Consider the following 144179-nt stretch of genomic DNA (forward strand, 5'->3'; position numbering starts at 1 on the left):
TATCTAAATTGGGTAGCTTAGACTTCTGTCTCTAGTCATCAGAGTCATTATCTCTTCTCTTGATGAATTCTGATGTACCATATGTTCTTTTTCCAATTTTCATTTTTGTATCATTTCAGCTAACTGCAGCTAACGTCAATGTAGAAAACTGACTATTTTTACCTACACACTTCTTGTTTTGTCTTTTATATAATTGTTTTCTTTAGATATTTTGTTGCTAACCACCTGATGTACAATACTTTGCATCTACTTTAAAATTTTTAAAGCAGTTGGTTATATTTTATTTGTTGGTGAAAATTAAGGAAACAATAGAGAAACTTATAAGAAATAGTAATAATCTTGGAAAAATTGTTAGCAGCTTTCTAAATTTATCAATTACTTTTTTCAGTTAAACCTATTTTTATAATACTAACTGAAAAGATCATATAGTTTTCAGATTCTAAAGTAATGAGTGATATTTTAGCTGTCCTTGTCAAAATCACTCACAAAATTATAAGTTTCTACAATTAATGGGACTTGTTTCATTCTTTTTTATATCTCTTCTTCCCTGGTTTCTAGGAAAGGACAAGTATGCATGATGAGCTTAGGAGATAATTTTGACTTGAGACTAAAAACTAAAAAAGTTAGTTATTGAAATAGAAAGTCATTTGGCAATGCTTGAAATATATTTACACACACACACACATATATACAGTATATATGTTATTGTCTATTTGCTATAAAAAGGTTGTGGCTGTGAGCTGTGAACGATGCCAGGATTCATGGCCTCTGGAGGAAAGGAATTTGATCCAGGGCCAGAGATGAGGCTTGATCACTCATATCTTTCATTTAGCATAGTTTTACGAAAGTATGAAAAGAGATAGAGAAAGTTTCCAATATAGACATCAGCAGAAAGAATGTCACCTTTCTTGTTTTTAGCAAGGCATTTTATACCTGTTAGCAAGATGCTAATCAGACAATAGAAATGCCTTAAGACTGAGAGTTGCACCAGGACCCTCTCCCATAACATGCATTTTGAGATAGAATGGTACAAAGGTAGTCATCTACTGCCATAAAACAATTGATGTGAGTCTTGAAGAAAGGCAGATTCCCAAGCAAATACATAATAACTTCACTAACACAGTTTAAGAAAGCATTTCCATGAGTAATTAAAACTGCTCAGTCATTCCTCGATTTACCAAATATCCATCTTCTCTGATATAGGGAAATCAGATGTCAAGGCATTTGACAATACTTGCTCTGTAACTAGAACATATGTTGTAAGAAATCATCTACACTAAATAACATAACCTTATGTTCTTGTACATTAAAATACCTACACAGTGATCTAGTTTTTAGGATTTGTCCCTGTTTTAAAGAAATTCTCTGTGGAAGAAGAATAGAAAATCTAATCACTGAAGAAAACGCAAACATTTTGTTATTAGTCTGAAGTGAAGTGAAGTGGCTCAGTTGTGTCCGACTCTTTGCGAACCCATGGACTGTAGCCTTCCAGGCTCCTCCATCCATGGAATTTTCCAGGCAAGAATACTGACGTGGGCTGCCATTTCCTTCTCCAGGAGATCTTCCCAATCCAAGGATTGAACCCGGGTCTCCCGCATTGCAGGGAGACACTTCAGCATCTGAGTCACCAGAGAAACCATTATTAGTCAAAATGAACTGGACATGAATTTAGCCCTCCTTTAAAAAATAGGGCAAATAGTTCTGCTCTTCATGAGTTAATAATTACAGTAAATATTGTTTAAGTTTAGGTCCTTGAAATATGTCAATGTTGCAAAAGACTTAGGTCTTTTTCTTCTCCCTTTAGATAGAAAAAAATTATACCAGTTAGCTTGGCAAGATATTGCAAGAATAAGTTAGTCGTCTTCTAAATGGCCTCAAAGGAGTTTATTACAAAGGAAAAGCATAAAGAATAATATCCAACTTCACTGATGTGGAATTAGGAAACATTATCTGAACTGCTGAAAAATCAGAATCATTGGAAAATCATTTAACGACAATCAACTCCTACAAAGAACATAAAATATAAGGTCATTTTAAATACTGCTGCTAGATAAGAATAGTTTATCTGGGCATGCTTTGTTGATTAGACTTAGACAATTTCTCCTCTGTTAAAGGTAAGAACAAAGGCTATGCTTTATTTAACTTTACATATGAGATGGCTAACCTACAACATTATATGTGACATGAACATAATAAAACTATTCTGCATCTAAATGATTGAGTGAATGGCTGACTGGATAAAAAATGTTTGAGGAGTTTTTTTCAGTTGAGTAAGATACTCTTAAATTAGTTTTTTTATCTATAATAATTATATTTTACTTAAACTTCAGTTCCATATATTGACCATTAAGAAAATTAGATATGGCTTCATTTTAGTTAAAATGAATACTGGGAGACTATAAACTCAAAAGAATTTGTTGATCACTTGTTCTGGTTTTTAAGACAACAGTTTTATTCATTAAAAATCCTATGTAAAAAAAAATACTTAACTGCAGTAATACTTTAATAGAAAATTTAGAAAAAGGCTCTGAGATTAATTTTTTAATTCAAAATTGTCACAGAAAGCCATGGAGAAAAATTAAGTAAAGAGTTATCAGTTACAGTGAAAAGAGAAGAAAGATGTTGGTATTTAAGTGAGTTAGGGGAAGGCTTCCTTGATAAGGTAATATTAGAACAGAGACCTGAAGAAAGAGAAGAGACTAATCGTAAAGACGTCAGAAGGAGGCTTTTTCAGCAAAAGGAAGAGCAAGTACAAAGGGAGGCTGTAGTGTGAGTGGCATATTTGAGCCAGCTGCAAGGAAGTGTGTGTGACTGAGGTGGGAGGGGCCAGGAGCAGAGTGAAAGAAGATGAAGCCCACAGCACCGAGAAAAGTTAGGAAAACGCGGTCAGTTCATGTAACCTTGTGGCCATGAAAGGGATTTAGGGTTTTCACTTGAAAAAGATTGCTGTTCAGTGGCTCAGTCATGTTCCACTATGCCACCCCATAGACTGCAGCACCCCAGGCCTCCCTGTCCATCACCAACTCCCGGAGCTTACTCAAACTCATGTCCATCAAGTCAGTGATGCCATCCAACCATCTCATCCTCTGTTGTCCCCTTCTCCTCCCGCCTTCAGTCTTTCCCAGCATCAGGGTCTTTTCCAACAAATCAACTCTTCTCAGCAGGTGGCCAAAGTATTGGAGCTTCAGTTTCAGCATCGATCCTTCCAATAAATATTCAGGGTTGATTTCCTTTAGGATGGACTGGTTGGATCTCCTTGCAGTCCAAGGGACTCTCAAGAGTCTTCTCCAACACCACAGTTCAACAGCATCAATTCTTCAGCACTCAGCTTTCTTTATGGACCAATTCTCCATACATGACCACTGGAAAAACCACAGCCTTGACTAGACAGACCTTTGTTGGCAAAGTAATGTCTCTGCTTTTTAATATGCTGTCTAGGTTGGTCATAGCTTTTCTTTCAAGGAGCTAGTGTCTTTTAATTTTATGGCTGCAGTCAACATCTGCAGTGATTTTGGAGCCCCCAAAAATAAAGTCTGTCACTATTCCCATTGATTCTCCATCAATTTACCATGAAGTGATGGGACCGGATGCCATAATCTTAGTTTTTTGCTGGTTGAGTTTCAAGCCAGCTTTTTCACTTTCCTCTTTCACCCTCATCAAGAGGCTCTTTAGTTCTTTTTCACTTTCTGCCATAAGGGTGGTGTGATCTGCATATCTGAGGTTATTGATATTTCTTCCAGCATGATTCCAGCTTGTGCTTCATCCTGCCTGGCAATATACCTGATGTACTCTGAATATAAGGTAAATAAGGAAAGGAAAGGAAAGTGAAGTCACTCAGCCGTGTCCAACTCTCTGCGACCCCATGGACTGCAGCCTCCCAGGCCCCTCTGTCCATTGGATTTTCCAGGCAAGAGTACTAGAGCAGGATGCTATTCTTCTCCAGGGGATCTTCCTAACTCAGGGATCAAACCCGGGTCTCCTGCATTGCAGGCAGACGCTTTACGATGTAGGCCACCAGGGAGAAGGTAAATAAGCATCGTACAATATACAGCCTTGATGTACTCCTTTCCCAATTTGGAACCAGTCTGTTGTTTCATGTCTGATTCTAACTGTTGCTTCTTGACCTGCATACAGGTTTCTCAGGAGGCAGGCAAGGTGGTCTGGTAATCCCATCTCTTTAAGAATTTTCCACAGTTTGTTGTGATCCACCCAGTCAAAATCTTTGGGTAGTCAGTGAAGCAGAAGTAGATGTTTTTCTGGAATTTCTTGCTTTTTCTATGATCCAGTGGTTATTGGCAACTTAATCTCTGGTTCCTCTGCCTTTCCTAAATCTAGTTTGAATATCCAGAAGCATAGCCAGTGGGCTGCAGCCTCTGAGGGGAGCTGCAGACAAAGATTTAGAGCCCCCTGCTGGGTCAGTGTCTTCTCAGTTCACATAATGTTGAAGCCTAGCTTGGAGAATTTTACGCATTACTTTGCTAGGGATGTCTTTAAAATGTTTTGAGCAAAGGATTAGAATGATCTGATGTGCATAGGTTTCAAAAGGGTCACTCTGGTTCCAAGAAGATAAAAATAAAGACTCTATTCAATTCAGTTAAGACTTAACGGTGACTTATTATTGTGAACAGAGCTTTGGAAGTGCTAGGCAGTACCTATTAACTTAATAGAATTTTATGAAAGCCAACAATATTTGCATTTAAATGTTTGGTCAGGGATGAGCCCAAGGTTTTTAGACTGAACTGCAATCTTGAAGGCTGAAGTTATATTGCATTAAAATGAAGCAAACTAAAGGAGGAACATATTTGAGAAGATGCATATCAAGATCTTGGGGTAGGATTATGAGTCCCATGGGAGAAGCAAGTCAGATGTTAAGTTGGCAGCTGGGAGAAGAGTTCATGGATGAGATGGAAACTGGGAAGTCATTAGCATTTAGACAGATAGTGTATACTAGATGAAATCACATGGGAAGTGAGTGGATTAGTAAAGGAAATAGTCTAAGGACTAAGATCTATGTACAAATTCTTATACCTTTAAAATAAAACAGAAGACCTTTAAGTTCCTTTATCAGACCTATCAAGCCCCATACTTGCAATTATTGAAAATGAAGGTAGGAATAGCTGGTTATTCATATTCATTTATGAAGTAGCATTCACTTTGAAAATGAAAGTCACTCAGTTAAGTCCAACTCTTTGGGACCCCATGGATTGTTCAGTCCAGGAATTCTCTAGGCCAGCACACTGGAGTGGGTAGTTGTTCCCTTCTCCAGCGGATCTTCCCCACCCAGGAATTGAACCGGGTTCTCCTTCATTCCAGGTGACTGTTGCTGCTGCTATCAGGGAATAAAATGAAATACAATATATTTTGGCTCCATAGAGAAAATACTATGTTTGAGGAGTCTTGCTTCTGTTTACAACCTTAGGTGTGATTTTTCAGGCCCAATCTTAGGCAATTACAAAGGCTTTGCCTGGAGGGCCTCACTGGGAAAGCTGTCTTCTCCGCATCAGAATTGAGGGATAGCCAGTGGACTGCAGCCCTTGAGGGGAGCTGCGGTCAAAGATTCAGAGACCCCTACCTGATCATCATGTTCTCATATTTTCCTTCTTCGTCCAGGCGCCTTCTTTCCCGGGTCTTTATCTGGGGCCTTGGGTAGATCGAGGAAGGAGTTCTTTTAAAGAATGAGCTCTAAAGCAAAAGAATTTTGAAGAGAGTGATTCTTCAAGAGGGTCACATTAAAACAATGGCTAAAATACTCCAGTAGTTTGGAAAACAGTGTTATAAAGGAAAATTATTGACTTTGGTGAGATAAGGTTGTCTTATGATTGTTCAGCATCAGCTGTCTTTAAAGCTGCTTGATGATTCCTGATTCAAAAAATCGGGTCTTATGACCTCAAATGTTTCTACACAACTTCTTAAAACTACCATACATTATGCTGTATCTAGAAGAAGTTCTTGAAATAGAAATAAGTAACACATTTTTCATATACTGGAAAGACTTTTGATTTAGATATTCAAGATGAGATTCGGAATACTTGGACCATATTTAGTTATTCTGAAACTGATAAATGAAAAACTCAGGTGATGTATTTAATGTGATTGGATAGAGTAGATGGGTAGTGGTCTGTTTGACTCTAAAGGACCTTTATTTTGCTTGTTATTATAGAAAGACCAGGTGTAATACATGTCAGATGATTACCACTGGCAGTCATATAGTCAGAGTTTCAAAAAACAAAAAACATTTTGAAACCTGAAATTTGTAAATATATTCTTGGGTAAATATTCATTGAAACTCAGTGCTCAACATTTAGTGAAGATCATGTATATATATATAGTTAGAAATATTCAGTAGAGAAAGTGATGGTGGCAATCAGAGAAAAGCTGCATCCAAAGTCTTTGTCTGATTATACGTCTTGAGTGGCTTGTGACTATTAAAGGCTGTTACCAAAGAGTCATATTTATATTCCAGTATATTTCAATAGAAATAAAACAATAGCAAGATTCGTCAAGCACTTTGTGATTATCACAAATAGTGTATTTCCATTTTTCACAGTTTACTAAAAAATGTTCAAGTTTGTTGTTACTTGTTATTTTTATGACTTTTAAAAGTCTTATTTCATTAATAGCTGCTCTCATATATCCCAAGGGCAATTTGGCTTCACTTTATTACTTTGTTAATGTAGTTTTGAAATGATAATATGTTTATGTTTGTAGTATTTCAGCAATTTGGAAATAAAATATTGTTCTGAAATATTATTTATAAAAATAATTATGATGTTTATAATAATATTTCACATTGAGAGCCAGCATTTCTAATGTTTCTGTGACTTGCTAAATTTTTGCTTTTAGTAGAGTTAACCACATTTCTTTTATCCTTCTCCATATCAAACCATGAAATAAGGAAACAGTGTACACACACACACACACACACACACACACACACACACACACACATACACACACACACACAGGCACACTGTATTTAGTCCGGCTAATCTAAATTCAAGTTTTAGTCTGACATTTAACAACAGCATGACCTAAACAGATATCTCTAGTACCAAAACCTTCAGTTGTTGTTCAGTAGCTAAGTCATGTCTGACTCTTCTGCAACCCAACAGACTGTAGCCCATGTCTTCTCTGTCCGTGGGATTTCCCAGGCCAGAATACTGGAATGGTGTGCCATTTCCTTCTCCAGGGGATCGTCCTGACCCAGGGATTTAACCCATGTCTCTCCTGAGTAGGTAGGAGGATTCTTTACCACTGAGCCACCATCACAGTCTTTCAGAACCTAATTTTAAATATCTACCTCATAAGGAGATTGCAGGAATTAAATGAGATAATGTATCAAGCATTGCCACCATTTAAGCACGTGTCAACAATGAATTTTCTTCCCTGATAGGGCTCCATTTCCCAAATTTGCCCCCTCCATGGCAAGGAATTATTCAAATGATAGAATTAAAGCTTCCATAAAATCATTTAGTAAGCTTTTCAAGATGACTCTAAATAAAATGTACTCCATAATTGTGTGTGTATGTGGCAGGGAAAAATTAAAGATGAAGATTCAATGAGCTTAGAATATTCAGCTTGGAATAACTCTTCAAAAATACTATTATTCAAAACCTCTTAGTACATATATTTTTATTCATTACATAATATGGTTTAAAAATCTTCAATAATGGTAAACTTGCCTGAAATAAATACTGTATAAATCTTTTTTCCAAAAAAAAAAATCTTTTTTCCAACTGCTATTTTTCTTGAAATATTAAAAATATATTTGTATATGTGAATATTTATTGCTGCAAGTTCTTGAACTAACAGTATTGTTTTAAGTTGTTATCTGTATGAAGTATCATACCAAATAGCCTGTGGAAATGAAATTTTGTTTTAGGAAAACCCTCTGGGAAGCTACATCTTTGATCTCTATGAGCTGTTACTGGTCCCAAACCTCTTGGGTTATCATTTTGGAAGCTTTTAGCCCCATGTAGCAAATAATATTCTCTGTCAGGTATGGAGCTATGATTGATGAATTTTATTTGTAGCATTTTATATAAAATATAGGTAGTATATTTTATGCAAGAGGTCTGTAATTTTATTTCTTTTTTTTTTCTTTTATGGTTTTCGGATTTTAAAATGTATTTTCTATAAAAATCAAATTGAGAGGTTTTAAAAACTTATCTCCTCTCTATTTCTTAAAATGTAAAATAGTTTCTTGCTAAATGTCTGCCCCCACTGCCTCTCCCTCCTGATTCACACTGTTGTGGAAATACTTGGTAGTTTTATGTCAGTCTTGCCTATTTCATGTTGCCTTATTATATTGTGTAATTGCACAATGTATTCTAAAATGTCTCAATTATTTCCCTATTTGAGGCTTTACCTTCTTTACATTTACAACTTTGGTTACATGAGCTACCTGTCTTTTTTATTCTGTCATTTTAAAAGTAATTCTTCCCTTTTACTTCATAATCGCCTGCCTGTGTTTATCAATTCATGTTATATTTATCAATTTTTTCTTATTATTTTTTCTGGTTTTCCTGCATTTGTTGTATTGTTTGATTGAACTTTTATTCACTACTTTTTCTTTTTACTATTTGATAATGATAGCATTAATAGTACTAATGATAATATATGTGTATATATATATATATAACATTCCATATTTTTTAAAAGAAAAATTTTGTACATTTGTTGTAATCAAGATATAATTATGATTTCTCTTCTGAGTCATTATTTCAATTTTTTCTTTCAAAAAATAGGTATTTATTTTTTCTTATGTGATAGCTGCTTTGGCCCCTGAATATCTAAAGCTATAGAGAAGGATCTATTAATCAATAATGTGTATTATATACTTATAAAAGCAACTACTTATATAAGTGCTACAAAGTGCATAGTTGGGGCTCAGATCAGTCATATACAGAGAACAACTAGGGAGGAACCCACATTTATAGAGTAGTCAGAGGATACCTCCTTTAGATTACAATTAAGCTTCAGCTAAGCTTATGTCTATCGTATAAGAAAAGCCAACAAGGCAAACTGTAGGGGAAATGGTAGCCTTGGCAGAAATAGTAAATCATGACAAGGTTCTTGTTGTGAAACCCCAGAGTCTTTGAAATGGCATTAGACTAACTTGCAAATGTCTCCAAGTCCAGATACTGCAGAACTTTCCAGGAAATAAGTAACGAAATTAAGTCCTACCTCTTAACTGAAGGAAGGTAAGCAATCACATTGTAAAACAAAGGAAGAAGCAAATCATATATGATGTAAAGTATTGTGGCAACCATTTTTGGGAAACACAATCTGCTGTGCAACAGATTCAGTAAATAATGGAGCTCTGGAAATATGATTTGATACAAACGCTTTCAAAGAGCCAGTCACATCTTCACTTCACTGAATATATCGTTTTAGTTTAAATGCTATTCTAATTTTCATCTTGATAGTTTAAGGAAAGCAGGTCATGGTTGAAAACTACACCATTATGAAGCCCATTAGAAAACATACATTTTCCATAACAGTAAAAAAAGCGTTTCGACTTATTAGCTTTCTCCATGATGAATCACAAAATGAATCAGCTTTATACTAGGAAGTCAGCACGGCTCAATAAACTAATCAATGAACTAAGGCTTGAGCATATGGCACACACACTGTACTCCCCCTAAGATATTTTAAGCTCGTCTAAGTAGTCCAAGCCAGATGTAGATCCATTTTTTTTTAATGCAGCAATAAAATTTATCCCAGAAATGATTTTTTACACATCCTTTGGAGGGTTTCACAATATATTCTCATGCATTCTTGAAAGGCATGGTTCAATCAGTCAATCAAAATATAGTGGAAAGCAACTCTAAAAACTGAGGAAGCCTGTAGTACAACTGGCTCTTCATAATTATGTATCTATTGGTAGAGGTTAGGAAAGCAATAAAAACACTGAATTAAGACTTATGTAGAGATTGATACTAATGCATTCATTGCTGGCATATGCTCAGCATCATAGAAAATGAAATAGAAGACTTGTGAGATCCACAGATCATCTAGGCACACGTCTGTCAATAATAATCTTCTGCAGGCAAGTCTCTTTGCTGTTTTCTTCTCTTTGCTTCCTTTAATACTTGTGATAAGCATATACAGTGTCTGGAAGAATAGAGAGATTTTTCCCCTTTTTAAAAAAAATCCATGAGGATAAGAAATTCTGGCATAAGTAATATAAGGCTTATATGACAATTCATGAGCAGTATAATGATCTCTACTTTTTCTGTACATCAACTTTTGTGCTTAGAAGTCTTCTGTCTAAACCCAAGAGAAAGAAAGAGAAGCTGACAAAAACTGACGGGACTATGACTGTTTGCAGACACCAGCTTAATATATTTCTTAAGAAGCAAAAGAAAATCTTGCTAATGGAGACACCCAGGCATTTTCTTACATCTAATTAATGAGAATTGGATCATATGGTCATCCTTAGATTATAAGAAAGTATGGGAAAATGAATATCTATTTTATTTGCCTCTAGAGAAACACTAGGGGAAAGAAAGGGATTTGTAATTTTTTTTAATTGAAATATAGTTGCTTAACAATGCTGTGCTGTTATAGGTGTACAACAAAGTTATTCAATTATATATTTATATGGGCTTCCCAGGTGGCTCAGGGTAAAGAATCTTCCTGCAATGCAGGAGACACAGGCAGATGTGGGTTCAATCCCTGAATCAAGAAGATCCCCTGGAGGAGGGCATGGCATCACACTCCAATATTGTCTGGAGAATCTCATGGACTGTAGAGCCTGGTGGGCTACAGTCCGTAGGGCCTCAAACAGTTGGACACAACTGGAGTGAGTGAGCACACACAAACACGCATATGCATGTACTTCTTCCTAGTCTTACTGAAACAGTCCCCCGTGCTACAGAGCAGGTCCTTGCTGTTTTTCTATTTTATATAAAGAGTAATGCCTATCAGCTAATCCCAAACTCCTAATTTCTCTCTTCCACTTCCCCTCTGGTAACCATGAACTTGTTTTCTACATCTGTGAGTCTATTTCTGCTTTGTGAATAACTTCATATGCATCATTTTTTAGATTATGCAAACAAGTAATGTCCTATGATATTTCTCTTTCTCTGGAATATTTCTCTGGCAGTTCACTTTGCAGTAACTGCTGTACATTCTACAGAACCAGTGCCTTTATTATCATTCACGTTTTACAGCTGAGAGGAGTGTGGCTCAAGCCTTGAAGGGGTTTAATGGTTTTCCTAGTGCCATGTGCTCAATGACTAGTGGATATGGGCTGCAAACTTATCATCTGAATTCCAAGTCACATTTTCAACTGCTATAGAAAAGCTGCTTCCTCTTAAGTTATTGCCCAAAAAATCATTATTTCAAGAAATCTCCCTTTCTCAAGTCTTTCCCCTTATGGAAATATCAAATGCAAATACTCACAAGTTAGGAGCAACTGCAAGGCACCAAATGTTTTCAAATATTATCTTTATAAAACACTTTGAAGTATATGTTAGCCCAACTTTTAGACTAAAAAAATAAATAAATAAAAAATACTTATAAAGTTAAGTAATTTGTCCACGGCCACACAGAAGCAATGGAAGGTAAGGATATAATTTCAATCCTGTATAACATCAAAACTGCTTCTCTTTTTTACTTACAACACAGTTTCAATTTTCCTAATTATAATGACTGTTGCTGATACCACTCACCTAGATCTAGTCTAAACAGAAAATTTTGAAAGTAATTTATCTTCTGTAAAGCTGTATATTTAGATGTATAGTCATATATTTCAGTTTAGTTCAGTCGCTCAGCAGTGTCTGACTTTTTGAGACCCCATGGACTGCAGCACGCCAGGCCTCCCTATCCATCACCAACTCCCAGAGTTTACTCAGACTCATGTCCATTGTGTTGGTGATGCCATCCAACCATCTCATCCTCTGTTGTCCCCTTCTGTTCCCGCCCTCAATCTTTCCCAGCATCAGGGTCTAGGTTAAAGCATCTGCCTGCAATGCAGGAGACCTGGGTTCAATCCCTGGGTCGAGAAGATCCCCTGGAAAAGGAAATGGCAACTCATTCCAATATTCTTGCCTGGAGAATTCCATGGACGGAGGAGCCTGGCGCTATAGTACACGGGGTTGCAAACAGTCAGACACAACTGAGTGACTTCACTTTCACTTTCACTTTTGCATCAGGTGGCCAAAGTATTGGAGTTTCAGCTTCAGCATCAGTCTTTCCAATGAACACCCAGGACTGATCTCCTTGAGAATGGACTGGTTGGATCTCCTTGCAGTCCAAGGGACTCTCAAGAGTCTTCTCCAACACTACACTTCAAAAGCATCAATTCTTCGGTGCTCAGCTTTCCTCACAGTCCAACTCTCACATCCACACATGACCACTGGGAAAACCATAGCCTTGACTAGATGGACCTTTGTTGGCAAAGTAATGTCTCTGCTTTTTAGTATGCTATCCAGTTTGGTCATAACTTTCCTTCCAAGGAATAAGCATCGTTTAATTTCATGGCAGAAGTCACCATCTGCAGTGATTTTAGAGACCAAAAAAATACAGTCTGACACTGTTTCCACTGTTTCCCCATCTGTTTGCCATGAGGTGATGGGACCAGATGCCATGATCTTAGTTTCCTGAATGTTAAGCTTTAAGCCACCTTTTTCACTCTCTTCTTTCACTTTTATCAAGAGGCTCTTTAGTTCTTTTTCCCTTTCTGCCATAAGGGTGGTATCCTCTGCATATCTGAGGTTACTGATATTTCTCCCGGCAATCTTGAGTCCAGCTTGTGCTTCTTCCAGCCCAGTGTTTCTCATGATGTACTCTGCATATAAGTTAAATAAGCAGGGTGACAATATACAGCCTTGACATACTCCTTTTCCTATTTGGAACCAGTCTATTGTTCCATGTCCAGTTCTAACTGTTGCTTCCAGACCTGCATACAGGTTTCTCAAGAGGCAGGTCAAGTGGTCTGGTATTCCGATCTCTTTCAGAATTTTCCACAGTTTATTATGATCCACACAGTCAAAGACTTTGGCATAGTTAATAAAGCAGAAATAAATGTTTTTCAGAAACTGTTGCTTTTTCAATGATCCAGCAGATGTTGGCAATTTGATCTCTGGTTCCTCTGCCTTTTCTAAACCAGCTTGAACTTCTGGAAGTTTATGGTTCACGTATTGCTGAAGCCTGGCTTGGAGAATTTCGACCATTACTTTGCTAGCATGTGAAAGTGAAAGTGAAAGTCACTCAGTCGTGTCCAACTCTTTATGACTCCACGGACTGCATGGTCCCTGGAATTCTCCAGGCCAGAATGCTGGATTGGGTAGCCTTTCCCTTCTCCAGGGGTCTTCCCAACCCAGGGATAGAACCCAGGTCTCCCGCATTGCAGTCGGATTCTTTACCAGCTGAGCCCTACAATGTGGGAGACCCGGGTTCGATCCCTGGGTCGGGAAGATCTCCTGGAGAAGGGAATGGCAACCCACTCCAGTATTCTTGCCTGGAGAATCCCAGGGGCGCGGGAGCCTGGCAGATCACAGTCCATGGGGTTGCAAGAGTCGGACACGACTTAGCAACTAAGCCACGACCATCATTGATAGTTATTGGTTTGCTTCCACATTTTGGCTAATGTAGATCATTCTCTAATGAACATGGGTGTGCAAATATCCCTTTGAGATCCTGCTTTTAATTCTTTTGGATACATATAAGATTGCTGAATCATTGTAGAAGTAATTTTAATTAATAAAAAGGTATAAAACGTGAAATCTATAGATTCCATTTGGACGTTTCCCCTTTTTTCTTGTCTCTTCATCCGTGCAGTCTCCTGTGAGGACAATTAATATTTGTGCTCTGACTTTCCAGTTATATAGATTAATATAAGTAACATTTTTTTCTCCAATTTGTCAGAGCCTTAATGAAATCTTTTGTTTTTAATCACATTCTGAACATTCGTCTTCTGCTGACTACTCTCCAAAGTGATAGACTTCTCTCTCTCTCTCTCTCTATATATATATATACACATATGGCTGAGTATATATGCATATATTTGCACACACACACACATATATATGTGTGTGTAGCATATATTCTTATTAATATGTTAGGAGTCAGGCTGAGTATGTGGATCCTATATGCTTAGAGAGGCAATTTGTGGAGTGATGTAGAGAAAAGACTCTTAGGCTGGCATAGCAGTGTTTAATCCCAGGTGTACTATTCACTTTCTCTGTGTCCTTGAACAAGTATGTCAAATACTCTGTGCCTCAACTTCCCTTTGTGTAAACTACAAATAAATTACTATCTTCTACTTAGTAGTGTTGTAAAACTTAAGGTAGTTAATATATCAAGTATACATTATGTACTGGTTAAAATTACTTTTTCTTATTTTATTTTCTTTTCTTAATTTTATATTTTATTGCCCAGTCTTTTTTTTCTCAGAAGCCATTTCCTCTCACAATTCCTCCCAGAAAAATAAGGCTCATTCTCACTATACTTAGATCACTGTGTCACCTTCAGTTTCCTATATTACAGCTATTTGTCAAAGGTAGTTAGATCAGAATTGAACTATGGTGTATTTGTGTATCACAGATGTTCAATTGCAGACCAGTCAATAGCATCAATATATTTTGAAGTTTCACCCTTATATGTGATTGAATTTTTGTAAATAGTTCTGGGTACATAGTGAAAACTCAGCATATGCTATTACACTTTAGTTTATAATAATTATTGAAGTCAGAAAGTCTGTCATATTCCTTGTTGTAATCTTAGCAAAACGGAAGAACTAGAAAGACCAGAATCTTGTCTTTCTTGGTCCTGCTTCCTCCATTCAAATAATCAAGGTAAAGGGGTATAGTAGAGGCAAATGGAAAAACAAAACAAAACAAAACACTTAAAATAACTAGAGTTTTTTTTGTGTATGGTGTTAGGAAGTGTTCTAGTTTCATTCTTTTACAAGTGGTTAACCAGTTTTCCCAGCACCACTTGTTAAAGAGATTGTCTTTTTTCCATTGTATATCCTTGCCTCCTTTGTCAAAGATAAGCTGTCCATAGGTTCGTGGATTTATCTCTGGGCTTTCTATTCTGTTCCATTGATCTATATTTCTGTCTTTGTGCCAGTACCATACTGTCTTGATGACTGTGGCTTTGTAGTAGAGTCTGAAGTCAGGCAGGTTGATTCCTCCAGTTCCATTCTTCTTTCTCAAGATTACTTTGGCTATTCGAGGTTTTTTGTATTTCCATACAAATTGTGAAATTATTTGTTCTAATTCTGTGAAAAATACCGTTGGTAGCTTGATAGGGATTGCATTGAATCTATAGATTGCTTTGGGTAGAATAGCCATTTTGACAATATTGATTCTTCCAATCCATGAACACGGTATGTTTCTCCAACTGTTTGTGTCCTCTTTGATTTCTTTCATCAGTGTTTTATAGTTTTCTATGTATAGGTCTTTTGTTTCTTTAGGTAGATATACTCCTAAGTATTTTATTCTTTTTGTTGCAATGGTGAATGGTATTGTTTCCTTAATTTCACTTTCTGTTTTTTCATTGTTAGTGTATAGGAATGCAAGGGATTTCTGTGTGTTAATTTTATATCCTGCAACTTTACTATATTCATTAATTAGCTCTAGTAATTTTCTGGTAGAGTCTTTAGGGTTTTCTATGTAGAGGATCATGTCATCTGCAAACAGCGAGAGTTTCACTTCTTCTTTTCCTATCTGGATTCCTTTTATGTCTTTTTCTGCTCTGATTGCTGTGGCCAAAACTTCCAACACTATGTTGAATAGTAGTGGTGAGAGTGGGCATCCTTGTCTTGTTCCTGATTTCAGAGGAAATGCTTTCAATTTTTCACCATTGAGGGTGATGCTTGCTGTGGGTTTGTCATATATAGCTTTTATTATGTTGAGGTATGTTCCTTCTATTCCTGCTTTCTGGAGAGTTTTAATCATAAATGAGTGTTGAATTTTGTCAAAGGCTTTCTCTGCATCTATTGAGATAATCATATGTTTTTTATCTTTCAATTTGTTAATGTGGTGTATTACGTTGATCGATTTGCGGATATTAAAGAATCCTTGCATTCCTGGGATAAAGCCCACTTGGTCATGGTGTATGATTTTTTTAATATGTTGTTGGATTCTGTTTGCTAGAATTTTGTTAAGGATTTTTGCATCTATGTTCATCAGTGATATTGGCCTGTAGTTTTCTTTTTTTGTGGCATCTTTGTCTGGTTTTGGAATTAGGGTGATGGTGGCCTCATAGAATGAGTTTGGAAGTTTACCTTCTTCTGCAATTTTCTGGAAGAGTTTGAGTAAGATAGGTGTTAGCTCTTCTCTAAATTTTTGGTAGAATTCAGCTGTGAAGCCATCTGGTCCTGGGCTTTTGTTTGCTGGAAGATTTCTGATTACAGTTTCGATTTCCTTGCTTGTGATGGCTCTGTTAAGATCTTCTATTTCTTCCTGGTTCAGTTTTGGAAAGTTATACTTTTCTAAGAATTTGTCCATTTCATCCAAGTTGTCCATTTTATTGGCATAGAGCTGCTGGTAGTAGTCTCTTATGATCCTTTGTATTTCAGTGTTGTCTGTTGTGATCTCACCCTTTTCATTTCTTATTTTGTTAATTTGGTTCTTCTCTCTTTGTTTCTTAATGAGTCTTGCTAATGGTTTGTCAATTTTGTTTATTTTTTCAAAAAACCAGCTTTTAGCTTTGTTGATTTTTGCTATGGTCTCTTTAGTTTCTTTTGCATTTATTTCTGCCCTAATTTTTAAGATTTCTTTCCTTCTGCCTAACACCATACACAAAAATAAACTCAAAATGGATTAAAGATCTAAGTGTAAGACCAGAAACTATAAAACTCCTAGAGGAGAACATAGGCAAAACACTCTCCGACATAAATCACAGCAAGATCTTCTATGACCCACCTCCCAGAATATTGGAAATAAAAGCAAAAATAAACAAATGGGACTTAATGAAAATTAAAAGCTTTTGCACAACAAAGGAAACTATAAGTAAGGTGAAAAGACAGCCCTCAGATTGGGAGAAAATAATAACAAATGAGGAAACAGACAAAGGATTAATCTCAAAAATATACAAGCAACTCCTGAAGCTCAATTCCAGAAAAATAAACGACCCAATCAAAAAATGGGCCAAAGAACTAAACAGACATTTCTCCAAAGAAGACATACAGATGGCTAACAAACACATGAAAAGATGCTCAACATCACTCATCATCAGAGAAATGCAAATCAAAACCACAATGAGGTACCATTACACGCCAGTCAGGATGGCTGCTATCCAAAAGTCTACAAGCAATAAATGCTGGAGAGGGTGTGGAGAAAAGGGAACCCTCTTACACTGTTGGTGGGAATGCAAACTAGTACAGCCACTATGGAAAACAGTGTGGAGATTTCTTAAAAAACTGGAAATAGAACTGCCATATGACCCAGCAATACCACTTCTGGGCATACACACTGAGGAATCCAGATCTGAAAGAGACACGTGCACCCCAATGTTCATCGCAGCACTGTTTATAATAGCCAGGACATGGAAGCAACCTAGATGCCCATCAGCAGATGAATGGATAAGGAAGCTGTGGTACATATACACCATGGAATATTACTCAGCCGTTAAAAAGAATTCATTTGAATCAGTTCTAATGAGATGGATGAAACTGGAGCCCATTATACAGAGTGAAGTAAGTCAGAAAGATAAAGAACATTACAGTATACTAACACATATATACGGAATTTAGATAGATGGTGGCGATAACCCTATATGCAAAACAGAAAAAGAGACACAGAAATACAGAACAGACTTTTGAACTCTGGGGGAGAACGTGAGGGTGGGATGTTTTGAAAGAACAGCATGTATATTATCTATGGTGAAACGGGCCACCAGCCCAGGTGGGATACATGAGTCAGGTGCTCGGGCCTGGTGCACTGGGAGGACCCTGAGGAGTCGGGTGGAGAGGGAGGTGGGAGGGGGGATCGGGATGGGGAATACATGTAACTATATGGCTGATTCATGTCAATGTATGACAAAACCCACTGAAATGTTGTAAAGTGATTGGCCTCCAACTAATAAAATAATATTAAAAAAAAAAAAAAAAAAAAAAATAACTAGAGTTTTGGTAACAAATGTCAATTGAAAAAAATCTATTAATTTTGCCTTTAGAACAAACATATACTTAAAAATGCACTGTATAACTGTGTCAAAAACAATACCTGCAGGTGTGAGAGAAAATAGTACTGAGGACAGACAAGCTTATCTGATGCATAGGTCAAGTTTGCCAAAGCATTCTAGTCTAGCCTTGGCTAGGGACTGTGTGATGATAAGCACCTATCTCAGAGATTCCAGGGTCTGCCTTAACTCTGGTTCTCCAGACAGAGAGAAAGTAACTATGTAACCGTAAAGTTCATTAGCTTGTAATGAGTTCTAAATTTCTCAGTGAAAAAGTGAAACTGAATGCTAGCTGCACAGTCGTGTCCGACTCTTTGCAATCCCATGGACTGTAGCCTGCCTGGCTCCTCTGTCCATGGAATTTTCCAGGCAAGAGTATTGGAGTGGATTGCCATTTCCTTCACCACGGGATCTTCCCGACCCAGGGATCGAACCTGGGTCTCCCGCTTTGCAGGCAGATTCTTTACCAATTGAGCCACTAAGGAAGCCCTAAATTTCATAGTAGGGTCCTCAAACGTTGTTCTGGATGCTTTCCATTTTGCCTTCCAAAAATCTCCAGTCGTGTGATCTCTGGTCTGTGTCCCAGAAAATGGACGTAAATGGATTAAATAAAATGTCCTTTGCTCTCTGGCTTCCAGTTAAAATTTGCCAATGAGAAACAATGTTGCAGCAATCCAAGTGTGCGCTAGAAAAGAATTTCCAGAGGCAGAGTATGATGGAGGTGAGTTTATTAAGGGCAAGGAGCAGAGATAAAGAGAGTGCTGTAAATGCAGTGGGCCAGGGAAAGCTGACTGCTAGACAGAGGGCCAGCTCATGTGACCCATCGTCTGTAGCCAACGAGACTTCTGTGTCTCTGGAATTTTCCAGGCAAGAACACTGCAGTGGGTTGCCATTTCCTACTCCAGGGCATCTTCCCGAACCAGGGATCAAACCTGCGTGTTTTATGTCTCCTGTATTGACAGCTGGATTCTTTACCACTGCACCATCTGGGAATCCCTTTCTTGGATTAGTAGCCCATTATTATAGCCTAGAGACAAAATTCCTGTTGGAAGGGTGGTGTTAGGCAACTGGCTAGGGTGCTATAGGGTGAGTACTGAGGTGGGCATTTTTGCCTAATTTGGAGTCAGGAAGCTGCCTGGCAAAGATCAGGAGGCTTTTGGCAATGGTTACAAAGGACTCAGTGAGTTTCAGAGGTGACTTGATTCTAGGCTCCACGCCTATGGCCTTGGTTTAGGACTCCACAAGCACTTAACAGATGACCAGAAGGAAGAAGGGAAATGATGTCATTCCTCCAACAGGGTTGCCACAAGCCACCAGTCTCCTTCAACTGAAGATCATAGCACCTATCAAATATCCCTTTGCCCACAGTTACTTCTTTCTTGCTCTCTGAAACTGCTCCCTCCCCTCTGATCCTTTGGCCCTAGCTCTTCCTTTTGGAATTTCAAGATTCTGGAAAATGCCCGGGGGCTTTCCAAAGGCTCACATTTTTGTAAACTATCCTTTTGCTAAACCCTTTTCAAGTTATACAATTAAACAGTCCCATCATGCTCCTGGGACTATGACTGAAAAACACATTAAACCACTTTAAGTTAAGAGTACATATTCCTATCCTTAGTTTTCTAAGGAGTTTCCATACTGTTCTCCATGGTGGTTTATCAATTTACATTCCCACTAACAATGCAAGAGGGTTCCCTTTTCTCCACACCATCTGCAACATTTATTGTTTGTAGATTTTTTTATGATGGCCATTCTGACTGGTGTGAAATGATACCTCATTGTAGTTTTGATTTACATTTCTCTAATAATGAGCGATGCTGAACATATTTTCATGGGTTTATTAGCCATATGTATGTCTTCTTTGGAAAAAATGTTTGTTTAGGTCTTCTGCCACTTTTTGATTGGGTTGTTTTGTTCTGTTATTCTGGTATTGAGCTGCCTGAGGTGCTTGTATATTATGGAGATTAATCCTTTGCCATTTGTTTCATTTGCTATTATATTCTCTCATTCTGAAGGTTGTGTTTTCACTTTGTTTATAGTTTCCTTTGCTGTGCAAAGGTTTTCAAGTGTAATTAGGTCACATTTTCTTATTTTTGTTTTTATTTCCATTACTCTAGGAGATGGGTCATAGAGGATCTTGCTGTGATTTATGTCAAGGCGTGTACGGCCTGTTTTCCTCTAAAAGCCTTATTAGTTTCTGGCTTTACATTTAAATCTTCAATCTATTTTGAGTTTACCTCTGTGTATGGTGTTAGGAGATGGTCTAATTTCATTGTTTAACATGTAGCTGTCCATTTTCCCAGCACCACTTATTGAAGCTGTCTTTACTCCATTGTGTATTCCTGCTGCCTTTGTCAAAGATAAAGTGCCAACAGGTGCATGGGTTTATCTCTAGGCTTTCTAGCTTGTTCCATTGGTTTATATTTCTGTCTTCATATCAGAATCATACTATCTTGATGATTGTAGCTTTATAGTAAAGTCTGAACTCAGGAAACTTGATTCTTTCAAATCTGTTTTTCTTTCTCTAGATTGCCTTTACTATTCAGGGTTTTTGTTGTTTTTTTTTCACATTTACATGCAAATTGTGAACATTTTTGTTCTAGATCTATGAAAAACACCATTGGCAGTTTGATAGGAATTGCATTGTATCTGTAGATTGCTTTGGATAGTATAGTCATTTTCACAATATTGATTCTTCCAACCCAGAAACATGGTGTGTTTCTCCATCTGTTTGTGTCATTTTGATTTCTTTCCCCAATGCCTTGTAGTTTTCTGCATACAGGTCTTTTGTCCTTTTAAGTAGGTTATTCCTGGGTATTTTATTCTTTTTATCACAGTAGTGAATGGGACTGTTTTCTTAACATGTCTTTCTGATTTTCCTTTGTTATTGTAAAGGAATGCAAGCAATTTCTGTGTGTTAGTTTTATATCCTGTGACTTTACTATATTCATTAATTAGCTCTAATAATTTTCTGGTGACATCTTTAGGGTTCTCTATGTACGGTATCATGCCTTCCGCAAGCAGTGAGAGTTTTGCTTCTTCTTTTCCAATCTGGATTTTTTTTTTTTAATTTCCTTCTCTTCTCTGATTGCTGAGGTTAGGACTTCCAAAACTATGTTGAATAATAGTGGCAAGAGTGGCACCCTTATCTTGTTCCTGACCCAACAATTCCAATACTTGGCATATGCTCTGAGGAAATCATAATTGAAAAATATACATATACCCAAATGTTCATTGCAGCACTGTTTACAATAGCTAGGACATGGAAACAATCTAGATGTCCATCAACAGATGAATGGATAAAGATGATGTAGTTCATAAATACAGTGGAATATTACTCAGCCATAAAAGAGGAATGCATCTGAGTTAGTTCTGCTGAAGTGGATAAAACTAGAGCCTATTATACAGAGGGAAGTAAGTCAGAAGGAGTAAAACAAACACTGTATATTAACACATACATATATGGAATCTAGAAAAATCGCCCTGATGAGCCTATGGTACTGAGAGCCAGCAATGAGGACACAGACATAGCACACAGGTTTGCGGATGTGGTGGGGTGAGAAGCGGGTGGGATGAATAAACACAGTAGCATTGAAACCTATGCATTACCGTATGGAAAACAGACAGTCAGTGGGAGTTTGCTGCATGACGCATGGATCTCAGCCCCGGGCTCCCTCACAACCTAGAGGGGTGGAATGGGGCGAGAGAGGGGAGGAAGTCTAAGAGGAGAGGATGCTTGTGGCTGAGTCGCGTTAATGGATGCTAGACACTAGCACAGAGTTGCAAGCAATTATCCTCCAACTACAAATAAATCCAAAGGAAAGAGCATAGCCTCCTTCTTTCCTCACTCATCCCTGAGAAGAGACAGGGAAGATGGGAGGAATTATGCACACAGTGCAAATGGCTCTAATTCTCTCATGATAGTCCTTAAAATCCAGAGTTACATTAGAGACACAGAACTTACAAGCAAAAGACTGGAACCTGCCATGTGCCATGTTATCTGGGTCACCCAAGCTTATGGCTTCTAGCTGACCAAATGGAATGCTTGCTATTGGTTATTCATGTGGCATAAGCTTTGTTACTTGTCAGCTGAGAGCATTAATTTAAAAATGTGTAGCAGAAGAGTATTCTAAACTGATTATTAAGATTAATGCAAAGTGAGGTTTTCACAGTTTCAAAATTTTATCATGAGAATAATCTTTTAAAAATACAAGCCATAATGAAGAGTTGAAATTTTTGCACAATAATTTGAAGTTAAAAAGTTAAAAATTAAAAATCTAAATCTTAATATGAATATAAACATTTTTTCAGTAGTGTACTTGAATCAGTATTCAGAGATTTGATTTATGGTAAATGTTGAATATGTCATTACTAAAGTTACCTATTATGTAGTATTATATTAAAGATGCTTTCCTATTTAGTCAGAGTATAAAACTTTTAACAAACTAATTTTTGTGACTATTAGAATTGTAAATTTTAATTATTGAAGTGCACATACTGAAATGCAGGGAGAAAGCACATGAGTAATGTGCAAAGTAAATCAAATATTTATTCCAATAAAATTATTCAGAAAGAGCTGTTCAGATTTTGATACTGTGAAAAATGTTAAAAGCAAGATAATACATTGGCACAAACAGCTTTAATGAAGAAACATACTTTATACTGTCTAAAGGGGGAAAATATTAAAATTACTTTAGTAGCTGCATTTATCACTTTTCTTTTACTTAAAGCATCATGTGTCAATTTTAGTGGTAGCAGCACTCTTCTGTCTAGATTAATCTACTTTATCTACTTCAGAAAACACTGAAATAATTATGAAGCATGCATTTGAATAGATAAAACAGATTCACAACAGTTTTTTAAGCAGATTAAAAAAAAATCATAGCTGTGATTAATGTCTCTGAGAGGAATTGAGACTGTAAAGTACAGTGAAGAACAATGAATTGCATTATTGGGTTGGCCAAAAACCTCATTCAGATTTTTCTGTAATATCTTATGGAAAAACTCACACAAACTTTTTGACAAATGCAGTATTTTTAAAAAATTAAGAAAATGCATTTAAAAATGTGGTGCCTTTTAAATAGCATGATAAAGTTATTTCAAAACAGGAGGCAAATTTTTTCTGTAAAGTGCCAGAGGGTAAATATTGAGGCTTTATGGACCACTTGTTCTCCAGTACCTCCTCCACTGGGCTTCCCACCTGCCAAACCAGCAGATATATAAGAGGCATGGGTTTGACTGCTGGGTTGGGAAGATCCCCTGGAGAAGGGCATGGCAACCTATTTCGGTATTCTTGAGAATCTCATGGACAGAGGAGCCTGGTGAATGACAGCCCAAAGGTTTGCAAAGAGCTGGACACGACTGAAACTCTTAACATGTATGCACACACACCACTACTCAACTCTGATAATACAGTGGAATATCAGCCCCAGACAATACATAAAGGAAGGGGTGTGGCTGTGAACCAGTAACTATTGCTGTGATGGAGTGCCGTCTTCTTTTCTAAAAGGTAAATGTAGGCATAGCTCACTTTATTGTGCTTTGTAGATCTTGTATTGTTTACAAATTGAATATTTGTGGCAACCCTCGGTCAAACAAGTCTGTTGGCGCAAATTTGTCCAACTGCATTTGCTCATCCTATCTCTGTGACACATTTTGGTAATTCTCTCAATATTTTGAAACTTTCCACTGTTTGTTTTGGTAATCTGTGACCAGTGATCTTTGCTGTCACTCATACAATTACTTGGTGGTGCCACAAACCATCTCATATAAGATGGCAAACTTCATTGTTGAAATGACAACAAAAAGTTGAGAATATTACATAAGCTTAGCTGACAAAGCCAAGGTAGGGTTTGAAAGATTAACTTCAATTTTGAATGATGGTCTTCTGTGGGTAAAAAGCTACCAAATAGTACTCCCTACCACTCCCTACTACAGAAATATAATTCTTGAAAAGAAGAGTCAGTTGATATGGAGAACTCCATTTTTTGGTCTTACTTTAAGAAATTGCTGCAGCCACCCAATCTTTAGTAAACAACCCCCCAGATCAGTCAGTGGCCATTAACATCTAAGGAAGACTCTCCACCAGGAAAAAGATTATGACTTTCTGAAGGCTCAGATGATGATTAGTACTTTTCAGCAATATTTTTAAGTTAAGGTATGTTCTTTTTTTTTTAATAAACAAAACTATTGTACACTTAATAGAATACAGTGTAGTGTAAATATAAGCTCACCATTAACTGTATTGGGAAACCAAAAAGTTTGTGTGGCTCGTTTTATTGCAATATTTACTTTATTGCAGAGGCGTTAAAACTGAACCCACATTATCTCTGAGGCATGCTATGCAGTCTGTATTATATTTGATTAGCTATCAGGGTAATTTTTCAGAACACTTTTAGTACCAATTTAAAATGTTTCAGCTGACATTAAGTCCACATTTGATAAAGATTATGTTCTTACTGAATAATATAGGATTTCTGTGCCTCAAACACAAATGAGTAGGCTTTTTTTTTTTTTAAGTCTAAATGCCTCTTTTGGAAAGGAATCTTGTTCTACTGTTGAAATATGAACAATTATGTTGTCATCAGATTAGTTCCTTGTAACTGAAAGAGAAGCATCTGTACAACCTAAGGTACATATGTTTCTTTAGGTGTGTGAGCTTAGAGAACGCATTTAGCATATTGATCCTCAATTTTTCCATCTGTTACATATAGCTCTTTACCTTGAAGACTAGGCTATTCATATATAACGCACTTAAAATTCTAGATACATGTCAAGTTCTCAAAAAACACTAAAACCTCCCACATCTTATACAGTTTTTTATGAAAACAGCATTGGACTTTAAGGAAGAATCACAACCCCCCACCCCCCTTTTTTTTTTAAAGTACTGTATTTTAGTGGTAGAGAATTTTCCTTTACTAGCTGTTTCCTCAAATGAAATAGTACATTTTCATAGCAGGGTATTTGGAATGGCTCAGGTATTAATCCTAGCTAACATATGTTGTTCTCATTGATTCATGTGGGGCATACTATCTGGCTGTTCTGATTAAGATGAAATCACAGGTTGTTAAAATAATCTTTCATTGTCTTTGCAGTGAGAATCATGCATAAACATTAACTATCTTTGCCTAACCTTTTAGTTCATTTAGCTTAATTCATTTTCAGATCTCTGTGTCAAAGAGAAACTCTTAAATTTATTTCCTTAATTGGAAAAAAATGTGAAATAACATTATCAGAAATTAACTGCTATGCTAAAATCATGATTACATATTCAGAACCAAAAAAGTGACCTATCTGTAAGAAAAGTACAAAACAGACACATTCTAAGAGAATGTAACTTTTTATTTCATAATAAGTTACTGCATTTATTTGCACTTAGAATCATTAAAGGAAAGGAGACAGATAAACTGAGATACTTTTGCCACACACTCACAGGATGCTCCCCAGAATGACGGGTCAGAAGCTGACAACAGAAGCCATTGCAATCACAAGCCATAAAATTTTATTATACAAAGTGGCTACGTATGGACACAAATAACTGTTATCACAGTAGTTTATCAAGATCCAAACCATTTATATTTAGATCATCTATATCTTCAAAGTCTTTTAATTAGTAACTCTTTTCAGCTTAACTGCATTATAGCTATCACAGGCTCATCTGAACTATTCACACAGATTCAAAGGTACCAGATACATTCCATTGTCCAACAATAATTTACTTTGAGACAAATATTTCAGAAATTGTTTGAGAATCAGAAATCAACTTCCTGCATTTGTCTGGTCACTCAGCAGCCTATTTCTGTTCACACTTCTCCTCCCTTCCTCTCTTTGTCCAAATATAGTATTTTTCCTTAGAAAGAAAGAAGAGACAGTTACTTGAAGAGAAAGCCCTTTCAGTGAGGGAACAGATTTTTACAAAATAATAACAATCTGGACAGACTGTATTTCAGGAGATTATTCTTTTTTGTCATCCCTAATGTGGGAGAACCTTAGATCAGTAGGGAAAATAAGCATTTGATTACAATGTTACAAGTAACAAGATCATAATACATCCGAAATTTCCTTGTAATCTTTTAGTGGTTTACACTCCTTACCTACAATGCAAAGCAGGACGCCCTTTCTTACACACACCATGTTACTTAGTTAATATTGTCTATTAATCACAGCTTCTTGTTTGCCATTTTTCCTTTTATTTCAGGATCTATCTTTCCCCCTACTCCACTGAACTTCTATTCCCAGCATACTGACCTTCATTCTCTCTCCTTCCATGTATCATAGTAGAAGCTTCCTAACTGGTTTTTCTTATTCTAAACATCACACGCACCAGTAGGATGAAACTTTTGTGATATGAATAATGATGCTTCTGTATTCACGTAACGTCATAAACTCTTCAAGAATTGGTATCACCCAGTTCGGTTCAGTAGCTCAGTCATGACCGACTCTGCAACCCCATAGACTGCAGCATGCCAGGCTTGTATCACCCAGCCCTCTGAAATTTGTATTCTTGCCTATCATGGGGCTAGACCTACCTATCTAGCCTCATCTTTGCTTGTTCCTGTATGAGTTTTAACCTTCAGTTAAAATGATCTTTTACTTGTACCCAAACAAAAGCAAACTTTCATTTGATTCTGTTTCTTTTCTCAAGCTGTTTACTCAACTGGAAAACATGTTCTCTATTAACCTCACCTATTGACATATTGAATTCTCAAACTCTCATGTCTAAGCACATATTCTCCAAGAAACTTTCCCAGAGTTACCTTCCCTCTCTTAAATTGCATAACTAATCTCCTGATTATACGATAATTTTCCTATGGAAAGTTCATTTTTACATTCCCTCTTGTATCGCATTACCTTATACATAGGAAGTGCTGCATGAATATTTGAATTAAGTTAGGTTATTTTCAAAATGCAAATACAAGGAAAGCAGACCTGACCTTACATTGACTAGAGCAGTGTGGTCAATAGTGTCTGGAAACTCCATTTAGAAAATTTTGTTAGAAGGTTGGGAATGGTTTCCATGACCTTACTATGCTTCGTTAAGGGTTCTCCAGCAGCAAAAACCATGGTGACCAATAGAAACAATAGCAAGTAAGTCTGGACTTTGTTTGGTGTGACAAAGGGAGTTACATAAATTTGACAATGTAAAGAAAAATAGCTTGGTCAGAAATTATTTTCAAAATGCTATTCTTGGGACAAACGCTAAATCATTGTCTATGGAACCACTTCACTTAAACTCCAGCACTAAGATCAATGAAATATTGTCATTGCAAATGTGGTATCTTGCTGAATTTTTCAAGAGTGAAAATAGGCACTGGTATAAAACTTTGGGGACGTCCCAGGTGGCTCGGTGGTAAAGGATCTGCCTGCCTATGCAGGAGACACAGGGGCACAGCTACGGTCCCTGAATCAGACAGATCCCCTGGAGGAAGAAATGACAACCTGCTGCAGTGTTCTTGCCTGGAAAACCCCGTGGACAGAGGAGCCTGGTAGGCTTAAGGTGATGGGGTCACAAAGAGTCAGACATGACTGAATGACTGAGCAACAAAAAAAACAAACCGATGATTTTATACATGTTTATTTATTATGCATTTATTAAGTTATTGGTAATCAATTTAAATTTTAAACTCAAACATATCATTTCATCTAAATCTCTTGCATAATCAAAGTACGAGATGCCTTTCTTCACAACACACTTGACTTGAAACACAGTTTCACATCTTACAGTTATGGGCCCTTGATTGGGAGCTCTGTCAATCACTATTTTTGATGCCGAATCCTTGGAAAGGACGTAGCTCTCAATATGGGTCTTGCTATTAAGCTGAAATATAAGATATCTTATGATTAAATTTAATAACAGAATATGGGAACACACTAAAGGGGGAGAAATACCCTGGGGGTTGTTTCTATATTTACCCACATTTATTGTGAAAAGTGAAATGTTAGTCACTCGGTTGTGTCCAACTCTTTGACCCCATCGACCATAGGCCGCCAGTTTCCTATGTCCATGGAATACTCCAGGCAAGAACACTGAAGTGGGTTCAGTATATTTCAGTATACTGAAATACTGAAGTTGTTCCCTTCTCCAGGGGATCTTCCCAACCCCTGCCTGCAATGGTGAATGAACCTGAGTCTACCTCATTGCAGGCAGATTCTTTACCATCTAAGTCACCAGGGAAGCCCATATTTATTGTACTTTAACCTAAAGTTAATAAGTTTTAAAAACTCCTTAATGAAATCTATATCTTTAAAATATAATGTATCCAATGAGTTGTCTAATTTCTAATTACATTAACACCTTCTATTTAGTTAGATTTACTCTTGAATTATGCCCTTTCCCTACAGAATTCTTAGACAATCTAAGTTTTTCCCTTTTTTTCAGAAATGACTTGACATTTTAAGAATTTTATTTCAATTGAGTCTATCTATGCAATTCAAAATAGATAAAATATTTTCATGCAATCATAAGTCTAAGAGAATAAAATCATACCAGTCACAATTTTCCTTTTCAATACTTCTAGATCCTGGTAACATATTTAGAGGATAGTGCTATGTGAATTAACACTTCTCCAAATTATTTTAAGTCCCTCTGGTCCAATTATCCTTCCTATATCTATTTTTTTTTCTGTGGCGTATGCTATTCAGTGTATATTTAAGTAGTCAGAAAACACAAGTGCCAGTGAATCCAATAAAATCAAGATGTAACTCACCTGGAGAAAAAGGAGGAATTTTTTTTTTAAGAATTCTTTCCTAAAACAATAAAACTAATACTTGGAAGAAGAGAGAAACAGGCATTAGACTGCATTTCCTTTTACAGTAAGATCTACTTGATTTCTTGTAAAAAAAAATCTAATTGCATCTTCTTTTCATTCTCATTTTTAGAAAGAATAAAATTTGTACACACTTCCCTTTCTGATTTGCATATTTAAATAGAACTGCTCAGAATACCACTGGCTTTGAAAACAAATCACATGTCTTGATGGTATATACAATGAATGTACATAGAAAACCATCTGCCATATTTTTATCTAATTTTTATCATCATATTTTATTTTCATTTATTCACAATGTGAAAATTGTGAACAGTAAAGTCGAGTTAATGGAACACAGTGAGAAAAGCAAAGTTGTTCATATTAATTTTTAAGAATTTTGAAGTATGGTCATGCTCAGATAGACTTGAAAGAATACCAGAATTAAAACTGCCCCCATGATAATGAGCAGGCTAGAGTTTAAAACGTGGAAATATCCATGATACATTTTAGTGAAATGATTTATTCTTCATTGGTACTTCATTTTTCATTTATATTTAAATGAATGTTTACCTTAAGAATATCTCAATATGCAATGTTATGAAAGCATGAGCACTTTGAAAGTGAATATATACACGGCCAACATTTAATTTGGCTCTCCATTCAAAAAAAGCAGTGTCGGTGGATATTTGGGCAATATCACTTAATTCATGGTTACTTTTCCCCAAGATTTATAAGCAAAGTGAAAAAAATCAGATGTAGGCTGTTGATACAAAATGAAATATACGAGACTAAAATAACCCCTACATATTCTAAAAGCCCAAGTATAACCATGCCGGAGCATATCCGTGTATTCACTGACCACATGGTGTCACGTGCGCAAAGGGGCAGCTTCCTCCGCACACCTGGGTCAGGATCTTCAAGCTGTCCTGATAGCTGCTGCTGACAATGGAAACAGTGTTTAAAGGCCACCCTCAAGACCACCCTGGTGATTTCCAAATGGTTAGGTGATGGTGAATGCACAGGGAGTTCTTATAAGTAATGGATATGCTAAACTAGTTACAGGAATACAGTAATTAAAGCCTGAGTTTAACTCGCCTCTTAACAAAACAGACATCTGGAAACTATTAATCAACAGGCGCTAAGCTATAGTAAGATTATTTTTGCTCCTGTCTCTCAGAATTGAGAGCGTTCCATACACTCATTTTCATTAGAGGTACCTCTAACAGAATTTCACCTTTAATATAGTTTCTGTGCCTGCTCACATTTTCTGAAAAAGAGAATGTCATTACAATTTATAACAAACTCGTAAAGCTGACCAAGCTGAAATTTAGGAACTGAAAAAGACAATACACAACACAGGCCTGAAACTGTGTTTCCAGAATATCACCGGTCTGAAAAATGTTAATAGCATGTACCTAAGACAATATCCTCAAATTGAATTTCAAATCAATTTGCTGGATAATATTCTTTAGACGCATGAGTAAATACAAACCCTGTTCCTCAATGTTTGTTGTTGTTGTTAATTTAAGGAATATAATACTTTTGCAGAAGATTAAGAAAAAGTCATTTAATTTCAAGGTTGGTAGATCTAAACATTTCAGTATTAATCTCTTTATTCTTCATAAGCTTTATCTCTTCATAAGACAGAGAATGAAATGGTTAAATGTAATATTTTTTATTTCTTTTCACCTTGTATTTAAGTCTCTTTGATAGTTTCCATCCTAGTTTGCAAGCCACCAAACAAATATTTCATCAGAAATGAACTAGATTAAAGGTAAGCTAAAAGCTGGCCTTTCTTCTTTAAAAAATAAAAATTTAAAAATTAATTTGTTTGGAGGTGTAAAGCTTCTTAGAAATCAACCCAATGAAATCATGGTTTAATGTTTTCAACTAGTTCTATCCCAAACAAAGCATAAAAATAAAAAGCAAAAAAAACAAAACAAAACAAATTAACAATATTTTCTAGGCAAATAAAGATTACATAGTATTAGGCATTAGATTAGGCTACCATTACAAATGATTGGCTAAATTTAAATAAAATTTGTAATAAATTATTCCATCTTTAAAATATGAATCACAGAACTCATAAATTCAAACTCCTAATAGGATATATGTAAAAATAAAGAAAATTAAAGTACAAATATACAATACTATTTTAATAGGCTGAATTTTGCAATAACTTGTTTTATATAAAGTACATTAATCTGAAAGCTGCTACTTTATTTACCTATGAAAGCCATAAAATAGGTAAAATAAATATTCACATTTAAACCATTGGTTTCTCTGCATTTTGAATTCAAACTTCATGCTATTGAAGGACAGTAGATTATATTGTATTTAGTCAGACTTCTTTTTCATTTTTCCTAGTAAGTAGAATTTATAAGTAAAGATAGCCAACCCAATAAACCAGATTGAACAGGGCAAAAGCTGTTGGGAAAAATATTCGAGAATAGGAATCAATTTTGGCAATGCGTATGTGTATCCTCCCTTCCCTCCACGATCCTGTTCTGCAGTCTTCAAAGCAACAGAAAAAGCTGGCACAATCTTTGCCCTCCAAACACTGGTAGCCATAATCATCTTCTCCTTGCGGCAGAGAAAGGCTATTCATTGGAATCAGAGTAGATCCAGGATGGAGTCCAGAGGACATCTGAGTAAGATAATAAATGAATGTTGAGAAAAAAATAGCATAAAAAAGATCAGTTTGTCCCTTCAAGGCAAACTATAAGAGTGAGATGCAGTAAAAAATAATCTTATTTTTCAAAAATCAAATATTCAATCCTAACATCTTTTTTAGACTATAATTTACTTTGCAGCATATAAAAATATTATTTTATATTCCAAAGATTTTGAAGGAAAAATACACTAAAAATGAAATATACTTTTTATATGTTTAAAAAGATGATCTACTAAATTATTGTTGACCATGAATCTAATTCTAAAATGAGGATAAACTATATTTTTCTATAATATTTACAGTAAAATATTTACAATACTATAAACATCTGTTGGTTTGCTATAGCTATATTCTGTACTGTATTTTAGTCATAATGAGAACAAATAATAAAGATTGACAAGTTGGTATTAATTTTCTTATCACTTAATACTTAAATAGCATATGTTCCAATGTTAATTAGAGTGAAAGTGCTTAAAATACAAGATTGTTAGTATTTGATTTTGATAAAGCAGAACATTTTGAGAAGGTGTAAATGAATAAAAAATGTTTGAGATCTGGAGTTGTGGATAAGCACAAAGCATTGTGTTTGGGAGAAAGAATGTGCAGGGGTTAAAAACTTGGAAGCTTGTTAAAAAGCTTGGAAACAACTGATATTCAAAATTTTGCTCATTCTACCAAGTTTGTCTCATTCCAATCCTCCCCATGGCTGGGGAAGAATTACATTAATGAATGCTTAAATAAAATGGCAAGTAAATTATGAATGAAAATTGCTGTCTTTAGTAACCTTTATTCTTCCGGACATCCACGTACTTCAGGGGTTATTCTAGATATGAATCTCACAATATAGTATAATCAGTGGTTTTATTTTGTAAGCACTGAATACAATGCCAAGACTATAAGAATTGTTTTATCCTGATTTTAAATTCTAATGAAAATGTTTATACAAATTTTTCATCCTAAATTCTGAAATAAATCTCAAAGCTATGAAAATTAAACACTGTATGAGAAAGATTTAGAAAATTAAGCACAAAAATGAGAATTTTAAAACTTTTGGACCTATATTCAAACCCACTTTATTTCTAAAATAAACATAGAATCTGAACCACTAAATATTAAACATTCAGTAGATCAAAAAGCAAATAATCACATTTAGTGATGTTTTAAAAAGATAAATCCATCACACAAGTTATACTATCCATATTAGAAACAAATTGTGCAACCCAAAGATAAACAATGCCCTAAAAACAAATAAATTTGTGACTGAACTTGTGCACTTGTATCATGAAAAACAGAGGCAATATATTATTATATATTAATGATGATCTTCTGAGATTGTCACTTGGGGATACTTGACTAGACTCCTAAATTTTAGTGGAGCACTAACTTATGTACAAAAATGAGACAAATTGGTATTAATTTTCTTATCACTTGATACTTAAATAGCATATGTTTCAATGTTAATCAGAGTGAAAGTGATTAAAATATAAGATTGTTCATATGCAATTTCAAGGCTATAAGACATAAAATATATTCCCTTTATCACTCATAATTACCATAAATGGAGACAGTGTGTTTGTTGGAAGATATCAATTTTGCATGAGAAGGATGATCAAACACTAAAGTGCACAAAAATGGAGGAAAGCTGCAAATGCTTCACTTAAAATATGAACCAACCCCTGGTGGCCAAAATCATGGAGAACATCTATTGCAGTGACAATTTGGATTGATGGTTTTCTAGTTTCCTGCTATCTCCCTCAAAATGCCACTAATCATAAATGGAAACTATACTTCATTGAATGATGTACGTGACTTGAAGTGAATTTTGTATGTGCTAAGAAAAATAGCTAAAGAGTTGATACAGTATCAGTAAAATAAAATATTTGTGACATACAAATTTGTAATCTGGAACCATTGAAATATTAATTGGAAAAATATAAACATTATAAACTTTATTTATCTGAAGTACAACTGCATAGCCTACCTTATACTTTCTCAAATAAAGATCCTGATGTGCCCCCCAAATAACAAGCATTGGGAAAATAAAATAGATCTGCTTAAATAATATAAAGAAAACAACAATTGAATCAATTTTCTTTTACTTCAAATGATGTAGTTTTGAGAATATACCATCTTTTTGTCATTTCAAAAAAATCACTAAGAATATAGCTGAACTTAACATTTTGAGAAATCAATCCCATTCTATTAAAGATACGTATATATCTGGTTATATACTAAATACTTTATTACTTATAGATTAATCATGTAGTTAATATACAAAATATATTTTAAGCACCAAGGCCAGTACTTACTATTTAGATCATATGCTATTACCATTAATGATATTAAGTATTAGCAATTAGCAGACATTGCAGACATTATTAGATCATGTTATTGATATTATGAAATATTGACTAGTATCACTATTATTAACTTTTCATCAAAAAGTTATACATGAGAATAATTAGTTAATTATCAGTCAAAATTTCAAATATTACAAAACTATATTAGTGTTAAAATAGACATGAGGTAGATTTTCATCATTCTGAGTTGTCAATCTTGGTACTTCAAGAATATAGAAGATTAATGGAAGTAATTATCAGAGGAAAGTAAAAAACAGAAAGCTAAAAAAACAAACAAATAAACCTAATTCTGAGGGTGGGGACCAAGGCTGCCAAGCAGGGAATTGTATTTCCACTTGTACATTTGTACATTGTTTGATTTGTTCATTTGTTTCAACCATACACAAGTAAGCTTCTTACTGTATTTCAGATTTCACCAATATCAAATAATCATTCCTGGAAGCTTTGCCAAATACCATTATAGGAAAGAAAGTTTATAATTGGTGAAACTGTACTGATACAGCTTTTCCTTATTTTTGTGCTCTGAAAGGTAGACGATTGCTTATTCATAAAGATATGATATGTATTAGCTGAAAAATGGGCTGTGGGTTGGGTACTGTGGCCAAAACAAATACACACACACAAATACCTTTCACACTTTATTTCCACTCTTATATTCTAGTTCCATCCTCAGTAATCTATCACACTTTGAACTTTGGCAATAGTCTTTATCTCCTTGCTTCTTCTGTAATTCAAAAGCATTCCATGCTACTTATAATTGTCTTTTGAAAATATAGAAACAAATATGCCATCTTCCTTGAAAACATTCATAGCTTATCAATGCTGACAAAGCAAAATCTAAATTTCTTAACATTGTGCTGGAGACTTCAACATCTTGGCAAGAAATTACCTTTCTATCCTTAACTTGATTTAACTTCTTTCCTAAGATCCCTATTTTTAGACCAGCACTGTCCAGGAGAAGCCACTACATGTGGCTACTAAGCACTTGAAATGTGACCACTGCTACTAAGATATAAATTTTAAAATTTTGGTTGATTTTAGTTAGTTTAAGTCAACCTAGCTAGTGGTTATTGTATTAGACAAACAGCTTGAGAACTACACCAGTCTACTTTTTATTCTTATATGTAAACCTCAACCTGGCTTACGTGGTTCCTTCTCTCAAATGTTCTTGCTAATTCGTTTTTCTGAAAACTGCAATTTATTCTTCAGAGAACGACTTCAACGATGTCACGCTTTCCTTGTAGCTTTCTCTATGAAATGCCCACTCGGGAGAACTAGCTTCCATGCACTTTGAGTGAATTACCGACAGGGAATGAGGGGAGCCCGCCCACTGCGCCTCGCTCAGGATGGTCGGGCCCCTTCTCAACACCACCTGCGTGTCACTGCCTCACAAACTGTGAGACGTGGGGTCTCGGGGTCCCTCTGGGCATGAGACAGGCCACTCGGTGCGGACTCTGGGGGGGCCACCTCTGTTTCAGTGAGAACTTCTTCACATATTCTTAACCTACATCTGTCTTAGAAAACATTTTGCTGCTGAAAAGGTACTGGAAACCAGTCACCTAACTTCCACTTCTTTACAGTGTCTTTGATGACTTTTGATTTTTACATTGGACTGTTATTTGCACGTATTTCTTATCTTCTGTTTATACCTCTAATTCATTTTTCCACGACTAGATTGAAAGATCCCTGAAAGCAGAGAACACACTCTGTCATTATCCTCTTCATCGTGGCTGGCCCATTCTTACTCACATAGTCACATCCAACTCCATGACTGAAGCCCGCAAGGCTTCTCTGTCCACGGAATTCTCCAGGCAAGAACACTAAGGTGGGTAACCAACCATTCCCTTCTCCAGAGGATCCTCCTGACCCAGGGGTCTAAGTCGGGTTTCCCACACAGGAGGGAGATTCTTATTCAGAGCCTCTAGGGAAACTCGCCGTCTCCATTGTTGGTGGAATAAACTTCAAACGTTTAACATTTCCACCACTGAGAGATTACAAACAAGAAAGTTCCGTCCTCAAATGGGTATACCAGGCTCCTAAAATAGGTATAAAATAGTTTTCTGATATTTTTATCATCAAGGGGTTAAATATTTGAGTTTTTAAAATGAATGACTCTTTATTTGGATTGCTTATTACTATTGCTTTTCTGAGATCTTATTTCATAAGGGATCTTGATTCTATAATCCAATATATTTAGCATACTAGATTTAACTGAAAATAGATATTGATACAAACACACCTGAATCATATTTTCAATGACTAGAAATAAAAACCTAGTCAAATATATTCAGTTCAGATGCTCAGTCATGTGTGACTATTTGTGACTCCAGGGACTGCAGCACGCCAGGCTTCCCTGTCCGTCACCAGCTCCTAGACCCTGCTCAAACTCATGTTCATCCAGTCGGTGATGCCATCCAACCATCTCATCCTCTGTTGCCCCCTTCTCCTGCCTCCAATCTTTTCCAGCATCAGTCTTTTCCAATCAGTCAGTTATTCGCATCAGGTGGCCAAAGTATTGGAGCTTCAACTTCAGCATCAGTCTTTCCAAAGAATATTACGACTGATTTCTTCTAGGATTAACAGGTTGGATCTCTTTTCAGTTCAAGAGACTCTCAAGAGTCTTCAACACAACATTTACAAAGCATCAATTCTCTGGCACTCAGCTTTCTTTATACTCCAACGCTCACATCCATACATGACTACTGGAAAAATCATAGCATTGACTAGACAGACCTTTGTCAGCAAAGTACTGTATCTGCTTTTTAATATGCTGTCTAGGTTCATCATAGCTTTCTTCCAATGAGCAAGCGTCTTTTAATTTCATGGCTGCAGTCACCATCTGCAGTGATTATTGAGCCCCCAAAAGTAAAGTCTCCCACTGTTTGCATTGTTTCCCTATCTTTTTGCCATGGAGTGATGAGACTGGATCCCATGATCTTAATTTTTTGAATGTTGAGTTTTAAGCCAGCTTTTTCACTCTCCTCTTTCACCAAGAGGCTTTTTAGTTCCTTTTTACTTTCTGACATAAGGATGGTATCATCAGCCTATCTGAGGTTATTGATACTTCTTCGGCAATCTTGATTCCTGCTTGTGTTTCATCCAGCCCAGCATTTTGCATGATGTACTCCACATATAAGTTAAATAAACAGGGTGACAATATACAACCTTGATGTACTCCTTTTCTGACTTGGAACCAGTCCGTGGTTCCATGTCCAGTTCTAACTGTTGTTTCTTGACCTGCATATAGATTTCTCAGGAAGCAGTTCAGGTGGTCTCATATTCCCATCACTTTAAGAATTTTCCAGTTTGTTGTGATGCACACAGTCAAAGGCTTTGGCATAGTCAATAAAGCAGAAGTAGATGTTTCTCTGGAACTCTTTTGATTTTTCGAACACCCAGTGGGTGTTGGCAATTTGATTTCTGGTTCCTTTGCCTTTTCTCAATTCAGCTTGAACATTTGGAAGTGGAGTTCATGTACTGTTGAAGTCTGGCTTGAAAAATTTTGAGCATTAGTTTGCTAGCAAGTGAGATGAGTGCAATCATGCAGTAGTTTGAACATTCTTTGGCATTGCCCTTCTTGGGATTGGAATGAAAACTGACCTTTGTCAGTCTTGTGGCCACTGATGAATTTTCCAAATTTGCTGGTATATTGAGTGCAGCACTTTCACAGCATCGTCTTTTAGGATTTGAAACAGGTCAATTGGAATTTCATCACCTCCACTAGCTTTGTTCATAGTGATTCTTCCTAAAGCCCATTTGACTTCACATTCCAGGATGTCTGGCTCTAGGTGAGTGATCACATAATCATGGTTATCTGGGTCTTGAAGATCTTTTTTTGTATAATTCTTCTGTGTATTCTTGTCACCTCTTATTAATATCTTCTTCTGCTGCTAGGTACATGCCATTTCTCTCCTTTATTGAGCCCATCTTAGGATGAAATGTTCCCTTGGTATCTCTAATTTTCTTGAAGAGATCTCTAGTCTTTCCCATTCTATTGTTTTCCTCTATTTCTCTGCACTGATCACTGAGAAAGACTTTCTTATCTCTCCTTGCTATTTTCTGGAACTCTTCATTCAAATGGGAATATCTTTCCTTTTCTTCTTTGCCTTTAGCATCTCTTATTTTCTCAACTATGGTAATAAAGGCCAAGTCAAAATGGCACTGACATTCACAATAAAAGATAAAGAAGAAAGAAATAAAGAAATATGGACATAAGAAAATGACAGAAGGAAGAAAGGAAGGATGAAAAGATAGGAGGAAGGGGGGATGAAGTAAGAGAAAGAGAGAAGAGGTCCATTATATAATATCACATGGAGAATAATGTAGAAAGCATTTTTATTAACTTTTATTTTTCTTAGAGGTGTCACTGAAGCTAAAAATCTATTGTGTTCAAGTATCATCTCTTTCTCCTGGAGGAGGGCAAGGCAACCCACTCTAGTATTCTTGCCTAAAGAATCCATGGACAGAGGAGCGTGAATGGCTACAGTCCATAGGGTTGCAAAGAGTCAGAAACAACTGAAGCAACCTAGTATGTATGCATGCATCCTCTCTTCCTAAGTAAAACAAATTGAACTTTTCAGGGATTCTCAGCTAAGCAGCCAAAGAGATCTCAACAATGACCTTGAGTGTTATTTAAAAATAAACACGCTGACTTTTCAATGACTCCAGGCAAGATCTTTGGTCCTGGCCCATCGCCATAAATAATTTGGTGAAGAAAAGGAAATGCTTGGTTTTAATGCTTGGTTTTAAACTAGTCACAATTTGGGGCCTAGAAAATAAATTAGGGTGATGGCAGAACAGAGACATAGAGAATAAGAGGGGAAGATAAAGTCACAAACTATTGAAACAGGGGTAGAGGCAATGTGCTGCAAGATTTCTGGGTCTAGGCTTGCATTTGATTCTCCTGGAGGGAACAGAGGAAAACACAGACTCTGCAAAGCCCTGAAGTAGAACATTTTGAGACAACAGCAAACAGAGCTATCTATTCTTCATGGAAGGGTGTTCTGATTCACCTGATTAGTGAGCCCATATGGCTGAACACTGAGCGAGGCGGGGAGTCGGCTTTGATGAGTGATCCAGTTCTTCACTCAAAGTGTCATCTAGTATCAAAAGAGCTCATGAAGCATGTAACTGAACGGTAAGAAGATACTATAGAATTTTATTTTAGATGGCTTTAAATATTTTTCTTCTCTAGGTAGTCAATTACATGTTTAACTTTTTGATATTTATAATTTATTGCTTTCAAGCACTCATCTATTTTTTATTCCTTAAGTTTTCAGTTTTAGTATTTTGCTTCTAGGGCTTGGTGATATATTGTAAATATTCAACATAGAGACAATTTTTTTCCTAAATAACTATTTTAGAACAATACCTAGAACCTGGGTGTCCTTGATAAATATTAGATGAATGAACAATTACATGAACATCATAATTTGAAAGCTTGCACTCCAGTGTTTCAGCTTCCTGAGTGAGGTATCGGTAATGCGGTCGAAAGCGCATGACCTGGAGTCAAACTGATTATCTGTGGTCCTACAGTAGCCTTAGACAATATTAGTATCTATATCACATATTCTTAGAATGAAATTCTAGAATCCACATGAGACTGTACCCGGTTAGTCTATAATGTCAATTATTTTTATTTTAAACATTTTCATTCACAATGTTCAGAAATAAAATTGTCAAGGTAGTAATTGAGCAAAGCTGTGGATGAGTAAGTGATGAAATGGAAAATCCAGGGAGGATGCTTGGCTTGGATTAAAGGTAGAAAGTAGAAAACCCCTGTTTTTCTTAAAAAAAATAGCAAATGGATATTAAACTTGAAATCATTGCTTCCTGATGCTTTGTCCATTCAGAGAGAGACCATAGTAAGTCTTATTAATAAACTAAAATTACATCAACTTGAGAGAATCACAGGCTAATTCTACCATGTAAGTTCTGAAACATGTACCACCAACAATATGTTCTCTTCCTAGGAATATTGTGGGAATCTGGAAGCAAATACATTAGGCTTTGGTCCTTGGAGTACAACATAAAAGGTAAAATATAATTTTAAAGTATGGCAAAATTATATAAACAAACTGATGAAAAATGAGGGACAGGAGAAAAAGCATTATATCCTAGAACTTACAAATTTAGCACATAACCTGAAAAATCCCATGCTTCATTATGTATCTGCCATGGTAGGTTTGGGCTTCCCAGGTGTTGCTAGTGGTGAAGAACCTGTCCCCCAATGCAGGAGACACAAGAGACTCGGGTTCAATCCCTGGGTCAGGAAGATCCCCACTCCAGTATTCTTGCCTGGAGAATCCTACGGACAGAGGAGCCTGGCTGGCTACAGTCCATCGGGTTGCAAAGAGGCAGACACCACTGAAGCGACTTAGCACGCATGGGCGCACGGTAAGTTTACAAGCTTGCCACTCATGGGTAACTGTTTTATATAGTTTTCAAGCATATTGTTATTATGGAACAAGTCTGCTTGGAGAACATTTAGTGAAATTAGCAATGCAGTGTCTTATTTTTAGAATCTTTTAAGAACAGACAACATAAAGGAAGGGTTACAGGCTTGACCTCTGGCACCAAAAAAGACCTGGGTTTGAGTTTTGGCTTCTCCACTTTCTAAGGCTGTCCTTGTACAAAGCATTTATTAGGTGCCTGTGAGAATAAATGAAATCATGCAAGTAAAACAGAGGAGTTCCTGGCACACTCAGTAAAAGTGTTACTTTAAGGTTGTTATAATGCCATTACAAAAAGAAACAATAGTCAGTCAGCCAATACTTAAGTATTTGAGAGTCAGTAGAATCAATTTTAATTTACCAACTTGATGTTTTATAAGCTAAGGTAGACATATGCTTAGGAAGGGGGAGTAAGAGAGTACAACTGTATCTGTACAAAAGCCAAACAGATATCTTTTCTATGATATAGAAAGCTGCGTCTTTCAAACACAGTTGAATACCAACATTAAAGAGGGATATTAATCTCTAAAAATTAGGTTGGTGGGACAACCATATTAGAAATTAAAATCCTATCACAAAAATAGATTCAAAGAAAGAGCTTAAATGAGTTTTCTAGGCCAAAGAATTTATTACTTGTGGAAAACTTCACAGCATAGTAACCGTTCGTTGCAGAGGTGATTCAAAAGTACTTTCTAGGGAAAAAATATATTTTTGCTAGTGGGAAATATTACATACTCAGTTTCATTTTAGTATTTTTTATCTTTTGTCAGGGTACCTCTAGCATCTATATCAGTCTAAGAAAATATAGCATGAGAACTCAAAAGAATATCTCCAACACTAAGTTTTTGTTTATAGAGATAAATTTTTTTTTAACATACCGAGGTCTTGATTTTTGGCTTTTTCTCTCTAGCACTCTTAACTTTTTTGTTGCTGGTAAAATAATGCAAGGTGCCATACTCCATCAAAGCTGCAAAAACGAAAATGAAACAGACAGAAACAAAGAGATCCATCGCAGTGACATAGGACACCTTCGGTAAGGACTTCCTGGCAATTGTGCTCAGAGTGGTCATAGTCAGCACTGTGGTGATGCCTGTGGAAGGAGGGAAGACACATAGATGACGGAAATGACCTTGGACCGTTTTTATTCTTCCATCTGATCTGGCACTACTGTTTGCATAAATAAACAATGGAAGAAAAAGAACATGATTACTCACGGTTTACAGGAAAAAAGTCTGGCAACCATAGCTACACTGTGTTCAGTGCGTTCTTTGCATGACTTTTAATCATGCAAATTCTCTGGACTGCAAGTAGGTAACCCCCCAAATCTGTCCTTGCCTTCTTCCAGAATAATAGACTATCCAATTTTTAGCTGGCTTGTGCCTGCCTGGAAGTACATTTATCTGCCAGCTTCCTTTAGCTATGTGTGGCCACAGGCTGAAATGTAGCCAAGAAGAATCAAGTCAAGGGTGTAAACAAGGACCAAAAGATGTCCTTAGACATTAGAGAGATAGGAAATGCCCTTCTTTTCCTCTTTCTCAATTGGTTTCTGCTGGAATATGATGGCCAGACCATCAGAAGCCACGTTAGGCCTCTGTCTAATTTAATTTCCAGTGATCTAAGGTTTCCTGTCACACACAGTTAAAATTAATCCCAACTGCCATAACTTTTTTATAACTTGTATTAAACCTATTTTTTAGTCTCAGTAAATACAGGCAAAATGATGCCAAGCGACTATTTTAGAAAGAAAAGAGTAAATCATATTTTGAAGAAGTCAACATATAAAATGAGGATGTCCCCCTGGACCCAAGCCCTGTATATGGATCTTTGAGGCTGTCTATTTCTCCCTTTCCATGGCCTTCTTGTGGTTCTTACCACTGCTCATTTTAGCCCCCCTTACCGATGCCCATGCTCTATCTCTTCTTATCTAAACTGCCTTAATTCTCATTCTTCATCTCATGAAATAGAGCACCATTAGGGGAATTGTTTTCTCTCCAAGAAGTCCTGAATATAATCCCGATGAATCTTAATTTGGCCAATTATTTACAGATTTGCAATATCTGGGTTGAAAATAATAGCACCCCTTTTGTGTGATGAAGTTAATAGCCAAATTTTCCCTTCATGTCTACATTAAAACACACCTTAATAATAATTCCATTCATATGTCCATCTTTTTATTTTTGTCATCACTTAGGATTGAAAAAAGTTAAGAATGATACAGTTATGATGGATTGGAAGTTATGGAAACAAGTTAAGTTCAAATTCTGACATTCCCACCTATTAACTCTGTGACCTTAGGGGGAATTTTCTTAACTCATCTGTGCCTCTCAACTAAAAAATGGACACAGAAATGTAATATATTTTGTTTAATATATTTATAAAAAATGTATTTATTTCATTTGGGTTTAAAGTAGATGTAAAATCTTTTTTCCCTTCTAATACTAGATTTTAAATATATAATTACACCCTCTAAGCAGGCTTTAGCTGCATTTTACAAATATTTATATGCTAATTTCTTACTAAAATTCAGTTTGAAATGTTTTCTAATTTCCCTTTTGATTAATTTTTAACTCAGGGGTTATCTAAAAGATCATTTTAAAAAATTCCAAATAAATGAGACCATTGTTAACCTATAAAATGTTTATTAATTTTTCATTTACTTTCATTTTGGTCAGAAAAGATATTCTGGAAAATTTTAGTCTTTTGAATGTTGTTGATACCTTGGTTAATATTTTGTATGCATTTGAACATGTTGTATATTCTGTAGTTAGGTACAATGTTATAAATATCAATCAGGTAAAGTAGGTTGATAATTTCGTTTAAATTTTATACATCTTAATTGATTTTTCCATGTAGTTATTCTGTAAATGAAAAAGATTTTCATTTTCATAGTATTAAAATGTCCAATTATTATTGTAGATTTTTATATTTCTCTCATTATTCCTGACAGTTTTTGCTTCAATTATTTTTAACCCCAAATTATAATTAAAGGATTTTCATATAGTGTGAAATAATCTGTGACTACCATTCTTCTCTCTTCCTTGCTTAGTGAACTACTTTTTGTAATTTATTAAATAATAACATTCCTGTGGTCAAAGGTAGATTTCCCAAGGTATCCCTTGCTTCCATTATTATGTCCCATTCCAAGTAGACTGATTTCATTATCAATGATGAAGTTAAATTTCACTAGACTAAAATATTATTACATATCTATTTCATGAAGTAAGGAAAAATATAGCAGAACTTAGCTTTTAGACATTTATCTATTTTATTTAGTATTTATTGTCACAGACTTTAGCTTAAAAATAATATGGTGGATTTCCTATTAAAATATCTCTGAGTTCATGAAATTAAGAAAACACTTAGAATACCAGATATCCAACAGAGACTCCCTCAGGTCTCTGCCACCTCCGCAGAGAGGACTAGTCTGACTCCACAAGATAACACACCTTGCCATTCTCTAGTCATTTACTTTGATTTTTCTTCATAGCCATTATTGCTCACTGACATTTTATTATGCTTTATACGTATGTACATCACCTGTACACCCCGCTAAAACAGAAATGTTTCCTGTTTTAACATGAACATTATCACTTTACAACATATGTTCACTGTTAACGCTGCAGCACCTAGAACACTAAAGCAGCTGAAAAACGTTTGTTAAAATGCAGATTTAAATAAATGAGCTGAGAACATTGTCATTCAGGGACGGATAAGTGCACGTATGCATATATAATTTTAAAAAATCTTTGCTCCTCCAACTACACAGGAATCCCCATTTTGAGAGATATTTTCTAAGTAGGCCTGACTATGGCCTATGATAAGTAGTGAGATTCATGTACTATACTGATGTGAGGAAGTAATCAATTAATCAATAATTTATCTTTGTATATCTATACAAGAGTTTAGGTTATCATTTTCTTTTAAACAAATGTATAATAAGTAGACACATTTTCTTAGGCCTAGTTACTGATTACACTGATTATTGCAACAGGTTGCCAAAGAAAGAAAAGTTTCTTTTATCAAGTGAGAATTACAAATTACCCTTTTAATCAATGTTATTATACAGGCAACTCTCAAGAGTTCACAAAATAATAGCACATTTTATGGATAACAGAAGCCCAGAAACTTCTTGCCCCTGTCCTTTGGAGCAGTTGACGATTCATCAGTACCACTGTAAGAGCAGGGAATTTCAAAGCCTTCTAAACACACGCGAGTCAATAAATACTGCCTGCTAGTGATTCAGCTGGAAAACAGCCTTGATGAAAAGTACTGACAATACTGACCACATTGAAGATGCATGCATTATGTGTGATTTTCATGCATTCATTCTTATTTAGCTTTTATGCTTCCCTTGACCTCTATTAAAAACTTTTCTGAGATTTCCCTCTCTTTACAATTCTATTTCCTACTTGTTTACATATATTCGCTTCAACATCACACTGCACTATAGAGTATCTGTCCATTTTTGTCTGACTGTAGTTAGAGGAATATTTTTAATATATTAAACTATAAACGTTTAGCACATTAAAAGTTGTATGACACTATAGCATAATATTACATCATACCCAATGATGTTCTTGCAGGTACTGCATCTTTATTGATCCAAAAAGATACCCAAGAAAGTACAACAGTCAGAATACATGGAATGTATGTCTGAATAGTGAAATACCCCATTCGTCTGCTCAGGTCAAAGAAAATTGTCATGATAATATAGTCCCCTGGAAGAAAAAAAAAAATATTTTGGCTATAAAGTACAAATAAGTATAGGATTTCAAGCCATAGATTTAAACGCAAATGCCACTTGATGCTAGCATTAGTCGTTGATTTGTGTTCCTTACCGGAGATTGTGTGAGAGATTTCAGTGGTGTTCCGTAATCCTACAAATGCAAACTGATATAATCTCCAGTATTTAGGATCGGCCACTTCGACAGAAGGCTTTTTCCACTTATACTCAATTTCATTTTTAGGGTATCCATCTAGGTAAAAATTAAAATTAAAAATATATACATTAGCAGATCCAAATCTGCTATTGTTGCAACACCAACATTATCAAAAGACAAATGTTTGGAAATTCTTTCTCATTTTTATGGGTTAATATAGAAAAATACTGCATAAAATTGGTGAGTATAGTGTAAAGAATAATCCTAATGATTAAATAATGATAGTCCATGCTAATTACATTTAATTCAAGAAATAAAATCTTGCTAGCATCTAAGCAAAATGATGCATCCACTCCAATGTAGTGTTTCCCCTCTCATTCAGAGGTATAACTACTGACCTATTTATGTGATAATCCTCCCCTTATGATTTTGGTTATATGTATTTTTGATAGGCAGTTCTGAAAAATATAGTTTATGTTCTTTCTGAACTCTGCTTGATTTTTGCCATGCTGGATGCATTATTTTACATCTTATTTCTTTTAATATAGTATTTATAACAATCATTCATGGTATTTTATGTAGCAGTAGTAAATTTGTTCTGTTGTAAAGACGTGCCAAAATTTATTCATCCATTTACTGTGTCCACACTTGTAATCTTTCCTGTTGGCTATTACTAACACTGCAGTTCACAATACTATTGTACATGTCTCACAAAACACATCCATGCAAAAGTCTCTCTGGTATAAACACTTAGACATGAAACAGCTGGGTTGTGGATTACATATACTTCCCACTTTATGAGATAGTGTCAATCTCTTTTCCATAAGAATATATTAATCTCATCTTTCACCAGCCAGAGTTTGAAAATGCATGTTGATCCATGTTCTCATTAAAGTTTGTGTGGATACGCTTCTTTATTTTCACTGTAGAGTGTATTTTTTTTTCTGAATACGAATAAAATCTAAAACAAATTTCACGTGGTTATTAGATTTTTGAGTTTCTTTTTTGGATCATTGCTTATTCAATTGCCCATTATTTTACTGTTTCCGCCCCCCGCCCCCATCTTTTCTTGATCTGAATTCTTATATATATTCTGGATACTAGACCTTTGTTAGTTATTTCTGTTGAAAACATCTACCTTCTCTATGGCTGTCTAGAATGTAAGTGCATTCTTTTAAAAAAACACGTGCTTTTATTTTTGTTACACATCCTAGAAATACATAAAGGTAATTTGGACCCAGTTAAGGAAATTTGGGAAAATCCATGTTGGGCGGGCTTGTGATTAAATCCTCTCAAGGAGTTAATTCACTCAGGTATGCTGATTTAGACCTTAGTCAAATAAGACAGTGAGCTAGTTACTTAACCACTCTAAATTTCATGATTTTGAGTCTTAAAATGGGAACTATAGTGACAGCTTTTAATTATATTTGTTGTGAAATATTAGATGGAGAAGGCTTAATTCTCTATTGGACTCATATAGAGTGCGTGAAAAAAAGATGGTTATAATTATTATGTTGATGTTAGTGACACCCAATTGCACTAACAAGGATAGAATATTCCCAGTAAAGACAATCAAAGCTAAAGAGATGCCACACCAAGAATTTAGGCATGATATCTAGAGGAGAATACAGTATATCTTCAAATATTTGTGCATCAGCTACTCCTTGAATGTTCCTATTAATCAGGTCTTTGTTGTTAATTGACTGTTTTATTCATTCAGAGGTCAATGCTAGAAAATCAAAGTAGTGAGACATGAGATTATGAATTAAAAAGGACATTTTAGTGAGATGAAAATTTTAAAAGTCAAAAAATTCTTAACAAAGGGCAACAAGAGATACATGGGAATGTTTAAAGTGAAGAAGCAGGATAAAGACTTATGAATACTTATAATCTACTGTAAATAAATTCTAGAAAATATCTTAAAAAATCAATTTTAAAATAGGAAAATAGAATTATATCATTCATAGACATAGGCAATATCATTTTTAAAGGCATTTTACGTGTTTTAAAGACTTGCTCAATTATATATTATGTAGAAAAATATTTTTATAAAAACGCATGTGAGAATAAATGTTAATAAATATAAAATAAAACTGATATTGGTATAGAAAGATTATAGCTATTTCCTTGCAACAAATATTCAGTTTGTATACCTAGATTATTTCTCTCTAGTAATTTCTCTTTGTTTCATTCATTCTTTTGAATGAAATAAACTTATTATTTCTTCCTTGACTTTTCCAAATCATTAATGTCTTCTTAAATATTTGCTATTTATGTGGTAAAATTCTTCACCAGATCAATTAAATATATTTTAAAATACAATGTAATAAACTTAAATCTGACCTCCTGGAAGATGAATAAAATTTCAATCAACTTTTTATTCATGGCAACGTAAGAATATTTGAATACAAATCTGTCTTCAGTAGTCCTTTAGTTAATCAAAACAGGAAAAGGATACGGATAGAATGAATATTTGTAAATAATAAGATATATATACATTCAATATGCATTTATTATCACTTTTTAAAGTAAGAAATAAATGTTATTTATAAATTTATCTAAGACAGTTAAACATAATTTAAACTTCTGATAATTGTATAAATCATGGTTTATCTCACATCATTTTACATTTTTAAATAAAAAGGATCATAGGCTATAAAGTTCTATGAAAATATCAAGCATTTTATTACTTACAACTTGAAAATTCCAATGGACATGAATGTTCATCCATAGGAAAGTTATGAAGCTGAAGGTAACACTCTGCATTAATTGTCAGTCTATTTAGATGGAAAAATAGATATTAAATAATAAGAAATAATTTCAGGCATTAAAAATATTTTCTTTAATTTAAAAACATAATTTTGCCCTACAATAATGGACTGTGATACAATATAAAATAATAATAATTCTGAAGTCTCAAAATCTTAAATAGTAATATTATAACACTCATAAATGATTAATAAAATTCTGACATTTTTCTCTCCAGCCACCTAACTTGCCTCAATTAGCCCAAGTGTGGTTTCTGTGTTTGTGATTAAAATTTTATACTTCAGAATCTCAACAAACACACAGGCACACATACACAGACAGATTAACAGAGTGTATCCAGTTAAGTATGGTAATTTTTTTTCTTTGGATCATAAACACCTTTCCATTAAGGGGATGATTTATGATGAGCCAATATGTTCAAGACAATGAATTAAATAAACCTGACTCTTACCTATCAACCCTCATTAAATCCTCTGTTAGGGATGTTTTAGTACACCACTGAAAATCAGAGTATTTTAAAGTGTTATAGTAGGGTGGATTCCTAAAGAAAATCTTTGTCAATCGTTTGCCTTATAGGTTTAAAAATACAGTGTTTATGCCACAGTCTTTTCTGCTTCAAAACAGGGAAATCAAGAAGTTTTTCCTCTTTGCTTCCAGTCCTATTCACATACTGGTAACACCAAACTTAAACAAGTGTTTCCACAAAATTTCACCTTTTTAAATTTTATTTTTTTTATTTTTTATTTTTTTTTAATTTTAGTGTATAAAAGAAGCTTCATACTTCTTTTCAACTTTGAAAAAGGGAAATTTATGAGTTTCAAATATTAATATGGAAACTAAATTAGGGCAACTACAAGTTCTTTTTTTTGTTTTAAACAGTAATACCTTAGAGTATATAGAACCCGGCCATCATTCCATATTCTAAGAAGACGATTAGGAGTTGTTATCCAATGAGCATCAGATTTTCTTGAGTTTCTGAAGAAGGTGTCAGGAATCCAAATTTTCCCAACCATGTTACTGTTAAGCATGAGCACTTTCATGGTACTGTTGAATTTTAGACGGCTATCAAACCAGGTTTGGGCAAAAATTATATCTATTGTGTATTCCTAAGAGAGAAGAAGAGAGTAATGACTCACGATAGTAAAGCTTCTATTTTAGACATTCTCTTCAAAGGTTTGGATTTTTATATTTTAAAATTTCTGTAAGTAAATAGCACTTGAACCCAGTCATCTCATAGAAAAGTATATGCCATTATCTCAGCCTTTCTTTTTCATTGTTTACATGCGTCTCAAAACAAAATCCAAGGTTTCTAGCAATAACTGCTGTCCAGTGTCGCTTCACATACTTTTTGTAAATTGTATTCAACATTTTATAATATGGTTATTAATATAAAGGTCAATCACTTTCATGTTAACAACTGTATTAAATTTTGTGATATTTATGAGTGATTAAGTCACACAAAAAGGTACAAACTAAAATATCAAAATTCAAGCACTCACCAAATTATCCAACAGCCATCAGATTATCCTTTGTCCAGAAAACAAATTTCGTTCATTTAGATTCAAATGTTTTAAAGCAACCACACTCTCTCTTTCTCTCCCTCTCTCTCTCTCTTTCACACACACACACACACACACACACACACACACACACACACACACAGAAACTCCATTAAACATTTATAATATGCTAAGTATTGTGTTGAGTTTTGCAAGTATCAAAAATTGAGAGAGAGAAATAGAGTTTTGCATGTATCAGGGCTTCCCTGATCACCCAGTTGGTAAAGAATCTGCCTGCAATGCAGGAGACCCTGGTTCAATTCCTGGGTCAGGAAGATCTGCTGGAGAAGGGATAGGCTACCCACTCCAGTATTCTTGGGCTTCCCTTGTGGCTCAGCTGGTAAAGAATCCACCAGCAATGGGGGAGACATGGATTCTGATCCCTGGGTTGGGAAGATCCCCTGGAGAAGGGAAAGGCTACCCACTCCAGTATTTTGGACAGGAAACTATATAGTCCATGGGGTTGCAAACAGTCAGACATGACTGAGCGACTTTCACTTGCAAGCATCATGTCATTGAATCCTTACTACAGCCCTATGAAATAAGCACTACTATAATATTTATTTTAAGGAATGCTTATGAATAGAGATACAAAATAATTCTCCCTACATCATAGAGTAGATGGTATGAAAACTGAGGCATTGTAAAGTAAATCGCTCAGTCGTGTCCAACTCTTTGCAATTCCATTGAACGAGGTTCCTCCACCCATGGAATTTTCCAGGCAAGAGTACTGGAGTGGGTTGCCATTTCCTTCTCCAGGGGATCTTCCCGACCCAGGGATCGAACCTGGGTCTCCAGCACTGCAAGCTAACAACTTTACCATCTGAGCCACCAGGGAGTAAGTTGAATCCCAAATCCACACACATAGCAACCCCATATAATGGTGATCATAGTGAGGCCTGATGGGCACCATAATTGGAGAAAAGCCTCTGTTCATAATCAGAAAGACTATAAATAGGAAATTGCGTGGTTATGAGAGAATTCTTAGAAGTAGGTGCTTAGGTATAACCTACCTCTGTATCCTGACAGTCATGCCTGCCACATTATAAAAGTAAAAAATAATTTGATAGAAGTAGTGAACAAGAATGCAGAACCAATGCTACTGAGAAAGGAAAGTGAGTACGTGTACGTATGTGTGAAACTCTGACATTAGAAGGTTAGGAAAAGAGTAAACCGCAAAGTGTGAAGTTTTATATGAGTCATTTGAGGTGGGAGAGCTTGTTTGCTCACTCTTGATGTAATGCTAGCTCTTGTCCAAACTTACCCAGAAAGAAATATTTAATATAACAAATAAGAGTATACTGAGAGTTTGACTAATGAAAGAAAAATGTTTAAATGGTAGAGAGAACTGAACAGCAGAAACTGCTTAAGATAAAGTAAGAGGCTAACATACCCCACCAGGATTATGGATTAGCAAAGAGACAACATTGGTCGGTAGTGGAAACCTTAAGCTACTGAGTAGGTACATTGGCTGCAGCATTCCTATGAACAGGGCATTGAAAATGACACTTGAGAACTAGCTTGTACAGGGCTGGGAAACAGCCCGGCAAACAGTTGCGGATCCTGCTTCTCAGCTGGCAGGTCCTTCTTTAGCAGAGCTGTTTATAACTGTGCTAATCACTGCTGGATGAGTTATGACATCCAAAGCGTCAAATTCCCCCAAGCAGAGATTTTTGGGAAAATGGGAAGATTTTTTTCTGCTCACAATTCCCTCAATCTAGGCTCAAGAAGAGAAAGATACAGAGCATGTGTCTTGATAATCCATCCTCCCTAAACTTTTTGCAGAGGTTAATACTTCCAAGCTCTTTTAAATTACTAACCCTTAATAAATGCTTCATTGAAAGAAGAAGTTATTCAAGCCTGTGCCATTTTATGCATAATTGAAATAACCCATTTTATTTGCTCATTTGTATTAGTGTAGTTTCAAGAAAATGATCAAACCGTGTTCTTGTACTTCATGTTCCTATTTACAGGTTATAATTATCTACATAATAAATAAGCAAAAGAAACATGAAAAGAAACTTCCAGTCACTCAGAACAACAAGTAGAATAGCTTCTAGGATAAACATTTCAAGATGAGAAGCAGTGCATGTAGCATTTGAGATCATTTGTACATTGTGGAACTTTGTCTCCTTGCAGTTAGCCCAGAAAATAGCATTAGTGGGTGAAGGTGAAGAACTGAGCCATCTTGACTTCTAATTCAATCAATCAAACCGTAATTGATGAAAGTGAGTGTCATGCCCTTTTCCTGCTTCATGTCAGCTTGCAATTACCTGCTGTATCTAAAACTTAAATGCACAGGTTAACTCAGTATCTTTTTTCAGTAATGAAATTAACATCACACAAAATGCAGGTCTAAATAATTAACTTAGGTGCATAATTACATCATGAAATTGGGTGGATTCTCATGTGATCTTATGAACCTGGTATTGATCTCTCCCTAAGCTATCGATTCACATGGCCAAAACAGTAAGATAGATCAGTGGTTAGCAGTGAATCAGATACTAAGGCTATAAACGTATAGAGAAAAGGTATAAGTGTAGCTAATCACCAGCACAAACAGCTTTAGTGGTGCAAGTTCATAGGATTCCTCCCCGCTTTACTCAATTATTATAAAGGCATCAGCTTCTTGATACTGTCACAAGATAAGAAAAAGACTTGGCATTCCTTTTTTCAAATGGAAAAGAAAAAAAAAGGTTTTGTCAGATACTTAAATCATTGAAGTCAGTCATCAGTACATTGAGGGATATGATGACACAAATCCTGCATTCAGCTACCAACTGGGTGCTATTTTTATGTCTGAAAATTTAGATTGCCAAAAATACATAATGCCATGTACATCCATCAAGTAACTTTTTAACAAATATTTTTCAGTGTTCAAGTTACTTCTGCATCGTTCTCAGTTTACAAAGATGAACTGTTGCTGTTACATATATTACATAATAAAATTGGAAATTAATACTGCTTAGGAGAGACAGAATTAAAGAGAAACAAAAACAATAGAGATTATTTTCAGCTAGGAGAAATTAATAAAGACTTTGTGACAGAAATTTAGTATTTAACCTGAATTGACTTTTAAACAGTTGTAGACTAACATTAGAGATTTTTATCTCTAAAACAAAAGTTAATTATGCTATCCAAGTTCAAATACTAAGACAAGCATAGAATGAGAGAATTTCCGACATATCTGTATGCTTCTAGGATTGCACTCTTCACAGTATTATTGGAAGTGCCAGCTTCCAGTGTTTACTTTGGTAGGTTAGATCAAATCTGTACATATCACAAAATGGAGTTCTCTATGCAGATAAAACCGAAGCCTATTTATTGCAGGACTTGCACAGCTTCTCCTAGAGAGATTTGTCATGATTTGCATTATAGCAAAATGTTAAAAAGTGGAGACACTTAACAAGATGTATCTACTTCAGATTTTAATTAAATTGATGTGAGTTAAAATCCATTGCCAATCTGAAACCTAAGGCTTTCATACATTATTAAAAAGCCTTTGAACTGAAATATATGTGTGTATGTGTATATATATATATGTAACACAATTAAGTAATAGGACATTGTCTTTAACTGTACACATAATTTTAAATACTTTTAATATAAACTACAACAAATACATCAAATGTGTGTTATCGTGAGAAGTTATGATGTAATCTAAAGAACACTGGTTGAATGGAGATAGGAAGTCATGTCAGATTCCCAGTTCTGTGAGTTCCCAGAGGAGGAAGCGGATCAAGGCCTTTACTCTTTCTCAGTGGGAAAATGAGGGCACTACATGAAATTATCATTCTTATCTTTCCTAGCTCGAAGGTTCCGTGATCTATTCTAAACATAAATAAGAATAAAGGCCCTATGGACATGGTAGCATCCAGTGACCTGTCCTCATAAAACACTTCTGATCTAAACGTAATGAGAGAGCCAAGTCCTAGGCAGGTTGATAAGAGGTCCTGGGTCCCAGAGGAGGAGATACTTTTTTTTCTTTTCTCTCTACATTCCTTAGTGTTAGTCACATAAAATGCTTTTTTTTCTCTTTAAATCCAAAACTGATGATTACACAACAAACAACTCAGTTTGAACTCTGCACTGGGGATTATATAACAGCAATGTATCCTGCTTCAGGGAGGTTTCTCCATCCTGAAAACCTGACTAATCCTGATATCTTAGAATGTGTATTATGGGAGTGGGTCCGGTCAGTTCAGTTCAGTCACTAATTCCTGTCTGACTCTTTGAAACCCCATGGACTGCAGCACCCCAGGGCTCCCTGTCCATCACCAACTCCCAGAGTTTACTCAAACTCATGTCCATTGAGTCAGTGATGCCATCCAACCATCTCATCCTCTGTCGTCCCCTTCTCCTCCTGCCTTCAATCTTTCCGAGCATCAGGGTCTTTTCCAATGAGTCAGCTCTTTGCATCAGGTGGCCAAAGTATTGGAGTTTCAGTTTCAACATCAGTCCTTCCAATGGATATTCAGGACTGATTTCCTTTAGTATGGACTGGTTGGATCTCCTTGCTGTCCAAGGGACTCTCAAGAGTCTTCTCCAACACCACAGTTCAAAAGCATCGATTCTTCAGCGCTCAGCTTTCTTTATAGTCCAACTCTCACATCAATACATGACCACTGGGAAAACCATAGCTTTGAATAGATGGACCTTTGTTGACAAAGTAATGTCTCTGCTTTTTAATATGCTGACTAGGTTGGTCATAACTTTCCTTCCAAGGAGGAAGCGTCTTTTAATTTCATGGCTACAGTTACCATCTGCAGTGATTTTGGAGCCCAAAAAATAAACTTTGCCACTGTTCCACTGTTTCTCCATCTATTTCCCATGAAGTGATGGGACTGGATGCCATGACATTTGTTTTCTGAATGTTGAGCTTTAAGCCAACTTTTTCACTCTCCTCTTTCACTTTCATCAAGAGGCTCTTTAGTTCTTCTTCAATTCCTACCCTAAGGGTGGTGTCATCTGCATATCTGAGGTTATTGATATTTCTCCTGGCAATCTTGATTCCAGCTTGTGCTTCATCCAGCCCAGCATTTCTCATGATATACTCTGCATGTAAGTTAAATAAGCAGGGTGACAGTATACAGCCTTGATGTACTCCTTTTCCTATTGGGAACCAGTCTGTTAGTCCATGCCCAGTTCTAACTGCTGCTTCCTGACTTGCATATGAATTTCTCAGGAGGAAAGTCAAGTGATGTGGTATTCCCATCTCTTTCAAAATTTTCCACAGTTTATTGTGATCCACACAGTCAAAGGCTTTGGCATAGTCAATAAAGCAGAAATAGATGTTTTTTCTGGAACTCTCTTGCTTTTTAGATGATCCAGCGGATGTTGGCAACTGGATCTCTGGTTTCTCTGCCTTTTCTAAATGTAGCTTGAACATCTGGAAGTTCACAGTTCACATATTGCTGAAGTCTGACTTGGATAATTTTGTGCATTACTTCACTAGCATGTAAAATGAGTGCAATTGTGCAGTAGTTTGAGCATTCTTTGGCATTGCCTTTCTGTGGGATTGGAATGAAAATTGACCTTTTCCAGTCCTGTGGCCACTTCTGAGTTTTCCAAACTTGCTGGCATATTGAGTGCAGCACTTTCACAGCATCATCTTTTAGGATTTGAAATAGCTCAACTGGAATTCCATCACCTCCATTAGCTTTGTTCCTAGTGATGCTTTCTAAGGCCACTTGACTTCCCACTCCAGAATGTCTGACCCTAGGTGAGTGATCACACCATCATGATTATCTGGGTTGTGGAGATCATTTTTGTACAGTTCTTCTGTGTATTCTTGCCACCTCTTCTTAATATCTTCTGCTTCTGTTAGGTCCACACCATTATGGCAGAGACATTACAGCAGAGACGTTACTTTGCTGAATAAGGTCCATATAGTCAAATTTATGGTCTTTCCAGTAGTCATCTGTGGTTGTGAGAGTTGGACCACAAAGAAAGCTGAGCATCGAAGCACTGATGCTTTTGAGCTGTGGTGTTGGAGGAGACTCTGGAGAGTCCCTTGGACTGCAAGGAGATCCAACCAGTTCATCCTAAAGGAAATCAGTCCTGAATATTCACTGGAAGGACTGATGCTGCAGCTGAGGCTCCAATACGTTTGCCACCTGATGTGAAGAACTGACTCACTGGAAAACACTCTGATGCTGGGAAAGACTGAAGGCAGGAGGAGAGGCAACAGAGGGTGAGAAGGTTGGATGGCATCGCCGGCTCGATGGGCATGAGTTTTAGCAAGCTCCAGGAGGTGGTGATGGACAGGGAAGCCTGGTGTGCTGCAGTCCAAAGGGTTGCAAAGAGACATTACTGAGTGACTGAACTGAACTGAACTGAATCTTCTAAAATGGTGATATATTATCCTTTGAAGTGATCTTTAGTCCATGATACATCATCACCTTATGTGCTAAACTGCTTTTTCCTATTCATTGTTTTTCTGTTTTTAAAAAAATATTATTAGCAACATACTACCACTTGTCACTCTCCTCATGTAAATAAATTTCATATTAAGAACTGAAATAATCAAATGGTTGCCTAATAACTTTGAATTCATCATTGAAAAATTTTGGTAGATACCATATAACTCAATTTAAATAAAGAGGTGAAAACTGTAGACTTATAAGGTATAGCTGTATTAGCTATAACATTTGTAAAATGAAATAGGGCCTTAAATTAACTACATAGGAAGCAAATCTAAAAACCAGATTTTAATCACATTTTGATGGAACTGTCCCCCTAATCCTAACCTGAGGCCAGAACTGCCAAGCAGTACTAGTCCATTATAGAACATTCTCTATCTACTAGTCCATAAAGGACTCAAAATTATAACTAACCTGGGAGGCATTTCACTAAAAAAGAATTCAACATTAGACACCTCCAAAGACTGACCATGGTATTAGATAATGAATTATTAAATATATTTTAATATATGAGGCAATATTTAATGATATTTTAAACAGGAACTAAGTGTAATAATAGCCATGATAAAATACTTGGAAAGATACCATGTTATAGTAAAAATATGCATGATAGTATAGCATTTGGCCAAACCATGTATACAAAGTTATCAAAATGTTAAAATAGTAGCTAGTAGTGGTGACCACTGTATAATGATAATCCATGATATTATCTGAAAATATTTTAGAAAATATAGCATACGGTCACCATTTGCAAGTTAAAATATGTATGGATTCATAACAGAATTCTTCCTGACCCTTCCTCCTCTGTATTGATCTAATTTAATATTTTAAGCCATCCTCCCCACTAGGTTTTATACTTCTCCAAAGAAGGCCATATACTTTCTAACTTAGTAATCAATGTCTTAAGTGTCACAATAGAAGTATTACATGGATAAAAGACAAATAAGATTACAGAATACAAATTTAAAAGTGTTTCTTAATATTAAGAAACAGTATAAATTATTTTAATAATTTTTGGAGGTTTAGAGGTCAATGTAATTTCTTTATTATAAGAACTCTAACTTCCTATTCTTGGAGCAAACAGGCATTCTGGATCAAAGCAACACAGAGATGAAAATAACACTCATTTATTTATCATTTCTAATTTTATTTCTGTTAGTGTTGAGTCAAAAGGTACCTAAAATAGAGCCAGTGAAAAGAAATTGAGTTTAAAGGATATAATGAAAAAAAATAAATCTTAATGTAATATGCAAAAAAAGAAATAAAAACTAGGGTAGCAAGCTTTAAAACATCGCACGAATGAAACAAACAGACTTAATGTGTTGCTGTTTCATTAATTCCTAAGAGTAATACGGCTGGCAAGGAGTGACTACTTCCTGTTAGTACAGTAAAAGGAAAACACAGGGTTAGTTTCATATACAGAAGTCATGCTTAAATCTTTATTTCCTTAAATCTGGAAGCGTCAGTAACAAAAAAAAAAAAAAGAGAGAGAGAAGGAAGGAAGGAGAGGAGTGGGAAGGAAAGGAGAGGAGAGAGAAAGAAACCCTGAGAGAGGGAGGGGCGGAAAGAGACAGGCAGAGAAACGCGGGAGCTTCTGAACCTGGGTGGAGGAGGAAGCGGCGGCCTCTCCGGTCACTGCTGGAGAATCCTGTGGACGGAGGGGCCCGGCGGGCCGCCGTCTGCGGGGTCACGAAGAGCTGGACTGGACTTGGTGACTAAACCAGCGCTCTCTATATGGTGGCTCAGCGGGGAGGAACCTGCCTACCACGCAGGAAGCCGCAGGAGCGGTTCTCTCTGGGTTGGAAAGATCCTCTGGAGCAGGGCCTGTCACGCCACCCCAGCACTCTCGCCTGCAGAATCCCAGGCACGGGCGGCCCGGCGGGCCGCAGTCCCTGGGGTCGCAAAGAGCCGGACACGCCTGCAGTGACTTAGCAGGCACGCAGGCGCCTTCTATGCAGACATTCCATGCTTGCCCCTTCTGCTTAAATGGTGGAACGAAACTTGTTTACTGAAAAGATCTCTTATCCCCCTTCTTTTATTTTGATGCAGTAATAATTAATACTTATAACTTTTGTGGGTTGACTATACTTCAAGATTATTTATACTTTTGTAGGGAACAGCTTGAACTCTCGTTTTCCGTTAAAAAGAGCCTGAAAGGGGGCATTATTGTTAAGTATGTCTATATTGCCCAGAAAGAAAACAACTTGTCTTTTGCTAAATTTGATAAATCCTATTTGTGTACTGCTCAGACCCTGATGCTGGGAAAGATTGAATGCGGGAGGAGAAGGGGCCGACAGAGGATGAGATGGCTGGATGGCATCACCGACTGGATGGACATGGGTTAGGGTGGACTCCGGGAGCTGGTGATGGGCAGGGAGGCCTGGCGTGTTGCGATGATGGGGTCGCAGAGTCGGACACGACTGAGCAACTGAACGGAGCTGAGCTGAATGTCACCCCAGGAGGTAGTGACTCTGAAGTCTAGCCGAGCTGGTGTCCTGGCTTCCTTCTAATCTGCCCTCTTTATAACTGGCGTCTCCATTCTTCAGCCCTGTCTCCAGGACCAAAACCAATAAAAATTTCAAGCCTGATGAATCTATCCAGCTTGGGAACCATATTCTCAGATCAAGTGACCTATGACCCTGGCATTTACAATGATATAAAGTTAAATTCTATAGACATGATTTGGGATCTTGTTCTTGAGAAGTTTTTTTATCACTGTTTTTCTCTCTAGTCTGATATTTTAAGAGAACCCATACTGATAATCTCTTAATATTGGGCTATATAAGGGTGTACTACTTCCTATAAGTAAACCCATGCCCAAACTATAGTTATAATTGTCAATGATTACTGTTCTGTACTTGCTCCCCTTGTGTTAGGTACTCATGATATCATCTTGGATTCACTGGAGCTTTCACCGAGTTTTACTTTATTCAGGGAATTCCCATAACCCTTGACTATTATATGTGCTACCAGAAGATAACTGGTAGCACAGAAGATAGCAATTGTTTAATTATCCTGAGATATTTACTGAAAAGAGTGAAAACACATAATCTCCTCAAAACCTGAAAAATTAAGAGGATGACATACTTTAATTTCAGTCTAATAACCTCTATTAAAATTTTGTGGCTTAAGTTTTAATTGTATTTTTCTTCTGTTTACATTTAGATAGCTTTAATTAGAACATGCATAGTTGAATGGCCTCTTTCCTATCTTTTTTTTTCAATTCCAATTAGTTGCATCTGTTACTCACTTTACACTCATTGTCAAAATAGAAATTATGGGATAATCTATTTATTGACTAATTTATTCATTCTTTCAACATGCAGTTATTGAATATCTAATGTTTAACAGTGACACCAGGATTGAAGCCATTAACCTAACCTTGAATTTAAAAGAAAAGAAAAGAAAGATATATATGATTGTAGAATGATACTGTTTTCAGTTCAGTTCAGTTCAGTTCAGTGGCTCAGTCATGTCCAACTCTCTGTGACCCCATGAACCACAGCACGCCAGGTTTCCCTGTCCATCACCAACTTCTGGAGTTTACCAAACTCATGCCCATTGAGTCAGTCATGCCATCCAACCTTCTCATCCTCTATCATCCCCTTCTCCTCCTGCCCCCAATCCCTCCCAGCATCAGGGTCTTTTCCAATGAGTCAACTCTTCGCATGAGGTGGCCAAAGTGTTGGAGTTTCAGCTTCAGCATCAGTCCTTCCAATGAACACCCAGGACTGATCTCCTTGAGGATGGACTGGCTGGATCTCCTTGCAGTCCAAGGGACTCTCAAGAGTCTTCTCCAACACCACAGTGCAAAAGCATCAATTCTTCGGCTCTCAGCTTGCTTCACAGTCCAACTCTCACATCATACATGACCACTGGAAAAACCATAGCCTTGACCAGACGGACCTTTGTTGGCAAAGTAATGTCTCTGCTTTTTAATATGCTATCTAGGTTGGTCATTACTTTTCTTCCAAGGAGTAAGCGTCTTTTAATTTCATGGCTGCAATCACCATCTGCTGTGATTTTGGAGCCCCCAAAAATAAAGTCTGACACTATTTCCACTGTTTCCCCATCTATTTCCCATGAAGCGATGGGACCAGAAGCTATGATCTTAATTTTCTGAATGTTGAGCTTTAAGCCAACTTTCTCACTCTCCTCTTTCACTTTCATCAAGAGGCTTTTTACTGTTTTTAGGTCTTATCAATAATCTACAGATACTATTTTATGCAGCCAAGTTTGAAAAAAAAAACAAACATTTTGTACCAAACCATATTTTATTTCATTTGAAAAAGTAAAATTATTAAGCCTACATATTAGCTTTGTTCCCTATCAGTACCTTAAGTTGTATACGTAGTCAAGAGAGGAAAAAAAGACTTGCTTGCTCAATTCTATTCGAGTCTACTTGTTTTATTACAGTCACAGTCAAAGCAGTTCTATTCATTTTATAATAATTGAATTCTAATGTTCCTGCATTGTTTAGTTAAAATAGTTTTCTCTGTAAACTGTTCCTTTGTTCCTACTATGACATCTTCTGTTTTAATAAACACTATTAAATATCCTAGTTTTTTTCTTATATGTGCTTTAGTATCACCAATTTTAATAGCAATTTCACTTAATTAGCTTTAAAAAAACTATCACTGTCCAAGGTTACAAGTGTGTGATTTGCCCCACTGGAAACTAAATATTTAATACTATGAAACTTTTATGCAGGAATATCATCACAGAAGTCTCTTGATAGCTATTCTTGTCAAAGTATTTCTGGAATACGAATTCAGTATTAAATTCTACTTCTTTTTAATAACCACATTTCTTCTTTAATGAATTAATTCAAATTGAAGACAAAAGGCACAAATAAAAAATATATAATGCAGGGAAGTTTAGACTTCCACATCCCCAAATGGGTTTACCTAAGCATCAGTAGAGACTGGATATTTTAAGATTCTTTTAAAGAGAAAATTAACATCTTATTAAGGCATTACTTTATAAAATCTTATATTTGCACAGTGTTAAATTAATACACACAGCTATATAAACATCTTTATCTTTACGAAAACCAAGTGGTTGTATACAAATTTGTTTGGAGTTAGAAGGAAAACTAAAACACTTTCAAATTTTACCTTCCCTTGCTTCATCTTCATTTTCTTGCCAACTTATCAGTTTAATTTGCTATCTCAGCTTCATTTTTCAGGTCCTTAAATGTATATACTCCTCAGGGTCTGATATTTTATCTTTTTCCTTCTCTCTTTACTTCCAGACTTTCCAGTTCCTCAGAGGTTTAGCTAATCGCAGACAAATATTTGCTCTAACCCTTTACCCTGAGAGCTGGCTCCAATTTTCAGGCTATCAAATTCAACTTATCCACAGCCAGTTCATATTCATTTGCATTAAGGCAACAAAGATGTCCATTACTGTATGGCCTGAATCCTGTCACTATGGTGATCAATATAGGCAGCTGTGAAAGTTAATGACAGTCACGTGAACATCATGTTGAGTAAGAGAAAAACCGATCATGACTATAATATATAGGACAAAGTAGACACAGATAATTGTTAGGTATATAATGATGGTTTATTCAGGTATAATAAAGGGCTTCCCACTGGCTCAGTGGTAAAGAATCACCTGCCAATGCAGGAGGTGCAGGTTCCATCCCTGAGTCAGGAATATCCCCATCGAGTAAGACATAGCAACCCACTCCAGTATTCTTGCCTGGGAAATCCCACGGACAGAGGAGCCTGGCGGGCTACAGTCCATGGGGCCACGAAAGAGTCAGACATGACAGTGACTAAGCGACAACATTCAAGTCTAAAATGGCGAAGACCAGAATAAAGGGACACTTGGTCGTAATAATGAATAAATGAAGGTGGGGAGAAAAATCCTCAAAGCATTAGAAAATAATCTTTGCACGGTATTATGCACTCAATGGGGTCCTCCCAGAATTTATATGCTGAAGGCCTAACCCCCAGTACCTTAGAATGTGACTGTTTGGGAGACAGGGCTTTTAAAGAGATGATTAAAATGAGGTTGTTAGGGTGGACCTGAATCCAATCTGACTGCCGTTCTTTTAACAAGGGAAAGTTTGGCTATTTGGATAAAATGTGCATGAAAATCTGGATACACAGAGCGCAAGGGAAGCGGGTGCACTGCAGAAAGCCCGTGCGATTCAGCAAAAAGGTGGACATGTGCAAGCCGAGGAGGGAGGCTTAGAGAAAAGCAAAGTTGCTGACACCTTGCTTTGACATCTTCTGCCTTTCAGAACTTGAGACATAAATGTCTAATGTCTATCGTTAGAGCCATCCAGTCTCTGATACTTTGTTATGGCAGCTGAGAGGCTAACACGGGTGTCCATCAAAGGAGATGAATATAACATATGATAGAACCATTGAAAGGCATCAAGTAGTCTGACTCAGAAATGGGATTATTAGGGTTTGGATCAGTATATTTTCAATCTACTTTAAGTACTGTCTATGGGTTATACTGTAGGTGTTAATTATGTCTTTCAAATGGTAAGAAAATCTACTCATTCTACATGTAAGAGATAAAGCATAGTTATACTAAATGACCTTCCCTTGGCATTTTTTTCACGTTCTCTCTCTTGCCCATATTTCTCTCACACTCTCTTCCCTCTCCACCACCATCTTCTTTTCTCATTCTCTTCTAAGTCAATTTTCTCAAAATAGTAACTCATAAAAATAACCTGCGTTCCCACTTAATCTCCATCAGCCTGAAATCGGCACGTGGTTTCCTGGCTGTTCCTGCAGAACCTGTATTCAGGGCTCTGCGCCAAGGAGTTGGGTCTGGGGCCACTTTTGAGGTTGGAGGAGAGACCTATGCTCCAGCTCTTATTCTTTTCTTACTTCCAGCATTCCTCTGAATTTTATCTGAGAGAACCCAGTATCATCTAGCCAATACCAGTAGGCCCAAGTTAATTCATTTATCATTGGATTCTCATGTACATAGACAATTGTTTATTAATTCCTTCTTCATCCTCTTTTCTTCCTCAGATAGTTTAATCTCATCTTCTCCTTGCTTCTCTTACCCTCTGACTTTTCTGAATATGCCCCTTTTCTGCACTTCTCTTTTTTTTCCACCTGTAGTTTATACACGCTGGCCTCATTTTACCATCTGATCAGCAGATCTGTGTTCTTCTTAATATGTGTCTCCCTTGGATCACTTCTTGAGGTTTCAAACTATATCTTATACTGTTTGCTCTTCCTCCCTTCTCAATTTATATCTATTTCCAAATCATCTCCAAATCAACTTATTCCCTGAACTTAAAATCCAAATCATTGCTGGACAGTTCCGCCTGAATGTGCCTTTAGCATTTGAGGGCACATGTGACTATATTCCCAATCTCAAAAGATGACTTTGCTGTCCACAAAGTCATCTCTATACCTTAGAGTCAGCCTATGCACAACTGGCAAATCACTGCACATTTTCACCCTGAACTCATTCAGAATTAACTCTCAGAAATTGCTCACATATTTATTCTATTGCTGTGATATGTACTCAAAAACTGCATGCAAATAATAATTTTTAATATTCATAACTCACCATGTTTATGGGATCAACTGGTCCAATGCTGTTTACATAAACATCAGTTTCAATTACTGTGGGTCTCACTGCAAAATACCAATACAAAGAATGTTCAAAGATATAATCAAAGTTGGTGTTAAATCTTATTTAAATAAGTCTTTACTAATCATTAATACTTTATCATTTTAGTTATAAAACATTTTGCACTATGAAATGAAGAAGCATGACTCATTATATAAACACAACAATCTTTTAAATCAATTATGTAACTAAAAATGACCATTTTTGACTAAAAATATTTCAGTGCATAGCCTAAAAATGTTAAAACTGTTCGAACCTTCCATGAAAATTAATAAAGTTAATTCAGTTAAAAATGTTAGATAATTTACTTTGCAACAGTTATAGAATTTAGGATCGGATGGATTTTAAGCCTAAATATTGTTATGTAAGCCTGTGCATGCGCACATGTTCGGTCGCGTCAGTCGTGTCCGATTCTTTTCGACTCTATGCACTGTAGCCTTCCAGGCTCTTCTGTCCATGGTATTCTCCAGGCAAGAGGGAGCAGGTTGCCATGCGCTTTCAGAGGATCTTCCCCACCCAGGGATCAAACCCGTGTCTCCTGCATTGCAGGTGAATTCTTTACTGCTCAGCCACCTGGGAAACCTGTTAATATACTTAGTGCACATCAGTGGTGTCTAGCAAGTGTTACAAGCTTACTCTGAGAGATGAGCAAGAAAGCCCTGATCTGTACCGTTTGCTGGTTTCAGTGCTGCAAATACTCCCACCATGACTGGTGTGGAAATGCCACTGTGAAGTCGCTGAGTGCAGAGTGGGACAACATGCAATTAGTGGCTACTGGGAGCCAGTACAAACCAGTTCCAGCAACACTAGAAGCTGAAGCACCGTTGTGATGATTAAAGGAGGTGATGAACGTAAAGCGTCTACCTCTAGGTCTACTCTTATCAAGAGCATAATCGATGTATTTCCACCTCCTTCCTCCCTCGCTGACAACATTCCTTTGGATTGCTTACAGCTGGCCCCGAGGAAAGGTGCATTCGCTCCAATTCTCTGAGTACACTGGGCGGCCCCGCCGAGAGCTTCCTCTGCTGCGCTTGGTACGCAGCCTTTCGTGCCTTCTGAGTTAGCCTTTGAGCGTCTATAGTCTTAGATTCTATCAAAATGTGCAGCCCAGGTCAGCCTTTTAAACATTTACCGAACGATATGGTTAACTAATACCCCCTATAGTGAATATTTTGTGATTATTAAATAGCGATTGTGATTTAGGCTTTCTCCCTTCGTCAGGTATGTTTGGCTTCCTATAATGAGATTTAGCTTAATAATGATAAATTATACTCATGAGATTTTTTTTTTGTTTACTATGAAAAACATTTTCACATAGTTTCTTTTTATTCCCTACTCCCCCAAAGTTTCATTTATTGATTCCACAAATACTTGTTGAGGAATATATGTAAAGGTTTCATAGGCAGACGGGAAGGGAACAAACACTGAGAGAAAAAATCTGTAATAGATCTCATAGAGATTTACAAAGAGATAATGCAAACTAAAGCAGAAAAACCACCGTGGACATTAAAAGTTTCTAAAGTAAGCATGTTTCTAGAAGTATTTATTCAGTCATCCTTTCTGGATAACTCTATGTGATTTCCCTTTCTGGCCCAGTGTTTATCATTCTTACAACGCAAACACTATATTAGACCTGGCGGGATGAATCTCCTCCTTTAATATGTAGCTGAGTCTGCCTGTCTGATTCCCTAGCCTGTCCCAAATCTCCCTGTCTTGGTAACCTACTCTAGCAGAGCCTCCAGGCTGGTAAGATTCCATGGAAAACTTAAGGCATTTTGAGAAACAGTGCTTTTATTATTTTAAAACCATGTTTATTTTCAATCTTTGAAATTATAAATAGTCTCAGTATGCAAAACTATGGGTCTCTGGGCTTGAGTGCTCACTTGCTCAGTCCCACTCTTTACATCTGACTCTGCGATGCCACAGACTATAGTCTGCCAGGCTCCTCTGTCCATGGGATTTTCCACGCAAGAATACCGTAGGGGGTTGTAATTTCCTCCTCCAGGTACAGGCTTCTAGACTTACGCAATACATGACAGTGTAATTGGATCTACTAACCAACAATTAGATTTCTTAAATAAAAGTGGGTCCTATAAAGTAGAGAAGGTTTTATAGCTTAACTTAAACTGATGACTTCCAAATGAGTTATTTTAATCATTTATTTTTGACTAGCTATGAGTTGTAACCAATAAACATCATATTATTAAGCTAATTATAACTAGATTCAGAGTGATTTTTATGCAAGTCAATTAATAGCAAGACAAGAGGTTTATTACTTTCATTTGCAAGTACATTTACTACTAGTTATAAGCGGTTAAGTGCAGTGTACCTGTCTTATTTGATTAGATTTTTGGTTCATCTGATAAACCAACAAACACTGAATACCCACTCTTAATTGCATGATACTTGGGGCTGAACATAGTCTATACCAAGAACTAAATGATTCTTGAGGACATTATTGGGCTTCCCTGATAGCTCAGTTGCTAAAGATTCCACCTGCAGTGCAGGAGACCTAGATTCAATTCCTGGGTTGGGGAGATTCCCTGGAGAAGGGAAAGGCTACCCACTCCAGTATTCTGGCCTGGAGAATTCCGTTGACTGCATAGTCCATGGACTCGCAAAGAGTCAGACACGACTGAGCAACTTTCACTTTCACTTTCAATCATTAAAAATGTGAGCATCTTTCCATCTGCCTGTTGACCAGCTACATGTATTCTTTGGAAAAATGTCTATATCCATCTTCTGCCTATTTTGGGATTGGGTTATTTGTTTTCTTCAATATTGAGCTGTAGGTAGTGTTTGTATATTTTGGATATTAACTCCCCATTGGTTACATCATTGCACATATTTTCTCCTATTCCATAGGCTGTCTTTTTTAGTGATTTCCTTTGCTATGCAGAAGCTTTCAAGTTTAATTAGGTACCAATTGTTTATATTTTGCTTTTATTTATCTTTCCTCAGGGTACTAGTCTAAGAAAATATTGCTACAATTTATGTCAGAGAATGTTTTGTCTATGTTCTCTTCTTGAAGTTTTATGTTGTCATGTTTTTTATTTAGGTATTTAAGCCATTTTGAGTTTATTTTTGTGTATGGCATGAGGGAGTGTTCTAATTTCATTGATTTATAAGTAGTTGTCAAGCTTTCCCAATACCAGTTTTTGAAGAGACTTAAGTCATTTATTATATATACTCTGAGATGAAAAGATAAAATGCTACTTTACACTGTATATTTTGTTGTTGCTGTTCAGTTGTTAAGTCGTGTCCAATTGTTTGTGACCCTGTGAACTGCAGCAGGCTAGACTTTCCTTTCCTTCACTGTCTCCTAAAGTTTGCTCAAACTCATGCCCATTGAGTCATTCAACCATCTCATCCTCTGTCACCCCTTCTCCTCTTGCCTTCAATCTTTCCCAGCATCAGGGTCTTTTCCAGAGACAGCTCTTCATATCAGGTGGCCAAAGTATCAGAGCTTCAGCTTCAACATCAATCCTTCCAATGAATATTGAGTGTTGATTTCCTTTAGGATTGACTGGTTAGATCTCCTTACTGTCCAAGGAACTCTCAAGAGTCTACTCAAATGCCAGTTTGAAAGCATCACTTCTGTGCTCAGCCTTCCTTTGGCCCAACATCCATACATGACTACTGGAAAAACCATAACTTTGATTATATGGACCACTGTTGGCAAAGTGATATCTCAGATTTTTAATATGCTCTCCAGGTTCTCATCACTTTCCTTCCAAGAGTAAGTGTCCTTTAATTTCATAGTTGAAGTCACCATCCAAAGGGATTTTGGAGCCCGAGAAGAGAAAATCTGTCACAATATCTACTTTTCCCCATCGATTTGCCATAAAGTTATGGGACTGGATGTCATGATCTTAGTTTTTTGAATACTGAGTTTTGAGCCAGCTTTTTCACCCTCTCTTTCACCCCCATCAAGAGGCTCTATATTTAAATAAAAATTAAGTAAACTTGAATTTAAATGTACTTGCTTAGCCATACTAACACATTAACATAATACTCAGTAGTCAATAACCATTTTCAAATATCCAACACTCATAAATATAAAGCTATTATTAATATATATGACATATAATTAATACATATAAATTTAATTATTGAGAGTGTCTTGTTAGAGAATGAAAGACTGATCTCTAATTCTGAATAAATGTCTCTTTAGGCAGAAGGTTGAGCAACTTACCCCTGGGCTTGCACCTAATCAGGGGTAAAGAAGAAGAGGCCTGGTAAGATTTAAGGACAGAGAAGCAGTGGAGTCTTGACGCACCCACACTTTAGAACGTCTCAGTTCAGCTCAGTCGATCACTCATGTCCGACTCTTTGCAACCACATGGACTGTGGCACTCCATATGTCCCCGTCCATAACTAACTCTTGAAGCTTGCTAAAGCTCATGTCCATTGAGACCGTGATGCCATTCAACCATCTCATCCTCTGTCATCCCCTTTTCCTCCTGCTTTAAATCTTTCTGAACATTAGGGTCTTTACAAATGAGTCTGTTCTTCACATCAGGAGGCCAAAATATTGGAGTTTCAGCTTCAGAATCAGTCCTTCCAATGAATATTCATGACTTATTTCCTTTAGGATTGACTGGCCATCCGAGGGACTCGCAAGAGTCTTCTCCAATGCCACAGTTCAAATAAATCAATTCTTTGGGGCTTAACTTTCTTTATACTTCAACTCTCACATTCATACATGACTACTGGAAAAAACATAGTTTTGACTAGATGGACCATGGTTGGCAAAGTAATGTCTCTACTTTTTAATATGCTGTATAGGTTGGTCATAACTTTCCTTCCAAGGAGCAAGCATCTTTTAATTTCATGGCAGAAGTCACCATCTGCAGTGATTCTGGAGCCCCCCAAAATAAACTCTGTTTCCATTTCCATTGTTTCCCCATCTATCTGCCATGAAGTGATGGGACCAGATGCCATGATCTTAGTTTTCTGAATGTTGAACTTTAAGCCAACTTTTTCACTCTCCTCTTTCACTTTCATCAAGAGGCTCTTTAGTTCTTCTTCACTTTCTGCCATAAGGGTGATGTCATCTGTTTATTTGAGGTTATTGGTATTTCTCCCAACAACCTTGATTCCAGCTTGTGCTTCATCCAGCCCAGGGTTTCTCATGATGTACTCTGCATATATGATAAATAACCAGGGTGACAATATACAGCCTTGATGTACTCCTTTCCTGATTTGGAACCGGTTTGTTCCATATCCAGTTCTAACTGTTGCTTCCTGACCTGCATACAGATTTCTTAGGAGGAAGGTCATATGGTCTGATATTCCCATCTCTTGAAGAATTTTCAACAGTTTTCTGTGATCCACACAGTCAAAGGTTTTGATGTAATCAGTAAAGAGAAGTATATGTTTTTCTGGGATTCCCTTGCTTTTTCGAATACCCAAAGGTTATTGGCAATTTTATCTCTGGTTCTTCCGCCTTTTCTACATCCAGCTTGAACATCTGGAAATTCACGGTTCATGTACTGTTGAAGCCTGGCTTGGAGAATTTTGAGCATTACTTTGCTAGCATGTGAGATGAGTGCAATTGTGGAGTAGTTTGAACATTCTTTGGCATTGCCTTTCTTAGGGATTGGAATGAAAACTGACCTTTGTCAGTCTTGTGGCCACTGCTGAGTTTTCCAAATTTGTTGGCAATAGTGCAGCACTTTCACAGCATCATCTGTTAGGGTTTGAAATAGCTCGAATGGAATTCCATCACCTCCACTAGCTTTGTTTGTAATGATGCTTTCTAAGGCCCACTTGACTTCACATTCCAGGATGTCTGTCTCTAGGTGAGTGATCACATCATCATGATTATCTGGGTCATGAAGATCTTTTTTGTACAGTTCTTCTGTGTATTCTTGTCACCTGTTCTTGATATCTTCTGCTTCTGTTAGACATACCATTTCTGTCCTTTATTGTGCTCATCTTTGCATGAAATATTCCCTTGGTATCTCTAATTTTCTTGAAGAGATCTCTAGTCTTTCCCGTTCTGTTGTTTTCCTCTATTTCTTTGCATTGATCACTGAGAAGGGCTTTCTGATCTCTCCTTGCTGTTCTTTGGAACTCTGCATTCAAATGGGAATATCTTTCCTTTTCTCCTTTGCCTTTCACTTCCCTTCTTTTCACAGCTATTTGTAAGGCCTCCTCAGACAACCATTTTGCCTTTTTGCATTTCTTTTTCTTGGGGGTGGTCTTGATCCCTGCCTCCTGTACAATGTCACAAACTTCCCGTCCATAGTTCTTCAGGCCCTCTGTCTATCAGATCTAATCACTTGAATCTGTTTGTCACTTCCACTGCATATCATAAGCGATTTGATTTAGGTCATACCTGAATGATCTAGTGGTTTTCCCTACTTTTTCAATTTAAGTCTGAATTTTGCAGTAAGGAGTTCATGATCTGAGCCACAGTCAGTTCCCGGTCCTGTTTTTGCTGACTGTATAGAGCTTCTCCATGTTTGGCTGCAAAGAATGTAATCAATCTGATTTCAGTGCCAATCTGGTAATGTCCATGTGTAGAGTCTTCTCTTGTGTTGTTGGAAGACGGTGTCTAGGATACCTTATTTTCTTATGGGTACCATTCACTTAAAAGGAAAATACCTGGACCAGAGACAACTTGCCAGTTTTTTGGCCACTAGCAGTGCATATCCCCAGACTAGATTGTTGATGAAAGTAGATAACACAGGTGAAAGATATAGAAAAGCATCCTGGAGTCCAAGTCAAGGAAATGAGCAATTTAAAATGCCTATGAACAACAGCAAAAGCATTCCTATAGTCATTATGTATATGCTTGCTTCTCAACTTAAAAATGCAGATGTGAGTTCCATGCTATTCTTTGATCACTCTTCCCCTTGGTATATTTCTTCTGCCACTGTACAGCAATAGTGTCTAAACAAAATACAGTTGCTTACAACTTGTACCTGCCGCACAGGGAACTCAATCAGACAATCCACAATCAACTTTCCCTCGAGGCGTGTACTGATTCCTAAATTGTGCATGTGCACACGTGATGCTGAGGAAACATATAAGTCAGCTTCTGACTCTAAGTTAATATGTAGAGATTTCAGCTATTTAGAGAAGCCTAGGGCCACCAAGGAGAGGGAATCCTAGTACAACCCTCAGGCTATAAGTTGAGAAGTTTCAAATGACTGTGCTCTAGGAGAAATGAAAGTTTTACAAAACAAAATACACCAATTTTGGCCAGATGAAGTGTGGCCAAACAGCCCGACTATACAAGCAAAATAACATCAACTTTGCAGGAAGTAACATCATCTAGAATATTTTGTTTTTAATATGCCTTAGTGACATTCAGTAAAAAATTAACACACATTTCATGAAACAGAAATCAATCCCCTTTAACCAAGACATAAAATTTTCAAAAAAACTTTTGAAAGTTACACAAGTAATCAAGTTATTGTGATTATCAAAGACTTTAATATGAGAAAATAGATGAGATGATGTCAAATTTGATAAAATGCCTAAAGTTGATTTAAAAGTTAATGTTTAAAAGTGCTTTTCAACAAAAATAAGTGAAGAAAATGGAATAATGTGCGTAAGTTTTGAAAAGGCAATAATAGCCATTCTGGGGTTTTGCATACATTGAAAATATTATTCAAAACTGAAGGCCACACAAAAGTATTTTCATATAAAAACTGAAATAAATTTTTGCTAGGAGACTTACACCAAAAGAAATACTATAGGGCATATGTTTCTAAATGGAAATATAATACTGAAAAGGGGAAAGAATATCAGAAAGAGTAATTTCTTGGTTAAAGTAAATTGTTGTTCAGCATTTTAAAATAATAGTTTCTTTTAGTATTTCAAAATATAGAATGAAAATATGTGAATGTAGTAGCAAAAAAAATATAAGGACTAGAGTTTATGTAGTAAATGGCTTGTGAGGTCCTTAAATCATGCTAAAGTTACTAACGTATGAGTAAATCTAATAAAGAAGGCATATTTTAATCACTAAAATTGATAACAATTGTACATACAATAAGATAATGTAAAAAGAAAATAAAATTATAACTAGATGATGAATTCAAAAGAGGGAATGAACTGAGGGAAAATAAAATCTGGATAAAATTGATAGTAGAGCTAAAAAAAAGAGAGCCAATATATTGGAAACCATGCAACGCCTCACTCACCACCAACCAAATATACACCACCAACAACAACAAATCCATTCAAAGTCAAGGTTTTGCTCTACTGACACAAGAAATACCAAAAAACTAGTAATCTTACAAAACACTCATAAATAGCAAAAAGAAATAGGAAAACAGCAAGGAAAGGATCCATACCAAAATGTTGAAGAAATAAGAAATCAAGAGCCAATGCAAATTAACTGTGGAAAATCTCCTCAATACATATAAGCAGAAAAAAAAATAAAAAAAACCTGTTTAAAAAAAAAAACAAAAAACAGTTACACATAGTCAAGCAATCACTTGGGGATTAGAAAAACCTCCTTGTATCAGAAATTCAGAAACTAAAAATGTGCCATTTCCCTCCCCCCAGCACAAACACATACATAGGAAGAGATGAATAGGAAATTTATTGAACTTAGGAAAGAAATGGAAGACAATATGATAAGATAGAAAAATAAATAAGTAAACTATAAATAATGAATAAAAAACAAGGAAAATATCAAGAGAATATAAATGAGTTGAAGAGAATTCAAAGAGAATGATAGAAAATATAAAGCTATGATTAACACACCTGTAATTGTAGCTTAAAAAGAAAACCAAAACAGCTAAAGAGAACCAATATTCAACACTATAATGTAATAAATAAATAAATCTACCCAGAGATGAAAGAAAACCTGAAATTACATTTTAAAAAGACATTGATTGCCCAGAAGAAATGCTACTCAAAATGAACAACTCTAAGATACATCTTAACAAAAGTATCCAGCTGAAAGACAAAGAAAAATCCATAAAGTCCTCTAGCTTTCTTAAAACAGAGATTGAATCAATAACCAGGGTAAGAAAATTGTATTGGCATCAGATTTTCTCAAAATGATACTACAACTCAACATCAAAAAAATAAAGCTAATTAAAAAATGGGCAGAGAACCTGAATAGATGTTTTTCCAAAGAAGACACACAGACATATGAAACAATGTCCAGCATCACTATTGTCAAGGACAGACAAATCAAAACCACATTGAGGTATCACCTCATGTCTGCAAGAAGGACTTTATCAAAATGACAAGAAATACCAAGTGTTGGCGTGGATGGAGAGAAAAAGAAGCCTTAGTGTATCGTGTGTGTGTGCCCCGTCACTCAATCATGTCTAACTCTTTGTGGTCCCGTGGACTGTAACCCACCAGGCTCCTCCGTCCATGGAATTTCCAGGCAAGAATACTGGAGCAAGTTGCCATTCCCTTCCCCAGGGATGTTCCCGACCCAGACTTGGAACCTGTGTCTCTTGTGTCTCTTGCATGGTGATGGGTTCTGTACCACTAGCACCATCTGGGAAGCCCAGGACACTGCAGGAATGTAAATTGGTGGAGCCACTTTACAGAAAAATGGTCTGGAGGGTCTTTAAAAAATTAAAGATAGTTCTTCTGCCCATTTTTTAATTGGGTTGTTCATTTTTGATGCTAAGTTGTATGAGATGGTTATATGTTGGATACTAAACCCTTATCCGTCAGATCATTTGCAAATATTTTTTCCCATTAAGTAGTTTTTCATTTTGTTTTTGATTTCCTTTGCTGTGCAGTTTTAAGTTTAATTAGGCCTCATATATTTAGTTTTTCTTTTATTTCCTTTGCTTTAGGAGACAGATCTGAAAAAATATTGCTGTGATTTATGACAAAGACTGATATGCCTGTGTTTTCCTCTGGGAGTTTTATCATTTCCCGTCGTACATTTAGGCCTTTAATCCATTTGGAGATGTTCAGCATCACCAGTCATGTTGTCATTTGCAACAATATGGGTAGATTTTGAGGGTATTAAGCTAAGTGAAATAAGTCAGAATAAAACAAAGTAAATTTAATCTTACATGTGTAATCTAAAAAACAAACAACCCCTCCCCCTGCCAAATGCAGACTAATAGATACAGAAAACAATTGGCAGAAAGGAGAGGGATGGGGTAGGGACAAAATAGGTGAAAGGGATTAAGAGGCACAAACCTACAGTTATAGAATGAATAATTCATGGGCATATAAATATAAAGCATAAAGAATATAATCAATAATAGTTTCACGTTTTATGAGACCAGACAATTACTAAATGTATCATGGTGACCATTTCACAATGTAAAGAAATTCCAACCACAAAGTAGTACATGACACAATATTGCACCTCAACTATAGATATATATATATAAAAAGAAACACACAAACACGTCAACCCTGAACCAGTATAATAAAAGAAAACTCAGCGAAAGAAAGCCTGAACTAAGAATATCATATGCAGCCAGTGTGTCTTTCAAGCGCTGGGTCAACGAAAAAGAATTTTCACCATAGAAAAACTCAAAAAATGTACTAGATTGGAGAGAACCAGGAAAATAGCAGAAAAAAAAAATGCTAACGGTGAGCCTTTTAACACATATCCATGCAGATCAAATACTAAAACAAAGATTGAGACAAGGATGTGAGACTAATTTACAATTGTTTTATGTTGTTGTAAAGCAAAAAATACGCTAACTAAAAATAATAAAGCATTGGAGAGGAAAACTTAAAACCTAGGAAAAGCTTGCTGTTTCATGGATAGTAGGTAGGAGTTAAATTATACAAAATCATCTGATAATAGGAAGATCAAAGACTTTAAAAAAGGGGATTAAGACCATTAGAAAGTTAAAAATATAAAGGTAAAGTAGAACAAAAATATAAAGCTTTAAAATACTAAAATATAAACATTATGAATTAAAGTGCAAATAATCCAATCTCATTTAGAAAGACAGTAACTATGACTAAAATGTTATGACAGAATTGAGAACAAAACTATCACTCATATTGACAAATATAAAGGAATCAAATGATCTTAAAAGAAAAAGACCTAATTGTCTTTATCTTGGACTGCAGAACAAGACCTAATGCCATGGTGCATACAAGCGACATAGCTAAAACAAAGTAATCTACAGAAGCAAAAATTAATGGGGACAAAAAGATACAGGCAAGTGGCAACAGTAAGAATACAAGGATTAGCAATATCTTGATATCAGATGAAGGAAAACGTACGTCAAAAAGCCTTGCGATCTGCTGTGCTCAGTCATGCCTGACTCTTTGTGACCCCATGGACTGTAGCCCATCAGGCTCCTTGTTCCATGGAATTTTCCAGGCAAAAATACTGGAGCAGGTTGCCATTTCCTCCTCCAGGGGATCTCCCCAACCCAGGCATTGGACCCATGTTTCTTGTGTCTCTTGCAGGGGCAGGCAGTTTTTATTCTTTACCACTGGACCACCAGGGGACCCCCAAAAAACCTTAGAGGTGACAAGTAAGTTCTCTTTTTAGTGTTTAAATCCAAGGGCCGTATGAAGCTATAACACAAAATATTTCAACCCCTGGGCTTGGAAGGGCCCCTGGAAAAGGAAATGGCAACCCTTCCCAGCATTCTTGCCTGTAGAATCCCATGGACAGAAACCTGGTGGGTTACAGTCCATGAAGTCACAGAAGAGTCAGACACAGTGACTAAACAACAGACCACAACATTTATGAGGTAAAATATGCAGGGGAAAAGGGAAAACACAGATAGTGAGACACCAAAAGTTAAAGAGGGAAAATCAATCATTAGATTTCAAGTTCAAAAACCACAAAGCAAAATAAAATAAAATGAAGGTTATAATGAAGATAGAGTAGGAATCATGAGATAGTTAACAGTAAACCACTAGAACTCATTTGATGTTATAATTAATGGAAATCCTGGAAAAATCCACTACTCATAATTTTCTTGATTAGAAAAAATGAGGTAGTAATACAAAATATAAAGTAGGAAATAATAAATGTGAACTAAACATTTAAACAGGGGAAAAAAAAGATCAAATGATTAACTATTTCCAAATAGCACAAGACCTGGATGAATTTATGATAGAATTCTACCAAATTTCCAAGAGTCAGACAATGCTAACACGTGGACAAAGAAAGTGTTAGACCTTTGTTGGCCATCTTTTCACATGCCTCTTGGCCATCTGTAAGTCTTCCTTGGAGGAATGTCTATTTAGATCTGCCATTTTTTTGATTGGGTTGTTTGCTTGTTCTATATTGAGCTGCATGAGCTGTTGTATATTTTGGAAATTAATCCCTTGTTAGTAATTTCACTTGCAAATATATTCTCCAACTCTGAGGGATGTTTTTTTCATTTTGTTTATGGTTTCTTTCGCTGTGCCAAAGCTTTTAAGTTTAATTAGGCCCCATTCAACATCATTGTTTACTAGAGAAATACAAATCAAAACTACAATGAGGCATCATCTCACCCCAGTCAGAATGGCCATTATCAAAAAATCTACAAACAGTTAGTGCTGAGGAGAGTGTGGAAGAAGGGCAGGCACGCTGCTGGTGGGAATATAAATGGATACAGCAACTGCAGAGGACAGCAGGGAAGCTCTATTTAAAAGCTAAAATAGAGCTACCAGATGACCCGGCAACCCCACTCCTGGGCAGATATCTGGAGAAAAGCGTGATTCGAAAAGATTCCTGTAGCCCGATGTGCTTCTCATTTTTGTTTAGTTGCCAGGTCACGTCTGACTCTTTTGTGACCCCGTGGACGGTAGCCTGCCAGGCTCCTCTGTCTGTGGCATTTTCTGAGCAAGAATAACTGGAGTGGGCTGTCATTTCCTTCTCCAGGGCATCTTCCCAACCTAGGGATTGAACCTGCATCTCCTGCATGCATCTCCTGCGTGGCAGATGCGTTCTTTTACTGCTAAGCCACCGGGGAAACCCAACCCCAATGTTGAGTGCAGCACGTTTACAACAGCTGGGACAAGGAAGCAGTCTAAATGTCCATCAACAGGGGAATGGATAAAGAAGACATGGTACATAGACACAACAGAATATTCTCAGCCATAAAAATAAATAAATAAAGCTATTTGCAGCAACATGGATGAATCTAAAGATTGCTATACTGAGTGGAGTAAGCCTGACAGAAGGAAATAAAGATTATATGGTATCACTTATATATGGAATCTAAAAAATGTGTACAAATGAACTTATTCACAAATAGAAATAGAGTCACAGATACAGAACACAAACTGATGGTTCCCAAGGGGGAAACAGGCGGGAGGCATAAATTGGAAAAAATAAATTGACATGTATATCCCACTATCTATAAAATAGATAACTAATAATAAGAATCTAATAAATAGCACAGAGAACTCTACTCAATACTCTGCAATGACCTTGTGGAAATAGAATCTAAAAAGCACGGGTATATGTATACATATAAATGACATGCTTTGCAGAAATTAACACAACAATGCATATCAGCTATACTCAAATAAAAATTAATTTTAAAAAGTGCTACACCTTTGAGAATGAAGGAAAACACCCTTTCATGAAACAAATGTAAAAGGATAGCAAAACATATGAAAATATTACTCAAAAATAAAATGGAAGATGAATATCACTAATAAATACCAATGCAAAATACTAAATAGTATATTAGCAAGCCGAACCCAGCACCTTGATAAGTATATCTTTAGTCCAGAATTCAAATAGTTTCAATTAATATTATATACCATACTAATAGATTTAAGGAGGATAAAACTCAAACTTATTTCCATAAATGTTGAAAAAGACTGAAAAATTTCAACACTGATTCTTGATTTTAAAACTAAATCAAATGAATCAAGGGATAAGTTCTTAATGTGAATATTCATATAAAGAAATACTTGAATCATTTCCCTAAGAACAAGAACAAGGCAAAGTTACCCATTATCTCCACTATTATTAATTATATTAAATAATGAGACATTATAATTTTTTTAGACAAGAGAATTAAATTAGTTTCATATGAATTGGTAAAGAAAAAAGATTTTTTTGCATATGGTATGAGAGCAAAATTTTGAAAAGAAATAATGCTTAAACTAACAAAAATCAATTAAGGTAAAAAGATATAAAATAAACATTCATAAATCTATAGCACTGAAATACAAAAACAATATTCAGAGGATATTATGTTTGAGGAAATATCATTTACAGAAGAAAAACTTAAATATTTAGGATTCAATTTAAGAAATGTGAAAAAAAAATCAATGACTAAATCTTAAAACATTCCAGAGAGATAGAAAATAAGCATGAAGCTTTAGAAAGACAGCCCATGTTCCTGTTTTAAATGACTCAGTGTTATAAAGATCCTAGTTCTCCCAAAGTTAATTCACAAGTTTAACACAATCTCAATAAAAATACCAACAAATATTTTTCAAGTGGAACTAAACTTGTTGTTTCTATATACAGGAATAAAGCTCATATATATATATATACATATATATATATATATATATATACACACACACACACATATATATATATATATGTAAAGACACACAATAGCAAGGAAAACTTAAAAGGAAAAACAAACTAAAATGAAAATATGAGGTAGGGCCAGCTTTAGGGCAGGCATTAAAATATTTTACAAGGCATTACAAATCTCAAAATACAGTTGAATTTCTACTGTTAATATAGTGTGGTGGCAAATAAATAGAAAAACAAGTAAGAGAATGGAATAGAAAGGTCATAAATAACCAAAATACATAAGAAAATATAATATACAGTTGACATCTCAAATAATGGAAGCAAAGATTGACTTTTTAATAAATCATGCTGAGTCAACAGAAAAGCCATTTGAAAAAGATAAAAATTAGATTCATACTTTACACCATACACAGTATAAAGTTCGAGTGCATTAGGGAATTAAATGAAATAAAATGATACAAATGCTTAAAGTAAACATAGGTGAATTCCATTTAAAGTGGAATATAATCAGTAACAATGAAACCAAACTGTTAAAAAATGGGTAACATAACAACACTGAATGGGGATAGGGAAGAAAAGAACTAACTAACTTTGGGGAACAGTGTTTTCATTAATACTTCAAAGATAAACACAAAAATAATTGTACATGAATGTTTTATTCATGTTAGTTAATTTTAATAGACATTAAAATTACAGAACCACCTTATATATTTGTTAGAATTGAACAAATAAGAAAATATACAATGGGAAGATGAGAACCAGGTACCTACTTGTTGGAAAAAGAAGTTACAAATAAGGAAAAGGGAAAGGTTTGGACTCATGGTCCATAATACATGTACATATGGATACACACAGGAATGCCTGTGAACGTGTAGGTACAACGTATATTTTCTCTGTCTGTCCAATGAAGTCAAGAAGCAGTGACCCTCAACATGAATGAATATACCAAGGACGCTCGTAGGCGTGTCTGCCATTGTGACCCCATGGACTTATACAGTCCGTGGAATTCTCCAAGCCTGAGTACTGGAGTCAGTAGCCTTTCCCTTCTCCAGGGCATCTTCCCAACCCAGGTCTCCCATATTGTAGGCAGATTGTTTACCAGCTGAGTCACAAGGGAATCCCAAGACTACTAGAGTGGGTAGTCTATCCCTTCTCCAGGGGATATTCCCAACCCAGGAATCTAACCGGGGTCTTCTGCATTGCAGGCAGATTCTTTACTGAGCTTTCAGGGAAGCTTCCCTCATAGCTCAGTTGGTAAAGCATCTGCCTGCAAAACAGGAGATCCAGGTTTGATTCCTGAGTTTGGAAGATCCCCTGGAGAAGAAAAAGGCTACCCACTCCAGTACTCTTGCCTGGAGAATGCTATGGGAGAGGAGCCTGGCAGGCTACAGTCCATGGGGTCAGGAGAGTCGGATGACTTAGCCACTAAATCACCATCACCGCCAAGTACCCAGATCTTGGTTTCTATATATCATTCTACAAAAGGGGGAACCGGGAATTTTAGAGATATAGTGAACTACATTCCTGGATCAAGATGAGCCTGAAATATCTCATGTGCTAGAAAGAAAAGGATATGCCTAGGAAACGATGTCAACGTAAAAGGAAAGAGCAGTCAAATTATAGGAGGTTGTAGTTCAGCCCCTAAGTCATATCTGACTCTTTGTGACCCCATAGACTGTAACAGGCCATCTCCTGGAGTTTCTTCAAACTCATGTTCATTGAGTCGGTGATGCCATCCAACCATCTCCTCCTCTGTTGTCCCCTTCTCCTCCCGCCTTCAATCTTTCCCAGAATCAGAGTCTTCTGTAATGACTTGGCTCTTTGCATCAGATGGCCAAAGTATTGGAGCTTCACCTTCAGCATCAATCCTTCTTATGAATATTCAGGATTGACTTCACTAGGGATTGAATGGTTTGATCTCCTTGCAGTCCAAGAAACTCTAAAGGGTCTTCCCTAGCACCACAATTCAAAAGCAGCAATTCCTTGGTGCTCAGCCTTCATTAGGGGGCTTCCCTCATTGCTCAGTTGGTAAAGTTGGTAAATCTACCTGCAATGAAGGGGACCAGGGCTCGATTCCTGGGCAGGTAAGAGCCCCTGGAGAAGGAAATGGCAATCCACTCCAGAATTATTGCCTGGAGAATCCCATAGAAAGAGGAGCCTGGCAGACCACAGCCCGTGCAGTCATATGAGTCAGACACGACTTAGCAACTAAACCACCACAGCCTTATCTGTGGTTTAACTCACTCATCCATACATGACTACTGGAAAAAACATAATTTTGACCATAGGGACCTTTGTCAATAAAGTGTTGTCTCTGCTTTTTAATAAACTCTCCAGGTTTGTCATAGCTTTTCTTCCAAGGAGCAAGCAATTTTAAATTTGTGGCAGCAGTCACCATTTGCAGTGATTTTGGAGCCCAAGGAAATAAAATCTGTCACTGCTTCCACATTTTCCCCTTCTATTTGCTGTGAAGTGATGGGACCAGCTACCATGATCTTAATTTTTTGAATATTGAGTTTTAAGCCAGCATTTTCACTCTCCTCTTTCACCCTCATCAGGACGCTCTTTGCTTTCTGCCATTTGAGTGGCACTATCTGCATATCTGAGGTTACTGATATTTCTCCCGGCAATCTTGACTTCAGCTTGTGATTCATCCAGCCCAGCAGTCCACATGATGTATTCTGCATGTAAGTTAAATAAACAGGGTGACAATACACAGCTGTGTCATACTCCTTTCACAGTTTTGAACCAGCAAGTTGATCCCTGTAAGGTTCTACCTTTGCTCCAGGCTTCACAGGAGACAGGTAAGGTGGTCTGTTATTTCCATCTCTTTAAGAATCTTCCAGTTTGTTGTGACCCACACAATCAAAGGATTTAACATAGTTAATGAAGTAGAAGTAGATGTTTTTCTATAAATCCTCTGCTTTCCCTATGATCCAATGAATGTTGTCAATTTGATCTCTAGTTCCTCTGCCTTTTCTAAATTCATCTTGTACATCTAGAAGTTCTTGGTTCATGTACTGCTGAAGCCTAGCTTGAATGTTTTTGAGCATAACATTACTAGTATGTGAAATAAACACAATTTTATGGTAGTTTGAACATTTTTTGGCATTGCCTTTCTTTGAGATTGGAATGAAAACTGACCTTTTCCAGTCCTATGCCCACTGCTGAGTTTTCCAAATTTGCTGACATATTGAATGCAGCACTTAAACAGTCTCATCTTTTAGGATTTTAAATAGCTCAGCTTGAATTCCATCATCTCACTGACTTTGTTCATAGCAATGCTTCATAAGGTCCAGTTAAGTTCACACTCCAGGATGTGTGGCTCTAGGTAACTGAACACACCATAGTGGTTATTCGGGTCATTAAGACATTTTTGTACAGTTCTTTTGTGTATTCTTGCCACCTCTTCTTAATCACTTCTGCTTCTGTTAGGTCCTTACTGTTTCTGTCCTTTATTGTGCCCATCCTTGTAGGAAATGTTTCCTTGATATCTCCAATTTTCTTGAAGAGATCTCTAGTGTTTCCCATTCTATTGTTTTCCTCTACTTCTTTGCATTATTTATTTAAGAAGATCTTCTTTTCTCTCATGTTATTCTCTTGAATTCTGCATTCATTCAGGTATATCCTTCCCCTTTTCCCTTGCTTCTAGCTTCTTTTCTTTCCTCAGCTGTTTGTAAAGCTTCCTTAAACAACCACTTTGCTGTCTTGCATTTCTTTTCCCTTGGAATTGTTTTGGTCTACCAGATCTAACCTCTCTATCAATCTAATCCCTTGAATCTATTCGTCACTTCCCCTGTATAACTGTAAGGGGTTTGATTTAGGTCATACCTGACTGGCCTAGTGATTTTTCCTACTTTCCTCAATTTAAGTCTGAATTTTGCAACAAGGAACTAACGATCTGAGCCACAGTCAGCTCCCAGTCTTGCTTTTGCTGACTGTATAGTGCTTCTCCATCTTCGGTTGCAAAGTTTACAATCAGTCTGATTTCAGCATAGACCGTCAGGTGTTGACCGTGTGTAGACTTGTCTCTTGGGTTGCTGGAAGAGAGTGTTTGCTGTGACCAGTGCGTTCTCTTGGGAAAACTCTGTTAGCCTTTGCCCTGCTTCATTTTGTGAGCACACATTCAGAAAAGCACAAAATATCAGTCTGTGGTATTCTTGGCAAAAAGGCATAAGCACAATTCAATTATGAAAATATCAGACAAATTGAGTGGTTTACACTGGCTAATATACTTTAAAGTTATCAAGTTCATGAACCAAACAGGAAAACTGAGAAACCATACCAGATTGGAGGAGAGTATCAAGACATGAGAACAAAATGAATGTGTGATCTCGGTTAGGGTTCTGAACTAGAAAAAAAGGTCATTAGTGAAGTATCTAGCATAATTTGAATAAGTCTATAGATGAGTTAATATTATTGTATTGATACTACTAATTCATTGATGTAGGTAATGGTTCTATGATTACATAAATGTTAACAGCACATTTAAAAGGTTTATGGGAATCCCATATATAGATAGCATTTTGTTGTTGTTGAGTCGCTTAGTCATGTCTGATTCTTTGCAACCCCATGAACTGTACCCCTCCAGGCTCCTCTGTCTATGGGATTTTCCAGGAGAGAATACTAGAATGGATTACCATTTCCTCTCGAGTCAATCTTCCTGACCCAGACATCAAACCCACATTTCCTGGACATGCAGGAGAATTCTTTCTACTGCTGAGCCACCGGGGAAGCCCAGATAGTATTTTACTAAGTCTAAATTCTATTTTGAAATGAAACATTTAAAACAGTGTAGGAACACAGGAAATTGAATACACAGAAAATGAATTAACATAATAAACAAAATAGTGACATTTAAGAAGTTTTCCAACAAAGAAATTTGACAGAACTAATATTTGATTTTATGACAAACTGATAAAAAGTTTTAAGTCCTTCAAGATTTATTCACAAGTGAAAGAATAGTTTATCAATATAAGTTACAAAGGGGAAAAGTCCTTAGTGCTAAAAATCACTAAAAATATCACAAAAGTTTTATGAAACAATTTAACATTAGTAAATTTAAATTCCTTGAAAACCCATCAAAACTGATTATTGAAGTAATTGAACTGTTAAAAATTTTTCCTAAAATGCAAACTCTAGGTCAACATAATTTTATCAAATAATCCTTTCAAATTTCTAAAAGAAACAGTATTCATTTTAAATAACTCTTGCTGTGGAGAAAAAAATGGGAAAACATAACTCATTTGTAGATGCTAGCATAATCTTGACTTTATAACTGAAAAAAAAATTATTTTAAGTAAAATAATTTTCTTCCTGAACATATATATAAAATTCTAAAACAAAATATTATCAAATTGAATCTAGTGATATTTTAAATATCTTACTATGTCACAACCAAGCGACATTTATTATAAGCATGCAAATTTGGTTGATGTTTTAGAAATCAGTCAAATTTATAGAGCAAATGGTAAGTAGAATAAAGAGCAAAATATGATCAATATGATTGTTTCAATAGATGCACAGAAATCATTTTAAATATTAGGGAGGAAGAAAGAGCCCTAGCAAAATTTTTTAAAATGAAGTAAAAATTCATTATTTGAAAAATGGACACTATTGGCAAAGTAGTCATTATTTGTAATAATCATCATTCAATAAATAAAGGTGATAAATTTAGCAAGGCTGCTGAGGACACAATAGATAGCAAAATGTCTATTGTATTTCCATATTGTGACAATTTTAAATTGCCACAGGAGAAACAGAAGTTAATCATGTTATAAGATGTATACAAAAATGCACAGAACTGAGACTAAGAATTTTGACAAAGAAGAACAAAGTTGGATTACCTACACTAAATACACTCTCAAGGCTTATAATTCTACTTTATCTAAGACAGTGCAGCAGTACTGTACAGAATTAGAACTCTTAGTTGCATTTGAAATATTCTGTTTTATGAAATATCTCTTAGCATTTCATCAAAACTTTGATGGCTATTTTATCAAAACTTTGCTATTGCACACTTTGTTGTAGCAGTTGTAAAATAATGACATCAAAAATATTTAGGTATCTTTCTTCCCACATCAAACTGTGAATCTTTTGAAGCAGTACCAGTCCAACCAATAATTGTCAAACCTAGCAGTTTATAACATTTGTCAGAAAATCAAAAGAAATATGAGATATGATTAAAGAAACATCAGTAAGTGTGACTTTCATAGGCACCAAAGTCCCAGAATGATTACTCAAACTTACCTCCTATATCTGGGCGAAGTTTATTGTCATAGCCTTGAAGCAAGGAGTTGAGAATTTGTGTTATATCTCCTTCATGAATCTTTGGTGCCAAGACCCAAGTTTTGTTCACTGTTAAGTCCTCATCATCTTCATCATCTGCTTTATCAACACTAAGGAAATCAAAGAAAAATTTGTATGATAGTTCAGTCAAAGAAAGATTTTTAAAAATAGTTTAAGGTTGCTATATATATATATATATATATATATATAATTGTGTATGGGAGTAATAAGAGGTGAAAAAAAGCATTAGAAATATCTTATACTAAGTTAGCTTAATATCTAATATTTTCATCATATGAACTGTGCTGTTTCAATAACATTCAAAAATGAATAAATCAATACAAGGAATAATCATGTAATATTAATATAATAAAATAAAATTTTGCCATCCCACAACTGTCATTTGCAATGACAGAGATCATGCAGATGACAACGTAAGTAGTGGCCCTAGATTTGTGCAGACCACAATCTGCAGAGTCATATACAGTGATTCTAAACCAGACACTAAAATAAAAATTAAAAAGGTGAATATATATAGGAAAAGTTGCAATAATTAGTCTAGTTCAGTTCAGTTCAGTTCAGTCACTCAGTCATGTCCGACTCTTTGCGGCCCCATGAACCACAGCACACCAGGCCTCCCTGTCCATCACCAACTCCTGGAGTCCACCCAAACCCATGTCCATCGAGTCGGTGATGCCATCCAGCCATCTCACCCTCTGTCATCCCCTTCTCCTCCTGCCCCCAATCCCTGCCAGCATCAGGGTCTTTTCCAATGAGTCAACTCTTCACACGAGGTGGCCAAAGTATACTGGAGTTTCAGCTTCAGCATCAGTCCTTCCAATGAACACCCAGGACTGATCTCCTTCAGGATGTACTGGTTGGATCTCCTTGCAGTCCAAGGGACTCTTAAGAGTCTTCTCCAACACCACAGTTCAAAAGCATCATTTCTGTGTGCTCAGCTTTCTTTATGGTCCAACTCTCACATCCATACATGACCACTGGAAACACCATAGCCTTGACTAGATGAACCTTTGTTGGCAAAGTGATGTCTCTGCTTTTTAATATGTTGTCTAGGTTGGCCATAACTTTAATTAGTCTAGCAAGTGTATTTAAAATGCAAGTATAAAAAAGAAGACCAGGAAAGATGAGTGAAATAGAGTTCAAAGAATAAAAGGAAGAAGTATTAAACACGTCTGGTCACAGCAAACACCCTCTTCCAACAACATAAGAGAAGACTACACATGGACCTCACCAGATGGTCGACCGAAATCAGACTGATTCTGTTCTTTGCAGCCAAACATGCAGAAGCTCTATAGAGTCAGCAAAAACAAGACCAGGAGCTGACTGTGGCTCAGATCTTGAATTACTTATTGCTATATTCAGACTTAAATTGAAGAACGTAGGGAAAACCACTACCATTCAGGTATGATCTAAAGCAAATCCCTTACTATTATACAGTGGAAGTGACAACCCTTATGATTATACAGTGGAAGTGACAAATAGATTCAAGGGATTATATCTGATAGAGTGCCTGAAGAACTATGGATAGAGATTCATAACATTGTACAGGAGGCAGTGACCAAGATCATCTCCAAAAAAAGAAATGCAAAAAGGCAAAATGGTTGTCTAAGGAGGCCTTACAAATAGCTGTGAAAGAAGAGAAGGAAAAGCCAAAGGAGAAAAGGAAAGAAATACCCATTTGAATGCAGAGTTCCAAAGAATAGCAAGGAGAGGTCAGAAAGCCTTTCTCAGTGAGCATTGCAATGAAATAGAGGAAAACAATAGAATGGGAAAGACTAGAGATCTCTTCAAGAAAATTAGAGACACCAAGGGAACATTTCATGCAAAGATGGGCTCAATAAAGGACAGAAATGGTATGGGCCTAACAGAAGCAGAAGACATTAAGAAGAGGTGACAAGAATATATCAGAGAAATGCAAATCAAAACCACAATGAGGTACCATTCCATGCCAGTCAGGATGGCTGCTATACAAAAGTCTACAAGCAATAAATGCTGGAGAAAGTGTGGAGAAAAGGGAACCCTCTTACACTGTTGGTGGGAATGCAAACTAGTACAGCCACTATGGAGAACAGTGTGGAGATTCCTTAAAAACCTGGAAATAGAACTGCCATATGACCCAGCAATACCACTCCTGGGCATACACACTGAGGAAACCAGATCTGAAAGAGACATGTGCACCCCAATGTTCATCGCAGCACTGTTTATAATAGCCAGGACATGGAAGCAGCCTAGATGCCCATCAGCAGACGAATGGATAAGGAAGCTGTGGTACATATACACCATGGAATATTACTCAGCCATTAAAAAGAATTCATTTGAATCAGTTTTAATGAGATGGATGAAACTGGAGTCCATTATACAGAGTGAAGTAAGCCAGAAAGATAAAGAACATTACAGTATACTAACACATATATATGGAATTTAGAAAGATGGTAATGATGGCCCTATATGCAGGGCAGAAGAAGAGACGCAGAAGTACAGAACAGACTTTTGAACTCTGTGGGAGAAGGTGAGGGTGGGATGTTTCGAAAGAACAGCATGTATATTATCTGTGGTGAAACAGACCACCAGCCCAGGTGGGATGCATGAGTCAAATGCTTGGGCCTGGTGGGCTGGGAAGACCCAGAGGAATCGGGTGGAGAGGGAGGTGGGATGGGGGACCGGGATGGGGAATACGTGTAACTCTATGGCTGATTCATATCAATGTATGACAAAACCCACTGAAAAATAAAAAAATAGAAAAGAGTATACAGAAAGACTATACAAAAAAAGATCTTCATGACCCAGATAATCATGATGGTATGATCACTCACCAGAGCCAGGCATCCTGGAATGCGAAATAAAGTGGGTCTTAGGAAGGATCATGATGAACAAAGCTAGTGGAGGTGATGGAATTCCAGTTGAGCTATTTCAAATCCTAAAAGATGATTCTGTGAGAGTGCTGCACTCAATATGCCAACAAATTTGGAAAACTCAGCAGTGGCCACAGGACTGGAAAAGGTCTGTTTTTATTCCAATCCCAAAGAAAGGCAATGCCAAAGAATGCTCAACCTAAGGCACAATTGCACTCATCTCACATGCTAGCAAAGTAATGCTCAAAATTTTACAAGACAGGCTTCAACAGTAGGTGAACCATGAACTTCCAGATGTTCAAGGTGGATTTAGAAAAGGCAGAGGAACCAGAGATCAAATTGCCAACATCTGCTGGATCATTGAAAAAGAGAGAGTTCCAGAAAAATATCTACTTCTGCTTTATTGACTATGCCAAAGCCTTTGACTGTGTGGATCACAACAAACTGTGGAAAACTCTGAAAGAGATGGGAATACCAGACCACCTGACCTTCCTCCTAAGAAATCTGTATGCAGGTCAAGAAACAACAGTTAGAACTGGATATAGAAAAACAGACGGTTCCAAATCAGGAAAAAGAGACTGTCAAGGCTGAATATTGTCACTCTGCTTATTTAACTTATATGCATAGCACATCATGAGAAATGCTGGACTGGATAGGCACAAACTATAATACAGACTGCTAGAAGAAATATCAGTGACCTCAGAAATGCAGATGACACCACCCTTATGGCAGAAAGTGAAGAGGAACTAAAGAGCCTCTTGATGAAAGTGAAAGAGAGTATTGGAAAAGTTAGCTTAAAGCTCAACATTCAGAAAACTAAGATCATGGCATCTGGTCCCATCACTTCATGGCAAATAGATGGGGAAACAGTGACAGACTTTATTTTGGGGGGCTCCAAAATCACTGCAGATGGTGATTGCAGCCATGAAATTAAAAGACATTTACCTCTTAGAAGAACAGTTATAACCAACCTAGACAACATATTAAAAAACAGAGACATTACTTTGCCAGTAAAGGTTCATCTAGTTTAAGCTATGGTTTTTCCAATGGTCATGTATGGATGTGAGAGTTGGACGGTGAAGAAAGCTGAGTGCAGAAGAACTGATGCTTTTGAACTGTGGTGTTGGAGAAGACTCTTGAGAGTCCCTTGGACTGCAAGGAGATCCAACCGGTACATCCTAAAGGAGATCAGTCCTGGGTGTTCATTGGAAGGAGTGATGCTGAAGCTGAAACTCCAATACTTTGGCCACCTGATGCAAAGAACTGACTCATTTGAAAAGACCCGGATGCTGGGAAAGATTGATGGTGGGAGAAGAGGGGGATAATAGAGGATGAGATGGCTGGATGGCATCACCGATCAATGGACATGAGTTTGAGTAAGCTCCGGGAGTTGGTGATGGACAGGGAAGCCTGGAGTGCTGCAGTCCATGGGGTTGCAAAGAGTAGTACCCTACTGAGTGACTGAACTGACCGAATTGATGCTTTTTCCTTGTAAGTCAGAAGAACCCAAACCCCAGCCATTTATTCCAACAATTTGATTGAATATTGTCTTTTCAAATCATAAGTGAATGACTCACTCTCCATAGATATATAATTGAAAGCTCTGATTATCAAATTTTAGGACAAGAATATAGACTTTAGGGATCAAATAACCCACCGCCTTTATTTTGTAAAGAGGAAACTGAAGTTTGTAGGGAACTAAAGAAAGCACAGACTCATTTGTTTGCAAAACTGAAACTCAAATCTTGGTCCTACAGCTAATGCTTCCTGCTATACCTGTGTGTTTAACAAGCATAAAGTTCCAGCTTACTTATGAATTATATTAGAAACATATGTGGTGGTAATGTGTGTGTGTGTGTGTGTGTGTGTGTGTGTGTGTGTGTGTGTGTGTGAGCTCAGTCGCTCACTCATGTCCAGCTGTTTGCGACTCCCTGGACTCTAGCCACTAGGCTCCTCTGTCCATGGAATTTTCCAGGCAAAACTACTGGAGTGGGTGGCCATTTCCTACTCCAGGGGATCTTCCCAACCCAGGGATTGGGCCCAAATCTCCTGCATCTGCTGCATTGGCAGGCAGATTCTTTACCACTGTGCCACCTGGGAAGCCTCAGCTGTAACACATTTATCTTTGAAAAGTCAAAGTCACTCAGCTGTGTCCTACTCTTTGCCAGTCCATGGTATAGTCCATGAAATTCTCCAGACCAGAATACTGGAGTATGTAGCCGTTCCCTTTTCCAGGGAGAATCTTCCCAATCCAGGAATTGAACCCAGGTCTCCCACATTGCAGGCAGATTCTTTACCAGCTGAGCTACTAGGGAAGTTGAGCCACAAGGATAAAAAATATTCATCTTTATTGCCCATGAATTACCCAATCATCATTTGAGTGAGATCATCCTAGACTTACACTCACCTTTGGTAAATCTTAGTCCCCAGTGAAAAATATATATAAACTTTTATATTGGTAAAATTAGGTAAATCTATAATACATTATTTACTTACATATGTTTCAGAGATGGGCTTGCCTCACACAATAGATATTGAAGTTTATCATAATAGCTTTAGTTGTTATTTCAACACTATTCACTCAGCTCTCTTTTGCTGTGGACCTAAACATCTTAGCTAATGCAGTCCTTAACTCTTTTATCATTTTTCCAGTTTTATAGATATATAATTGACTTACAACATCATCTATATTTAAGGTGTACAACACAATGATTTGACCCATGTACACAGCAGATGACTACCACAGTTAAGTTTAGTTAACATTCACCCTTTTTATCCTTTTAAAGAGTATAAATTAACATTGTAAATAAAAACTTAACCTTTGAAATATTTGTGCCTCATTTCATCTTCACAGTCATTATATTGATGGTTATTAACAGATAATGGGACGTAGTAGTCTTCTCAATATTTCTCATCTTCTTCCTGTCAGATAATTATAGTTTTCACTTCACTGGCTTCTAGCTTGGTCATGTGACCTGAGTTCTCCTTTCTCAAAGAGAATTATACATCCCTGACCCACTGAACTCAAGTTTGGCTCAGTAGTTTGTTTTGGCTAATGGAAGGTGTAACGTGCCACTCCCAAGCAGAAGATCCAATGTCAACGCACGTTCACCGTATCTCTCTGGTCCTTCTGTGAAAAGAGCCAGTCACGCTCAGAGGTTACTACCCCATGACTTGTCTATCAGAGTTAAGGCACCCGAACTGACCCACCGCCGACCTGCAATGGACACGTAGCCTGAGCGAGAAACAAACATTTAGAATCGCAAGTCACTGGGATTTGGGAGTAGTTTGTTACTAGAGTATATAATCTTATCCCTTTTGTAAGCTACTGAGACTTGGGGGGTAGTTTATTACCACAGGGTACAAATTTTAAACTCCTGGTATATTAACAGATTTTAAATGAAGTGCTCATTCATAATTATTTTGCAGTATTTAACTTAAAAAGTATATACTACTGAAATATACGATCGTCTTCAAATAATTTCTTATTTTCCCTCAATAAAAGATATATATATGTACATAGATACATTATGAACTAAGGACTCAAAAATACTGAAGTATTGGGAATCCCTGCTGGTGTATCCTCCAGCAAAATTTTATGAAATTAGAGTTGCTGAAATATTGTCAATAACCAAAACTTTAGGGCATACATCTAGCTTTAAACCCTGGTTTTATTAAAAAAAAAAAAAAAATCTGATGGATAGAGAAGATCAACACACATATAAGAACTTGATTTTTCTTTGCAATATGATTGTAGTCAAATGGATGTTCCCAGAAAATATAAAAGCTTTCCCTATGTTTTAGGGCAACAAAATCTTAGTAATCCCAAAAGCATATGTTCACACTGATGTATATTCCCATTTCCCCAGAAAGCTCAGAGGTAATATGAAAATTTACCTCAATGATATTACAAAGCTAACTTTCCTCATTTTTGGCAGTAACAGAAAGGAAATTTCATTATATTAATAGTTCATTATTCTACATTTGCGTCTACATTTTCTAAATTGCTTTCAGAATATTAACGACTTTAATATCATATTGGTATTATTTTGTGGATTAAGAAAACACTTGTAATAAGTTAAACATAGTTTATATAGCATATCAATGTCTCACTGTCTTTCATAGGCTGGAAGATCTGTAACATTTACGTACGATGACTGAACATTCATTTGGGGGAAACAAGTAATATTTTCTTAGGAAATTTCCCTGGGAATTCTCAAGCACTTCTTCTAAACAGTTTGAATAAATATAATTTTATCACTACTGGAAATACATAGACTCCCCAGTATATAATTTTATAATTTGTTTAATGATTGATGTTTTCACTGTTATTATCAACTGTTGAGTGCCGATAAAGCACCAATAAGTTCCTATTATGTTTTCAGAACTGTGTGCAAGGTTTCTTCCATATTAAGCTATGTTATTTAATACAGAGTAATCTTATTAAATAAATATTACTATTCCTATTTTACAAATGATAAAAAATAGATATACAGAATTTCCAGGACCCACAGTATTAAACAATAGAGGCAGAATTTGAAACAAGAATTAGTTTGAAGGCTCATTTTCTCTTTGAAGTTTCCATGGTATCATCATTATTAAACAATCCAGTGAGGTTGAATTTTGAGTCTTCTAATTTATAAGAACACAACAACACTTGTGGCAAATAGTTAGCAAGTGCATTCGGACTGTGCATGTGTAGGATGCTTAGTTTCTGCCTTGAGCTCTGAGAAGTTAGAATGATAATTTCAAGGAATCACACACACTCTGATGAAAAAGATTTTCTAACAGGTATGCTTAATCTTCAATCCAATGCTTTCATTCATTTATAGAAGAAATAACAAGTGCTACAAATATGTTAACTACAGAAAACATAAAGACGAATAAAACTGTATTCCTGATCTAAATGATCTTGTCGTTGTTATTGTTTAGTCACTAAGTCGTGTCCGATTTTTTGGTACCCCATGGACTGTAACCCACCAGGGTCCTCTGTCCCTGGGATTTTCAAGGCAAGAATACCAGAGTGGGTTGCCATTTCCTCCTCCAGGGGATCTTTCCAACCAGGGATTGAACCTGAGTCTCCCACATTGGCAGGCAGATTCTTTACAACTGACCCACCAGGGAAACCCCTAGATGACATTATTTTCTATTAAAGGAGGTAACTCTTCAAACCATCGGGCTTCTGTGGTCGCTCAGCTGGTAAAGAATCCGCCTGCAATGCACTCCAGTGTTCCTGGGCTTCCCTTGTGGCTCAGACAGTAGAAGTCCACCTGCAATGCGAGAGGTCTAGGTTCAGTCCCTGGGTGGAGAAGAGCCCCTGGAGGAGGGCCTGGCAACCCACTCCAGTATTCTTGCCTGAAGAATCCCATGGACAGAGGAGCCTGGTGGGCTATAGCCTATGGGGTCGCAGAGTCAGACACGGCTGAGTGACTGAGCGGAGCTCAGCCCATTCAACCAATATAGAAAACCATTACATGCAGAGATCCTGTCACAGCGCTGCGTGCGGGAGCTCACACTTTAAAAGGCAGGAGCATGTTTCAGCAGAGTTATTATATGCCTGTAGCGTCTAAGCCAACAGTCCATCCTGAAGGAGACCAGTCCTGGGTGTTCACTGGAAGGACTGATGCTGAAGCTGAAACTCCAGTCCTTTGGCCACCTCATGCAAAGAGCTGACTCATTGGAGAAGACCCTGATGCTGGGAAAGATTGGGGGCAGGAGGAGAAGGGGACGACAGAGGATGAGATGGCTGGATGGCATCACCAACTTGATGGACATGAGTTTGAGTAAACTCTGGGAGTTTGTGATGGACAGGGAGGCCTGGCGTGCTGCGGTTCATGGGGTCGCAGAGTCGGTTACAACGGAGCGACTGAACTGAACTGAACTGAACTGAAGCTATTTTAATACATTTACAAGTCTGATTATAATAAATATATAGTAAATTATTCGATGTAAAAATACTTTGAGTATATTACTCTTCTTAATACAATAAATAAAAGTTTAAACTTATGATAACTAAGAGATAGGTTAAGTATAGACAAGATATGCTAATGCATATGATCATGAAATAATTCATCTCTACAGCTAGAAAAAATATATATAAAAAGCAAGTCAATCAATCAATATAAACTATTATTCATAAATAGGGTAAACATTCATCAAGACTTGCCCAGGACAATCTTAATTTACACCTCTTCTCCTAGAATAATTATAAATAGTACCCTCTTTCACTCACAAAAAACTTAATTTGAATTATAAATTATATGATCACCCTGTATATATATATATATAGTTCATATATAGTTCATAACTATATATATAGTTCATATAAAGTTGACTTCAATGCAGGAGTCCTTGTTCTGACACCTGGGAAAGACCCTTCCATTAATCTGTTAAGACAGGACAGATGAAACTCAAAAACCAGGCCTCGTCGTTGAACTGCTGCTCATGACAAATTAGTGTTCTTTTATAAACATCAGATACGTTTCCATAAGTCAAGTGACACGTTCCAGGGAAGAAATATAATGTTCTAATGCTTCTAAGTAGATTATATCTTAAAGTCAAATCCTATAGGAGCTCACTTTTAAAGAGTATTTATAGGCACTGATTTTAGATTTAAAAGTCAGAGAAAAAAAAATTTTTTAATTCTTTTTCTTCTTTTTGCCGTTATAGTCTCACCACTTATTTCTTTAGTATAGAGTTCTTTTTAGGGTAGTGATGCTGAATCATTGTTCATAAATGTTGGTAGGGAAGCAAAATAAGTAAGAGTGACAGATAACAGTGTTACAGATTTGAACCTTCAGAGGTGAAATGATAGCCCACTCAATTCTGCGATTATCTTATAAGCACAAAAGAATTTGGGACCCATCACTTCAGGCACTAGAGAGAAATGCTTTGGAAATCTGAGGAGAGAGAAGGGAAGCATGCCTAGAGTATCAAGTAAGTGTTTTCCACTCTGTGCTTCCAGTCTATTCAGTACTTAACTCTACCATAAATTAATCACACTGCATCTTATTCAACCACTTTATTTCTTTATGGCACTCTATAAACTCCTTGAAAGCCAGGGCTAAGCTTTTCAATATGATAACATTGTTGCTGAGCCTAACATATAATGTGCACAATAAAAGAAAATTCACTAAATAAATGAATAATAATGTAAAGAATATTAGAAATCATATAGATGTTCATAGGTAAAATTATAGTGAATAAAGAAAATAAACAAATAAGAACAGTAAATATTGGCCTTAATCAGAGAATTCATTATTGTTCAGTTCAGTCGCTCAGTCACGTCCAACACTTTCCAATTCCAAGGACTGCAACACGAGAGGCTTCCCTGTCCATCGCCAACTCCCGGAGCTTGCTCAAACTCATGTCTATTGTGTCGGTGATGCCATTCACCCATCTCATCCTTTGTCGTCCCCTTCTCCTCCTGCTTTCAATCTTTCCCAGCATCAGGGTCTTTTCAAATGAGTCAGCTCTTTGCATCAGGTGTCCAAAGTATTGGAGTTTCAGGTCTAGCATTAATCCTTCCAATGAATATTCAGGACTGGTTTCCTTTAGGATGGACTGGCTGGATCTCCTTGCAGTCCAAGGGACCCTTCTCTAACACCACAGTTCAAAAGCATCAATTCTTTGGTGCTCAGCTTTCTTTATAGTCCAACTCTCACATCCATACATGACCACTGGAAAAACCACAGCTTTGACTAGACGGACCTTTGTTGGTAAAGTAATGTCTCTGCTTTTTAATATGCTGTCTATGTTGGTCATAGCTTTTCTCCCAAGGAGCAAGCTTCTTTTAATTTCATGTCTGCAGTCACCATCTGCAGTGATTTTGGAGCCCCCAAAATAAAGTCTGTCACTGTTTCCACTGTTTCCCCCTCTATCTGCCATGAAGTGATGGGACTGGATGCCATGGTCTTAGTTTTCTGAATGTTGAGCTTTAAGCCAAACTTTTCACTCTCCTCTTTCACTTTCATCAAGAGGCTCTTCAGTTCTTTACTTTCTGCCATAAGGGTGGTGTCATCTGCATATCTGAGGTTATTGACATTTCTTCCAGAAATCTTGATTCCAGCCTCTGCTTCATCCAGGCCAACATTTCACATGATGTACTCTGCATATAAGTTAGATAAGCAAGGTGACAATATACAGCCTTGATGTACTCCTTTCCTGATTTGGAAATAGTCTTTGGTTTCATGTCCAATTCTAACTGTTGCTTCTTGACGTGCATACATTATTGTCATTTTTACCTAATATAAAATTAATTTTAAAAACACAGTAGCTTTCTCATCCTAGTACTAATCTATCATAAACCAGAAAAAATAATGACAATACAATCTAAAAAACAGTTACAAAAAATATAGCAGGCAAGGTGTACATCTTATGTGAGGAAACTAAAAAACTAATTGAAGAATATAAGAATAGAAAAAAATAAAGGCAAAGTAAATATTTTGGCTATAAAACAGTCATATTAATATATAATTCTCAAACTAGTTTATAAATCTAAGAAATCTATATTTTGAAAATTTTGTTGATGTATCACAGAAACTAAACCAATATTGTAAAGCAATCATCCCTCAATTAAAAATAAATTAACAAAAAGAAAGTTTCAATTAAAATCCACAGTTCCTATATAAAATGTTAAAATCATTATACTGTAATTAATCGTCAATGTGAGGATAACAAAAAATTTTTGAAAAATAGATGGTGAGATGAAATTTGCCTTGCCAGAATAAAGAGAAAAACAAAGTAAAGATACTGTAATCAAAACCACATTGTGTAATACATAAAAAAAAATCAGTGAGAACGAAATCAAACATTCCAAGTGAGATACCAAGTGTCCAAAAATTCAGTATATGATAAATGTGACTAGTCAGCTTAGAAATGATAGCACGAATAATTCAGTAAACACCTGTTAAAACATTTAGAAAAATAAATTACTACTTACACAATAAATTACTAATATACCCAGGTGGGGTTAGTGGTAAAGAACCCGCCTGCCAATGCAGGAGAAACAAGAGATGTGGTTAGATCCCTGGATCTGGAAGATCCCTGGAGAAGGAAATGGCAACTCATTCCAGTATTCTTGCCTGGGAAATCCCGTGGACAGAGGGGTGTGGAGGGCTACAGTCCATGGGGCTGCAAAGAGTCAGAAGCAACTAAAGTGACTCAGCTTGCACACTAAAGACCAAAATATAATAAAGTATAAAACAATTAAAGAAAATACAAAAAATATTTATTTTTTAACTTTTTGGGGTAAGGCATTCTTTCTACCAACATGTTGTCAAACCAGGAAAGGAAAAAAAAATTGACAAAAAAGGAAAAATAAATTGTGGAGGACGTTAGATAGAATTCAGACAAAAACTAGAGACAAAGGATAAAAACAAAGATATCTACAACATAACTTGCACAGGAATTTCAGAGGGAAGAGAAGAGTAATAAACATATGAAATTATGCTAACATTTACTGGTAGCAAGTGAAAATAAGTTTAAAATATGACAAATTTTAGCCATCACACTGGCAAAACATTAAAAGTTTTGGCACTAGCATGTTCAGCACTAGCAATAATATGGATAAATGGCATTTTTTAACCATTTGTGTTCAGCCACTTAGTCATGTTTGACTCTTTGTGACCTTGTGGACTGAGGCTCACCGGGCTTCCCCATCCTTCACTATCTCCTGGAGTTTCCTCGGACTCATGCCTATTGAGTTGATGATGCTATAAATAGAATAAGTTACTCTAATAGAACAAACTGGGTAACTTGGAAACACTGATGAAATAATGAACTGAAGACATGAGAATCCATGGACAGAGGAGCTGTGCAGGCTATAGGCACAGGGTGGCATGGAGTCGAACATGACTGAAGTGACAACGCACACGCAAGCACATATGTGTGTATGGACACAGTAACAAAAACCCGTGCTCCTCGGAAGAAAAGTTATGACCAACCTATACAGCATCTTACAAAGCAGAGACATCACTCTGCCAACAAAGGTCTGTCTAGTCAACGCTATGGTTTTTCCAGTGCCCATGTATGGATGGAAGAGTTGGACCATAAAGAAAGCTGAGCACCAAAGAATTGATGCTTTTGAACTGTGGTGTTGGAGAAGACTCTTGAGAGTTTTCTGGACTGAAAGAGATCAAACCAGTCAATCCTAAAATAAATCAGTCTTGAATAGTCATTGGAAGGACTGATGGTGAAGCTGAAACTCCAACACTTTGGCAACGTGATGCAAAGAACTGACTCATTGGAAAAGACTCTGATGCTGGGAAAGATTGAAGGCAGGAGGAGAAGGGGACGACAGAGGATGAGATGGTTGGATGGCATCACCGACTTGATGGACATAAGTTTGAGCAAGCTCTGGGAGTTGGTGCTGGACAGGGAAGCCTGGCGTGCTGCAGTCCACGGTGTCACAAAAAGTTGGGACACGACTGAGCAACTGAGCTGAACAGAGATACCTAGTCCCTCCTTTTAATGATGATGTGGTATTCCATATTACAGAGTATCATAATTTGTTCAGTTAGTCCATAAAGAGTGAAGAGAAACTCTTGATGAGGGTGAAGGAGGAGAGCAAAACAGCTGGCTTAAAACTAAATACTAAAAAAACTAAGATCACAGCATCTGGCCCCATTACTTCATGGCAAATAGAGGGGGAAAAGGTGGAAATAGTGACAGATTTCCTCTTCCTGGGCTCTAAAATCACTGTGAATGGTGACTGCAGCCATGAAATCAGAAGACATTTTCTTCTTGGCAGGAAAGCTGTGATAAACCTAGACAGTGTGTTGAAAAGCAGAGGCATTACTCTGCTGACAAAGACTGTAGTCAAGGCTATGGTCTTCCCAGTGGTCACAATCATGTCATGATTGTGAAGGCTGGACAGTAAGGCAGGCAGAGCAATGAAAGATTGATGCCTTCGAGCTATGGTGCTGGAGACTCTTGAGAGTCCCTTTGACAGCAAGGAGATCAAATCAGTCAATCTTAAGGGAAATCAACCTCGATACTCATTGGAAGGACTGATGCTAAAGATGAAATTTCAGTATTTTGGTCATTTGATGTGAACACCTGACCCACTGAAAAAGTTCCCGATGCTGTGAAAGATTCAGGACAGATGGAGAAGATGGTATCAGAGGATGAGATGGCTGGATGGAATCACCAATGCAATGGACATGAACCTGGGCAAATTTTGGGAGATGGTGAGGGACAGGGAGGCCTGGTGTGCTGCAATCCATGGGGCTGCAAAAATTCAGACATGACTGGGTGACTGAACAACAAGTAAGTATATATATAAATCTAGAAAAATACCTTTGATATTAGTTGTGTGACAAAAACAAGTGTTAGATTTCATTTGTATAAAAATGTACACACAAATGTGTATACACATACTTGTTTAAACTTACAGAAAAATCTGGAGGTATAGGATTTCATTTGTATAAAAATGTACACACAAATGTGTATACACATACTTGTTTAAACTTACAGAAAAATTTGGAGGTATAGGATTTCATTTGTATAAAAATGTACACACAAATGTGTATACACATACTTGTTTAAACTTACAGAAAAATTTGGAGGTATAGGCTTCATCAAGTGGGTGAGTAATTTTGAGGAGTAGAAATGTAATAAGTATTAGTCTATTATTATTAACATTACATGATCAAAAACATTTTGACACTAGGGAAAAATGTTTTATTTTTTCCATGTACTTCAACAACATAGAGGAGAAGGAAATGGCAACCCACTCCAGTGTTCTTGCCTGGAGAATCCCAGGGACAGAGGAACCGGGTGGGCTGCCGTCTATGGGGTCGCACAGAGTCAGACACGATTGAAGCGACTTAGCAGCAGCAGCGGCGGCAGCATAGATGTATATTACTAAGAGATTATTTAAACTATTTAAGAAGATAAAGAAAAATAAATTCGAATTATCTGTGGTAAAAAACTTAAAATATTTTATGTCCACAGAATAGGATAGAAATTGAATTAAATATTAATGATTCTACAATTTGAGATGTGGAATATTAGTCTAGAAGAAAAAATAAAATATGATAACTTCATCCACTGTGAACTTTATGTGACTTTCTTAATAAAGTAGAATATATAGAATCCTTAACATTGCATTAACGTTAAGAAATTAACGACCATAGAGGTTACTTGGGCACACGGTGCTTCATCCTTAGCTTCAGAAAGGAGTATGACAAATCCCTAAATCTAGTAGAACACAGTGTGATCTGATTAGACGAGATATACGAATGTAGAGTTATATTAGTTAATAGAAGAAAAGGGAAAGACTCATACCGGAATATATTTTTAAAAATTAGTTAGTATAGTGACATATATTAAGAAAGAGAACAAAAAGAGAAAATGACAAAATAAAGCAGCTTAATTTTTCTTAACATCTTTGCTCATAGTTATGGAATTCTCATGGTTTAGTGATTGATCCAAAAATACTAATAATAAAACAATATTTTGTGCAAGTTTTTGGATTTTTTATTTGCTTTGTTTGACACACCAATTCTTTTTTTTTTGAAACAGAGTTTATAAAATTAGGAACCATGATTCCAAAGAATAATATTTAGGGAGGTGGTGAATACACAGAGATAATAAATGTTTTTTTGAGCCTGTTTCCAAGTGAATATTTTTTTGGGGAAGGGAAATAAACCATAATTTTCTTCAGTCTATTAAAAAATTACTGCTGGATTGAAAGTATATTAAAATGAACACCAAATTTTTCATTAGTTTACTTTATATTCATAGAACACAACACAGTATAAATTAGACTTAGAAACAATATAACTCTTCATGACATTCACATTCTCTAAGCCTTTGATGCTCAGATAAATTATATAAGGCTGCTAAAACTTTTGCAAATTTGAGGCATAATATTGAGGTTATTAAATTATAAAAGATATTAAAAGATCTTTAAATGGAAGAAAGAAATGGGAATTTGTTCTTCTGAATGCAAAAAGTTATACTTTTTCCTAAGTCTTGAGAGTGTAAATAACAGGTAAAATATTTTCACTGACATAAGCATCCTCTCAGGACTTTCACTTGAAAAGGGAGAGAATACAAATGAGTAGAACAGAAACAACAAAACACTCTAGTCAACTATTAGTTTTGACAATCTGAAGGCTTTCAGAAAGGATTGTTGCTAAGGAAGTGACAGGAACAAATGTACACGCGTAAGTCACCCGCACAGAGTAAGAAATCAGTTTATAGAACACAGCTGTCTGATGAGAACTGAAGTTTAGTCTAACCAATAGGACTGCCTTGTTTCAGTCAATATGGCTCTTTAGTAGAAAAGTCATTCTTGCTCAAAGCCCTCCACCACATGTGTTGGAAAATTACTCTGATAGTTACACACATCTAGGATGACTGAGAGGGGAATGGCATGCCTTTATTAAAGCAGTTCTCAAGTTCTGCAAGCACGAATCATGGTCCTAGTAACATTCCCAAAGATTAGCTTCTTTTCCAGAACCCTTGATTCTAATAGTCTTCTAGTTACGTAGCAAACTGAATCATTCCCTGATCATAACAGTGTTAAAATTTTATTTTAAACCTACTATTTTCTAATCATAAGCCTTCTGATATGCCCATCCACCTACAGGTTGAAGTTCAGGGTCTATGTTAACTTTCTATATCCCTGTGTTACTCAAAATATTTGTCTAAAAGTAAGGAGAAATGTTAAATCTCCAAATGGATTGTATTTAGGAGAAAAAGATCTCTACAGTTCAGAAATTTATTATTTAACTAAATTATATAGATTTTAACAGGATGTTAGAAAGTGAAAGTCACTCAGTCGTGTCTGACTCTTTGTGACCCCCTGGACTATACAGTCCATGGAATTCTCCAGGCCAGAATACTGGCGTGGGTAGCCCTTCCCTTTTCCAGGGGATCTTCCCTACCCAGGGATAGAACCCAGGTCTCTCACATTGCAGGTGAATTCTTTACCAGCTGAGCCACAAGGGAAGTCCAAGAAAACTGGAGTGGGTAGCCTATCCCTTCTCCAGCGGATCTTCCCCACCCAGGAATGGAACCAGGGTCTCCTGTATTGCAAGTGGATTCTTTATCAACTGAGCTGTCAGGGAAGCATTGCCATTTTAATGAAACACATTCAATGACCAAAGTGCCTTCCATAGTAGGCACTGAATAAATATTTGTTGAATGAATGCTAATGTTTAATAACTGTTTACTGAATTAATAGCTAAGACTCTTTCCTGAAACACAGGGCTTCAGTTGGCTAAACTGTTTTAGTACAGGGAGAATTAGATCTTGAGCTATTTAAAAATGGAAGAAAACCACAGATTTCATCTCCTTCTAACAAGTTTCTACTAAAAGTCTAGTGATAAGGCATCCATTACTTTGTTAGAAGACTTTTGTATGGATGAAAATCTGTCTTCACATAGCTTTCACTACTTAGTTATAGATTGTTTATAACATCTATAAATAGTAAATTCAAGCATGATTTTCTCTGGCATCCTTAAGAATATAAGATGCCTCAATACAAGTTTCCTGAATTCCAAATTCTTGCTTTTATCCAGTGGGGTTTTTTCCTAATCAAGAAGTTCTGTTTGTTGAAGTTTTTTCCCTAAAATAATTACTCCAGCACCGCACATAAGATTCTAGATTATGCGTCAGGGCCATAGCGGATAGTGTATCTACTATGCTTCTCTCAAATGCACTCAAGTATCTCCTCCCCTCTTCTCTCCTCTCTGCTCCTCTCTTTTTCTCTACTTTCCCTTCCTCATCCTTTCCCTCCCTCCCTTGCTTTCCTCATCCACAGTTATGTTAATGACTTTGATTTACATGGCATTTGTAATCTTAGAGGAAAGGTGATTACAAATGCAGGTTCCATGCAGAGAGCACGTGGATCTGAGTCATGGATTCAGCATTATCAGCAAGATGATCTTTGTTGTTGTTTATTTAGCTGCTTTCTACTATGTATTATTTTGGGCTTCCCTGAGAGCTCAGTTGGTAAAGAATCCGCCTGCAATGGGGAGACCTGGGTTCGTCCCTGGGTTGGGAAGATCCCCTGGAGATGGGATAGGCTACCCACTTCAGTAACCTGGACTGAAGAATTCCATGGACTATACAGTCCATGGGGCCGCAAAGAGTCGGACACGACTGAGCGACTTTCACTTTGTTTCTATGTATTTAGTGCTTACTCTGTATTATTTTGGGGGGCTCCAAAATCACTGCAAATGGTTACTGCAGCCATGAAATTAAAAGACCTTTGTTCCTTAGAAACAAGCTTTTCCTTGGAAAAAGCTATGACCAACTTAGGCAGCATATTAAAAAGCAGAAACATTATTTTTCCAACAAAGGTCCGTCTAGTCAGAGCTATGGTTTTTCCAGTAGTCATGTATGGATGTGAGAACTGGACCATAAGGAAAGCTGAGCACTAAAGAATTGATGCTTTTGAACTATGCTTTTGAACTCAACTGTCAAGAAGATGCTTGAGAGTCCCTTAGACTATAAGGAGATCAAACCAGTCAATCCTAAAGGAAATCAGTCCTGGGTGTTCATTGGAAGGACTGATGCTGAGGCTGAAACTCCAATACTTTGTCCACCTGATGCAAAGAACTGACTCACTGGAAAAGACCCTGATGCTGGGAAGATTGAAGGCAGCAGGAGAAGAGGATGACAGAGGATGAGATGGTTGGATGGCATCACCGACTCAATGGACATGTGTTTGAGCAAGCTCCGGGAATTGGTGATGGACAGGGAAAAGATGCAGGGCGTGCTACAGTCCATGGGGTTGCAAAAACTCGGAGACGACTCAGCGACTGAACTGAACTGAACTGAATTTAGCTGTGTGGTTGTGTCAGACTCTTTTGTGAACCCATGGACTGTAGTTACCCAGGCTTCTCTGTCCACGGGATTTCCCAAGCAAGAATACTGGAGTGGGTTGCCACTTCCTCCTTCAGGGGATCTTTCAGACCCAGGGTCCATCCTGTGTCTCCAGCATTGCAGGAGGATTCTTTATCCCTGAGATGCCTGGCATCTTTAGTGAGTTCCTAAAAACTGATGTGTCCTGATTTTTCCATCTGCAAAATTGGGAGAATAACAGTATCTAACCTTTATTTTCCCTTCATGCCTGATGGTAGTTCCACTAAGTATAACATTCTAGGTTGAACATGTGTCTTTATTTTGGAGACATTTCCCCCTGGTTTCCTGGTATCGTCAATGAGTAATCTCACGGTGTTCTAATTTTCTTGCCTTGACTCTAATATTTTCTATTAGCACCCTATAACCTTAAAAATTTAGACTCCTCTGTTTATCTTTGGAGTTAAGATATATTTCATTATTTTGACTATTCTTTTGATATTTCCCTTTGAGTAATATCATAAATCTCAGCCTTAGCAGTGAGTATAACAGGGTACTCATGTGAAATACAAGTACTGTCCATCTGGTTAGTACTCATGTCTAGTTTATTCACCACTGTACACCCAGCAAGTTTTACTGTGTAGAGCATAGCCGGCATTCAGTAAATATTTGTTGAATGAAAGACTGATCTTTCTCATAATTCAAAACTTAAAGTGTGAAAGTGTTAGTCACTCAGTAGTGTACGACTTTTTGTGATCCCAAGAACTGTAGCTTGTCAGGAGTCTGTGGAATTCTCCACGTAACAATATTGGAGTGGATAGCCAATCCATTCTCCAGGAGATCTTCCCGACCCAATCTCCTGAAATGCAGGTGGATTCTTTACCATCTCAGCCATCAGGGAAGCTTCTGATGGCTCGACGGTATCTCTAATTCAAAAGAGATTTAATAATGTGAAAAGTAGTTTTATAGTTCAGTTCATTGTAAGAGATTTAATAATAATGTACAAGAATTCAAGGAGTTTACTGAGCTTGACTTTAACTAGAATAAATAATTCTATACTTATTGTGATTCTGAGAATATCTGTTATGTCATTTCAGTTAAAAATTTAGGCGACATTACTTTGCACAAATTTTCTCTCTTGGTCTTGAAACAAGTTCGAAAGGTAGATGTCATTTCTGCTTTTCACAAATGAGGACTCTGCCTCAAAGGTTTGCCTGAGATCAGCCTAGTGGGAAGGGGTGTAGCTGAGACTAGAAGTTATGTCTAATGGTCAGGTCCAGGGTTCTCAGTCTGTAGCACGCATATATGTGAATTAATCTCCAGAGGCCTGTGGCAGTCATTTCACCATATTTTTGTAATATATCAAGAGCCACTTTTTTTCCAGTTTTCCACCCTGCTTTGCTTCCTCTTGTTTGGGACCGCACCATCATTATTATTTTCTTAGATAAATCTTAATCACCTGTATATAAATATAAAACACCAGACTTGTCTCCTTCATTTTTAAATGAAAAATCAAACATTTTCTTTTGTTGCTTTACCAAAAATGTGTCTCATAGTACATAATGAGATAAAAGGGAAGAAGAGTATACCTAAAAGACTCTATAAACATGGGATTTATTAATTATGCATTTGCATTTTAGCATCAAAATCATTTTGTCTCTCATTTCTTCTTTGAATATTTAATTATTATAGAACATCATTAGTCATTGTGTCTGTAAGTTTGCACCCACATTTTATTAGAGAATGAAGCCAAAAATCTAAGTGTCTAAAGAAAAACCATGTATTATCATCTCCACAAAATATATTACTAAAATTATTTGAAAATAATATAGTTTAAAAGCAATTATACTTGAATATTGTCATTTAGGCACATGACTGCTATACTGTAGGATTATTGATTTAATGAATTGTTTCTAAAAATAAAGATGAGCTCCCTTCCTTGAGCTCTGTCAGAATATCACTTCTTAGTCAAAGCTCACTGTAACTTAATTCAGAACAGCCAACGTCTCATATCATTGTTTCAACTCTTTTCCAAAGTCTGATCAAAATGAGATTGTTTTCAACATCACAAATAAGACAGCTCAAGCTTGAGAAATTTTAACCAACTTGCCAAGATGCCATGGAGCCTCACTGAGAATGAAACACAGGAACTGTGACTTCAGGTTTTAGCTACAACAACAGGATAGGTTTTCATAGTTCAGCAATATAAAAATCAATAAAATGTCTCTTCTTTATACTCTTGATGAAAACTAATAAGGAAACAAGTTACTGTCTCTGATGAGATACGAAAAAATAATGACTTCCAATTTGGTAAATTCCAAAATAGGTGACTTTGAAGATTTAATTTAGAAACTGGCATCAGACATCAAAATTCTCAGAAAGAACCATCTGTGGTTAGTTTTAGGAAAGTCTCTCACAAAAGGAGAAAGGAAGAAAATATGAATATAAGTGGTTTGTACATGTCTACATCAATTAGCTTCAACTAAATATTAAAAGGATGAAAAGTTCATCACAACTATAGCTACTTTGAAAAGTGAATACACACATTCTCATCATTGAGACCCTAAGAGCTAATTACAACAGCAACATATAGCTTTATTTTTTTACTATGTATTTATTCACTTGCCAGAAAAATTCATATTCTCTTAGGTACTATGATAAAATAATTCATCTACTTCAGCTGTTAACACATTTATCTCTCTCTCTCACTTATCCATAATGGCAAAAAAAAGTACATGACATTCCCAATTAAAATCTCCCTCTTGAAAGCTACTAAGAAAAGCCAATGACACGACTACTGAGTTATTTTGCTTCACTTCAAACCTTGGACATATTGTATATGAAAACTTGAAGAAACCATAAATGATCTGCTACTCTCCTCCATTTCCTAAATGAAGAAACTGCTCAGAGAGATGAAGGCCTCTTGATACACAGAATCATGTCTCCAGACTGCCAGAGTCCATCTCTGTCTACACCACCACAAAACTCTAACTCTGAGCATCTTGAAAGAGAGTTCTGGAACCTTCATAATGCAAATATCCCTAAGAAGAAAATGTATTATTTAAAACCAAACATCTCTTTAGAAAGACAGCATGCCCTGTAGTAAGCAGCTTGTCTATTAGGTTGCAAAAGGAACTTGCATTCAGAGTGATGAGGAGCATACAGGTTGTTATTCCAGAAAACCACCAAGAAATCTGTTTTTACTTATGAGGACACAGATCCGTTTGCAATATTACGAAGGTGGAGGAAAGCAGTGATACGTGGCCTACCAAGATGTATTTCATAATTTTATAATATATTCAAAGAAATACACCATCATGACACACTTCAGTATAAGAAGTTAATTACGTAGTGTGTTTGTACCCTTAGAGAGCATTTAAGTTTCTGAGGGAAAAGGGCAAGTAAACTAAAACTGTAATATTTAAAACAGTGTCAAACATATTCTGGCAAGACTCATATTACTTAGCATACTTTATTCTCTATTTTTGGAGAGAAAATACAGTTGTTCTATAGGCCAGTAGTGGCAAAAAATTCACTCTAGCTATATGCTTAAAATCATCATCATCATAATAAATTTTAGCAATGATGCAAGTAGTTGTAAAAGCATATTTCCATCTCTATAGTGATTGCGTTTACTCGAGTTCTAAACACTGTCCCCCTGTCTCACTCATCCCTTTCTGTCATACACACACACACACACACACACACACACACACACACGCATCCAGGACATTCACATCAACATAACACTTTCATTTACTTGTACACAGCAAATTAAAATAAACATCATTCAAAACTGACTCAATAAATTATACACAATTCTTTTCTAACAAATATAACAGACTTGCAACCCTGATGGATTTTTTTAGCCATATTTATGATCCTCCTTGACTAAAAGTTTGCTTATTTTTTTGAATAGCAAAAAAGAAAGGATAAGGGAAAAAGCAATATTAGTGTATAGAAAAGCATCATACATACCATGCTGTGTAACAAGTTTCTAGAATAACTTTGTCTTTAAAATGCAGAATTACTCAGAAAGTTCAGCAGTGACATTCATTCACTAAATGCAGTTACAAAATCATTTCTACTCCCCTCCCTACTTCCAGTAACCGAGTCTTTACTAGTTTCCACTGCGCTCCAAGTCAAAACCAACTGAGCTGATTTCGGTGCTTCACACATAGGTTCATTTCATTCTATCAGAAAATGAGTAGATCTAATAAAAAAAAATAAACTGATGGGAAAATATCCCAAATGTGCCCGGGGAAATGCAAATTATTTAACACAGAATGACTTCTAAAGAGAAACGAGGAGGGAGTGGGTAGATAGCAAAGAATAGTTTGAAGTCCTTGAATTTACTCACCAGTTTCCCAGATGCACGGTCAGTAACAGGAACATCAACCTCACGCCTCTCCTTTGATTCCACAGAAGAAAAGGGGAGAAGAGAAGAGCTTTCCAAGAACCCATGGGGATCGCTTTTCTTCCTAGTTCTCCAGCCAGGACTTTTCCTCCCACCTCAGCTGCAGACTGGTGCGAGCAGAAGGGAGAAGGTGGAGAGGCTGTACACCTCGCGACCAGGTAGGATGCGGCTCCCGGCGGAATTGAGCAAAGCGAGCCAATCAGACCGAGAGGATGCTGGTAAAAATTCGCTGGAAAAAAGCTGGGCCAATCCAGGGCCCTAGGAGGCGGAGCTTCCCCTACTAGACACCGAGCCCAGTAGGGAAAAGGGCTCTTTTCTTCCTAAAAGAAAAACAAACCTCTTCTCCCTGGCAGCCTCAGAGAAACAGTTGAGTGGCTCTGACAGATTTCCCTCCCGAGGGAAAGGCGGCTTCCTTCTTGTCCCCCAGCCTTCCCTCCTGACCGACTCCGTTTCGGGAGTCTCCTTCCCCGTCCGCGTTTGGATTCTGAATCTGCCTTCCAGGAGGGGTCCGTGGGGAGCTTTGCCATGCCTAACTGGTTTTCCCCAGGCTCGCGAAGGCTCTGCTAATGTTGGTAACGACTGTTGTGACTTTGAGAGGGGCGGTGTCTTATTTCTTTGCAGCCCCAGCACTTGCCATAATGCCCCACACAAACATGTTCTCGGGAGATGCTGAAATATATAGCTGGGTGGGTGAACGAGCCAGTTGGGTGCATTCCTGGTCACCAGGCTTCCTACCCACCCCCTTTCCGTTGCCGTTACGAGTGAGAGGATTTGCAGTCTCCTCGCTCTGGGCGCCAAACAGACTGATGAACAGTGCCAGCAAGAATGATCTCATTGTACAAAAACAAACAAAAATCCGACCTTAGATCATTCCAGTCCTGGGGGCTTTGGATCGACCGCATGTGGAATCCTTGCTCCCCCCTTTGCGTTTGCTGGGCTCCAGTGTGTGGTACCCAACTTCAGAGGCTCTTTGAGTTTGCAGCAGAGCCCAACAGTTGCCATAGCAACTAGAAAGCCTCCGGCAGCCTGAACAACTGTACAGGCTGACAGCGGTGGCGGTGGAGGCAGGCTGGCTCTGCCCAGCCATCTTCCTCCTCTGCGCCCTCCTGGGTCGCTGCTTCCCCCAGACCCCTGGGGCTGGGGCCTTTGGCTGTGTCCTTAATCATCTCACAACTACCTGGTACTGACCGGATTCAGGGGTGAACTGCAGTTTACCATGGGGTCACCTTAGAGTATTTGTCTCCCCAGCAAACAATTCAAGGTAGAAGTAACAATGTTTGTGCATGAGTCGCTGTTGCTACCCTAGCTTCTGAAATCACTCAAAGGAACTGGATGGGGTAACAAGGTTACAGATATTTTCTTGCCCAGAATAACAGATGGTGAAATGCAAGGGCTTTTCTCCTGTCTCTTTGGTTCTCCATCTCTTTAGTCTTCTCTGAAAATAGGTGTGGACTTCCTTAGTTTTCTTCTACTACCCAATTACTAAGCATTATTCTCTTTCATCAAAGCACATTAGTCAAGGCAGCTCAAACTAAATAATTTGAATAACAATAAAGTTTCATTATAATAAATTTTGAAATGAATTGAATTTAGTTAAAAGTTGATTTCAATATGAATCTGGGTAGTAGTTGTTGTTTCTCTCGAGAATTAAGAATGCACTTTGCATAGCTGTTTAACTGCTTCATTGGGTGCACACACTCATTCACTGCTCTGGTTAGCCAGTGAACTTAGGAATGAATTTATTCGAAGCATGTGGTGAAAAACAAATACTTGTCTAGGTACTCTTTGCATTTTTCAAAGATTAGGTAAGTTTTCTGCATAAAATCAATATGATATAGAGTTGACAATATGATATTGCATTTATTTATACAATGGTCGTTGAAAGTTCTCCCATCAAAAATTTTACTCTTATTGTTCTAATGAATAACTGAAAGATGCTGAGAGCCATTACAAAAAATTAATGGAGAGGAAAGGTGAAGGATATATCCTTAGGCTACTATTTATTATTGTAAAAGATAAAGGACTGCAGTAATTTCCAAACTGGGAGATTTTCTGTATTTTCTGAAATACACATTTTTGCCAATTCAGGGCTGAAATATTTCAAATTTATTTAAATCCTTTCTTTCAAACAATGTCATGTGACTTTTCATTTCTATGTCTCTTCCTTTGATTTTTCTTTTCCTTTTTGTAACATTTGTCTTCTGGGAGATGGATCCTATTCTGCTGTCATAGTTAATTATATTTCCCTGTAAACTATGTTAGAGGGATCTGTGCCCTCCAGAACCTGATTTTGTATATCAGCCATGTCTTGACCCTGACAGTCTGTCTCATTTGATTTACTGAATCAGTTGTGTGTATGGATGTGTGTGCGCGTGTGGTGGGAGTGGGGGATGACACGCAGTGCGAGCTCTGAAAAAAGCCAAGAAGGAAAACGGTGCTCATCAAACCAACCGTAGCGTGTCTTAGAGGAGCCTTGTGGAGAAACAGATTAGGTGTTTTACACAAATCTAAACTAGAAGGCCAGAGCTGCCATAGAGAAGAGTCTAGATAAAACTCTCTGTCTTCTGTTAAGGCCATGGTTCCCAAACCCGGGCAGTTTTACCTCATAAGACATGTATCAGTGTCTGGAGACATCTGCAGTTGTCACAGCTCAGAGGGCGGAATGAGTTACTGGCCTCCAGTGAGCAGAGTCCAGAGTTGCTACTACACATTGTAAAATGCAAAAGAGAGCCACCCCACAGCAAAGAATTATTGCATTCAAATTGTCAGTAGTACCAAAGATGAGAAGCCCTGCATTACGTATAAAAATAGAAAGAGTAGACTGATTTCCTTGCAGCTGATGATTTCCTAATATTATCATTGAAATCATCACACCCCCTTCTCCTTCCTTTGATGTGCATGTTAAGTCGCTTTACTAAGACCAACTTTTTGCGACCGTATGGACGGCAGCCCACCAGCCTCCTCTGTCCATGGGATTCTCTAGACAAGAGTACTGGAGTGGGCTGCCATGCCCTCCTCCAGGGGATCTTCCCAACTCAGGGATCGAACCTATGTCTCTTAGGTCTCCTACATTGGCAGGCAAATTCTTTGCCACTGGTGCTGCCTGGGAAGCCCTCCTTTTGACTAGCTGAGCTATAACCATTATTCATTAATCTCATATCTAGTTGTAATGACTATAGACTGATATTTCACAGCAACTTTTTCAAAATGTAACCAAATATTAGAATAAAATCAATATTTGAACATTAGAATAAAATGTTTGGAGTATCTACTTAAAATGCAAAGACATGGGCTTCTACCCAGACCAAATGAATTAGAATGTTTAGCAAGAATCTCTGGAGTTTCTCATGTGTCAAAATGTTTGAAAAACATAATCTGATAATTGTCCCACAAAATGACTAGTGCGACAGTGACCTGATTATGAATATGCAATTCTGGCCCTAGGAAAACCAGATTTCCACATGATTCACCTGTTTGTTGTTAATACATTCATTGAAATATTTGTGAATAAATTTTGATGTCAGACACTGTATCTGACATTAAGAATACAGTAGTGAATAAGACTTACCACTTCTTGCCTTGCTTTCTTCGTCTATCAAAAGGTGATAAGATTTTTTAGTTTATTGAGTTGTTTTAAAGATCAGATGGATGAACACAAGGGGATTGCTTTGAACAGTATGTGGATAATAGAGATTATTCAAAAAATGCTATTTGTCACTGTCATTTACTTGTTGAGAGTGGATTTCAAATATAACTTGTTTACTGCAGCCATTGGTGTGGAATCTGGCACAAAGCAGTGTTCCTAGAATCTGCAGCCTTCCAGGGACTATGGAGAAGCTCAGGAGAACACTGATGTTCTCATCCTACCCTCAACATTGTCCTGAAAACTGGCTTCTCCAGAGCAAGAAGACGATTGGACCCATGCTCTAGTTCCTGGTCACACTGTTCTGATGGCCACAAATTCTGCAGCTAAAGCTGTAATTGTAGCCTCCTAAACTTATCATTCAATATCGTAATTTTGTGTTTGTTTTGCCCTGTCATATGCTATTCCTTCAGCTTATGGGGCCTTCCTTCTTCATCTGCCTAGTCTCTGGTTACTCTTTGTGAATGTTTAAGGGTTATTTTTCTCCAGGGAGTCTTTATTGATTGTTCACTACTTGCTAGTCTGAGGTACAGTTCTGTCATCCAATAATAGTTAATGTTTATTGAGTGTTTGCTGTGTCACCAGGCATTATTCTTAATGGTTCTGCATTATAGATGTATACAATACTCTCACAATGTAAAGTAAACATTTCATATTTGTATCACAGAACATAACACATTTTTAAAACTGTTAATGCTATCTGTATTTTTACCCAAATTATTAATTCTGTGTTTTTAGATTTTACATATAAAAGATTTATAGTACTTCCTAGACCTGTTATTATATTATATATATATTTAATATTATTATAGTTTATCTATCTTTAATATCATATGTACATTTTATCAGTACATTTCTCTCCCTAGAATTTAATTCCATGAAGTCAAAGATTTCATTTGTATTCATCACTCATTCCTTTTGTCCAAAGCAATGGCTAATAAATAGTAGGTACGTGATAAATATCTGTAGAATGAAAATAAGTATTCAGAGAATAAATAAACACATGCATGGCTTTAATCCTTCTATAAAGTTCTGGAGCCATTAAGGGATCTCTTTCAACGGCATAGGTTCCAAGTGCCCATCTCTAATTAGACAAAATCCAGACCTTGTTGCTTGACTTATTCCTTCTTATCACACCATGGGAATTAATTATTTTTCTTATTTACATATTGCCATGATAAAAATGAACAAATGCAGGCACTTTAATTTATTCAATAAGATTATTATTTAAATCAAACAGAAGAGAGGGCCAGCATACAGAAATTTCACAAAACTGAAAGCACACACCCTTTCTCTGTCAATCTGTTCAATCTCCTTAATCCTGTACCCGGCCTCTAAAGTACAGCCAAGAGAGGGAATTCTGATCATTGGTGGCAGGTAGCCATGGATTTAAAGCTTCTAAATCCATCCCATTTTTTGGTTTCTGTATTGTAATTTCCAATAGCCTTTTGCCACTGGTTATCACTATTCTTTCTTGTATTTTCCATGCTTTCTTTTCTAGCTGATTTCCTCCCAGTATGCAAATATGTCCATGAAAGTAAAAGTGAAAATGAAAGTCACTCAGTTGTGTCTGACTCTTTGTGACCCCATGGACTGTGGAATTCTCCAGGCTAGAATCCTGGAGTGGGTAGCCAGCCTTTCCCTTCTCCAGGGTATCTTCCCAACCCAGGAAGTTGAATGCAGGTTTCCTGCATTGCAGGCAGATTCTTTACTAACTGAGCCACAAGGGAAGTCCCAATATGTTCATGTAGAACATTAAACTTTGTACATATACTACATTAACCTTATTATCTCCTCTTTTTTTTATACCTATTCTTTATTCTCACTAACAGCCCTTCTTCTCAATTTTGTCACCACCCATTCACTCACCAAGCTTTGTGGTCTGGCCTCTGTACCATGTCACTGATGGCTCCAGACTGCTAAATCCAGTAGAAGTTTCCCGTACTCACCTTGTGTTTCATTTACATTGGATCCAGTTGATGCTCTTTCTCAAAACACTTGGCATCATGATACCACGCTTTCCTGGTTTGTTGTTTGCATTCCTTTAGCTAATTTATTTTAGGCTTCTTTGCATGTTTATTCTACCTGACCCCAACATTTCTGACTTCCTCAAATATGAGTTCAACTTCTTTTCTTTTTTGCATCATACTTTCACACTAAGTAAACTCATCTATTTCCCAAGCTAGACACATAATTTTAAAAACTGAAGTGTATCCCCTCAAATTTAAAATCCAAGAATTTCTATTGGGCCATAGATACAGATATCAAAGCAACCCCAGCCAGGTAGTCAAATGAGGACCCTCACACTTATTCTAGATACATGTATCATCTGACCTGTCATGAACACTTCAATATTTGCAAAGCACATTTCCAGTCACACATGAGTGTGTGCTAAGTCACTTCAGTCGTGTCCAACTCTTTGCAACCCTATTAACCGAGCCTGCCATGCTCCTCTATCCATGTGGATTCACTGGAGTGGGTTGCCATGCCCTCTTCCAGGGGATCTTCCCGACCCAGGGGTCAAACCTGCCTTTCTTACATCTCCTGCATTAGCAGCGGGATTTTTTGCCACCAGTGCCACCTAGGAAGCCTGTATCTACTGTCAACCAGTGTAAATAGATTGCAGTGGCCATGGGCTCATAAATAAAATAGCCTGGGTTCAAACTCAAGATCCTCTACTACTAATAGTGTAAGAATAGGAAGTTTACTCATTTTTCACTGTCTTAATCAGCATTAGATTGATGTGAAAATTGTTAGTCAATTTACATAAGGATCTTAGAATACTTCTTGGCATATAGTAAGTGCTCAATCTTAACATTTATTACTATTGTTATTACTATTGCTATTGTTATTATCATAATCTAGCTAGTTCTGCTGCCAATTAATCCAAGCAGCCATCATCAGTTACATGGACTAAGTGCCTACCATTTTCAATCTTGCCTACTCCTAAATTATTCTTCATATAACTACCTGAATGGTATTTTTAAAGTAGAAATCTGATACTGTTTTTCTTATACATTTGGTGATTTTCCTGTTGTACTTAGGACAAAGTGCAAAGTTTTATCCTAGACTTTGAGACCCTCCTGCTTCTGGTCCCTACATCTCTCCCCTGCACCATCTTTTCAGGTCTTCCCTTCTCTCAATGTGTTCCTACCAGAATGAACTTGCTTTTTTGTTTTTCCCATTGTCAGAACTCACTGTTAATTTTGGGCTTTACAGATGTTTCCCTTTGTCTTGGTCACTGCACCTCACACTTCACCCTGGCTATTCCATTTCCCTCTTTGCAGTCTCAGCTTGACTGACACATTCTCAAAGAAGCCCCAGTTCCCAAATTTAAATCACGTCCTCTGTTATGCCATCAAGTAGCATTCAGTACTTTTCCTTTCTGACACTTGAAGTTAACTCACTGATTTATTTAATTCAAAAAATAGTCATTGAGCACCAAAGTTTTAAGCATTCTTTGATATATCGGAGGTTTTAAGGTTTTAAGCATTCTTTGATATACTGAACATATTATAATAAATAACACAGAGATTCATGCTGTTATGGAGCTTACATTTTATTGAGCTTTAGTAAATGAATGATATATGTTTCATTCTTAAATATATTTTTCACAATCAATTATTTTTTACTCTTTAAAGAAATGCATTTTTAACTGGAGAATAGGTGCTTTACAAAGTTGGCTGGTCTCTGGATAGTAGCTCGAACCAGCTGTAACTGCGCAACCACGCCCCTCCCCCCACTTCATCCCCTCCCCCCTCCTCCCTCTCCCCATCCCCCTCCCCCAGCTGCAACTGCGCAACCACGCCCCTCCCCCCAGCTATAACTGTACATCCGCGCCCCGCCTCTCGAGCCCCTCCCCCCACTTCATCCCCTCCCCCCAGCTATAACTGTACATCTGCGCCCCGCCTCTCGAGCCCCTCCCCCACTTCATCCCCTCCCCCCAGCTATAACTGTACATCTGCGCCCCGCCTCTCGAGCCCCTCCCCCTCCCCCTCCCCCACCTCATCCCCTCCCCCCTCCCCCCAGCTGTAACAGCACAACCACGCCCCTCCCCCTCCCTCCCCCCGCCTCATCCTCTCCCCCTCCCTCCTCCCACCTCATCCTCTCCCCACCTCCCTCCCCCCACCTCATCCTCTCCCCCTCCCTCCTCCCACCTCATCCTCTCCCCCTCCCTCCCCCCACCTCATCCTCTCCCCACCTCCCTCCCCCCACCTCATCCTCTCCCCCTCCCTCCTCCCACCTCATCCTCTCCCCCTCCCTCCCCCCACCTCATCCTCTCCCCACCTCCCTCCCCCCACCTCAGCCCCTCCCCCTCCCCCCTCCCCCTCCCCCACCTCATCCTCTCCCCCTCCCTCCCCCCACCTCATCTCCCCCCTCTAGGTCGTCCCAGAACTCTGAGCAGAGCCCCCTGTGTTTATAGCAACTTCCCAGGAGCCATCTATTTCACACACGGTAGTGTGTTTATGTCAGTGCTGCTCTAAACTCGTCCATGCCCTCCGTCGACCCAGCTCCGCCAGCTTCACCCACTTGCAGGGCAGGACCAGAGGCACACAGACAGAGAGGATGCGCTGGCGGGCACAGCAGGGGATGAGGGGCAGGACGCACGCAGAGAGCCGCGCTGAGATACATAAATCACCTCCTATTTAATTTTTATCTCTTATCTACACTGTAGCTCCTTGATGACAAGAGATTTTGGCTTTTTTCTTTTTTTCCTTTTGGACATTGTCCCCATTGTCTGTGACTCTGCCCTCATCATATCCATTTGTTGAATGAAGAAATTAAGTACCTTTCTACATTCACCGTCTCTAAAACTTTGAGCAGCATACTTCATTTCTGTAAGCTTACATTTATTCTCTATTTTAAAAAATGTACAGGATATCAGTATGAAGTCTGCAGAGTTGATGTGATAATATTAGATATTACAAGAATGCCGAGCACATAATAGACCTCGATATATGGCTAAGATTTGGAATCAGGTGGGTAAGCTCTTGTTAACATCATAAAGTATATGATTAAATTATACTTGTAAAAGTAAGGTGTGTAGAGTCAGCTTACATAAATTTAATCCTGTCTACACTAATTATTTTTGTGACCTTTGGCAAAACACAACATCTCTCTGAATCTCAGATTTCTCAATTAAAAAGTGAAAATGAAAACCCCTAAAAAATTGGTATGAAGATCAAATGTAATAACCTTATTATAACTTTTAATAAACAATTAAATAATGAAGAAATATTAGTTATGTTACTAATAATATCAGACAACAGTAGCATCACTGTTATTCTGTGATGATCAGTACATATTGGCAATAATTAAAGAAAATATGACAAAGACATGTGAAATATCAAGAGCTCACCATTTTTTAATCCTTGCAGTTTTCTAATAATTGAAATTCTTAATTTGGATATCTTAATTTATTAAAAGCCTGAAACAATTCTGTGAGACAGTTACTATTGTAATTCCTTTATTTTACAGATAAGGAAATTGATCTAGTAGATTTAGTAACTGTCCATGTCAGACAGCAAGTAAGTGATAGAATTTGGATTTGAATCCAGGGAGTCAGCATTCAGAGCCCACATTTGAACTACTATGTGATATTGTCTTCAGCATGACAGATGAATCATGATTTCTGCTTTAAAGAAGATAATTTATATATCTGCCATGACACCCTTCCCCACCTCAGATCAACCAACACTGTTATTTTACTGACTACGTACGAGGGCATCACTGTCGTGAAAACCTTCCATATTTCACTTTAAAGGGCCATCCCGTAAAAATGTCCAAGGTGGGAAAGGGCTTTTGAAGAATGATGCTTAAGCAGCCGTGATTCAAAGGAATACAGTCTTGTTCAGCATATGAGACACTTACAGGAAGTGGTCCAGGACTTGGAGATATATCAAAGCCTGACATTTAATGAAAACCTTAAAGGTCTTGATGAAGCTTTATTATATCAATTATTCATTCACCTTGTATGTAGCCCAATATATTTTATTTTAAAAATGTCTTGCTAGCAGGACTGGCATTGAAATAGTAGTCTTGAGGGTATCTCTGAATGTGTTCTTATCTAGTACTTAACTCGCTGCTCATCTAGCTAATAGCCCACAGTATGTCTATTTATGTGGTTTTGACTAGCAGCTGAAGAATCATACAGTTTCATATGGCCATTATAGTCCACAGAGAGAGAACCTCCTCCTACTTGCATATTTACTCGCTTATGTGTCTCACAGTAACTCTTGGTCCAACAAAGCATGCAGTGATTACGGGTAAGTATCAGAAAAGCATTTATAGTCCTCAAATCTCCTTTTAGATCCACGAACAGATGCCATGTATACCAAAAGAATTGTTCTTAATCACTCTGGGGAGCCTCTGTGAGAATAAATCCTAAGCTGACTAGATCAGAGTAGAAGAATTATAATGTTGAATTGTCAATATGTGTTGCAATGGGTGCCTTCACTGAGTGAAGATTCTGGATTCATTATGTTTAATCCAAACTGTTTCTAACAGTTGGCTTCAACGGTTGACTGATCCTTCACCCAAAAGTAACAAATTATGAAGTTAAAATATCCATGGTACTGAAAAGTAGGTATCCAGAATTTTTAGAAGGGCCTTCTCTGGAGGCTCAGATGGTAAAGAATCTGTGTGCAATGCAGGACACCCAGGTTCTATCCCTGGGTTGGGAAGATCCCCTGGAGAAGAGAATGGCAACCCACTCCTGTATTCTTGCCTGAAGAATTCTATAGACAAAGGAGCCTGGCAGGCAACAGACAGTCCACGGGGGGCGCAAAGACTCAGACACAACTGAGCGACTAACGCTTTCAGTTTCACAAAGGTTTTAGAAGAAATGTGACTTTAGCATATGGATTTTTCTGGCTTACCAACTCCAATATATGGCCCCTAAATTTGTCCAAGCACACTCCCTTAATTTAATGTGTTCGTCGGGGAAGCTCCGGCCACCTTGAGCCTCTTGGGTGGCTGTTACATGTAGGCCAGAGATGATAGTGGGAAATGCTGCCGTCAAACTGGATTCCTCAAATCAGTGGGGAAAATGGGAATTCAGGGCTTCTCTGTATCCACTGGGTTTGATAGATTTCTAGAATGTCAGGGGTCTGGTGACAGCACTTGTGATCAGGGTTAAGGTGGGCGTCAGTGCAGAAACCTACACGAGAGGCCGCGTAGTAATCAACCCGCTTTGATCCGCAGAGATCTTTCCTGTTGCTTCTGTCTAGTCTCTAAGTTTCGTCTGACTCTTTGTGACCCCATGAACTGTAGGCCACCAGGTTCCTCTGTCCATGGGATTTTCCCGGCAAGAATACTGGAGTGGGCTGCCATTTCCTTCTCCAGGGGATCTTCCTGACCCAGGGATCGAACCCGCGTCTTCAGCTTGACAGATGGCTTCTTTACCACTGAGCCACCTGGGAAGCTCCACAGAGATCTGTGCTGTTAGCTAAATGGTCTCGGTGCCCTTGGAACTGAAGTAGTTGATCAGCCTATAGAACCTTATTGATTTGTATAATCAAAAAGTCCCTAGGTCTGGTGAAGATCTGGTTTGAAATAACACAAAAGAGTTCAAGTCCCTCAAACCAGTTTCTAGTTTTGAGTCTGGAGCCTCTCAGTGATGGGGAGGTGAGATTTGCTTAAAGAAGGTTACAGATACACATACAAAAGTTCATTCTGTAAATTTATGTCCTGGCCTTCCTCTATGAAGTCCTGCCACCATTTATCAGAGTGACTACAGAAGCTGAATAACCAGATTCCTTGAGACTATAAGGCCCCGGTTCTAACTTACAGCAATTACTGGAGACCCCGAATGCCACCATGATCCAAGGTAGCCACAGTAGGCATCGACAGATATAAGATCCTTTATAGTTTGGGATACTCCCAAAGTAGGGCTACGTGTGCCTTAACATATCATGTGGTTTTATCCCAGTTTTACAAGACGCAGCTGTGAGACACACACTTAGCAACCGGTAGAGTACTGGATTAATTCCGTGACCTGTGGGGAAAAAGCCCAATTAAACGTCACAGAACTATTTTTATACCTACCAATGTAATAAGCAAAATGCAATACCACATCTCTGCCACATCAAAGACATAAAAGAAGACAGAGTGGTGCTTCTTACTAAAAAGAAATTTAGCTTCTCTGTTTGGCTTATTCATAAAGCAGATGGATATAAGAGAATAAGAGTGGATTAGCAAAAATCTAATTGGGTAATGATTCCAATGGCAGCTCTTTTCCTAGGTGTGACTTTATTGCTGGAGTGAATCTCCTGATACCTGATGTGCAGGAAATAGATCAGTGGTGAAACTCAGTAGAAGTTTACTTTCAGACTAGAGAGTCAGAATACACTGCTGCTTATTTACCTTGGGGACAAATGAAACATCCAGCCCAGTGACATAGCCTGGCCAAAAGAGAGCTTCTCTGTGCACTAGCTGCCCAGGCATGTCTGACTCTCTGCGACCCCGCGGACTGTAGCCCGCCAGGCTCCTCTGTCCATGGGACTCTCCAGACACGAATCCTGGAGTGGGTAGCCATTCCCTTCATCAGGGCATCTTCCTGACCCAAGTATCAAACCCAGGACTCCTGAATTGCAGGCAGTTTCCTTACCATCTGAGCCACCAGGGAAGCCCTTATTGTATAAGACATCATGGTTTTTTATTAAGTTGAAGACCCCATTCTGACTGGATCTGGGGAACAAGAAGGAACTACTCTAGACACCTTGATAAGACACATGCATGCTAAAATGTGGGAAAAGAACTCCACAGAAACGAGGGGCCTTGTTTACACCTTGATGAAATTACTGGGGCTTCAATGGCCCGGCATGGAGATATTCCTGCGAAGGTGAAGGACAAGTTCATGCATCAGGTCCTTTCTATTATGAAAGAAGGAACACACTGTCTCTTTGGATTTTAGAATCAACATATCCCTTGTTTAGGTTTATTTCTCCAACCCATTTACCAAGTAACTTTAAAGTCTCTGTTTTTATTAAGGATTTTATTATTTTTATTAGGACTTAGAAACAGAGAAAACGCTTCAATAGATTTAGACTACTGAACAAAAGCCTCTACCACTTGAGCCAAAAGTGAGTGCTAATCCAATTATGTCTGAAAAGATTTTAGCAGATAGGGATACTATATGGCACTTATGAACAGACTTCTGTTGGTGAAACACAAACTAGACTTTTAAAATTTTAGAGCAAAGATGTACCATCCTCTTCAGATTAATATTCTGCTTTTGAGAGATTCTGGCTTGCTCTAATAGGTCTCTAATAGAGACTGAACACTTAACCACGAGCCACCAAGTTACCCTACAGGCTGAGTTACCCTTCATGAACGGGTACTGTCAGCTTGGACAGAAGTCCACAGTCAAATGATAGCAGCACACAAGAGCTCAGGCTTGAATGAGGCCTGGAGGCTTAGATTAAGACATACAAGCCAATGGCTAAGACGTCTATGGCCCTATTCCCTAGCTCCTTTGTGCCTGTCTCAGTCTTCATGCCCAGCATCACCTTGTAGTTTTTATTCAGTGGCTGAGTCGTGACCAACTCTGCAGCCCCAAGGACTGCAGTACCCCAAGCTTCCCTGTCCTTCACTCTCTCCTAGAGCTTGTTCAAACTAACGTCCGTTGAGTTGGTGATGCCATCCGGCCATCTCATCCTCTGTCATGCCCTTCACCTTCTGCCCTCAAGCTTTCCCAGCATCAAGATCTTTTTCAATGAGTCAGTTCTTTGCATCAGGTGGTCAAAGTACTGGAGCTTCAGCTTCAGCTTTAGTCCTTCAAATGATATTCAGGGTTGACCTCCCACAGGATGACTGGTTTGATCGCCTTGCTATCCAAGGGACACTCAAGAGTTGTTCTACAGCATTAAAATTCAGAATTATCAATTTTTTGTGTGTGCTCAGCCTTATTTACAGTCAAACTTTCATCTGTGCATGACTACTAGGAAAACCATAGCTTAGACTATATGGCCCTTTGTCAGCAAAGTGATGTCTCTGCTTTTTAATATACTGTCTAGGTTTGTCAATAGCTTTCCTCCCAAGGTGCAAATGTCTTTTAAAATTTCCTGGCTACAGTTACCATCCACAGTGATTTTGGAGCCCAAGAAAATAAAATCTGTCACTGTTTTCACTTTTTCCCCCTTCTATTTGCCATGAAATGACAGGACTGGATGCCATGATCTTAGTGTTTTGAATGTTGAGTTTTCGGCCTACTTTTTTCTCTTCTTTCACCCTTATCGAGAGGCTCTTGAGTTCCTCTTCATTTTCTGCCATTATAGGGGTATCATCTGCCTATCTCAGGTTGTTGATATTTCTCCTGGCAGTCTTGATTCCAGCTTAATTAACATCCCTGTGATTAGAGAAATGCAAATCAAACCTACAATGAAGTATCACCTCACAAGGTTCAGAATGGCCATTATCAAGAAATCTACAAACAACAAATGCTGAAGAGGACGTAGAGAAAAGGGAACCCTCTTGCACTGCTGAGAATGTAAATTAACACAGCCATTATGGAGAAAAGTATGGAGATTTCTTTAAAAACTAGGAATAAAACTACTATATGACCCAGAAATCCCACTACTGGGCATATACCCAGTGAAAAACCACAGTTCTAAAAGACACATGTACCCCAGTGTTCATTGCAGGACTCTTTACAATAGCCAGGACATGGACAAAAACTAGATGTCCACTGACAAATGAATGGATTAAGAAACTGTGATATATGTGTACAGTGGGATACTACTCGGCAATAAAATAAGTGAATTCAAGTCAGTTCTAGTGAGATGGATGAACCTAGACCCTATTATAGAGAGTGAAGTAAGAAAAAGAAAAACCAACATCATATATTAACTTGTATATATGGAATCTAGAAAAATGGTACTGATGACACTATTTGTGGGGCAGCGATAGAGATGCAGATATAGAGAACAGGCTTGTGGACGCTGCAGGGGAAGGAGATTATGGGACGAACTGACAGAGTAGAACTAAAACATATACATTACCCGATGTGACATGGAGAGCCGTCAGAATCTGCTGTGTGATGCAGGGAGCTCAGTCTGGCACTCTGTGACGGCCTAGAGGGTTAGGATGCGGTGGGAGGTGGAAAAGAGGTTCAAGAGAGAAGAGATATATTTATACCTATGGCTGATTCATGTTGATGTATTGCAGAAACCAACCCAACACTATAAAGCAATTATTCTCCAATTAAAAATAAATAAATTTTTTAAAAAAAGAAAAAATAATCTTCACCTAGAGTTTTATTAGGCATTTCCTATGAGTAGTATACAGAAAATGAAAAAAAAAAAAAAAATCAGGCTTTATTTACAAATGATTCTGTAGGATTGGCACCCAAAGGAGACAACTTCAACTTAACAAAGTATTGTTCCAGGTCCTCCCAAATATCTGTGGGAGAAGGTGAGGGTGGGATGTTGTGAGAGAACAGCATCAAAACATGTATATTATTAAGGGTGAAACAGAGCACCAGCCCAGGTTGGATGCATGAGACAAATGCTCGGGGCTGGTGCACTGGGAAGATCCAGAGGGATGGGATGGGGAGGGAGGTGGGAGGGGGGGTTGGGATGGGGAACACATGTAAATCCATGGCTGATTCATGTCAATTTATGGCAAAAACCACTACAATACTGTAAAGTAATTAACCTCCAACTAATAAAAATAAATGGAAAAAAATATATATGCACTGGGAAACCAAATAAATTGAAAAAATCTTTTTCCAGGAGGCAGAATGTTGAGTAGTAAACAGTTTCGTTGGATTATTTTTTTTTAAATAAGAGATTGTCAGAAGTAGAATCTACATTGATATATAGGTTGTGTAAAGTCGGAGACATGGAAGGGGCATATCTGGAAAATCAGTGACAAGAAGAATGAGGAAGAGATATTTGAGTAGATCTCTCTGAAGGAACAGAATATCAAGTTATTTTTCATTCTATCTGTGATTCTTACCAAAGATAACGTCAGCAGAATAAGTCCTTTATATTCACATGAACAAATGTTGTGCTAGATGACTACCTGCTTTCCCCAACCACCCTTGTTCTTACAGACTGTAATCTTACACAAAGTGAAGAAAGTTACACATAGATTCAATAACATAGATTCACCGAGAATGGTCTGACTTGGAAATTTTCCAACCAGTAAATATCAGATGCTAATGTTTAGCTCCAAACATGATACCATTCCATGAGGGCATTAATTAGCCACCCCAGTAGCAGGTGGATTGAATTGGACCCTTCAGCAAGTTACCTGAGTTTCAAGATTGGAAGTTGTGAGAAACACCCTAGTTTCCAGTTTTTCTTCTCTCTTCATCCCTTTGCAGCCAACTTTCTTCCAAAATTGCTATCCCTGCTGACCTACAGTCATTTATTACCCACCACCACCCATGAAATTCTATAGCAGTCTGACTCATTTTGAGCAAAAATAAAGGGTGGTCTGAGAAAAGTCCAAATTACAAAGTCTCCAAGAATATTAATGTCTATATATTTGAGAATAAACATGGGCTAATGTGTTATCACAATGTAAAACATTTTTTTAATTAAATTTTTATCGACAGGTCCCACATACACACACTCATCAGATATTGACATATATTTTCTGTATTTCTACACTATGTATGTGTTCCATTTTAGCCATTAGTATTTCAAATTATGGTATTTGTCATCATACCATATGGCAAATTTCTCTGTAGCAAAGAATCTTTTGTCTATGCTTTTAATAATACCTAGCAATAGTAGGTACACTATTTGTTGGATGAAAAAGTAAATTTGTAAATTATCTGTCAGTCAGTCTATCTATCTAGATAACTAGCTATAGAAATAAGAGTAGCATTTAAGTCAAGAAAGCATAATGAAGAATTGAAGACTTGTCATAAATTTGAGTGCATGGGATGCGATGTCAGGGTTAATACAGGGAGATATTTCTCAGTAGAAATTAAGATGGTACAAGGGTCTGGTACAAGTTAAGTCTTTCAGAATTGTGATATATTGCATTTTGTCAATTCAAACAAAAGTTAAAAGTTAATCAGGTGAATTGTATCACATCTCATGGCTAAAAGAGAAGAATATATTTGTCTGGATATCAAAGATTTTGATAAAGAACAAGATTATGGACAATTAATCTCTGAAACAAATTATGAGACAAAGAAATGAGGAATAAAAAAGCAAATAATGTCAAACATAATATATTTTACAAGTGGAGTAGATGAAGAGGACGAAGCATCTACAAATTTGCACAACACATATGCAGAATATTGTAAGTCTACCACTCCAATATTCTCGGACTTCCCTTACGGCTCAGCAGGTAGAGTCTGCCTGCAGTGCGGGAGACCTGAGTTTGATCCCTGGGATGGGAAAATCCTCTGGAGAAGGAAAATCTACCCACTCCAGTATTCTCGCCTGGAGAATTCCATGGATTATAGTCCATGGGGTCGCAAAAAGTCGGATACAACTGAGCAACTTTCACTTTCACTTACCCCAAGATTAAATATTTGGTTAATAGAGCTGATTCCTAGAAGTCTTTAAAACATTTTCTGTCATATTTTCACATCAGAAGAATTACAAACATCAGTGTGCTATTCTCTGAAAATGAATTGTTTTTAGTATTACCATAATATTTCTTCAAATTCAGTAGTTCACTTGGTAAAAATTCCTTCATTATTGCTAATTTTCTAAAATTGAAGTCGCTCAGTCATGTCCAACTCTTTGTGAGCCATGGACTGTAGCCCACCAGTCTCCTCCATCCATGGGATTTTCCAGGCAAGAGTATTGGAGTGGGGTGCCATGGTCTTCTCCAGGGGATCTTCACAACCAGGGATCAAACCCGGGTCTCCTGCATTGTAGGCAGATGCTTTACCATTATTTTGTCATTATTGCTAAAGACATCCATAAATACCTTTCCAAAAATAAAAAATGCTTCAGTTCAGTTCACTTCAGTCGCTCAGTCGTATCAGACTCTTTGCGACCCCATGAATTGCAGCATGCCAGGCCTCCCTGTCCTTCACCAACTCCAGGAGTTTATTCAAACTCATGTCCATTCAGTTGGTGCTGCCATCCAGCCATTTCATCCTTGATCATTCCCTTGCCCTCCTGCCCCCAGTCCCTTCCAGCATCAGGGTCTTTTCCAATGAGTCAACTCTTTGCATCAGGTGGCCAAAGTACTGGAGTTTCAGCTTCAGCATCGGTCCTTCCAATGAACACCCAGGACTGATCTCCTTTAGGATGGACTGGTTGGATCTCCTTGCAGTCCAAGGGACTCACAAGAGAGTCTTCTCCAACACCACAGTTCAAAAGCATCAATTCTTCGGCACTCAGCTTTCTTCACAGTCCAACTCTCACATCCATACATGACCACTGGAAAAACCATAGCCTTGACTAGACAGACCTTTGTTGGCAAAGTTACATCTCTGCTTTTTAATATGCTGTCTAAGTTGGTCATAACTTTCCTTCCAAGGAGTAAGCGTCTTTTAATTTCATGGCTGCAATAACCATCTGCAGTGATTTTGGAGCCCCCTAAAATAAACTCTGACACTGTTCCCACTGTCTCCCCATCTATTTCCCATGAAGTGATGGAACCAGATGACATTATCTTAGTTTTCTGAATATTGAGTTTTAAGTCAACTTTTTCACCCTCCTCCTTCACTTTCAAAAGATGCTTTTTAGTTCCTTTTCACTTTCTGCCATAAGGTTGGTGTTATGTGCATATCTGAGGTTATTGATATTTCTCCCGGCAATCTTGATTCCAGCTTGTGCTTCTTCCAGCCCAGCGTTTCTTATGATGTAGTCTGCATATAAGTTAAATAAGCAGGGTGACAATATAATAATCCTTAATTATTTTATAAATAATCCATATTTAATTCATAAATAATCCTTCCCAGAACAAATGTTTGAAATGGTTATGAAGTCATGGAATTAACTGTTATTGTCTTTAGGAACGAATTTGTCATCAGTATTTTTTTTTCCACTGAGAAAATTTAACTTAAAGAACATGTTAGATAATTTCATTCCTTTATAAACATTGAAAAATAGCACAGGACTTAGTAAGTTTTGAACCACATTTCTAAACTAGGCTTTCAAACAGAAAGACCTAGTGTAGGCTTTGAAAATAGTGACTCAGTTTCACTAGGTAAAATCCTGAAATTTGTATTTTTAACAAACTTCTCAAGAGACAGTAATACTGACACAAAGGATATGCAGACCTGCATTGAAACCACTGATAACCATATACAATTGCAAAATGTGGTCAATACATATTTGCTCACTGAATATATAAACGACCAACTTTGCAGCTTGGCTAAATGTATCGCATTCCTAGGGATGTTAAAATATTTCCCAGAACATAACAAGTATTTAAAAGCCAACATCATGGTGATCCTTCTCTTAGGGTTTGGTAACATGTTAATGAAAAGATGAATGGGATTCATTGTCTTTGAACTCCATTTTACATAAACAATAGATATGTATTTTTTTTTCTAAGAAGAAGCTCCATTTCATTCTCACTGATTCAGCAAATATTTGACTATCAATAAGGGATTCTTTCTTCCATCTCCCAAAGGTTAAGAACCATTGCCCTAAATTACTCATATTGCTGTTGATTTGCATGCATGCTAAAATCCTTCCTCTAGGCTCACAACCAACATCATTTGAATGTTAAACAAAGTGCAATTACAAAGAATCTATATATGCTTAGAAAAAAAGGAAACAGTATGATCAGGAAACAAGACCAAATAACATCATTTTTTCCACAGTAATTAGCATGTAGAATAGCCTCAGAGGTTTAAGCTTTTCATATTAGAATTCAAGACAGAAATCCTTGCTCTGAGATAACTTAATCAACCCTCTCTATAACTCAACTGGCTACATTGCAGGAACTTGCCTCTGACAGACATAGTGAAGGGTCATGGCTTTGAAATCATTAAGGTACATATTGTTTCAGTCTGTTTAGTAGCTGTAGTCTGTGTGGATTTCAAGTTGGTTAGTCAACCAAACAAGGACACTATAGATTTAATTGATCAATGTCATGCTGAAAGAAAATTAAAAAGTATTTTTTCAAGGTAATGAAAAATATGAAGCTAGGAGAGAAAGCTTTCTTATATACTGCATGACAGAATTTAGCTTTGGGAAATCTTGACACAGTTAAAATCTAACAGTAATGAATGTAAAGAACATTGCTTAAATCTCATGATTCAGTACAGTTCAGTCACTTAGTCGTGACCGACTCTTTGCGACCCCATGAATCACAGCACGCCAGGCATCCCTGTCCATCACCAACTCTCGCAGTTTACTCAAACTCATGTCCATTGAGTAGGTGATGCCATCCAACCATCTCATCCTCTATCATCCCCATCTCCTCCTGCCCCCAATCCCACCCAGCATCAGGGTCTTTTCCAATGAATCAGCTCTTCGCATCAGGTGGCCAAAGTATTGGAGTTTCAGCTTCAGCATCAGTCCTTCCAATGAACACCCAGGACTGACCTCCTTTAGCATGGACTGGTTGGATCTCCTTGCAGTCCAGGGGACTCACAAGAGAGTCTTCTCCAACACCACAGTTCAAAAGCATCAATTCTTTGGTGCTCAGCTTTCTTTATAGTCCAACTCTCACATCCATACATGACCACTGGAAAAACCATAGCCTTGACTAGATAAACCTTTGTTGACAAAGTAATGTCTTTGCTTTTTAATATGCTGTCTAGGTTGGTCATAACTTTCCTTCCAAGGAGTAAGCATCTTTTAATTTCATGGCTGCAATAACCATCTGCAGTGATTTTGGAGCCCAGAAAAATAAAGTCTGACACAGTTTCCCCATCTATTTGCAATGAAGTGATGGGACCAGATGCCATTATCTTAATTTTCTGAATATTGAGCTTTAAGTCAACTTTTTCCACTCTCCTCTTTCACTTTCATCAAGAGGCTTTTTAGTTCCTCTTCACTTTCTGCCATAAGGGTGGTGTCATCTGCATATCTGAGGTTATTGATATTTCTCCCGGCAATCTTGATTCCAGCTTGTGCTTCTTCCAGCCCAGCATTTCTCATGATGTACTCTGCATATAAGTTAAATAAGCAGGGTGACAATATACAGCCTTGACGCACTCCTTTCCCTATTTGGAACCAGTCTGTTGTTCCATGTCCAGTTCTAACTGTTGCTTCCTGATCTGCATACAGGTTTCTCAAGAGGCAGGTCAGGTGGCTTGGTATTCCCATCTCTTTCATAATTTTCCACAGTTTATTGTGATCCACACAGTCAAAGGCCTTGGCATAGTCAATAAAGCAGAAATAGATGTTCTTCTGGAACTCTCTCGCTTTTTCAATGATCCAGCAGATGTTGGCAACTTGATCTCTGGTTCCTCTGCCTTTTCTAAAACCAACTTGAACATCTGGAAGTTCATGGTTCACGTATTGCTACAGTCTGGCTTGGAGAATGTTGATCATTACTTTACTAGCATGTGAGATGAATGCAATCGTGTGGTAGTTTGAGCATTTTGGGGGATTGCCTTTCCTTGGGGTTAGAATGAAAACTGACCTTTTCTAGTCCTGTGGCCACTTCTGGGTTTTTCAAATTGGCTGGCATATTGAGTGCAGCACTTTCAGAGCATCATCTTTCAGGATTTGAAATAGCTCAGCTGGAATTTCATCACCTCCACTAGCTTTATTCATAGTGATGCTTTCTAAGACCCACTTGACTTCACATTCCAAGATGTCTGGCTCTAGGTGAGTGATCACACCATTGTGATTATCTGGGTCATAAAGATCTTTTATGTGGAAAATTCTGAAAGAGATCGGAATACCAAACCACCTTATCTGCCCCTTGAGAAACCTGTATGCAGGTCAGGAAGCAACAGTTAGAACTGAACATGGAACAACAGACTGGTTCCAAATAGGAAAAGGAGTATGTAAAGGCTGTATATTGTCGCCCTGCTTATGTAACTTATATGCAGAGTACATCATGAGAAACCCTGGGCTGGAAGAAGCACAAGCTGGAATAAAGATTGCCGGGAGAAATAACAATAACCTCAGATATGCAGATGACACCACCTTTATGGCAGAAAGTGAAGAGGAACTAAAAAGCATCTTGATGAAAGTGAAAGAGAGTGAAAAAATTGGCTTAAAACTCAATATTCAGAAAACTAAGATAATGGCATATGGTCCCATCACTCCATGGGAAATAGATGGAGAAACAGTGGAAACAGTGTCAGACTTTATTTTTCTGGGCTCCAAAATCACTGCAGATGGTTATTGCAGCCATGAAATTAAAAGATGCTTACTCCTTGGAAGGAAAGTTATGACCAACTTAGACAGCATATTAAAAAGCAGAGACATTACTTTGCCAACAAAGGTTCATCTAGTCAAGGCTATGGTTTTTCCAGTGGTCATGTATGGATGTGAGAGTTGGACTATAAAGAAAGCTGAGTGCCAAAGAATTGATGCTTTTGAACTGTGGTGTTGGAGAAGACTCTCTTGTGAGTCCCCTGGACTGCAAGGAGATCCAACCAGTCCATGCTAAAGGAGGTCAATCCTGGGTGTTCATTGGAAGGACTGATGCTGAAGCTGAAACTCCAATACTTTGGCCACCTGATGCGAAGAGCTGATTCATTGGAAAAGACCCTGATGCTGGGAGGGATTGGGGCAGGAGGAGACGGGGACGACAGTGTATGAGATGGCTGGATGGCATCACCAGCTCAATGGACATGAGTTTGAGTAAACTCCGAGAGTTGGTGATGGACAGGGATGCCTGGCATGCTGCAATTCATGGGGTCGCAAAGCGTCGGACACGATTCAGCGGCTGAACTGAACTGAACTGATGTTGTCTTTTTGCAAATATTTTGTATTTCTTTTAATCCCTAAAAGAAATCTTCCATTTTAATATTATTATATTGATTTTATAGATAGAGTAGTGAAAACTCAGAGAAGTTAAAACTTGCCCAGGGTTACACAGCTCCTAAATGGCAGAGCTGGTATTTAAATCCCTGTTCTTAACAACTCCAAAACCCTGCTGCTTTCCACTGTACCTCAAAAGAATTTAAGTAGCTGCTTAAGGCTAAAAGCACATTTGCTTCATTTAACTAATGTGATGCTAGCAAAACATCAAAAAGAAAATTGGAGAATAGATACCAATGGTAAAAAACCATTGATTTGTTTAATCATAAAGGAATCTTGGGACTCGAATATCCAAATTAACTAAAATGACTTTTCTCACCTAAATATAAAAACATTCTCTCAATGTTTTTATCTTCATTCTAATTTAGTAGATGCATAAGTTTATTGACAGTAATTTATGATTATAAATTAGACTGATGGTTTCAGAATCTATTAATGAAGAAATCAGTCTCAAAAATCTCAGCCAGTGTTTTTTATCATAGTGTCTCATTAAGAAGATCATAGGCTTACTCAAAGACAAGATTAAGTAATTGTGATGTTATAGAAATGAACATAATTAATCAGATTTAGAATTACAAGCAGTAAAGGTGACTACCGAGAAAGTAAGAATCATCCATATAAGCAATATAAGCCATGGTCTCTGAAGCTGAAAGTTACTCTTTGATAGTAAAATGGATGCTTATTATTATCTCTCATATATTTTAAGTTAGAGTGATGTATAACACAAAGTAGAGAAATGTTCTGTCAGCTTGTGACCTCACTTCCTGATAAGACATAATTTCCAGTGAGAGGACATGGTCTCCAGCGAAGTTGGCAGTAAATTCTGATAATTTAAACTTCATAATTTGAGCTTCATCTCATGTATGACCATGTGATATTGACAAGTAAATAAGTAAAAAGTTGGATCCTGAGTTATCATTGATGATGAGTCACTGGAAGTGTCATCAATGCAAATGAGGGCTCTGTTTAAAGTTGAGCAGAGGAACTCTTGTAGTCAAAGAAATTGAAAGTAGAACCTGTCTTTAGTCACCAGGTAGAAGAATATTGATTTTTTGGGAAAACATGAATTCAATGGAGACTCCAGAGATACCATTATTCAGACTGGAGATAGACGTCAGTCATTGCAGTTGGTCAGTAGGGGGCAGAGGGGCAGGGATGTGAAGAAAAAGCTTTATTAACAAGGGCCATGAAGTAAAATGTGAGAATCCCAAAATTGACCAGAAGATGTGGAAAAGAGCAACATGGTGAATGCCAGGAAAAAAACACAAATTGGATCATAGTTTCTACTTTTATAAACATTAAAGCTTAAATGTTATTGACCATTACTTAAAAAAGAGAAACTAGAAATTAATGATAAAAACCACCTTCCTTTAGAGTCCATTATGTATAAGTATAGTATAGGTAATATAGTTTTCAAAAGTGAGTGCAAATTTAGTTATGCTCAATAAATCCTTTGACTTCAATTTTTTCTGAGTTAAATGAAGAAATGAAGTGAAGTGAAAGTCGCTAAGTCTTGTTTGACTCTTTGCAAACCCATGGACTATGCAGTCTGTGGAATTCTCCAGACTAGAAAACGAGTAGGTGGCCTTTCCCTTTTCCAAGGAATCTTCCCAACCCAAGGATTGAACCCAGGTCTCCCACATTGCAGGTGGATTCTTTACCAGCTGAGCTACAAGGGAAGCCCAAGTTAAATGAAAATACTTCAGTATTGTTTCATATTGATATAAGAAACATATGATTGTTTTCTAAACATTAGAATTAAGATTTTGGTACTTAGAATGAACATAATGAGAAATAAAAGGCCTTTCTCAAACACTCCTGACTTGTCTTAATAGTGTTTGGATATGATATACCTCATATAGAATTTACTCCTGTATTCTAAAATCTGTATTTACTGTTTGTTTCCTAAGTAAATTGAGATTTCAGAGGAAAAGAAATCATGCATCTTCATGCCTCCAGTGCCTAATGTATGCATGGAATAAAGGAGAGGCATAATATGTTTACTGAAATAAACTGAATTAAGTAGAATAAATAAAGACTAATGTAGAGAGAAGAGATATGCCATTGCATTAAGAGGACTGGTGTGTGGATTAGAAAGTGGTCTTAAACGTTGAGCCTGGCATTAATTAAACAGTGTTTAAAACATTGAGTTCTTTCATCAAACAGTGCAGATCTTGAACTATATCAATTATCTGTAAACATTTGGGGTTGGTTTTGGTTTGGTTTTGGTTTTATTTGTAGTCCTATTCTCAGATGCATACTTATCACAAATCCCAATTACAAAAAAAGCTAAAAATAAATATGAACTGGATAAATCAGGGATGCAGGTTATGGAACCCTGCTTGGTTCTTCCACTACTGTTTGTTCTTATCCCGTAGCATCCAACAACAGGAATCATTAATCAATCTCTTACAAGTGTTTTGGAAACAGCCTCTGTTCACTAATGCCAAATAGAAATGTGGAGACAGTTTTGGGTGAAGCAGAAAAGAATGGCTTTGATTGCTTTGCCCGGCAAAGGGGACCACAGTGGGCTGAAGCCCTCAAAACTGTGTGACCCCCACTGGAGGGAGTAGTGAAGAGTTTTATCATGTTCAAGAAGTGGGATGTGATCAACTTGTGAACAATTCTTGGATTGATTAACATGAAAGTGTAGTTTCCAGCATCATGGACCTTCTGGTTGCAACATTCTGTGTACTTATGCTCACAATTTTCATCTGGAGCAGGTCTGCTTCCTGTGAAACGCAGCTTAGGAATGTGCGTCAGGCCTTTATCTACGTCTCTTAGGGAGCTCTGTGTTTGGTGACTCTGCTATGTGACAGAATTACAGTCTGAATTGTCGCCAGTTCCCCAGCCCGACAGCTACTCTTGGCTTCTACATCTTCATATTTCCCAATCATTAATCCTTTAGTCAACATTTTACTTCAAAAGACAGCGACATGGGGACTTTTACAGTTTCAAGAGTTGAAAAAAGTGGAGTTTGAAACCAACAATTTGACTATGTGATCTTTAAGAAAGGGATAGGTATAAAAAAAAACACTATGTATACAAATGTATATCTGTAAATAATAAAATATATGTGTGTAATACATAAATAAAATATATAACATACAATAAAATATAAAGTAATAATATAAAAATAAAACAGATAAATATAATAAGAGAGTGTTTCATAGTTAAGCTAACATACCATCACTATACCCAGCTCTTGTCGTGCCTGTCTTGCTATGACTGAACCATTGTCAGGACTTTCCTATAAAAACAATTAAAATTATCAAGAAGGACTTAGGATTAAAAGGATTTCTCTACTTGTCTTTAAACAAATTTGTTCTTGTTCTTGCAATTCTGTATGACTCTTTTTAATATACTTTATTTATAATATATAAACTAGCTGTAACTGCTAAAGACGTATATAAAAGAAAAAAGGTGACAGTATCCTTTTTCAAGATTCTTTCTCAACTGTAATTCATCTTGAATTCCATATTTTACTCCTCAGTTGTTTGGTGAAAAACAATTTCGCTAATCTAATTAAATTATTGCCATTCTCATGAATTTGATGAGTGCAAAATGATATAGTAAATATTTTCTATTAATTACATCTTTAAAATATAGACGAAAAATTATTTTTAAATTGCTATAACAAGCTTATCATTATTTAAATTGGTATAGGTTTTGTTTTACTTTGTAAATATCAAAGTAATCTGATAATTACTTTGTCATCTTGGCTTGAATATGATCATACATATTTCATATTTTCGTTGTCTCTATCAATGCTCTTTATGCTAATAATTTTTCTGTTGTTTTTAAAAGTGTCTAAGTTTTTATGAAAATTCAAGATGCAAATTCTTCAAAAATTTTTCACTGCCAAGGAAATAGAATACATTCTCTGTTGTGTGCTTCAAGCCTACATTTAAAACCCAACATAGGTTTTATAATTTACATTTGTAGATAGAAACAGTTATTTTGATTATTTCATATATTCCTTTTATTCTTTTTTTATTCTAAACATCTTTTTTTTCCATTTATTTTTATTAGTTGGAAGCTAATTACTTTACATTATTGTTCCTTTTATTCTTATATGTTCAGCAAAAGAACATTTGTGTAGAAGATTAAGCCAAGCAGAAGTCCTTGCTTTTATGGAGGCTATGTATATAATAAGGAGAAAGCAAAAATTCTACTAACAATAAAACCGTAAGTTTCTTGAGTGTTTAACTTCCTCCAGTCTCTATTCTAATATATCTAAATATGTTAAACAGAAGAGAGTTTAGGAACAGACTCACAGCTAAGCCACTTGATAATGACTCTATGAACCTCTGTCACATCAGGAAAGTGAAGAATCAGGAAGCTGCTTCTGCAATCATTAGCTCCAAAAGTGCATCATTGGTTTGCAGTTATAATCAAGAACTAGGACTCTCCCTCCAGAATATTGGAATGAGAGTTCTATCACTAATCCCTCAGCAGCAAAATAAAATAAGAGTCTTTTTAACACGTCTAACCCCAATTAGCTCATTTCCAAATTCAAATTTTATACTAATTCATCTGATTGGCAAAGCTGAACTCAAATCCAAGATCCTAGATTCTAAGAAATCTGTGAAATACTTCCAGTATGAAATTGGAATAGGAGTTCAAGTCGGCCAATCTATTAAGTCCAACAACCACAAATACTATTTTTGTGAGATAAGATTGTGAATCATTTAACAAGCTGTGATTGGTTATTTTAAGAATTGCATTCAGTAAGAGAAATTAAGGAAACAATTCCATTCAGCAGTGCAATGAAAAGAATAAAATACTTAGGAATAAATCTATCTAAAGAATCAAAAGACCTATATATAGACAACTATAAAACACTGGTGAAAGAAATCAAAGGTGACACAAATAGATGGAGAAATATACCATGTTCATGGATTGGAGGAATCAATATAGTGAAAATGAGTATACTACCGAAAGCAATCTATAGATTCAATGCAGTCCCTATCAAGCTACCAATGGTATTTTTCACAGAACTAGAATAATAATTTCACAATTTGTCTGGAAATACAAAAAACCATGAATAGCCAAAGCAATATTGAGAAAGAAGAATGGATGTGGAGAAATCAACCTGCCTGACTTCAGACTATACTGCAAAGCTACGGTCATCAAGACAGTATGACACTGGCACAAAGACAGAAATATAGACCAATGGAACAAAATAGAAAGCCCAGAGATAAATCCATGCACCTATGGACACGTTATCTTTGACAAAGGAGGCAAGGATATACAATGGAGAAAAGACAACCTCTTTAACAAGTGGTGCTGGGAAAACTGGTCAACCACTTGTAAAAGAATGAAACTAGAACACTTTCTAACACTATACACAAAAATAAACTCAAAATGGATTAAAGATCTAAACTTAAGACCAGAAACTATAAAACTCTTAGAGGAAAACATAGGCAAAACTCTCTCCGACATAAAGCACAGCAGGATCCTCTATGACCCACCTCCCAGAGTAATGGAAATAAAAGCAAAAGTAAACAAATGGGACCTAAAGCTTTTGCACAATGAAGGAAACTATAAGCAAGGTGAAAAGACAGCCTTCAGAATGGGGAAAAATAATAGCAAATGAAGCAACTGACAAAGAATTAATCTCGAAAATATACAAGCAACTCCTGCAGCTTAATTCCAGAAAAATAAGCAACCCAATCAAAAAATGGGCCAAAGAACTAAACAGACATTTCTCCAAAGAAGACATGCAGATGGCTAACAAACACATGAAAAGATACTCAACAACACTCATTATCAGAGAAATGCGAATCAAAACCACAATGAGGTACCATCTCACACCAGTCAGGATGGCTGCTATCCAAGAATCTACAAACAATAAATGCTGGAGAGGGTGTGGAGAAAAGGGAACCCTCTTGCACTGTTGGTGGGAATGCAAACTAGTACAGCCACTATGGAGAACAGTGTGGAGATCCCTTAAAAAACTGGAAATAGAACTGCCATATGACCCAGCAATACCACTTCTGGGCATACACACTGAAGAAACCAGATCTGAAAGGGACACATGCACCCCAATGTTCATCGCAGCACTGTTTATAATAGCCAGGACATGGAAGCAGCCTAGATGCCCATCAGCAGACAAATGTTTAAGAAAATTGTGGTACATATACACAATGGAATATTACTCAGCTATTAAAAAGAATGTATTTGAATCAGTTCTAATGAGGTGGATGAAACTGGAACCTATTGTACAGAGTGAAGTAAGTCAGAGAAGAACACCAATAGAATATATGAATTCATATATATGGAATTTAGAAAGATGGTAATGATGATCCTTTATAAGAAACAGCAAGAGACACAGATGTAAAGAACAGACTTTTGAACTCTGTGGGAGAAGGCAAGAGTGGGATGATTTGTGAGAATAACATTGAAACATGTGTATCACCATATGTGAAATAGATGGCCTGTCCAGGTTTGATGCATGAGACAGGGCACTCAAGACTGGTACACTGGGATGACCCTGAGGGATGGGATGGGGAGGGAGGAGGGAAGGGGGTTCAGGATGGGGACACATGTACACCCATGGCTGATTCATGTTGATGTGTGGTAGAAACCACTGCAATATTGTGGAGTAATTAGCCTCCAATTAAAATAAATAAATTAATATATATATAAAAAAAGAAAAGAACAGTGTTTGACAATAAAACTGTGTGATGTGCTATGGAAAAAAGTAATTGCATTAAGACAGGTTGAGAAAACCTGTATCTCTCTAAACCTATCACCATGATTTGGTTTAAATACTATTTTTGTTAAAGGAAAACTCTTAATAGCCCTGGAAACCAAAAGTGCATCATAAATAAGCCATGTATTTTGAAAAACTTCTGGGAGATAAACAATATTTAAGATTATAATGATGAAGAAAGATTGAAGACAGCCCACCACAATGTAAAATATGAGTAAGAGCAAGTCAATGAAAGATTATTGTAATTTCATGATAGTTTAAAATTAGCAACAAGAAATAAAGTAATCAAGAGGCACTCCTCAGTTAATTCTGTTAGTAATTAATAATACACATTCTCCTGAGGTTAAATTTATTACAACAGAACAGCTGTTTATAATAGTTTATAATATTACGGCAGCAGGGGATTGCTATATTAGATACCTATATAAATAATTCTGCATTTTCATTCAGTATAAAAATCAATTCTTTTTTTAGAATTGAAGTATATTTAATAGACCTAAGGAAAGGTCTATTGAAAGGACCAAAGTTAATGATCAAAATAACTGAACTCAAAAGAAACACAATGAGCCAAAGAAAATTCTGAGTACTAGAAATTCTCAGAGCAGTTCTGGGGAAAAATTAAACCATGATAAACAAAGCTATTGTAAGAGAGGAGAAAATACTAAACAGCACAACACACTTGCTATATTAAAATATAAACTAAGTAAGTCTAAATTTGGCTAAAAATAAATTTCATTGTCTCAAAGGGAAAATCAGAGAACTCTTCAGTACCTAAAAGATCAATATACAGGAGATATTTAGACATTTATGCAATGTGTTCTTCTTAAAATGAGAACAAAGAAAATGGAAGAGGAAAAACTTGTGGCCTTTTTGCTCCTTGTCCTTATTTGTCTTTTAAGTGGGTAATTTCCCTAAAACTAGTCCTCAGATTGAAAGAAGCTATCAAATTCTGAGGAAAAATTAGTTCATTCCTTCCTTATCTCTGACATATTAATAAACTGGCAAAATTATAGAAATCTTAAGATGAAATTTAAAAGCTTCGAGAGGGAAAGAAAATAATATCTTTAAAGGAATAATAATAAAATTGCATTAAATTTCTCTTTTCCAATATTGGACACTAGAAATGTAATAATTTCTTTAAATTTCTGAATGAAATTTATTTTCAACTCAGAGTTGTATTCACAGTAATACTTAAAATCTGGAAAATGAACAGTATTTTTTTAGTCAAAAGTTACTTACCAAATAATGATTGGTAGTTGGTCACTTTGTCATTTGGAGAGTTTTGAAAGAATTTTATGAGAAGAGAAGGCAGAATCTTTTACAAATGTATTTAAATAAAGAGAGAGATGTAGAATACAATAAACGTTAGCTAAAAAATAAAATGGCTAAAGCAATATTAAAAACCTAAATTATTTCTTATGCATAATGAAAGACATTAAGATATCGATCAGTGCATATATTTTAAAAGTTAATGATTATAACATGAAGTATAGAACTGATTAATGTGATAATATTCTATGACAATATGACTAATTGCATGAACAAATTTCAAGATCAATTATCCTTCTTGAATAATGGTGAAAAATTCCATGATAATCTTGATAATGAAAAAGCATTCAACAAATTTAACATGCATTTGTGATTATAAATGACTAATAATAAATTTATATGTTAAAACAAATTTTAGTTAATAAGATATATCTATCAGAAATTAATCAAAAACTTCAAACTTAACGGTGAAATATTAGTTACATTTTCAATTATAGTCAAGGACTAGACAAGAATGACCTTACTATTCAATACTATACTACTAATTGTTTAATGACTTAGTTTTTTAGAGGTATTTAAGATTCACAGCAAAATTGAAGGGCAACCAAAAGTACTTTGATAATTAACACTCACATATTGTACCTTTTGAAAAGTAAGCATTCTGTCATTAAATGCATCACATAAGTTAGATATGAAGCTTCCATAAAAGCAAGGACTATTTCGTCTTCAGAGACTAGAAATTGCATTACACCTGAAAGAGAAAGTTGTTCAGTCGTGTCCAATTCTTTGCAACCCCATGGGTTATACAGTTCATGGAATTCTCCAGGCCAGAATGCTAGAGTGGGTTGCTGTTCCCTTCTCCAGGGGATTTTCCCAATCCGGGGACTGAACACAGGTCTCCTGCATTGCAAGTGGATTCTTTTTAGTCTGAGCGACCAGGGAAGCCATGGTAGGTACTTAATACATAAGTAATAAATTGCCAGACAAAATAAGTATTGATAACATTCTTATATAGTGTATAGAAAATTAAACCAAAAATAATAGTAACAAACTTAGGGAAAATCTAGATATAAAACCTGTAACTGTGTAGAATCCATTTAAAACTATTCTGGCATTTTTATTAAGAATGTAAAATAAAACAAGGATAAATTTAGAATATTTCATATTATGAAATAGGAGATGTTTATAATGCTTATAGTATAAAGATATGAATATTTATAAACATTATTAAGCTTAATATAAAAAGGAAAATGACATACTGTAAGAAAATAATTGAATATATTTAATCATTAGCAGTAATTCTGCCATACAGTTAATACAGTATACAGTTAATTTTTTTAAAAAATAAGTAAATGAATTAGAACAATTCACCAAATAAATAGCCAAAAAGTATGCAGAAATCCTCTCCCAAGTTGAAAAGTAGTAATAAAAAGAAAGAAATGCAAATTACAACAGCAGTGAATATTATGTCTTACAATTTAGAATGGAAAAATTACTTTAAAATTTGTTAACACTCTTCAGAGGTGAAGGTGTGGAAAAGAGTTCCAGCATCGGACTTACAGGTAATTATGTCAGATGTCATGTAACAAGATTAGAAATGTGTATAAAAAAGTGGGAGGGGAGAAATAATGGCAGGCAACATGTATGGATCAGAGAGATGGTTGAGTGTGGGCAGCAGTGGGGGCTAGATATGCCTAGAACAATGAAAACAGACAAAACTTGAGAAAAATGCATAAAAGAAAGAGGCTGAAAAAGGTGCAGTGAACAGGATTAATTTTTTTTTCTAAATAGACAATCTCTTGCACATTCCATGGAAAGAGCCTGTTGATCAAAGTGAAAGAAGAGAGTGAAAAAGCTGGCTTAAAACCCAGCATTAAAATAACTAAGAACATGGCATTTGTTCCCATCACTCATGCCAAATAGATGGGGAAATAATGGAAACAGTGACAGACTTTATGTTCTTGGGCTCCAAAATCGCTGCAGACTGTGACTGTAGTCATGAAACCAAAAGACACTTGCTCCTTGGAAGAAAAGCTATGACAAGTCTAGACAACATATTAAAAAGCAGAGACATTACTTTGCCAACAAATGTCCATTTAGCCAAAGCTATGGTTTTTCCAGTGTCGTGTATGGATGTGAGAGTTGGACTATAAAGAAAGCTGAGCACCAAAGAATTGATGCTTTTGAACTGTGGTGTTGGAGAAGACTCTTGAGAGTCCCTTGGACTGCAAGGAGAGCCAACAAGTCCATCCTAAAAAAAAATCAATCCTGAAAATTCATTGAAAGGATGATGCTGAATCTGAAATTCCAATACTTTGGCTACCTGATGAAAAGAACTGACTCATTTGAAAAGACCCTGATGCTGGGAAAGATTGAGGGCAGGAGAAGAAGGGGATGACAGAGGATGAGATGGTTGGACAGTATCACTGACTCTATGGACATGAATTTTAGCAAGCTCCAGGAGTTGGTGATAGACAGGGAAGCCTGGTATGCTGCAGTCCTTGGGATTGCAAAGAGTTGGACATGACTGAATGACTGAACTGAACTGAATACAGTTTAATTGAGAAATGATCATATGTCACTGGGACACAGGAGAGAATAGCCTTCCCTTCTTAGATAGCATTAGGATGGCAGACTTACAAAAGTAATAGAAGCAAAAATCAACCTAAAACTAAAAGACATGATCTAAGGCTAAGGATGCCCTGAATAAAAGGAGAACACGATAGTGATAGTCAAGGGAACTGGAAGCCACTAAAATGAGACCCACGCCTGGGACTGATCTGTGAAAGATAACTCATAGAAATTATGAGTGTTTAAAGTTGAGAAATAAGAAATAGTTTTAAAACACATAAAAATGTTAATGTTTAATCATAGAATGACAAACACATGTATACACTGAAATTATATATATATATATATGTATTGTGTATATGTATATATACATATATTTATATATTTGAAGCTTTGTATTAAAAAAAGAGTTTTCCCATTAAAGATGTTTATAAAAACAAAAGAGAAAAAGAAAGAAGAGCAGGAATGAGATTTTCAGAGAATAAGATCCAAATACAATATAGTTATTTGTATTGTAAAAGCAATAACTTGAAGAGTCCAGGTGTTGGCAGTCAGTCTTCTCCACACCACCTGGCATTTACTTAGTACACACCTTTAAGTGCTGATTCCGCCATTTATAAACGTAGACATTCAATAAGCTTTCTCCAGGTACTGTTCACACAGTGTAGTGACCAATGTATTCTGTGGATCAGATTGTCCCTACAATTTTAGGGCATGAATGCATGCTGAGTCACTCAGTCATGTCTGACTCTTTGCAACCCTACCCATTATAGCCTGCCAGGTTCCTCTGTCCAGGGAATTCTCCATGGAAGAATACTGTGATGCCATTTCCTCCTGTAGGGAATTTTAGGGCAAGTGTAAGTATTTGAAACCACATTCCACTTGTAATTTTGCACATTATCAGTATACAATTGTTGCTGACACTGCCTTTTTATTTTAATATTTGTCACTGGAGAAGAGTTGTGCCAGTAGAAAATGTGGAGATCTTTTATAGTAACATATCTGGTGGCTCAGATTGTAAAGAATCTGCCTCCAATGCAGGAGACATGGGTTTGATCCCTAGTCAGGAAGATCTAGTAGAGAAGGGAATGGTTACCCACTCCAGTATTCTTACCTGGGGAACACCATGGACAAAGAAGCCTGGCAGGCTACAGCCCAAGGGGTCACAAAGAGTCGGACATGACTGAGCAACTAACATCATTCTATTTTTAAAAAAGGACAAAGAGCAGAATTAAATCAAGGACAATGAGGGGTGGTTTTTGAACAATCAGTTTGCTGCTTGTCTCATTTGTCTTCAATACCCAGTACTTGTAGCAATACTCAGTACTTGTCACAATACTCAGTACTTGGCTGGAGACCCGTTGCTATTTGATATACAAGCCACCAACTCTAGATTTGGGAGATGACGTGAAAGAGCATTTACAGTTGAATGACAGGGGAGTCTAATCATAGAAGCTTTGTGGACTGGACGGGACTGGAGGAATTAGCAGAGAGGATCTACCTACCGTACAGTATAGAATTTGATCTGGTATAAGAGGTAAAGCAAAGGCTAAAGTTAGGTTTTTAAATACTGGGAAGAGCAGGAATTCAATCTGTGAATTCTAAAGATGCAACAGCATCATGACTGAACACCCCTTCTGGGATAGATAAAATTTGGTTTTTTATTTAGTTTTGTTTTGCTGTGTGTGTGTGTGTGTGTGTGTGTGTGTGTGTGTCTGTGTGTGTCTGTGTGTGTCTGTGTGTCTGTGTGTCTGTGTATACTGGGCAAGGGAGACTCTGGGGTTTAAATTCACCACAATTCACAAGGAGTGAATCCTGTCCTTGTTTAAAGCCAGTCAAAGGGAGATGATGGAATAATACCCTCTCTGAAAGCATTTTCTATTGTTAGATTTAGTTCTAAGCTTTTTTTTTTTTTCCAAATAAAAACAGCTTTAATTTGTTTTTGTTATTTCTCTATAAGTCTCAAAATCAGGTCTATCTTCCTGGTACCAAACATATTACAAATATTAATCTGAAATGCTTATGTCTTAAAGGTGATCTGCAAGAAAGAAAGGAGCTATGTGGACATTTGTAGAATTCACATTTTAACCTCTAGTACTTAATAAACCAAGACAATTATCTTTCTTCTTTCTGTTTGTCTCTCAGATTCTTAGAAAAGTGAAAAGACTAAATTTCTGCTCATAAAATATCTGAGATTGTAATTCTTAATTCTGCTGTTTTCTGCTTCCAACTCTGTTTAACCCAATGTGTGATTTTAACTCACTGCACACTGGGAAAAAATTGGCTTGAAATTTTGTGTTTCTTGAATTTTGTGAATTCTCTTGGTCTTTTCCAATTTTTATGTCTAAGTTTGCAACTGCATCTCTCTATGTTTCATTAACATGAAGTTTCCATTTACTCACTGACAAATGCAATCTTTCACCACTTTATCTTTTGCTTGTTCTGACAGAAGAAAACATAATTCCTTTTTAAACCACATTTTTCTTTTAAAAGATATTTTTGATACTCTTTTTATTCTCCTCAATCTTGGGATAATATTATCATACTGAAATGGAAGTCACCTTGCTCCAATGATGATTTATAAATATCGAAGCTGAAGTCTGGGCATCGGAAAGGCAAGACCACTTCTCTTATTTAACTATTTAGTTTTCCCCCAAAGTGATCTTGAGAACTGCTAAAAACATCTGCATATTCAGAAATATAAAATCTTTGTTTTTTTTTAAAAATATCAGGACATATTTAGTAATCTCATTTCTCAGTTTTGAGGGTAATTCTCATATTCTCACATAAATCTTTGCTAAGGTGACAATTTTCAATGTTATTTCTTTAAAAAGTATATTAAGTGTATCAATTTTTAGAATCAAATTGATAAAGAACCATTAAATGCCATAGATATTTTGGGAGGAAAGGAAGCACGCTTACTTTCTATGAGTTTAAACTTTAGTTTAAATCAACCTGTGGATGCAATGCAAAGAAGTTAATTCATATTAAGATACAATGAAAAATAAATACCAAGTGAGGTTTATAGGATGAAAGTTATTTAAGGTTTAGTGAGGAAACAAATTGCTTAAGATGGAACATAATCTTTATTGGAAAGACAAGAGCTTCCTGAAAGACTGATCAGCAACTGACCACTCTAGTGAAATAGGCATGATTGGCTCATATGACTTGGATACCGGGCTTTCCAGGTGACTCAGTGGTAAGGAACCGCCTCCCAACGCAGGAGCTGCAAGAGAATCAGGTTCAATCACTGGGTTGGGAAAATCCCCTAAAGGATCTATGGCAACCTGCTCTAGGATTCTTGCCTAGAAAATCCCATGGACAGAGGCGCCTGGTGGGCTGCAGTTAATGGGGTGGCAAAAAGTCAGACATGACTGATTGACTAAGCACGCACTTGGATATAGAAATATGAAAGAGATTTGAAGATAGCCTTAGGGATGCTGACCCCTGGTGTTATTACACTTGTTTCATTTCATTCGTACAGAGACAAGACTTTTACTCTAATGATTTAATGCAGAGTTAGTAAAAGAAAGCTTCAGCTTCAGCATCAGTCCTTCCAATGAATATTCAGGGATGATTTCCTTTAGAATGGACTGGTTTGACTGGGACTCTCTAGAGCCTTCTCCAGTACCACAGTTTCAAAACAATTCTTCAGCTCAGCCTGCTTTGTG

General features: G+C 36.9%; 1 protein-coding gene across 1 annotated transcript; it reads right to left on the reverse strand.

Annotated features, from left to right (window-relative positions):
* Positions 1-31219: 31219 nt before the first annotated feature.
* Positions 31220-107591, reverse strand: GABRG1 (gamma-aminobutyric acid type A receptor subunit gamma1). The gene is made up of 9 exons (XM_065907352.1): positions 107373-107591; positions 84285-84433; positions 63551-63618; positions 48904-49124; positions 47944-48026; positions 45208-45345; positions 44935-45087; positions 41248-41459; positions 31220-31530 (listed from the first exon to the last, which is right to left on the reverse strand). Exons 1-9 carry the CDS (start codon positions 107474-107476, stop codon positions 31261-31263), a joined length of 1398 nt encoding a protein of 465 aa, XP_065763424.1. The 5' UTR covers positions 107477-107591; the 3' UTR covers positions 31220-31260.
* Between the last annotated feature and the right edge of the window lie 36588 nt (positions 107592-144179).

Source organism: Muntiacus reevesi, chromosome 16 (genome assembly GCF_963930625.1).
Source record: "Muntiacus reevesi chromosome 16, mMunRee1.1, whole genome shotgun sequence".
Classification (NCBI taxonomy): Eukaryota; Metazoa; Chordata; class Mammalia; order Artiodactyla; family Cervidae; genus Muntiacus; species Muntiacus reevesi.

Coding starts and splice junctions, on each gene's coding strand:
- GABRG1 (XM_065907352.1), bottom strand. CDS start 107,476: ATGGGTTCTTGGAAAGCTCTTCTCTTCTCCCCTTTTCTTCTGTGGAAT. Junction 45,346..47,943: donor TCCATTGGAATTTTCAAGTT/GTAAGTAATAAA, acceptor ATTTTTACCTAG/ATGGATACCCTAAAAATGAA. Junction 45,088..45,207: donor AATCTCTCACACAATCTCCG/GTAAGGAACACA, acceptor TTTTTCTTCCAG/GGGACTATATTATCATGACA.